Source organism: Pleurodeles waltl, chromosome 9 (genome assembly GCF_031143425.1).
Source record: "Pleurodeles waltl isolate 20211129_DDA chromosome 9, aPleWal1.hap1.20221129, whole genome shotgun sequence".
Taxonomy (NCBI): Eukaryota; Metazoa; Chordata; class Amphibia; order Caudata; family Salamandridae; genus Pleurodeles; species Pleurodeles waltl.
This window is the reverse complement of record NC_090448.1, coordinates 1,153,670,194-1,153,814,372: the sequence shown is the minus strand read 5'-3', so window position 1 is coordinate 1,153,814,372 and position 144,179 is coordinate 1,153,670,194. Positions and strand designations below refer to the sequence as shown.

Genomic DNA, 144,179 nt, shown 5'->3' with positions numbered 1-144,179 from the left:
TCTAATCTACGCCACTTGAATCTACAACTCTGCATTGTACGACACTGATTTTTATGCTGTTGCACTCTACGGCACTTTACCCTGCAACACTCTACAGCAATGCACTTTACACAAGTCTACTCTAAATTATGTCAATCCACTGTATGTCTCTCTATGAGACTCCACTCTATGCCACTCCAATACACAACACTCTATGCCACTCCACTCTAAGACACTCTACTACACTCTTCGCCATTCCACTCTACAACACTCCCTGCCACTCTCCTTTATGCCACTAACTTTCAGCCATGCTGAACAGCATGCTGTGTATAGTCATATACAACATGACTAAAACACATTGTAGAATCAATAGCTCTTACATAGGCGAGACCTATTAGTTTTGCCAAGGCTTGTGATTGATTGGTGGTTAGGTTGTTATTTTAAACCCAACTCTAGTTCTAGCTTCCTCATGTGCTTTTTATTTGTTATGTATTTTTGGTATAGTAACATTTGAGTCATAAACATTTACATAGCAATGGTGATGGTGCATAGATCAAAAGGGGGCTGTGGTTAGCATAGTGAAGACCAGTAGCAGTTGATGTGTGGATTTAGTTGCAGAAGTTGAGAGATTGTAGTTGGTGAAGTAAACCCCCACCGATGCTATAACACATATCTAAGTAATGCCACAAAGAAGCATGAAATGTACATATTTACAGCCAAAAGGAAACAGTCACGCTCTTCTTTCGAGTTGTAAAAGAGAACTCCCACCTCTGCTTTACGTCCCTGAGTAGAAAGGATAACACAGATGTAGGATGGCAGGGAATTCCAATGCAAAGGGCCTAGCAGGTGGAAGGAACCAGGACTCTGGTGCATTTTAAGGTGGTTTGGGTGTGGCCAGGAGGTTGAGGTTGTGTCCAGGTAGTATGTGTGAGAGGTAGTGTTAGAAAACGTGCTGATTTGAAAAACAGTGTCAGTAACTATCTGTCCTGGTTCTTGTTGGCTGGCTTGGTCGTGGATCCCTTAGGTGGAGATATGTTTGAATAAAGTGCATAGAGTTCTGTTAGAATCCAGTGATGTGGAGGAGTTATACTAGTAAAATAGTGTAGCTCACTGAATAGTAAAGACTTTACTAATCTCAACAGAGTGCATCTATTACCCTACTTAAGTCACGGTTGAAAGATACCCCTCTGGTATTAGGGACAGCAAACACTTACCTTAAAGGAAACTTACACTGTAGCCAGTAAGAGAGCACTCTCTCTCTAACCTTGCATCCTCTCCCAGTGCACAAACACTCCCTTCGGCCTTTACTATTACTATTAAACTATGAGTTTTGACAGTCTCTTTTCTGTGATTTCTTGCTTTGTATACCTGTAGCGTAGGTCTGACACTATTAGAATATGAATTCCTTTATTATGGTTTTATACTGTTGCCCTGGCATTGTGTGGTTTAGACATGACAAAGAGAAATGTCTCAATTGCTTACAAGTGATTGTTGGGCATCCCGCCCACATTTCTGCCGCACCATTGACTCCAGGGCAGAAGGGGTGACATCATGAGTCCTTGGTACTTTGTAATGCCACAAAGAGTACAAGTGGTTGGTTCACCTTGAGCTGCACTAGAGTACAGGTGGTTTATCAGAGTTCCATCAAGCTGGGATAGATACGTGGTTTCTTTATAATTCGTGTTTTTGCGGCGTGCAAGCAGCCTTTGCAGCTTTCCTCAGGTAGAACTCATTCAGTAGTGATTGAAACAACCAAGAGGATGAGGTGGGAATGTTCCAGTTACTTACCGTCAATTTCATTACTCTGTCTCCATTCATTACAGCTCTCCCTCCTTCATGCTCTTCGATTCGGATTTCGCTCATGGTCTTCGTAACTTCATAAGATGTCTTCTGGGTAACTGATCATGTTATGCACCTCAGGGGTTGAGGGAGAGGTAAGGTTCTGATAGTGTTACAGAGGGGAGGGCGACTCACCTCATCCAGAATTGGTTAGAGTGAGGAAGAGTCTCAAGGGGTAATGGTCAGGACTCATGAGCCCACAAAATGGGGCACACTGGCCAGTAGTGAAGGATAGGAGGCCTCTCAACATGCCATGCCTCAGGAATGCCAATTTAACTGTTTCACTCTGCGGAATCCTGCAGAGTTACACAAAAACTCAAGAATCCGTGGAGTTCTACAAGTGAGAGAAATTCGGGGACATTGCACTGCTCATGCTGATTTTTAGTGCCGGGAGCTTGTTTCGTGCAGTAAAATCAGAGTAAACACCACCACGCAGTGCACCAATGGGCGCTGCTTCTTTCTGTTGCTCAAGTAGATTTTCTACACAAGCGGTTTCTTCCTCAACGCGAACAGTCACGTCCGACTGTGACCACCCATGTTGAAAAATCTTGCCAGGTGTTCTACCACTGGAAAATCGCGCTAGGGGACGCAGATTCTCATTCGCACTCACCAACTAACGCTGGCGAGCTGCACATGAGGAATAACTCTGCCAAGCGGCAGAACTGTGCGCTCCTGGTGGAACGCTGAGTGGGCAAAACTCTGTGAACTCCAATGGCAGAGCTCAATTTTTCACCCACCCTCACTTTTGAGAAGGTAGTTTGAACACCGCCCCTTTCAAACATAAAAATATATTTGTAACATTTTAGCCAAAAGATTTTAGAAAACGATTAAATACGTTCTTCAATAGTTTTTTTAATTTATGATTATTTGTTAAACAAAACCTATGACATATTTTATAACATTAAAAAACACAGGTCAGTCGCCAGAGATTCTTTAGCCTACGGCCTGCCCTCAAACTCTATAAGAAAAGTTCTACCAAAAGGCAACAATTTGAGCATCACATTTTTCTTTGTACATGGTTCTGTGACCATCAGGTCCTGGTACTCTGGTAGTGGAGGTGTGCACGTTTTTCCTTTTGCCCGTATAATCATAGGAAATCTGAAAAAAACAGTATTTGTGAAGATTTCTGATTTTACCTGACTACACAAGCAAAGTAAAAACTATTGCCCCATCCCCCAATGACCCTTTCTTGCTCCATGACGGCCCACCAGGAAATGGTCGGTGAGCAGGCTGCACTCATCTAGATCACACGTATGTGTCAGGGAAAGAAGGAGCAGAAGACAATGAACGTGGTGGGATACTCAGGGTGCAAGTGGGTGGAATCGTTGCCCTAGACAGGAAACATTTTTAAAGCAGAACCTGTTCCTTTAAAGGACCTCAGCTGTTTTTTTAAGTTACCTGTCTGGAAATGTAAATGCAAGGGTGATAGTCTGCTGTCCCTTGTAGGCTACCATCCATGCATTAAGAGTCAATCAAAGGAGGTTTCAAATAGTAACCTGCCCAATTTATGGTTAACAGGCAGGTTGATAAATACTCAATAACCACAGGCAAGTGCAGGGATCAGGTCATTTGATTCCACTTGAGCCACAAGCATCCTCCAACTTCACCTTCCTCGTGCCCTCACTTTACCTTCCAGAACTTTGAATCCCTTTGAGATTACACATGAAATCAGGAGACCAGTGGGCAGATAATATTAAACAGACATCACACAACCTCCTTTTTTTCAAAGTATAATAAATATTATGTCATCATGAAGAACACCAAAAAGGCTGGCAAATAAACTAAAGTAAACGTTGACCTTAAACAAAACAGCACATGCAACACAGAGAAGTAAACATAGACTTTATGGTTGTGAGGACTTCTGAAGATTCTGTTGGCGCTTCTGTGTCTAGAATTATAAACATCTCAAGTAAATGGAGGGCTTACTATTAATAATATGATGCTGATCTCCCACATGAGAAGAACGACTGTCCAAAGGTGGAGAAAACCCTTTGTAAACAATCACCACACTGACAATCCATATCCTACAATCAGTTTCTTTGAAAGCATTTTTGAAAAGTTGAATGACTTTGTTTGGTTCAGTTTACTTAGACAAAGTCTGAGAGCCAAAAGGAGCACGTATCTTAACCCAATAACCAACACTGAACTTGAACTCTTTGACAGAATGTTTTTTTGTCAAACTCCCTTTTCCTCACAATAATATTCTTATGTTCACACATCCTCCATAAATCATTTAATGACAACTTCACCCAACCCTTGTTCCACCCCATCCACTAAGTAAGCAGCCTAGAATTGGCCTTCCACCCTCTGAATAACTAAAACAAACAATGGTCATGGATGGCTTGAGGAGCTAAGCGATATGAAACAAAGCATGCCTGAACCTCCTTCCTCCAGTCTAGCACACAGGACTTGGCAAGGCGTTGGTGCTAAAGTACATCCTAAGTGGGGAGCCTATGGCTTCTCGTTGAACCTCTCCACCATTCCAAAGATCTCTGGATGATATTTCCATCCATGAATCTCTGTTTTTTTCTATCTTCTCTGATTCCCATTGCTTCATCCCTATCTTCTCCTCTCCCAGTTCCTTCTGCTTATGTCCCTTCTCCTTCATTTGTCTGGTTTCTTCTGTCTGTTACTTGGAATTCCCTTCTTTCACTTGCTTACATACCCTTGTACTTCTGCCTTCCCTGGATCAGTTCTCCCAGCTCCATTCCCTGATGCAGCACCTCCTCTGCCTGTGTTCCATCCTTCATTTTATCATTATTCCTGCACTCTGCATTACTTTGTTTTTCGCTTCTGCATTGTTGTGTCTCCACTGGTCTCTTCTTCTGAACCCCACAGAATTGTAACTGTTTGTCCCCACTCTTTTTTACCCCCCCCCCGCCGGTCAGTGCTCAGGTGATGGGTGTGTTTTCAGGTGTCTTCTATCATCTGTTTCCCTGCTCCTTCTTCCTTTCATCCTTTCCAGTCTTAGCTCCCTCCTATGGTCCTAACTCCAGAATTACTCTTTCAGGTTCGCTTTCTTTTCTTATTCGCCACAGCTTTCATGCATTATGTACTTTGGTTTTCCTGGTACCCAATCTTCCATCTTTTTGTGAGCTCTGTCTACCTCAAAATTCTCTGGTTTCTCCTACAATCTCTATTGTTCATCCCTAACAATTCCTCTTCTCTAGCTTTAAGTTGTTCCTGTGTGTTTTTCTTTGTAATCCAATACTTCACTCTTCCTTATTTTTAAACCCATGTTTTTTCAAACCAAGCTGCCAATTTTTCGACCAGCATCTCTTCCATCTACTCCTCTATCCTCTAATCTTCTCTGACCTTTATCTCTGTATCGCCCCATCTTCAATAATGCATGTCTCATCCCTCCATTTTCTATCCCCCTTTACACACCAGTACATCCTTCATCCTGTCCGCCTGTATTTTCTCGTCTCCTCCATCTGCATTTGTCTGCGAGTTTTAGTTATTTTTCCTTTATCCCACCATCATCTGCACTCCTTCATCATGCCTCCCTCAGTGTTCAATACCCCCTGCATCATCCTCCCAACTTCAAAGGTCCTCCACCCTGCCTCCCTCCATCTTCAGTACCACCTCCTACATCCTTCCAACTTCAACGGCCTTTCACCCCTCCTCCCTCCATCTTCAATACCCCTTCCTGCATCCTTCTCCCTTCCTCAAATTGTCTTCAGTGCTCCCCACATTCAAACCTCCATCCTAAGTTGTCCATCATCATTTCAGTTTGATTTATGCCAACAGACCAGAACACTAGAGTGGGAATTAGCTGCTAATTACCCTTGTGCCTGAAACATATATCCAGGTAATTGGCAACCCTGGCACTATAGTTATGAACCATCAAAAATAATAGGTTGCATGATGCTTGGGTCCCTGTTGACACCAAGCACTACCACTGCCCTGCTTCCTTTTCTAGCCATGAGTATTGTCCTCTGTAGACCACACATTCCTGCATCCATTAAAGAATCTCTACTTTCTTCCATATTCTCTGGCCCTCATTTCTTCACAACATTTCTATTGTTGTACTACCCAAGGATGCCTCTGCATCATACCCTGACACAGCTGCCATTGTTGCTCGTTCAGAATTAATTTTCTGCTCAAATGACATACTGCAGATGGGATAAAGGACTCCATGCCATACATTGCAAGGATATTGCAAGTCACTGAGGAGTTTCATGACCATATAGAGGTAGGAGGCTATAGGACAACTTTTTATAGGGCCACAGAACTCCAGTGTGACTTGCAATATTCTTATAATGTATGGTAGCGGGTATTTAATTCCTTATAATTTTATTCCTTGTAATACATGGTCACACATACTTCTTCATAAGATATTCATAGCACGGTGTCAAACAAGAAGAATAAGAGTGGAATTAGTAGTGTGAAATGAAACACTCCAAACAGCAGTTAGTAATGTGATGCACAAAAATTATTAGAAAGCAGCATAATGTAACTTAAACTATAAAGGATTGTATTTAACAATCAGTAGTTGCATGCAGAGAGGTTTTTTGCTTTGTTTTCTGTTACAAATTGTATGCATACAAATAAATATGTTGCAATAAAGCTCTACTTTATGCTGATATCGGTTTATTTTATAACAAAATAGATCATTAGAAGGAAAAGCCTACTATGTTGTTTAAACTACAGAGGTAATTATGTGGCCTGCCTTTGATCTTGGCTGTTGACTCTGGCAGGAGGCATTATGACATCACAAGTCAACTGTAATAGGTTTTTACTGTTAAGCAGCAATGCCATTGCTTTATTACAATCATCAGAGGTCCCCACCCCCTTGGGCACCTATTCTCTGCTCCATAGGGTGGCATTTGGAGCAGAGAATAGGTGTCCAAGTGGATGGGGACCTCTGATGATAGTCTGACTAGGAGGCACGCCCCTCCTCCCGATCCCAGGGAGCTCATCCTCACTCAAGGCTTTCAGCCTTACCGGAATTACCAGAGTGAGTGAGTATGACTTCTCTCAGATGACTGAATGACAGAATAAAGTGTACATATGTTTTTCACAGATGACCATTGTACCTATGAAGCAACAGGAATCCAAAGTCCTGACGCAAGCCAACCGGATTCTGGCTGAAACTTGTAGACAGAGATAAAAAAAGGGGACGGAGGGATAATAGCGACCCAGCCCATCTCATTCAACCCCGCACCAGTTTACAACCTTGCCAAAACAGACACAAGAATAAAAGGAATTCCAGGGAACTGTGAAGGCAATTTTAAAATCACTAACCTTTCCTTGGTGATCCCCTGCCTCACTGTCCCTCAATCCGGTAATCTTGCTCCCTTGTATTTAAACATCGCAGCACATCCCAGACACCTGAGTATTGGAGGGGCTCTACGATACAAACAACCGAGTGAGAGCCCTTTTAAATAAAAGGTGTGCCTTTGGCCTATCAAGCTGACGGCCCAATTCTGTGTGTCGGGACTTACTCTCTTTTCATTTTCAGACTACGGGCATGATTTAGAGTTTGGCGGATGGGTTTCTCCATCACAAATGTGTCGGATATCCCGTCCACTGTATTATGATTCCCATAGGATATATATAATGTGATCGTAATACGGCAGACGGAATATCCATCACGTTTGTGACGGAGTATCTCCATCTACCAAACTCTAAATCAGGCCCTAAGTCACTTCTGGGAGGTAGAGTATAGTCCCTTAGGCAGGTCCCAGTAAAGATGGGGTTCTGGAACCCTCTCGCTCCCTCCTTGTGATTAAAGTATACAAGATAATTATTATCCATTTTCAATGTATCTTCTTGTGATTCAACAATCAGTGCCATCTTGTCCTCTTTATTGACTGTTGAGTTATCCTTTATTGTTGTAGTTGTTACCAAACAATCTTTATCAGTTTTACTTTGGATACATGATGAAGCCATTGGATTTAAAAATTTGGTTTGGTGTAAGTTGTGTGCACACTTTCAACTCAAATACGTTCTCAAGTCTGTTTACAAGAACCTTTTTTAGGGATGTTCCTTACAGGTTTCGACATTTATTTAATTATATATTCATTTTTACTTTGGCCTTGACTACCCATATTGGAAAAATTTGAGTACATCATAGACTTAATTTTCTTTGTAAAATTCTTAGAAATAAAATGATTTACAATCTGAGGGCCTTTCTCAAGTTTTTACTTCTCTCTATCCTGATCAATTCTCAAATCTGCTTGTCTTTTGTTTCTATGGCCTACATGGGTTTTCACTTTCATCCTAGAGCCCTCAGTTTCTGCCTCTTGCATGTGAAACTTTATATTTCTTTTTCCATTATCATCTCCAAAATATACATTCTGTCTGTACATTCTGGGGGTCATTCCGACCCTGGCGGTCCTTGACCGCATGGGCACTGCAGGGGCCCCCGTAACAGGGCCCCACTGAGAATTTCAGTGTCTGCCAAGCAGACACTGAAATTCGCGACGGGTGCAACTGCACCCGTCGCACGCCTTCAACTCCGCCGGCTCCATTCAGAGCCGGCTTCCTCGTTGAAGGCGCTTTCCCACTGGGCTGGCGGGCGGCCTTCTGGCGGTCGCCCGCCAGCCCAGCGGGAAAGCCAGAATGGCCGCCGCGGTCAATTGACCGCGGTGCGGTCATTCGGCGGCTCCCGCCGGCCCTGCGATTACCACGGCCGGCGGGAGTCAGAATGACCCCCTCTGTGAGCTATCTAGGTTTAAATCTGTGTCTGGATGTGTTGAAGGAGTTCTTTGTGAACCTGTACACTGTCTGACCACCTGGGAGCTCCTCTAGCTTACTGTCAATTTTTATATTTAAACCACACATCACAAGGCCAATGATATTGTCTTGTTTTTTTTTTACAAGACGCCAATGGTTGTAGGATTTAAGTAAGTACTTCTCCATGATGGTCAGAGTTGTTAATATATTTTTATATTTTCCTAACAAAAGCAGGAGAGTCTCTCATACGGACTGGACTGCAGTTAACCTTGACAGTCCCAAAATAGGATCAATAACATAGCAAATCCATCATTAAAAATGTAATTCAGAGACATAAAGTAGTTCTAGGTAAAGCGATCCTCTGGTTTTGAATTAAATCTTTTTCCTTTTCTATGTTCTTATCAGCCATCCCAAGAAGAAAGCTTGTAGTTTTCTGACAATTTCTAATTTGACTCACATAATTGATCAGACGTGCATATCTTTTTCCTTCCATTAACGTATACATCTAGAATGCTACCTCGAGAATTGAGTTATCACTAAATGATTTACTATATGATACATTTTTATGGAACAGAGGAATCCATATTTAAGATGGGCTAGGTTGAGATTTAGGTTGGAAAGCTGATGTACCTATTGTCTGGTGGATTAATATGGCCTCTTCTCCTTTGCCACTCTCGAAGTCAAACACATTTTCTTAGACAGGGATGAACTTCCACAGCTTCTGTTATATTTCTACCTAGTATTACTGTTGTGTTAAACATGATAAACCCCACGTAAAAGTACTCTTTAATTGATGTTTGTATTGCTCTGTTGTATTTCTGTAGGCCCTTTATACCTTAAAGGGTCTTTGAGTACTTTCATATCATTTGCTATTATTAATTTGCTCCAATTCTCTAACAATTAACAGATCAGTGTTCCCCTTTCAATTATATGTAATAACTTTGTTATAGAGATATTTGTTGCTCTGCTTTTAATAGTCCATGACCAGGGACCTCTAAGACTGCAAACTCCCTTCACACTCTCTTTCACCTGTTTGGTCTTTGGAATCTGGGTATCTTCTTTTTTGGAGTATATCGCCCCATTTTAATGCCTTGTAGTTTGGGGATGTCTGACAATTTTGCACATCCCGTAAGCCAGAAAAGAGAGGAAATTTAAGATGATATAAAGGCCTCTAGACTTTTGTTGTTATCAATGTCACACATAGCCACTCTATCCAGTCAATACTGTTCCAACTACAGATGTGGAATTCAGATAATAAAATCACTCACCAACGTATTCGTAACAAACAAAATGTTACTACTCAGACACCTTGGCCCAGATTTACTCAGGGCTTGTGTTGCCCTTGCATCACTATGCCATGCAGAGCACTCTTTCATGGCTTTGCATGGCATAGTAAATCTGGAGTACGCAAGGCAGCTCATGTTGCTGCCTTACATCATTTTGTCTGGGGAAGGAGTTCCATGGGTGGAGCGGGGTGATCCTGCGTTCCCAACTATGTTTTTTAACGCATTAGCAGATTTAGTGACAACAGTAAACCTGGTAATGCATCAAAATGCTACACCTTCTGAGGGAAGGCATAATGAGTAGAAATATGTTTATTTCTTCTTGTGTTTTCCTCTTCCTACGTGAGCTGCATTTTGCAGCACACATAGATATAGGAAAAAGCCTTACAGGATTTTTTTGCAGGAAGATGTCCCTTCCTGCACAAAAACAATCTCCCACCAAACAGGAGCAAACACATAGGGGGTCATTCCGACCCTGGCGGTCCTTGACCGCCAGGGCCGGGGACCGCGGGAGCACCGCCAACAGGCTGGCGGTGCTCCCTTGGGCATTCTGACCGCGGCGGTACAGCCGCGGTCAGAAACGGAAAACCGGCGGTGTACCGCCGGTTTTCCGCTGCCCATGGGAATCCTCCATGGCGGCGCAGCTTGCTGCGCCGCCATGGGGATTCCGACCCCCATACCGCCATCCTGTTCCTGGCGGTTTTGGCCGCCAGGAACAGGATGGCGGTATGGGGTGTCGTGGGGCCCCTGGGGGCCCCTGCAGTGCCCATGCCAATGGCATGGGCACTGCAGGGGCCCCCGTAACAGGGCCCCACTGAGAATTTCAGTGTCTGCCAAGCAGACACTGAAATTCGCGACGGGTGCAACTGCACCCGTCGCACGCCTTCAACTCCGCCGGCTCCATTCGGAGCCGGCTTCCTCGTTGAAGGCGCTTTCCCGCTGGGCTGGCGGGCGGCCTTCTGGCGGTCGCCCGCCAGCCCAGCGGGAAAGCGAGAATGGCCGCTGCGGTCGGTCATTCGGCGGCTCCCGCCGGCCCTGCGATTACCGCGGCCGGCGGGAGTCAGAATGACCCCCATAGACCCTCATTACGACTTTGGAGATCTTCCATGAAGACCGCTAAAGCCGCAGGCACCAGGAGATTGCCAGTACTGGCGGGCTCCCGCACGCCGTATTACAGGTACTGCTGGATTTCTGCCACACTTTGGGTGGAAATCCAGCAGTAGTTATGCTGGTGGGCGGAGGCGCTCTGGCGGTTCCACCACCGGCCCTGCCGCGCCAGGAGGACACCGCCCACCATATTATGGGCCATAATATGACCTGGCAGTGTCCTGCTGGTAGGGTGGTGCCGGCAGTGAAAACGCCCCTTCCAGTTCCCTGCCTGACGATCTTCTCCCCGGAACAGGTAAGGTGATCGTCCGACAGGGGAGGGGGAGGGAGGGTGGGGGATGTTGTGTGTGCATGTATGAGTGTGTGGTGTCTGCGTGTCTGCATGATTGTGTGTATGCGTGGTTGTATGTATGTCTGAATGTTGAAATGAGTGTCTGCATGTAAGTGTGTATGGGTGTGAGTATGCATGTTTGGATGGGTGGGAGTATGAGTGCTTAAATGCGTGTATGAATGTTGTTGTGAATGAGTGTATGGATGCGTGCTTCAATGCGTGTATGAATGTTGTTGTGAATGTATGTATGGATGCATGCTTGAATGCCTGTATGAATGTTATGAATGTGTGTGTGGATGCATGTATGAATGTTGTTGTGAATGCGTGTATGGATGCGTGCTTGAATGCATGCATGAATGTTGTTGTGAATGCATGCGTGTGAGTGGATGCGTGTATGTTAGTGTAGGTGAATGGGTGTATGCGTGGTGCGTGTGGGTGTCTGTGTGCATGTATGTGGGGAGGGGGGGGCGCTGTGGCTGAAGTGGGGTGGGCGTGCCGAGTGGGGGAAGAGGGGCCTAATGCTTGCTGGGGGGAGCCATCTACCGGTGACAGGGTAGAAATTCCCTGCCACTGGTATCCTTTCCGCCCTGGTTTTCTTGGCAGTGCTACCGCTGCGGAAACCATGGTGGAACCCCTGCTCCTAATACCACCGACGGTCTTCTGTGGACAGCCGGGTCGGAGATGATCATCTCAGGCCCAGTGGTTCCCACCACCAAGGCGGTATGAGTGGAGATGTGGCGGGTTGGCAGATGCCAACCCGCCACACTCATAATGTGGTGGTCTGCATCACCAACCTGTTGGTGGTGGGACCACCACATTTACCCTGGCGGTCAAAAGACTACCAGGCTCAAAATTACCCCCAAAGTCTGCTCCTAGTGGACAGAAGCTTAAAAAATCCTCCCACCAGCAGAGAGCCGACTTGTGACCGGTTTTCGAGCCTGCACTTAGGCCGGTTCCCGCAGCATGCGGGGAGCCAGCTGGGGCGGGGATTGGGTTTCCGGGGCCATAATAGGCTCGGGGAGGGAGACTGTGGAGCCTCCCTTCCCTTCCTTTTAAAATAAATATAGCCATAGGGGATTGGTCCCCAGGGCCTGACGAGGGTTGGGGGGGAGGCTTTACAGCCCTGACTCTCCTTTTAAAATAGATTTGGCTAAGGCCCTGGGGAATGGGGTCCCAAGGGCCTGAGAATCCCCAGGGGAGGGGAGCTGCTTAGCCCTCCTTCCCTTTTAATATAAATATGACACATTCGCCCTTGCATGACCAAGGTATCTTGGCTCTCTCCCGCTCCACTGTCCCAAGCACGAAATCTTGGGGTGATAAACCTGACTTACAAAACAGCTTTTTTCAACCTACAATAACTGAAAGGGATTGTGTCATCTCTTCTCTTCTTCCAGAAGATCGCCTGGGTAATAGAAGTTGCCTGGCCCCGCATAGATTTCTGTAATGCCCTTTATACTGGTCTCCCTAACTAACACTTCCCTCGACAAATAGTAACAAGTGCAGAAATCATCTGCTTTATTGATCTTAGGACTGAAACACCATGATCACAACGGCAGTGAGTCAGATAGCTACACTGGCTTCCCATAAACAAGCATTTGCAATGCAATGGGTGTCGTGTTTGCTCATGTTAGAGCTGATCGCGTTGTAAACTCCTAACCCGACTTTTAATCTATTGGCAAAAGTGCTTTTATGTACGTAAGCGAAAAAGTGAAATTAACTGTGTAAAGCGCCCAACTTCTGCCAAGCGAAAACGCGCTAGGAAAATAGAGAAAAAGTAGTCCACGATCCGACAGAAAACAGCGAGCCTCGCATGTTTTCTGTACTTGCCCGCTGCGCTCGAGGAGGGCTAATCACCGGAAAAGGCATGACGTGTGCATGCCTTCCACTAATGAAAGCAAGCAGATTTTACTAGGCAAGCCCATGAACCAATAAAACACACTGACGTGACGTCGACAGGGCTCCGAGCCCTTTTCTAGTAACTAAAGCGTCTCGCTGCGATACGCATGCGCGAACACATGCAACGTAGGCTCGACCCTAAAAAAGGATCTCCTCCAAAAATCCTCTGTATTGTCTATGAGGCTGTACATGACTGATCTTCAAAAATACATCTCTCCCCTTTTTGCTTCATACCAACCATCCGGAAACCTTAGATCCACCAACTGAGGTATGCGGACTTCCCAGTAAGTCAAATACAAAAGATTTGGTGGTCATTCTCTTCATCACCAGGGTCCTTACCATCCAGCTAAGACTTGAAGGTGACTGTATAAAATTCAGGAAATCCCTTAAGACCCACCTCTTCACTAAAGCTGGTGGATAGCCAGAATCTCAGACTTTGAGGTCCCTATTTACGAGGGCCTTGGTCCGCCGTAGTGTCACTTTTTGTGACGCAAACCACTATATCATATTTATGAAGCCACGCAAAGCCACTATGCTAGCCAATATGGAGTAAGGCAAGGCAGTGCAAATCGATGCGTTGCCTTACTCTGCTCTAAGGAGGTGTTCAATAGGCGTTGCAGAGGGTGTTCCCATGTAACACCCACGGATTTTGGCGCATCCCCAGATTTACAAGAGCTTGTAAACTTGGGGATGCGCCAAAACCTTATCCCTCCCCAAGGAGGTGAAACGAGAAGCAATATCTCTATTTCTCCTCATTTTTTCCTTCTTTCTATTTGTGCTGCACTCATAGAATGAGGGAAAGACAATCCTGCATGCAATGCAGACGGGAAACGTCCTCTAGGCCGACTCTTTAATAACGAAGTCCTGGTTAACGAAAGCGGAACAACGCTTTCTTTAACCAGGACTTCGTTATTTTGTGCCTTAACCACGCATGTCATGAACAACGAATATGCGTGGTTAAGGCACAAACAAGGGAGTCGGCTGAGGAGGACGATGCGGATGACGAAGCGACGACTCAGGTAAGTGGGGGGTGGGGTTTTAGGTTTTGGGCGGGGTGGAGGGTCGGGGCGTTTTAGGTTTTGGGGCAGGGTGGGGGTGCGGGGGGTTTTAGGTTTTGGGGCGGGGTGGGGGTTTAGGTTTTGGGGCGGGGTGGAGGGTCGGGGAGTTTTAGGTTTTGGGGCGGGGTGGAGGGTCGGGGGGTTTTAGGTTTTGGGGCGGGGGTTTGGGGTCAGGGGGGTTTAGGTTTTGGGGTCGGGTTGGGGGGTCGGGGTGCCGCATGCAGGATCAATGGGTGCCTATTACTACTGCCTTTACCTGGAATGCCTTTACAACAAAATATCGTTGTTAAGGCATTCGTGGTAAAGGCATTAGTGGTAACAACGAGGTCGGTGTTCCGACCTCGTTGTTCAGGCACTCGTTGTTTCGGCAGGCGGCGTTCCGACATACAACCAATTCAGACACCCTTGCACCATGGCCTAGGCAGCCAAACGGTGCAGCGAAAAAGGAAAGGACAGGAATGCAAACGTCTGCCATAGACATGGTGCATTCCTGCCCCTTCCCTTTGACGCAGGGTAGCAGGGTGACTTGCTTTACCACCCTGCGCCAAAATCCCATAAATCTGGGCCTAAGTAACTAACTTTTCACTGTTCCCATTAGCAGGCTCCTAAGGCTGGTCTGTCACTTTCCACTGGGCTTCTGATGTCATCACACCCAAGGCGTTCTCAACTAATTTGCACACTGGGGGTGATGAGACAGCAGTGCTCATTGGTTCCCCAGCTGAACACGTCGTCTGCCTACTCATTGTCATCTAGGACTCTGAGGACAGTAAATGGGGGTGCTTAACAGCACATAAGAAAGATTGTTTTTTTTTTTAAATCAAATGAAACTTTAAAAACTTTTTTCCGAATATTTTAGCCGGGACTCAAATCCAAGCCACACCTATTGACTGTGTCAGTGTTTGTTTTTTGTCATTTGCGGTACTCGCCACGAAAATACAGGAGCATCTAATTGAAAATACAGCTCATACATGTTCGTCTTTATTTCAGACAGTTCTGCTTAAATACAAAATTGACTATTTATATTGTTTAGTGAAAGCAAAAGAAGAATTGTTTGTAGTTAAATGGAATGTATGTTTGTGGCTAGTAGGGTTCTTGACTGACCTTTGAAGTGTGTTTTTTTATGCATGACAGATTGCTTCAATACTCTACGTGGTTTTGTTGTAAAGTTTATGCATTAGTACATGTGCTATTTATCCTGTTGCAATAATATTCTGGCTCTCTGCAAAGGTGTTTTGAAACACAGTATGTATATGTTTTTGTGGCCTACTTATGACTAGATTTATGGTTCACAGATGTAAATTTGCTGAGGTTGGTTTTAATAAAGGCTGTTCTCTGGTGTCTGCCATATCACGCTGCTTCTTTTTACGGGCGCGTAAATTACCGCCCCACAGTGTATTCCTGCGGCCCATATTGCAGTTTATAAAACGCGAGCCACGTACGGTTCGCACGGGGTCCGAGTGAGGTGTCTCCTGTTTAATGCGCATCCACAAATCACTCTCAAGTGAGGCGGCGCAGTCCAATTTCGCCGTTAGACCCCTGTTGCTCCAACTCAGCGCAGGACCCCCATAGTTCAGACAAAATGGCGCCCGAAACCCCTCAAAGCTGCGCTTTTATTGCCTAGCTGGTGTAGTGGCTTTACGCTCGGGAAGGTCACAGGGGTAATCCTTAGACGACCTTCAGCCCCCAGTTTGGGCCCTCCCTATTAGAGTTTTCCAGGCCCTGAGATTCCTTCCGGTTTGTCATGCTGCACATTAGTGGCTGTGTGTGCTGCAAGTGGAGTGATTGGCCTGAGCTCCCAAACATTCTTACCACTGGGTAGCGCTCAGTGGCGTAACAAAATGTAAGGGGACTCCCCTGCAAGGTATGCTGAAGGGCTTCCCACACTCATATCATTAGGCCTGAGGTGCCTCCTCCAGTATGCAGTGGCGTAACAATAGCTCCAGTGGTGCGCGGACCCTGAGCTCCAGGGGGCTCCCTCTGGCACTCTGCACAGGCTGCAGTCCCCTGGCCTGAGTGCTCCTGACTGGATCCAGAGCGTGACGGGACAAGATATGCTGAAGGGATCCACCAGGCTCACATCAGTAGGGACTGAGGAGGCCCCCCTCCAGTATGAGTAAACCTCTCCTCCACCACAGGGGCTGCGGGCCCCTGACCTGAATGCTCCTGACTGGATCCAGGGCTTGAGGGCACCCCCCCCCCTACAAGATATGCTGAAGGGATCCACCTCACACATCAGTAGGGACTGAGGATGCCCCGTCCAGTATGGGTAAGCCTGTCCTCCACCACAGGGGCTGCGGGCCCCTGACCTGAATGCTTCTGACTGGATCCAGAGCTTGAGGGGACCCCCCCTACAAGATATGCTGAAGGGATCCACCTCACACATCAGTAGGGACTGAGGAGACCCCCTCCAGTATGGGTAAGCCTCTCCTCCACCACAGGGGCTGCGGGCCCCTGGCCCAAGTGCCCCTGACTGGATCCAGGGCTTGAGGGGACCCCCCACAAGATATGCTGAAGGGATCCATCTCACACATCAGTAGGGACTGAGGAGACCCCCTCCAGTATGGGTAAGCCTCTCCTCCACCACAGGGGCTGCGGGCCCCTGGCCCAAGTGCCCCTGACTGGATCCAGGGCTTGAGGGGACCCCCCACAAGATATGCTGAAGGGATCCACCTCACACATCAGTAGGGACTGAGGAGACCCCCTCCAGTATGGGTAAGCCTCTCCTCCACCACAGGGGCTGCAGGGGCCTCTGTTAGTGGCAGCACTGTCTTCTAAAGTACCTTAACCGGGAAACAAATGCATGAAACTTGCAAAGCTCACTGTCTCTTACACAGTATTATACAGTACAAGAGCTTTCGCCCTATGAGGCTGTATCCCCATTCCCCTTACACATGAACTAGCAACCCTCCTGCTTCCCTCAGACTGTTCCTGGCCTTCCAGTCACACCTACCGGACCTCCCCGTCTTCCTGCACATCCGGGGTCTGCTGCATGGACCGCAGTTCACCAAAATGCCAGGAGTAGCAGACGTTACATCTATCACACACACACACACACGCATTCACACACGCACACTCATGTAAACACACTGACCTGCAAGCACACATGCAACATTCATTCAAGTTCTGTATTTTTGCTTACGTCAGCTGCTAGGGAAGATCATATTGCAGCTATTGTACTCCACTGTGATTATATTAATAGTGAATCATGTAATGTTATTCACTATAGTGAATATTACAAAACTGACTATTATTAAAATAAAAAAATTGAGAGAAAACAGAGAGTGGAGCCCCAACCCATCTCCCGAATGTCCATAAGGAGAGGCTGCCACTGTGTTCGTGGCACTGATTTTGTCACCTCTCAAGCCATGAGTCGCAAAGCCAGCGCCAGGGGTCACAAGGGGCAAGCCATGGGTCGCAAATGCATCGCATGGTGACCACTAAATGAAGTCCATGGTCTGTTGATGCTCCTCTGCCATCCTGAACCTAGCACTCCTCCACCTCCATTCTAGACTTGTCGGCCTCTCGGAGCCTACTACCTCAACAAGGTCTGAGCCCTAAGACCTCGTGTCTGCCGACCATGGCCAATCTCCATGTACTCCTCCAATCTACAATTAGCAACAGGCTTCTATGAAAACGTCCAAGCGGCGTTTCGGGCTGATCCATCACTCCTGGGGCCTAAATATAGATTTGGAAATGTGAGTGAGCTGGCGCTGTGCAGTTACCCACATCTACCCATCCATCTGATGACCCACCAACCAATCCCACCGCCGTCTCTCCTCAACGACACCACTCACACCTACCCATCCATCTGATGACCCGCCAACCAATCCCACCGACACCACTCACACCTACCCATCCATCTGATGACCCACCAACCAATCCCACCGCCGTCTCTCCTCAACGACACCATTCACACCTACCCATCCATCTGATGACCCACCAACCAATCCCACCGCAGTCTCTCCTCAACGACACCACTCACACCTACCCATCCATCTGATGACCCACCACCCAATCCCACCGCCGTCTCTCCTCAACGACACCACTCACACCTACCCATCCATCTGATGACCCACCACCCAATCCCACCGCCGTCTCTCCTCAACGACACCACTCACACCTACCCATCCATCTGATGACCCACCAACCAATCCCACCACCGTCTCTCTTCAACCACACCACTCGCACCCATTCCGCAGGGGAGGTAGAGCTGCCATGTGCCCGCAGAACGGGAGACTCACCCAACTGTGGAGACAAGTGCCCAACGTAAAAGACCCCTCTGCTCCTACTTCAGATCCTGGAGCCACTTTAATACTTATAGTAGGCGGTGCTGCGCTGAGTCCTGAAGGGATAGGGAGGAAGCTGCTACCACCTGTGCCCTTGATGATGCTGTTGGTGCCTACACCTGGTGGGAGCCACCCTTGCCTAAGCCTGCTGTTGTGAGCTGCTAGGCCCTTTAATGCAGACTCAGCATGGACATGCCAGCACAGCATGGACGTGCAGGCAAGTTTAATTTTGGCTAATTCAACCCACAGATTCAACACTTTACAGCCCTAGATCATTTATTCAGCATCGCCCTAAGGAAAACTAATAAATCTCAAGTGTTTCCAAAACAACAAAGCCAACCCAAACTAAATTTCCATCTATGTGAGTTAATTACTGATGGACGTCCCACACTCTAAATTCGCTAAGAGCATTACTATGGGAAAAACTCCTAATAAGAAACAATTCCCCACAGACAGAACTTGTACTTAACACCTCTCTATTTCACACAACTTAATTTGCTCTTGTATTCCACGCCTCCTTGCAAAGACGTGGTAGGTGATCTTTTTGGGTGTGTTAACAGAATACTGTACTGTAGTGTAAATATTGTCTGACAATAGTGCAATATAATTTGCATGCCAAAGTAGTCAAACAAGTTTATTGTTCAGTTAATTAAAACTTACAATATTGATACGTTAAAAATCTTTAAATAAGACAACCTTCAATATATACATCATAAAAGCTAATATATTCACCATTTAACTGAATACCCAGTGATTTCTAAATCATCATACAGCTCAACCCATCTTTATTCATACAACATCTAATAACCAATCAATTTGTAGCCTGCCAGCTATACAATACATACATGCAAATTGGCCAAAATTGTTAACGACCAATGTGCTGTAGCATGCAGGATTTTCGCCAGCATGGACCTTATTCCAATATAATTTTGCAGCATTTGAGGTCCTCCCACAAATAATGTAATTACCATGAAGGTGAATTCAGTGCAAAAGGGTCAAGAAAAAGTGCTGTGTGCATACCCTACAAAACACCACAAAAACAAATTATTTTATCCCCCACTACAATGTTAAGACTTTCTTGCATGACCCGACAATCTAATTTTGCTATAACTTTTGCCATTAAAAATCTAATATAATAAAACTCATATATTTAGATTGGACCCCTATACTTATTATCATAGACTATATAGCATAACTAAAATCATCCTCAAATTCTTTATAAAAATGCAAGACCTGCCGCTAGTTTACCATTATAGCTCCTGTTTTCCTAATTTTGACTCCGCAATCGGCATAAACTTTAAAAATTTGGCAGAGAACATCGGATCTTCCCCTTGCAAGCACACTTTTACTGCTTGCCGGCATGTATGAATTGAGTTTCTTACGGAAAACTGCCTCAACATCCCTCTCCGCTCAGACATTAGGGCTGGACAGGTGCAAAGAATATGACATATGCCTTCCTTGGGGTGGTTGCAGAGACAGCATGTAGACTCTGCTGATGACCTTCTAAACAGGAGCATTAAGATGCATTTGTAAGTCTCCAAAATGAAAGTGCAGCAGCTTTAATTTTGCAAACATTTTGCCCAATTAATAATAGAAATATAGACCCAATGGGGCAATATTTTCAGTATCATAACAATGTTTTAGGGATACCTTGTTTACCAGCTATTTGTTGTAAGGGCTAGTTGACTCACTTTCTTAGGTTTGTCTAAGATGGACGACTCATCTCAGGGGTTGTTTGTCTTTCTGTTTCTCCCTCTGGCAGAATTCCTTCCCGCTCTGGGGTTGTCCTTTGTCCCTCCTGCAGTAGTCCTGCCCGGCCCCTGGATGACATGCTTTCCGGTCCTCAGAAGATACAGCATACCTCGGGTCATCTCTCCCTTTCCTATCTCCATGCATCAGTGCTTAATTTGTAAATAAAAAGGTGCCGGTGCTCAAAGCCCTCCTCTTAAACTTGCGGCTGCAGCAATTCAATGTGGGAACATGTAATACTGAGGTGGCGTAATCCTGAAGCCATCTCGGGCCTCTTCAATCCATTTACAGCCACTCCCTGCCCCTTCAGCGCACTCTTGCAGCTTTCTACTTTCTCCCTTTGAGACGCTTTTTCATTTTTCTCTTTCTCCGTCTGTCCCATATGTGTCTTTTGCTCGCAGCAAATGCTTGAGGCAGAACAATAAGCCCCGGCCCTCAAAAATAAGTGCTGGTGCTCAGCACCGGAAACAACAAGCACAAATTGAGCACTGCCATGTGGGTTGCCACCTTCACAGTGAAACACAGAGCAGCTGCTTCAAACCCGTTCTGTTTTTCACTTGCTGTCCCCACTCGCGCGGCCCTATTCAATGTAATAGGGTGCACTTTCTCTGTTTGCGCCCAGCGCACCTATTTTAAGGTGTGTTGTGGTGCAAACAGAGAAAGTGCATCGTATGTGTAATAGGGCCCCAGGTGTCCTTACCTGTGCCTTGATTGGCTCTCTTGTAGAAGTCCTCTTTGGTCCCAACCACGTGTTTCCCGGCCCCCTTTCTGTAGGAGGCATTCTATCAGAATAGTGAGTACAAAATATGGTGAGGTAAAAATATTGAGGCCTAAATATTGAGAACTAAGATATCATGAAGGTAAGTTTGTAAGTAAGTTTACTGTAAGGGTGTAGGTAGGTTTACAATTCTCTACTTACATATAATATGACGCACTGATCACCTTATTACCAGGTTATTTTGTCTAGGGCTCCCAGTTTCCTGTTTTTACTGATTTTTACAGATACAGACAGAAAACTATTTATACTCCTATCTTCACTTATTTTTAAATACAGAAAAATACAGAAAATAGGACTTCTTCGGATGATAGTTTCTACTGTTAATCACGAGTGCCAGGTCCGTAAGTCTCCAGATTGAGAGTAGGGGAGCTGAAAAAGACAATAGTTTTCTTAATTAAGCTTAATTAAGTGCAGATCTACAGCCATTTATGCTATTGAACAATGCAAGTGTTTTCAGATAGCGCTATTGCATTGTATGCTGCTGAAGCCTTTTGGATATTCAAATGTGAGATACATTTATCAGTTAAATAAATGTGGAAAAATACCTAATCGAGCTCCATTTATACATTAAACACAAAATAAAAGTGGGCAAATAGAGAAAACATTAGCAAAATATAAATGTGGATAAATACCATAAAACCGCAAGCCCTAATTATATCCTGTGGTTCTTGTAATAAGGGGTACGGGATATCCGTCACGTTTGTGATGGAGTAACCCATCCGTTAAACTCTAAATCATGCTCCTGGTCTTTTATTTACAGGAAGACTCTCAATATAGGTGGCCTCTGTAACGGAGCCAGTAAGCAGACACTGACTCTACTGGTTAGCACTCTAGATGACCCATGGACACAACAGCCAGGGGCAGGAAACATTCAGAGGACAAGTGGGAATAAGCAGTGGAGCTGGGGAACAAAGGGAGATAGAAGAGGAAGTGGGAGACAAGAGATCAGAGGACACATCAGAACTGCATGCAAAGCATAATAAAAAATGGTTCCTGCACCTAGCCTGCCTGTTGCCAGTGGTCGAACCAGGCCACGCCAGCGTCTTAATTCTCATGGAGCCAGTAACGGGCACCATTGGAATTATGAGCTGTGCAAGAAGAGTTCAACTGCCAAAAGGCTGGTGCAAAATGAGAAATATTCAGGACATCTGACCCACAATAACTGATTCCCCTGGTAGTTTTAAATACCTTAGGGGATCCTCAGGGTTGAACTTGTAGTGGGTTTGTACCCAATATCTGTAAGTCTGAATGTGGTGAAAATCAGTCAATTTACTAGGCCATGCATAGAGTCATTGGAAAGTAAGGCAGTGCCACCAAGAACCTCCATAAAAACAGAAGATGTTAGCTCCTTCTGGGGCCTAGGTGAACCCCAAAAGCCATTATGGTGTCTATTCTTAAGGCCACTATAATACAAATAGCATGGAGCTCTATGGCCAATGTTACTCCAAGGGAAAGACTTCGGCTAACTTTGAACACTCTTGAGTCTCAAATCTTGTACTATAACCCATTGTGATGGGCAAAGGTGTCACCAACCTACTATCCAGTAGTTCCCAACCTGTGGTCGGGGGACCCCTGGGGGTCAGTGAAGCCTCCTCCGGGAGTCCGTGACTGCTAAGAAAATTAAATAATATTAACAGATTAGGTCCCCAGCTTTCAGTAATGACTCAGTGGGGATCCACAGATTCCAATAATGATTCAGTGGGGTCCCCGGTTTCCAGTAATGATAAAGTGGGGTCCACACAAGTCAAAAGGTTGTGAATCACTGTACTATACAAAATATTTCTCTATTTGCCCTGATTTCTCTGTGGTCCTTGTGTGCAAGGAAAGACAACTCCGTGGGTGTCAACCAATGCGGATGCCCACTCATGAAAACAGTCAACAAATCAAGTCAGCCAGAAACTCTCAACCCAGAAGTTAAAAAGTATGTTGTCTCGGTTCCATGGGCCAGATGTAGCAAAGTTGTGCGAGTTGCAAATGACTCGCATCGCTATTTGCGACCCCGCAAAATCCGAAATGGGATGCAAAAAACCCATTTCCTATCACCAAATAGCGATGCGACCCAGCACCGACTCGCAAAATTTGCTACCTGATTTTGCGACCCGCAATTAGGAAGTCGCAAATTGCGAGTTGCAAACCATATGCAAAAGCCAGTCGCAAAGTGCGACTAGTCGCAAAAAGCCCGTTTTGCACACCCAGATTACCACTGTTTCAGAGCAGGTGGTAACCAGAACCAAAGTATAAAAGGAGACCCAGAAGGCATCAGGGCTACTCAAAATGGCTGAACTGTACATGATTGCATGGCGGAGGAGAGTCCAGGCTGCCCAGCAGAGGAGGAGGAGGCAGAGACAGGAGAGGATATACCAAACCAGGCAGACACTATTTCAACAAACTGAGGAGGAGATTTATGACAAATATATACTGAGCAGTGCTGTTATCTTAGAAATTATTGAACTGCTGAAACCTCAGCTAGGACGCCAGACAATGCGCGGCAGCGCCATCTCCACACATGTGCAAGTGCTATGCTCACTGCACCTCTTGGCCTCGGGTAGCTATCAGGGGTTGATTGCAGTGGCAGGTGGGGTATCCCAAAGTGCCCTCTCACGATTCTTCAGACGTTTCCTAGATGCCATACTCGCACACATGTCCAGATATATATACCTTCCCAGAAATAAGGCAGAAATGAACAGCACCAAGTTGGACTTCCCCCATGTAATAGGGTCTGTGGACTGGACACATATACCAATTTGCCCACCTGCAAATCTGGAATATGTGTTCCGCAATAGGAAATGTACCCACTCACTAAACATCCAGGTGGTATGTGACGCCCTTAATATCATTACTGAAATTGTAGCTAATTATCCAGGGAGTACACATGACTCATACATATTCAGGCACAGTGGGATACACCAACGCCTAGCACGTAGGGAGTTTGGAGAAGGATATCGGTGACTGCACTCTGAAGCCTTACATATAGGTCACTGTGTAACCCTGTGATGCCCTGCTAAATTTGCTTCTTTTGTCAAACAGGTGACAGTGCATATGCCCTGAGACCATGGATACTCACCCCATACCTAACACCTGGCAATCAGAACGAGAGGCGATACAACATTGCACATCGACGGACCAGAACTGTAGTTGAGAGGACCTTTGGCTTGTTAAAGGCAAGATTCCGATGCCTCCACAAAAGTGGAGGAGCACTCCAGTATGCCCCAGAAACAGCATGCAAGATAGTTGCTGCCTGTGCCATCCTACACAACATTGCCACCAGACGTGGGCTACATCTCACCCCGGAAGACACAGATACGGAGGATGAGGAGCAAGAGCTACCACACCGTCGGCCTGGGGATAGAAGCATCGCATATGAGGGCAGACAGAGACAGAACCACATTGCAACCCAGTACTTTGGCAGGTATGTGTCAACCGTGACCACACTCACTAATGTCAGACACACATAGCCCAGTTGTGTAGTCAAACAAACAAAACCTTTTTTTGCTAAACTATAATGTTGTTAGAAATGTGCAGTATGCAACAGTCTGGTATTGGAAACAGTCAAATCAGACGCATTATTTTCATGTGCCTCAGTACTAGTACAGGTCAGTGGCTCACAGCCTCCTCCGACTGTGGCCACCATGGCTCACTCCAGGTGGGTCCCCTGAGCCCTGCCGTGCACTGCTACTCCGCAGCACACGCATATCAGTGGCAGACACACTGCTGATTGTTGAGCCCTCCTCACTGTCCTGCAGGGTATCTCTTTGCCCATTGCAGCCTGTCTGGTCTCCATGATATCAACCGCGTGGCTGATGCGGCTAAGTCCCTGTGCCACATCACCAGCAAAATGACCCAGTTCTATCTGCAGGCTGACAGTGCGCCTTGACAGGCAGGTTGTGTTCGTTGCCAGGTGCCCAATGGATGCTGCAAGTCTGTCTAAACGGGCTGCAGTGTTGCGCTCCCTGCGCCATGCCTGTGCCCTGTCAGCCACCAGTTCCCTGACCAATAAGTCAATGGATTGTGTCAGGTTCCCCAGATGCGTGTTCATTGTTTGGAACTGATTGTCCACATTAGCCAGCCTATGGGTCACAGTGGTCTGCAGTCTTGTTAGGCTCCAGTTAATTGACCTCAACTGTCTATTTTGCAGGCGCTGACCCTGTACTAAGGATGCCTCAAGTCCTGCAAACTTAACATCTGCGACATCCTCACTGCACACAGACTGCACTCTGCGGTGGCGTCTGCGCACTGCGCCTGATGATGGCTGTGTGTGCCTCTCCGTAGGCATTGGCCCTGGTGCTACCACTGCTGCCTCCATATCCAGCGCAGGATTGTCCATGGACTCCGGTGGCAATTCCATGGGTGGTGTTGTCCTGCAGTCCCCTGCTGTGTCCGAGGCAGCCTCCTCCTGTGGGTCTGGCCCATGTTCCTCTCCCTGCATGTTTGCGCTGATGGGGGGGCCTTGTGGGAGACCTGTGGGACATAGGGGAGACACTGTCAGTCTCGTACATCTGTTTTTTGCCTCATAATAAACATTTGCCTATATTTGGACTACTGTAAGGAAATGGCTCCCTGTTGCAATTACCCCCTACTTTTTGCCTGATACTGCTGCTGACTTGACTGAGAAGTGTGCTGGGACCCTGCTAACCAGGCCCCAGCACCAGTGTTCTTTCCCCTAAAATGTACCATTGTCTCCACAATTGGCACAACCCTGGCACCCAGGTAAGTCCCTTGTAACTGGTACCTCTGGTACCAAGGGCCCTGATGCCAGGGAAGGTCTCAAAGGGCTGTAGCATGTCTTATGCCACCCTAGGGACCCCTCACTCAGCACAGACACACTGCTTGCCAGCTTGTGTGTGCTGGTGGGGAGAAAATGACTAAGTCGACATGGCACTCCCCTCAGGGTGCCATGCCAACCTCACACTGCCTGTGGCATAGGTAAGTCACCCCTCTACCAGGCCTTACAGCCCTAAGGCAGGGTGCACTATACCACAGGTGAGGGCATATGTGCATGAGCACTATGCCCCTACAGTCTCTAAGCAAAACCTTAGACATTGTAAGTGCAGGGTAGCCATAAGAGTATATGGTCTGGGAGTCTGTCAAAAACGAACTCCACAGCTCCATAATGGCTACACTGAATACTGGGAAGTTTGGTACCAAACTTCTCAGAATAATAAACCCACACTGATGCCAGTGTTGGATTTATTAAAAAATGCACACAGAGGGCATCTTAGAGATGCCCCCTGTATTTTACCCAATTGTTCAGTGCAGGACTGACTGGTCTGTGCTAGCCTGCTGCTGAGAGACGAGTTTCTGACCCCATGTGGTGAGAGCCTTTGTGCTCTCTGAGGACAGAAACAAAGCTTGCTCTGGGTGGAGGTGCTTCACACCTCCCCCCTGCAGGAACTGTAACGCCTAGCAGTGAGCCTCAAAGGCTCAGGCTTCGTGTTACAATGCCCCAGGGCACTCCAGCTAGTGGAGATGCCCGCCCCCTGGACACAGCCCCCACTTTTGGCGGCAAGTCCAGGAGAGATAATGGGAAAAACAAGGAGGAGTCACTGGCCAGTCATGACAGTCCCTAAGGTGTCCTGAGCTGAGGTGACTCTGACTTTTAGAAATCCTCCATCTTGCAGATGGAGGATTCCCCCAATAGGATTAGGGATGTGGCCCCCTCCCCTCAGGGAGGAGGCACAAAGAGGGTGTAGCCACCCTCAAGGACAGTAGCCATTGGCTACTGCCCTCCCAGACCTAAACACACCCCTAAATTCAGTATTTAGGGGCTCCCCAGAACCTAGGAACTCAGATTCCTGCAACCTAAGAAGAAGAGGACTGCTGAGCTGAAAAACCCTGCAGAGAAGACGGAGACACCAACTGCTTTGGCCCCAGCTCTACCGGCCTGTCTCCCCACTTCTAAAGACACTGCTCCAGCGACGCTTTCCCCAGGGACCAGCGACCTCTGAATCCTCAGAGGACTGCCCTGCTCTAGAAGGACCAAGAACTCCTGAGGACAGCGGCCCTGTTCACCAAAGACTGCAACTTTGAAACAAAGCAGCAACTTTGAAACAACTTGCGTTTCCCGCCGGAAGCGGGAGACTTGCTACTCTGCACCCGACGCCCCCGGCTCGACTTGTGGAGAACAAACACTTCAGGGAGGACTCCCCGGCGACTGCGAGACCGTGAGTAGCCAGAGTTGCCCCCCCTGAGCCCCCACAGCGACGCCTGCAGAGGGAATCCCGAGGCTCCACCTGACCGCGACTGCCTGACTCCCAGATCCCGACGCCTGGTAAAGACTCTGCACCCGCAGCCCCCAGGACCTGAAAGATCGGAACTCCAGTGCAGGAGTGACCCCCAGGAGGCCCTCTCCCTTGCCCAGGTGGTGGCTACCCCAAAGAGCCCCCCCCTTGCCTGCCTGCATCGCTGAAGAGACCCCTTGGTCTCCCATTGATTTACATAGGAAACCCGACGTGTGTTTGCACATTGCACCCGGCCGCCCCCGTGCTGCTGAGGGTGTACTTTCTGTGCTAACTTGTGTCCCCCCCGGTGCCCTACAAAACCCCCCTGGTCTGCCCTCCGAAGACGCGGGTACTTACCTGCTGGCAGACTGGAACCGGGGCACCCCCTTCTCCATTGAAGCCTATGCGTTTTGGGCACCACTTTGAACTCTGCACCTGACCAGCCCTGAGCTGCTGGTGTGGTAACTTTGGGGTTGCTCTGAACCCCCAACGGTGGGCTACCTTGGACCCAAACTTGAACCCCGTAGGTGGTTTACTTACCTGCAAGAACTAACAATTACTTACCTCCCCTAGGAACTGTGAAAATTGCAGTGTCTAGTTTTAAAATAGCTATATGTGTTTTATTTGAAAAGTATATATGCTATTGTGATTATTCAAAGTTCCTAAAGTACTTACCTGCAATACCTTTCATTTGAGATATTACATGTAAATTTTGAACCTGTGGTTCTTAAAATAAACTAAGAAAATATATTTTTCTATACAAAAACCTATTGGCCTGGAATTGTCTCTGAGTGTGTGTTCCACATTTATTGCCTGTGTGTGTACAACAAATGCTTAACACTACTCCTTTGATAAGCCTACTGCTCGACCACACTACCACAAAATAGAGCATTAGAATTATCTCTTTTTGCCACTATCTTATCTTTAAGGGGAACCCTTGGACTCTGTGCATACTATTCCTTACTTTGAAATAGTGCATACAGAGCCAACTTCCTACATTGGTGGATCAGCGGTGGGGTACAAGACTTTGCATTTGCTGGACTACTCAGCCAATACCTGATCACACGACTAAATTCCAAAAATTGTCATTAGAAACTGATTTTTGAAATTTGAGCTATTTTTCTAAATTTTTAAAAGTCCTGCTAGGGCCTTGTGTTAGTCCCTGTTAGCATTTCTTTTAGAGTTTAAAAGTTTTGTAAAAGTTTGAATTAAGTTCTAGAGATAGTTTTAGATTCTTAAAAAGTATTCCAACTTTTAGAAACATAGGTGGTCATTCTGACCCTGGCGGTCTTTGACCGCCAGGGCGGAGGACCGCGGGAGCACCGCCGACAGGCCGGCGGTGCTCCAATGGGGATTCCGACCGCGGCGGTAAAGCCGCGGTCGGACCGGCACCACTGGCGGGGTCCCGCCAGTGTACCGCGGCCCCATTGAATCCTCCGCGGCGGCGCAGCTTGCTGCACCGCCGCGGGGATTCCGACCCCCCCTACCGCCATCCAGATCCCGGCGGTCGGACCGCCGAGATCCGGATGGCGGTAGGGGGGGTCGCGGGGCCCCTGGGGGCCCCTGCAGTGCCCATGCCACTGGCATGGGCATTGCAGGGGCCCCCGTAAGAGGGCCCCTACATGTATTTCACTGTCTGCTGTGCAGACAGTGAAATACGCGACGGGTGCAACTGCACCCGTCGCACAGCTTCCACTCCGCCGGCTCGATTCCGAGCCGGCTTCCTCGTGGAAGCCTCTTTCCCGCTGGGCTGGCTGGCGGTCTGAAGGCGACCGCCCGCCAGCCCAGCGGGAAAGTCAGAATTACCGCCGCGGTCTTTCGACCGCGGAACGGTAACCTGACGGCGGGACTTTGGCGGGCGGCCTCCGCCGCCCGCCAAGGTCAGAATGAGGGCCTCAATGTCTAATGCAGAAGAGACAGTGGTGGAGCTCAACCTCACACCTTACCTGCGTCTTAGGATGTCAGAGTTAAGGACTCTCTGCAGAATCAATAAAATAAAAACTGGATCAAACCCTACCAAAGAACAGCTCCAGGAGCTCTTGGCAGAGTTTGACAAAAACAACCCCTCTGAGGATGACCTCCCAGAGGAGGAAGCTAGTGATGTGGAGGAGAATTTCCCCCCTCCAGTCCTAGTTAGGGAGAACAGGGTCCCTCAAACCCTGACTCCAAATGTGATAGTCAGAGATGCTGCTTCTCTCACAGGAGGGTCCAGCACCTCTGGAATCACTGAGGATAGCCTCAGTGAAGATGACCTCCTGCTAGCCAGGATGGCCAAAAGATTGCCTTTAGTGAGACAGCTCCTAGCCATAGAAAGGGAAAGACAAGAGATGGGTTTTGGTCCCATCAATGGTGGCAGCAACTTAAATAGGGTCAGAGATTCTCCTGACATGTTGAAAATCCCTAAAGGGATTGTGACTAAATATGAAGATGGTGATGACATCACCAAATGGTTCACAGCTTTTGAGAGGGCTTGTGCAACCAGAAAAGTAAACAGATCTCACTGGGGTGCTCTCCTTTGGGAAATGTTCACTGGAAAGTGTAGGGATAGACTCCTCACACTCTCTGGAAAAGATGCAGAATCCTATGACCTCATGAAGGCTACCCTGATTGAGGGTTTTGGATTCTCCACTGAGTATAGGATTAGGTTCAGGGTGGCTCAAAAATCCTCGAGCCAGACCTGGGTTGATTTTGCTGACTACTCAGTGAAAACACTGGATGGGTGGGTAACTGGAAATGAAGTGCATGACTATGTTGGGCTTTATCATTTGTTTATGAAAGAACACATTTTAAGTAACTGCTTCAATGAAAAGTTGCATCAGTATCTGGTAGACCTAGGTCCAATTTCTCCCCAAGAATTGGGAAAGAAGGCAGACCACTGGGTCAAGACTAGGGTAACCAAAACTTCCACTGGGGGTGACCAGAAGAAAGGGGTTACAAAGCCTCCCCAGGAGAAAGTGGGTGACACTAGAAACAAAGAAAAAGAGTCCTCTGTAAGCCCCCAAAAACCAGACCATGTGGGTGGGCCCAGAGACACAACCCCAAACAAAGGTGGGTACCAGGGTAAGAACTGGGATGCCACGAAGGCATGGTGCCAAAACTGTAGACAGACAGGGCACCACACCAAGGACACTTCTTGTCCCAAAAACAAACCCCCTAGCAAAATCCCAGGGGTGACCAGTGTAGCCATTGGGGATGACCCCTCAGATGAGGAGGTCTTCATAGCCTTCAACTGGAAGAAGGGCCCAACAGGTGAGTTGGAGATTCCAGAGGGAAGTAGACACTTCCACCACCTACTGGTGAATGGAATCCCAGCCACTGCCCTGAGAGACACTTGCGCCAGTCACACTATTGTGCATGACAGGCTGGTGTTCTCAAACCAGTACATCCCAGGTGAGACTGCCAGAGTAAGAGTTAGCCCAGACAGGGTCACTGATAGGCCTGTGGCTTTTGTGCCCATAGAAGTGGGTGGGACTTTTAGCTGGAGAAGGGTGGTAGTCAGAACAGACCTCCCCCTTGATTGTCTCCTTGGAAATGACTACCCAGAGGTTAGTCAGAGCCCAAGAGAGGAACTGGTCCAGTGCCAGTCCTCTCCCAAGGATTCTGGAGGTGCTGCCTCTGCAGTAACTGCAAGTAGGCCCCAGAAGAAAAAGAAAAGAAAACAGTTTAGGAAGGGTGGACAACCTTTACCCAAGGTTCCAGCACGCCAAGGAGATTCTGCTCCAGTAGGGGAGAACTCCAAAAGTGGCACTGGTAAAGTCCAACCTGACCCACAAGAAGTCCTGGCTAGTCAGGCAACTGTTAAGCCTGAGTGGGTGGCTCCTCAGCTAACAGAAGAAAGAGTGGAAGAAGGGTGTTTACTACAAGATGTGGTAAACCCCCACTCTAATACAGCAGACAGGCACCCTGAACCCAAAGAAGCCTGTAACTTAGCCCCTTCCCTTGTAGGTGAAGAGCTAAAGGTGTGGTTCTGGGCACTGACAGTTGTCAGTGGCCTCTGCTGGGTGTTAGCCTTTATGGCTGCACTATCCTTGGCATGGTGGTCTGATCCCATGCCAAATAGCAAGTTAGGCCCCCTGACCCTGTTGGTCATGGTGGGGTTACTCCAGCTCTGGGTAACCTCTTTGGGTAAGCTAGGGGTGACCCTGGCTAAGATAAGATTAGCAGAGGTGGATACCTCTAACCCCAAAATAGAGAGAATGGGTGGAGACATTAAAGACACAGACAAGAGGCAATTCAGACTAGGTCCTATCACTGTGGAAGTGGGTCAGTTCCCCAGAGGGAATGACCTGAACAGGAGGATGTAAGGCAGAGTAGGCCCTGCAACAAACCAGCCTATTTCCTCAACTCTTCCTCGCCTGACAGACTAGGAAGACTCTCCCAGCTTTGGCTGAGTCTCCTGGCCTGTGGGCTGGGGGGGGGGGCTTGTGTAAGGAAATGGCTCCCTGTTGCAATTACCCCTACTTTTTGCCTGATACTGATGCTGACTTGACTGAGAAGTGTGCTCGGACCCTGCTACTGAGAGACGAGTTTCTGACCCCATGTGGTGAGAGCCTTTGTGCTCTCTGAGGACAGAAACAAAGCCTGCTCTGGGTGGAGGTGCTTCACACCTCCCCCCTGCAGGAACTGTAACGCCTAGCAGTGAGCCTCAAAGGCTCAGGCTTCGTGTTACAATGCCCCAGGGCACTCCAGCTAGTGGAGATGCCCGCCCCCTGGACACAGCCCCCACTTTTGGCGGCAAGTCCAGGAGAGATAATGAGAAAAACAAAGAGGAGTCACTGGCCAGTCAGGACAGCCCCTAAGGTGTCCTGAGCTGAGGTGACTCTGACTTTTAGAAATCCTCCATCTTGCAGATGGAGGATTCCCCCAATAGGATTAGGGATGTGCCCCCCTCCCCTCAGGGAGGAGGCACAAAGAGGGTGTAGCCACCCTCACGGACAGTAGCCATTGGCTACTGCCCTCCCAGACCTAAACACACCCCTAAATTCAGTATTTAGGGGCTCCCCAGAACCTAGGAACTCAGATTCCTGCAACCTAAGAAGAAGAGGACTGCTGAGCTGAAAAACCCTGCAGAAAAGACGGAGACACCAACTGCTTTGGCCCCAGCTCTACCGGTCTGTCTCCCCACTTCTAAAGACACTGCTCCAGCGACGCTTTCCCCAGGGACCAGCGACCTCTGAATCCTCAGAGGACTGCCCTGCTCTAGAAGGACCAAGAACTCCCGAGGACAGCGGCCCTGTTCACCAAAGACTGCAACTTTGAAACAAAGCAGCAACTTTGAAACAACTTGCGTTTCCCGCCGGAAGCGGGAGACTTGCTACTCTGCACCCGACGTCCCCGGCTCGACTTGTGGAGAACAAACACTTCAGGGAGGACTCCCCGGCGACTGCGAGACCGTGAGTAGCCAGAGTTGCCCCCCCTGAGCCCCCACAGCGGCGCCTGCAGAGGGAATCCCGAGGCTCCCCCTGACCGCGACTGCCTGACTCCCAGATCCCGACACCTGATAAAGACTCTGCACCCGCACCCCCCAGGACCTGAAAGATCGGAACTCCAGTGCAGGAGTGACCCCCAGGAGGCCCTCTCCCTTGCCCAGGTGGTAGCTACCCAGAGGACCCCCCCCCTTGCCTGCCTGCATCGCTGAAGAGACCCCTTGGTCTCCCATTGATTTACATTGGAAACCCGACGTGTGTTTGCACACTGCACCCGGCCGCCCCGTGCTGCTGAGGGTGTACTTTCTGTGCTAACTTGTGTCCCCCCCGGTGCCCTACAAAACCCCCCTGGTCTGCCCTCCGAAGACACGGGTACTTACCTGCTGGCAGACTGGAACCGGGGCACTCCCTTCTCCATTGAAGCCTATGCGTTTTGGGCACCACTTTGAACTCTGCACCTGACCGGCCCTGAGCTGCTGGTGTGGTATCTTTGGGGTTGCTCTGAACCCCCAACGGTGGGCTACCTTGGACCCAAACTTGAACCCCGTAGGTGGTTTACTTACCTGCAAGAACTAACAATTACTTACCTCCCCTAGGAACTATGAAAATTGCAGTGTCTAGTTTTAAAATAGCTATATGTGTTTTATTTGAAAAGTATATATGCTATTGTGATTATTCAAAGTTCCTGAAGTACCTACCTGCAATACCTTTCATTTGAGATATTACATGTAAAATTTGAACCTGTGGTTCTTAAAATAAACTAAGAAAATATATTTTTCTGTACAAAAACCTATTGGCCTGGAATTGTCTCTTTGTGTGTGTTCCTCATTTATTGCCTGTGTGTGTACAACAAATGCTTAACACTACTCCTTTGATAAGCCTACTGCTCGACCACACTACCACAAAATAGAGCATTAGAATTATCTCTTTTTGCCACTATCTTACCTCTAAGGGGAACCCTTGGACTCTGTGCATACTATTCCTTACTTTGAAATAGTGCATACAGAGCCAACTTCCTACAACTACTGTACTACATTGCCCATAATGCACTATTCTAGAGGTTGCTAGACTGGGATGGAGCTAATCTGGAGGTGCCTGCTGCTGTGTACTGGGATTGTGTGTATAGTGCATTTGTGGGTGTCAAAGCATATATTTTGGTACTTACTTTTTGATGTTCCAGGTGCCGAACTATCCACATCTCCTATGCCCAGTACAGCCTCGGCTCCAGTGTTGTCTCCACCATGGTTTCAATTGCTGTCGGTGGTGGAACAGTGGATGGGCCTCCTCCAGTGCCCTGCATCTCCCTCATGCGCTCCGCAACCCTCTCCTTGGTCCTGGAGCGAAGGTCATACCACCTTTTCCTAAATTCATCCAGGGTGCGGTGGCTTACCCCAATGGCATTTATTTTGTCCTGGATGTCTTGCCATATTTTATTTTTTGGGTGTCAGGGACACTCATTGCTGTCTTGTCCTCAGTTAGTACCTCCAACTCCTTATCAGAGAACTTGATTTTTCTCTTCGTGCCAGCACTGGGTGTCTCCTCCATTGTTGCTGCAGCTCCTCTCACCTGGGTGTGGCTCTGCAGTTTGGGCTGGGTGGGCTCCTCCCTCCTCCCAGTTCTATTTGGTTACTTCATGGTTCTGATGTCATCACCGAGAGCCAGGAAGTGGGTATTCCAACTGTTTTGTTCCACCTTCAGGCAATTTGTGAGTCAGTCGCATTTTGCGACACAGGACCACACCCTTCGTGCAAATTGCGACCTCGCTAAAAACGGAGGTCACAAAATGCGGTGCGACACCTCTGCGGCTCGCTATTTGGAATGGCTTGTCTTTCTGGCATTTGGTTTTGCGAGTCGGAAATAGTGATTCGTATGGAGTCGTTATTTCCAAGTCGCAATTTTTTTTACTACCTACATCTGGCCCCATGTGGGCAGATCAGAAGCTAAGCATCGCACAGTTAAGTTAATAGGGCTAGAAAGGAGTCATTTGGCAGCTAAGCTTTCACCTCTTTTATCAGTGGCTTTGCACTCTCGCCTCAAATCACACTTTCTTTCACTGGTGTCCTGAAATAGAGATACTGTAGAACAAGCACAGCATCTGAAGGAGGCAGAGCTGGGCGGGGTTAGTTACTTTTCAATAGATTTCCTCATTTTCATACTGATCACTATGGGAGGCTACAAGGGCAGAGTCAGACATGCGACTGACTCAACCCCAGTCTTTCTGGCCTACGAAAGAGGCAATGGCTCGTCTGGGAATCAACTAATTCCCATATAGTTCAGCCCTCCTTTGTGCTTCACGTTAATCAGCAATACAACCTTAATCATGACTGTAATAATCTTTTTTTATCAAACTTTGGGTTTCTGTACAGTATTTTTGGAAAATTTTGTGCAGCAATTTGAGGAAGGTGCTGTCAGCTACAACTACCAAAAACAGTTTTAAAGAAAGCAGTTCATTTGCAGACAGTTGCAGGCAGTCTGTCTTTTATAGTTCTTTTCGCATGTTGCCCGACTTGTATACTAATGCTGGCCTTTGTTTCTGTTTCCAGGTACCCCCCTAGTTTTCCATACACCAGGCAGTGCTTCAAAGGCCGGACTGGCCACACCGCATCAGGAGTTTCCCCGGGAGGCTGGACGGGTGGGGGACCGCTTTTGTTTCTGTCCTCCGGCTTTGCAGAGATGCAGCAGTTTTAAAATAACTGCAGAGTTCCTTGTATATCCAACAATTTTCAGGCAACAATAAAAGTGCCAAGATAACTCTAGTGATTAATGTACCTGCTGGAGAGAGATTGAGGTTTTGTCTAGTGTCAGTTTTGACTCATCGGAGGTAGCACAAAGGGTTAATGTGCCTGCTGCAAAGGACACATACTATGCAGATCACAGAATAGTATTATATGTGAAATTCTCAGTGGGATACTGCGTTTGTCACAGAGCTCCTTTTGTCACTGAGCAGTTCATAAGTTACAATCATAATCTAGCACAGTGAGCTATAAATTGCCATCAAAGAATTGCATGAAACAGTCTTTGATGAAAGAAATTTTGCTAAAAAGTGTTTTGGTAGAAATGAATTGTTCTTAGTAAAGTCAACCCTAACCACTGTGTTACGTTCTGATCCAAGTTTATGCTTCCCCAGACCAAGCATTCTTAAACAATACTGACTAGTAATGACGACATGTGAACCCTAGCACCACCTTGCGCCACATTTGCGGCATTTATTTAGCCATTAAGTGGCTTTTCCCACGCGCCATATTTACGAAGTGGTGCAATGCTCTCATTGTGCCAATTTGTAAACCCCTGCGTCACATTAGGCCTGCCCCAGGCATAATGTATGCAAGGGGGTGTTCCCCGTTAGGGGGCCTGCAAAAATGGCACAATGAAATCTATGAGATTTCCTTGCGCCATTTCCTTCAGCACTTTTAATGCCTGCTCAGAGCAGGCGTTAACAGGGGGCTTCCATTATTCAGAGTGGGCCCCTATCTACTCTGAAGGAGTAGCGCCAACATTTTGGCGCTACTCCTGCGGAGTACATCAATAGCATCACATAGAATGACGCTATTGCCCCCTACCCTGCGCCATGGTGCGCATATTTTAAATACAGCGCACGCATGGTGGCGGTAGGGGGGCGCTAACGGGCGCAGGGAAATGGCGCTGCACTCCGTACAGCGTCACTTTCCATAAATCTGCCCCATGTACCCTATCGGGCTTGTCTGACAACATTTGCCAGGGCTGCTTTGGGTTCCCAGTCCTGCCTTGAGTGCTTCTACAAGGGGGAGCTGGTAGGCTGAAAGTAAGTAGCTTTACAATGCACAAATCAGAGGGCCAATAAATAAAAATCAAATTACAAATGAGGCAATCATCTTGTCTGCAGCCAGAGGTGTTATTGCGATCAAAGCGCGTCAAACATCTGGCACCGGCCGCGTGGAAGAATTAGCAGCGCTTTTTCACCTTCCTGGAGCTGGGAAACCCTTGCTGCTAGTTAATTTGTCAGGAATGTGCCCAATTGCGTTTTTCTACATTTTTGTCAATTACTAGCCACGGCAAGCAGTTTATGAATTATACAAAAAAGGCAGCGGAGTGTGACTTCCTGGCTACCGTGTGGTCCCTGAACTGGTTTTCCTGCTCACAAAGTCTGAGCATGCGTAGTAGAGAGAGGGCATTCTTTCTGCTCATCAGCAGTCTACGCACCCCGCCTCCTCCTTTATTAATGGGTTTCATACCAGTTTAAAGGCACAAGCATTTTATGGGAAGTCAGAGGCTAGGGCACCAGGTCAGATAACAGGTCACCTAGGGATGCCTACAACATCTTATAGAGTGTGAGGCTAGGGTACCAGTGCAGATAACAGGTCACCTAGGGATGCCTACAACATCCTATAGGAGTCAGAGGCTAGGGCCCCCGTGCACAGGACAGGTCACCTTGCGATGCCTGCATAATCCTATAGGAGTCAGAGGCTAGGGCACCAGGTCAGATGACAGGTCACCTAGGGATGCCTACAACGTCTTATAGAGTCAGAGGCTAGGGCACCAGGTCAGATGACAGGTCACCTAGGGATGCCTACAACGTCTTATAGGAGTCGGAGGCTAGGGTACCAGCGCAGATAACAGGTCACCTAGGGATGCCTACAACATCTTATAGAGTGTGAGGCTAGGGCACCCGTGCACAGGACAGGTCACCTAGGGATGCCTGCATAATTTTATAGGAGTCGGAGGCTAGGGTACCAGTGCAATGACAGGTCACTTAGGGATGCCTGCAAAATCTTATAGGAAGTCAGAGGCTAGGGTACCAGTGTAATGACAGGTCACCTAGGGATGCCTACAAAATGTTATAGGAGTCAGAGGCTAGGGTATCCGTGCAATGACAGGTCACCTAGGGATCTCTACAACATCTTATAGGAGTAAGAGGCTAGGGCACGAGCGCAACTACAGGACAGGTCACCTAGGGATGCCTGCATAATCTTAAAGGAAGTTCGAGGCTAGGGCACCAGCGCAACTACAGATCATCTAGGGATCTCTACAAAATCTTATAAGAAGTCAGAGGCTAGGGTACCTGTGTAATGACAGGTCACCTAGGGATGCCTACAAAATGTTATAGGAGTCAGAGGCTAGGGTATCCGTGCAATGACAGATCACCTAGGGATCTCTACAACATCTTATAGGAGTAAGAGGCTAGGGCACGAGCGCAACTACAGGACAGGTCACCTAGGGATGCCTGCATAATCTTAAAGGAAGTTCGAGGCTAGGGCACCAGCGCAACTACAGGTCATCTAGGGATCTCTACAAAATCTTACAAGAAGTCAGAGGCTAGGGTACCTGTGCAACTACTGGTCATCTAGGGATCTCTACAAAATCTTACAAGAAGTCAGAGCCTAGGGTACCTATGCAAAAGACAGGCCATCTAGGGATGTATACAAAATCTTATTGGATTAAGAGGCTAGGGCACCCGTGCACAGGACAGGTCACCTAGGGATGCCTGCATAATCTTAAAGGAAGTTCGAGGCTAGAGCACCAGCGCAACTACAGGTCATCTAGGAATCTCTACAAAATCTTATAAGAAGTCAGAGGCTAGGGTACCTGTGCAAAAGACAGGCCATCTAGGGATGTATACAAAATCTTAAAGAAAGTCCAAGGCTAAGGCATCAAGGGATGCCTGCAGAATCTTACAGGACGTCAGAGGCTAGGGAATCCCTGCAAATGACAGGTCACCTGGGGATGCCTGCAAAATCTTATAGGAAGTCAGAAGCTAGGGTACCAATGTGAGCGATGGGTCCCTTGGGATGTCTACAAAATCTTATTGGAAGCCTGAGACTAGGGCACCCGTGCAATGACAGCTCACCTTGGGATATTCCCTTATCTCAGCACCTTCTGTCTGATTAAAGTTCTAGCAGGTCCCCTTCCGTCATGGACTAGTAAAGAATCCTGTCGGACTCCCTTGTTCGAGTTCTAGCTTAGGCTTTCCTGCACTGCACATGTTGATTGATGCACTTCACTTCTTATGAAAAAATCATAGGAATTCATTAGAAATAATGCAATCACCAATGAGGAAAGCACGAGGGGCTGTTCTAAAAGAGCCTTTTATTTTGCTGCCGCGAAGCCATTTTGCACAAAGTGCTTAAAGTGCAGACGAAACAAACAAACAAACCTCTTAAAATCAGAATCCAGAAAGTTAAATAATTCCATAGCATGTGTAAGATGCTTCTTCCAGCACTGAAGCCTCAAAATGTATTGCCTTCCCTTAATGCCTCCTCAGTATGAGGCTCGAGTCCCTGTACTACAACACTCAGGTCTGTAAACTCTAAACAAAGCATCTCAGGTTGGACAACCCAGTACAGTAACCAGCTAAATGGACAAGGATCACATGGGATACCGGAAAGGGACCTGCAGAGCTGCTCAAAGCTGCACCATGAACTGTGCATCTGGCTCAACACCTCTTCACCCACCACACTGCAAAGTGCAGCATCCGAAGACGATAACCCACCTCGGGGGTCATCACCATGACATGGGATCAAAATGCAGGACCCGTTCCCCCGTCCAGGCACACACCCTTCACAGCGCTGCATGCCTCCCATGAAGGCCAGCTCCCCAGTGCCCCACAAAGGGTTAATAAACGTATATAAATGTTTCAATAAGATACAACAGTGATTTTTAACCTGTGGTATGTGGACACCAGGGGGTCCACAGCAGCTACTCAGGGATCAACAACTGATTAGAAAATGAAATAATATTAACAGGTTAATGAAGCATGCACACATAACAAAGCGACATGGAAAATTAAACTTTTTTCAACAATCTGTAAATGTGTAGGAATTCCAAATTAGGGGCTACAAATTCAGTCGGTATCCTTAGCTCGGTTTGTAGAAGCAGCTGCTAGTCTGCTGCGACCTTAGGAGCATCAAAGACAACATGACATGCTGGAGTCTAGGTACCCTTTGTCTTTGAGAAATAAAATCAAATATTCAAAAGTTCCAACCTTCACTTTAAAATTAAAATTTCGATGTTTCAATTTCTTTGCTTGTGGATTGAAGAAAATATTTCCTAATTTTGATGTCTGATGTATAGTTGTTTCTGTATGTTTTTTGAAGTTCAGTTCTTAGAAATAGTGTGGGTCGGGCCCCCAGTGTCCAGTACTGATTCAGTGGGAAGCCACAGAGGTCAAGAGGTTAATAATAGCTGCAGTGCAATTCAAAGGTGATTTAGGAATTTAATTGGCTGTTTCCGCTTCAGTTTTGTTTTCTTTTTTAAATAGCAAATTGCTGTATTATGTTATCGCCATTTGTAAGTTGGCTTTCTGCCAGTGAGTGCTTTCGGCCATCCAGGAACTTTTCATGTGGACTCTGACCAGCTTGTGATGCTGAGGTCCGCGCGTTGTGCCTTTGTTGTTCTCTGTGTCTTATTCATTGATTAATTTTTGTCTATAAGGGTCAAAGTTAGAGAACTTTGCCACTTACTTTTATGTATAAGCAGTCGCAGCTCGCGGCACACAGAAGGGGCGGGGCGGCGCGCAGAAGGGGGGTAAATAAAAATAAAATAAATGAAAAAATAAAAATAAACATTTACCTCCATCGCAGCCACTGCACCGCTTCATCCGCTTCTCTGCTGCAGGCACGCCTCCCAGCTTGACCTGCGGCCAATCCTGACGCTGCTCGGAGCAGCGTTAGGTTTGGCTGGGAGCGCCCGGCCAGGGCGCTCCCAGGCAGACTGGGAGCCTGTGCAGACTCTCTCCAGCCCGGAAACTGTGTTGATGGGCTGGAGAGAGCCTACTTCACTTGTGTATTTGGCCAGCCAGAGACGGCCGGCCAAACATACATGCACACTGAGGGGAAGTGCCGTGCACTCCCCCTCAGTGCTCGTCACAGCCCGTAGCCCCGCCCCTTTTACACATAGTTTATTATCATTTTTAGTGAAAGGTTTGCAGCCTCTGCTGGCGGAGAGGCAACGCTCCTCTGCCCTAATGGAGGAGCCGCCCCTGTGTATAAGGCACAAGAATTCCATTTACACGTCAATGATCTATGTACTTCCATTTGTTCTCATGGAAGTAATTTACTCACAAATATTTTACGAAATATTATGTTTCAACACTAAAATCTCGAAAGATTTCCACATTTTAGTCATTAATTTCTATGCCTTCCCTCTCCTAAAAAGTAAACTTATCCGGGTGTGTGCACCTGACAGCCCAAGTGTGCTTGCCACATGAGGGGGTAAGGAGACCTTACACTGGGTTATAAAGTCACGTGGGCTGAGTGGCACCGGGAGGCACAAATGCTGGGTGAGGAAGACATGGGCCCAAACACTGGGACAGGAAGGCACTGATACTATGATAGTTATCCACAGACACTGACATAAGGACTTAGACTCTTGGGCAGGAAGAGACAGGCACTGGATAAACAGACAGATACTTATAGAGGGAGACACAGACACTAGACCAGAGAGACAGAGGCATGAGAACAGAGAGACTGGGACTGGTAGATACATGCCCTGAGATATAGGCCTTTACACAGGAAGACACAGGCAATGTGACAGAGACACAAAAATACTGAGGCAAGGAGACATCACTAAGACAAAGGAGCACAGACACTGTCATAGCTAGACAAACACAGGGAAACAAGACACAGACCCTGAGGCAGGAAGATATGGAGACTCAGACATTCAGGTGTAAACATGGTTATGGGTAGACAAGGACATTAGGACATGAGACGCAAGCAATGACATCAGGACAAGGCAACATGAATACTGAAGCAAAAAGGCAAAAACACCAGAAAAGGTGGTACACACAAACCCTAGCTGAGAAACACATACCCAAATAGTTGGGAAACCACCTGATTGGGCAAGCATACAGAACCGCCTGTGTGAAATGTTGCAGGAGCAGATCCTCCTACTCTGGCATTTTCCCAGTGGGCTGCAGGGTAAGGGGCAGGTATCAGACCAGGATGGGCTACCATGACCCAACAATGGCCCATAGTCCCATTCTACTTGTAGCCTCCAGAACATCTGTGTCATCTGTGTCAAGGATGATTTTGGCTTCCAGTATGGCCAATACCACTTAAAGCATAAAATCCAAGGGTCCTACTCGACATTGTCCCTACAGGGGTACACGGCCGTCCACTTTTATGGTCACACCTAACATCAATTCCTGTTATACCGTATGGGTTTCTTCGTCACCAAAGGAGATCGTCCTTTCTTGAAAGGGCAGCATATCGACCAAAACGGCTGCCTATGCGGCTATAATCAAGAATCTTTGCTGCATGCCTTTTGTATTTGTCCCGCTTTAGGTCTGGAAAGAAGAAAATCGTTAAAACATGATTTTATAGCTAATAATATCCGCCTATGTAGACCAGTGGTAATAATCTGGCTCAAGGGCGAGTCAATTTCATTTTGCTGTAAGGGGGTAACATTTTTACAACTGCTCTGTAAGAAATTGAACAAAGCGGACTTGGAAAAATTGCTGCAGGTTAGTTCTTAAAGATTGAACTCAAACATTTGTTTTGGTTAGAAATGATTTTTAGCTGTTTAGCTTTTAACTCGTTTTATTATCAAATGTTCATTTTATATTTGTAGTATGTTTGTTTTTATATTTCAATGGTTTTTGTTAATCGAGTAATAAATATCTATCTATCTATCTATCTCAAGTATACAGAATGAAAAACAGGTGAAAGGGTTGTGTTTGTCAGACTCTAAAGGTACAAATAAACCCAGATATCTCTCTATGGATTATAATATAGAACACTCCTAGTAACTGACCAAGAAGATCCAAGTATGGAGCGTGACACTGGAAGGATCATCGGTCTTGAGAACATCAGTATAGCTGAGGAAGTGGGGGAACTTTCTTTCTGAGAACTCATCCCAGTACCAATCTCTGAAAACAAAAAGGAGTCAACAATGATAATTCAGAAAATGGGATTGGAGAAGCAGGTTAAGGACCCCTCTGTTTATGTAATGAGTTTGGTTACTTTTTGGCATTCCATATGATAACCATGTGTATGTTATCATCAGTGTGTTGGAAGAGAGCAAAGGTGAAATTAAGTCTCATTTGAAAACGCCAGGAAAGCATCAAAAGAAAATAAAATGCAAGTAAAAGATACTGAAACAGAAGTCAGAAGAATGTATTATGTACCTTACTACATTAGAGGAGTGAAAATGAGTTTTTGAAAAGGTGGTTGAGAGTAACTCAGCAACAATTTGGAATAGCTACCTGAGGGAAGCGATCTCCACAGAGATGATGGAAAGAAAACTTGAGAAAACATGGAAAACATACCATGTTTAAGTAACCTTAGAGTTTTCGGCATACCAGAAGCTACAGAAGGGTCTGGGCTAGACAAGAAAATATTTGTTTTTCTCATAAGGAAGAAACATCTTCACGAAGCTGAGGAGCTCAGGCTTTGTATTACGTCCTTGTAATTCTGTGAATGCATCAAAACCCATGGGTGTTGAAAAACCCACCGCAACACCCATGGAACACCCCCCTGATGCAGTGTAGGGCAAGGTAGTGACTTGTGCTGTGTTGCGTTACACCACATCTACGAGGCCATGGAAAGCCACGTAAAGTGGCTTTGCGTGGCCTCGTAGATATGGGTCTGCATTCTGCACCGCCAAAGAGTAAAAAAAAGTACGCACTGGCAATGCAAAGGGCTTGTAAGTATGCCCCCAAGTCTACTGCAGCAAAATCATTAGACTATCTGAATATAGATGTTTTAGAGAGAATTCCTTAGGCACTGAATAATTCTGCTACTTTTAATGCCTGTAACAAACTCAGTTATTCTTCCTGAGTCGCCACCTTTGTTTAACAACATGAGGCAAACAGACCAAGTTTACTACTCGTGTATGTAGGCCCAACAAGTCTCTCATTATGAAAAAGGTTAATAACCCAAGGACTTCTGAATATTACAGGTGCATTTTGTTGCTCAAAGCAGACATAAAATGATGTATTGAACCCAATGTGGTGGCCAAAATTGCACTGTCAAACTCAGGTCAGAGTGGAGCTGGCCAGTGGAGCACGCAGCTGAGCTCACCAATATTTTGTTTCATGTTATCAAAGTTTCTGACTCTTGGGAGGTTACAAAAATGCTGTGTAATATACAAGGGAAAAAAGAAAAAGAGACCATGACATGTCAGAGACTGGAATTTGTAATGGGATACAATCAATAAATGCTCATCATTACATAACTTAACAGCTTTAGTATCGGCGGCTTGCACTTGATGTACAGGAACTAACTTCACTTGAATGATCTCATACGCCTTTATTTTCTGTTTTGTAAATCACTGTGCTCTGTTGAAAGTGTTGGATTTTCCATTTGCATTTTTTCTTTGTTGCCCTCGCCCATATATTGATTCCTTCATAACCTGGGAGTTAGTTTCAGGTGCATTTGTAGAGACAACTGTTTACATATTTCTTATCTCATATGAGCCTTTCAACTTCCCTCATCGATGCCCTACCTATTAGGTAGGGTTGGCCACAGCTGCATCTGTGAAAGCGAGGGAGGCTGAAGCATAAGTGAGCACTTTTATCCTTGTCCACCTATGTAGATTCATGGCCATTTTGGCTTGGGCAGACTCATGGTTACCGTTAATGAATGCAGCCATCTTAAGTTGGGCAAGTCTAGGACTTCAAGCTTTCTTTTCCGAATATGGATATCTTTGTTTAGCGTGCTCCATCATAATTCTCGTTGCCACATGAAGTGGCAGTGCCCTACCAGTCTGAATCATTTGAACGTCAGAATCGGCTACCTTCACAACTTGTCCTTTTTGGTAAAATGTGTGAAATTTGGTTTATTGCCAGCAGCCACACTGAAATCAGTTGAGAAAGTGATTGAGTCAGCCCACGCTTAGTGGGCCTTCTGACCTCCTCAATCTAGCTCTTTCCTTCCCTTTTTTTATCGGACACTCAATAGAGTTCCTTTCCCTCCAGATAGTATCATCTTACTCTGAGATGCTGATTTGGATGGACCACCTTCTGGAGGTATGTGTGGAATCCCTGAGTCTGGTACTTTTTCGAACTTCTATACTTTTTGCTTGATATTGTACCTAGCCACCACAGTGTCTACACAGCACTTTCACTGCCCCACTGAAGTGATGACTGCAGCTGAACAGTTACTTCAAGTAAGTTTATTCCTAGACGGTGTGTCAGCATTAACGCACAGCTGGCAACCGCCATAACCATCACACATAGCTACTACAATAATGCTGAAACGTACCTTGGAAGAGGAAAGCTTCAATCCAATATATAGTTTCCAACACAACACAACACAACAGTTCTTCCACCATGCATAACAGCAGGCTGTATACCTGCTTCAATCAACGACCTATGCACAGGAGCCTTGATGTCCTATTTGGGAACTCCTGATCTTGTTTCTGATTCTGTAGGGCAAAAATCCGATCTCATATCTGATTCCATATGCTAGGGTCCATCACAGCACCCAATTCACACTCCTCATAGCCAGGAAACATAGCATCACTCACATCCATCACAGTTCTTGTACGACATACGGACCCCATTGAATTCCACCATTTGCCTTCCTGTGCTTGGATAGTATTCTTCCTTAACCAAATCACTTTAAAAGCCCTATTAATTTTCATTCTCTACTTAAATAAATGTTTGAGGCTCTTCATTCTAACAAAACCACTTACTTGGACGATAGACAGAACATGCTCTACGTGCATCATGGCACGGCTTATTCTTCCTTTGACCGACCCTAATTTTAGAACCAATGTTATTCTTTAATTCAGCGAATTTCCCAGAACATTGTTGGCTCTGACACCCCAAGTGTATCCAAACTGAGCACAATGTGGAGGATGCTTGTCCCTTAGCAGAAAGAAAGGAGTCTTGTGTGTCATCTAATGTAGATTAGTTCTGTGGGCCCACATCATGGATTGCAAGGCTTCACACACATCCCACTTTGTAACCAGTTCTCACTTTATACAATCCTTCAGAATGAGATTAGTCCTCTCAGCTTGTCCATTGGCTTGAGGATGACTTAAGGAGGGCCTGTTTTGCTCTACGCCTGCAGCATTTAAAACAAAACCCCACAAACACCATACCTCCACCAAGAACAAATACACTCTTAGAACATCAGAGAGCTGACCAAGAATCTCTGGGCATGTCTAGATTGTTCAAGAGACATCAAAGCTGAATTTCCTCCTAGCTATGCAATTCAGGGCTTTTAGCCATCGATGCTCGTACAAACTGCAGTGATTGGAAGCTGGGGGAGAAGACCTTTCTAAAGATACACTCATTTGAGGCATGCTCATGTTGGACCTCTCTTTGTTCAGACTAAATAGTCAGTTGAGAAGCATTATCAGTAGGACACACATCCAAAGGTTTAAGAAACAGAGTAGCTCTTTTTTCAGAGTTATACCACACTTGCCCCCGCAACTTTGACATACCATAATCTCTCAAGTCCTTCTGATGGTCACATACCTTTTCTTCTGACACCAATCAGTTCTAACCAGGTGTGTTAAAGTTATTTCTGCTTCCAGACCAACTGCTGCCCTTGCCATGTTTCTGTATACTGTTGAGGGTCTTAGAAGATGACCCATATATGGCCAAACAAACCTTGATAGCAGGGGTAGCCAGCAGGTCAGAGGCCTTTCATGCTTTTCTATTGACCTTGTGCTGCCCAGGAGCAGCTAAAGGCTATAAGTCAGTTTGTCTACTCTGGTTCCAGTGAGGGATGAGCAGATCCCATGTCCAGCACTGTTAGAAATGGGGTCTCTAGTTGGCTGTGGTTTGCACCCTGTCCAAGTAGGGACCCTCACTCTAGTCAGGATAAGGGAGCCACACAGCTAAGACAAACCCTGCTCCCCCCTTTGGTAGCTTGGCACGAGCAGTCAGGGTTATCTCAGAGGCAATGTGTAAAGTGTTTGTATAAACACACACACACACACAAACACACACACACACACACCCAGAGCAACACAGTGAAAACACCACAAAAGTACTCCACACCTGTTTAGAAAAATAGCCATTATTTATCTGACTAAAACAAGACCGAAACAACAAAAATCCAATATACACAAGCAAAGATACACATTTTTAAAGATTAAGGGGCATATTTACAAGCCCCTTGCACCACCCTAGTGTCATTTATTTTTTACACTAAGGAGGCCCCCCCTTCATGCGCCATATTTACAAAGTGGTGCAATGTATTCATTGTGCCACTTTGTAACCCCTTATGCCCCAGTATACCTACGCTAGGTATAATGTATGCAAGGGGGGCGCTCCCGCACAGGGAGCCCCAAAAAATGGCACAGTGAAATTTACAAGATTTCACTGCACCATTTTTTCCTTCATTTTTAATTCCTACTCATGGCAGGGGTTAAAATGACGCTGCCATTATACCCTATGGGCCTCTTTGCTGGACTAGTGACAATTTTTTTTACGCTAGTCCAGGAAAGCACCACAATAGCATAAAAAATGTTGACGCTATTTACCTAACCTGCAATATGTTGTGCTGAATAGTAAATACATCGCTACCATGGTGACATTAGGGGGCGCAGGGCAACACAAGAAAAGTGGCACATCAGAGCTGATGCACAACTTTCTTGTAAATATGCCCCTAAATCTGGGTAACATACATAGAAATACAATAGCTCCAACTGGGGCTATCACGACGTCGTTGACGGAGTTGTTCCCAACATCCAACGCCACTCGCAAGGGAGTGTGGGCCAGTCATGGAGTCGGGGAGGTGAGGTGTCGCTGGAGCTGATGCGGCGTCCGTCCCTTACTACTACCGGGGAGGTGAGGCAACGGTTCCTTACTGCAAGGCAGGGAAGGTGAGGCGTTGGTTCTTTATCGTTGCAGGGCAGGTGATTCGTTGACAGTGGCGAGGCGTTGGTTCCTCACAATCTGGTGGGGTCAATAAATCCAGCAGGTCAAGACGTGTCTACTTCACAGTGTCACAATCACACCACGGGGTCACAGGTGCTGCTGCGGGGTCGGAGCTGGGTGGCCCAGACGTTGGGGACACTGCACTTAGAACTCACACTGTGGAAGGACTTCGGAAGTGCTGCAGCAGCATCGGGCCTGCAGCATCGGTCGTAGTCATTGCACTCAGCAGGGACCACGGCTTCTAGTGCAGGTAACAGCACAGAGTCAGACAGCGGCACCAGTTCCGAAGTCCCTCTGGTGTCGACTTGGTTTCTTCTTGGTTTCACCAGAACTCACTTCCAAGGACCCAGTGACTGGATTTGGCACCACTTGGCAAGTCAGGACTCTCAGCAAGAAAGCCCAGGTGCTGGTAGATGAAGTCTTTGATGTTCCTGAGAATTCTAACAGGAGGCAAGCTCAGTTCAAGCCCTTGGAGAACCCTGGAAAGCAGGATGTGGAAAGCAAAATCCAGTCCTTTCAATCCCTGGACAGAAGCTGCAAGCAGCAGACCAGCACAGCAAAGCAACAGGCAGAGTGGCAGTCCCTCCTTCAGCATCCAGTTCTTCTTCTGGCAGAATGTCCTTAGTCCAGAAATGTTCTGAAGTTGTGGTCTCAGAGGCCCAATACGTATACTTCTTTCTGCCTTTGAAGTAGGCAAACTTCAAAGGAAAGTCTTTGTAGTGCACAAGACCTTGCCTTTTTCTGCCCTGGCCACAGACACACTCCAGGGGGTTGGAGACTGCTTTGTGTAAGGACAGGCACAGCCCCATTCAGGTGCAAGTATCAGCTCCTTCCACCACTCTAGCCCAGGAAGACCCATCAGGATATGCAGGGCACACCTCAGCTCCCTTTGTATGACTGTCTAGAGTGAATTCACAAACAGCCCAACTGTCATCCTGACCTAGACGTGTATTTCACAGACAGGAGGAGGCACAGAATTGTTGAGCAAGAAAATGCCTACATCCTAAAAGTGGCATTTTCAAACTTACAAATTAAAAACCAACTTCACCAAAAGATGTATTTTTAAATTGTGAGTTCAGAGACTCCAAACTCCAAATCTCTTTCTGCTCCCAATGGGAAATTACACTTAAAAGATACTTCAAGGCAATCCCCATGTTAACCTATGGGAGAGATAGGCCTTGCAATAGTGAAAAATGAATTTAGCAGTATTTCACTATCAGGACATGTAAAACACATAAGTACATGTCCTACCTTTTTAAATACACTGCACCCTGCCCATGGGGCTGCCTTCGGTCTACCTTAGGGGTGACTTACAAGTTGTAAAAGGGAAGGTTTGGGCCTGGCAAGTGGGTACACTTGCCAGGTCGAACTGGCAGTTCCAAACTGCCCACACAGACACTGTAGTGGCAGGTCTGAGACATGTTTACAGGGCTAATCATGTGGGTGGCACAATCAGTGCTGCAGGCCCACTAGTAGCATTTGATTTACAGGCCATGGGCACCTCTGGTGCACTTTACTAGGGACTTACTAGTAAATCAAATATGCCAATCGTGGATAAACCAATCACAGATACAGTTTAGACAGAGAGTACTTGCACATTAGCACTGGTCAGCAGAGGTAAAGTGCCCAGAGTCCTATAGCCAACAAAAACAGGTCAGAAGAAATAGGAGGCAAAAGGTTTGGGGATGACCGTGCAAAAAAGGGCAAGGTCCAACACAACCCCCCACCAGCCAAAAGTCAGGGGAGAGCAATCAATTCCTTGATGGGCATTCCTGCTTGGGGCGATAGAACATGGACCCCGGCCTGCAACAGCAGGGGCATGTTCCAGTTCTACGCCTTTCTGAACCTAGTTTGATTAATCTGTCCATAATCTCAGGGCTCATTAATCTAACCCATGGGGAATCCTCCTCACCTGCGGACCCCATCTTTGCGACACCTAACCTTAATCTTCTCACAGATGTATCCCAGTAGGCAGACAGTACCACTATGGCCACCATATGGGTGTGGCCCATTCCATACTTGGGGTGTTACTCCTGTCCCCAATCCAAGGGCAACTCTGTCCACAAGGACAGCAACCTAAAGTGGCCACTGACAGCTGTCAGTGATGAGAGCCAGGCCTCAGCACTTCCAGGGCTCTATAACCTCTTTGCTTTATCAGAGTAGGAGGCAGTAGCCCCAGGTGACTGGCACCCTTTATCCATTCTCCTTCCCACCAGTTCAGGGGTGGTATCCTGAGACTGGTACTCCAGCCCAGAGTCTGTACCCTTAGAATGGACAGGAGTCAGTGGTGAGTCCTTCTTACCCCTGCACTTCTTCCTGGGGCTCTGTACCCTCCTTTTGGGAGTGGTACCCCGAGACTCCAGAACAGTCAGGGTGCCTGTGGCAGCTATCCTGCATAATTCTCCTATAAGTTCAAGAGTGCTATCCTGCAACTGGTCCCCCAACCCAGGGTCTGTACCCTTAGGCTGAGCATGTGCCTGGCAAGCCAGGACTCCCAGGGCAGTACAACTACCCCCCCAAAGGGAAACTCATTCCTGACGTGTTGTGTGAGAGTCTGCCTGGTGCAGGTCTTCCAACGCCTGTTCATCTGACAGAGCATCAAGCCCTCCCAAGCCCAAAGTGGCATTACTAGGGTTATTCATGGGGTGCTTTGACCTCTGAGCAGGCAACCCCTGAATCACTGGTCCTTCCACTGGAGACTGTCTCTCCCTCTTAACCCTACATCTGGACCTCTGCATCCTCCTCTCCGGAATGGTGCTGTCAGACACCAGAACTGATGGGACTGTTGTGACAGCCGCCTCCCCCCACAAGTTCTTCGGACACTACGGGTCCCCTGGTACAGACCATGTCCCCCTGCCTGTGCCCCCTTTGAGAGCACTGGGGCTGAAGGGGCTGACGGTAGGGTGCCATGGGACTCTGCCCACTGCCACCCCTTCTCCTTCTCCCCACTACTACACTGGGACCAGTCTGGGTCACTGCAACAACTCCCTTCGCTCTGAAGGGGAAAACCTGAGCCATCCTCCTTGGGATCACTCCCCAATGCCATTCCAGACACTCTGGCACTCTCCCAGAGGTCTGCCTCCAGTGCAGGCTTCCTGGGGTCAGAGAGCTCACACTCCACCAGGTGTTGGCGTAGCTCTGGAACATTGTGACTGCACATATGCTCTCCAGCAATCAAACTGTACAGCCCCTCACGTGTGTTAACTACACTACACTTCACCCAACCATGGGCGATGATGTGGGGAAAAGGTTCCCCACACCATCCCCCATCTGGTGAGACACTATCTGACTACCCTTCGACCTCAGCCTACCGTCTTCTGGGCGACTCCATACTCCCTAACCAGGGCTTCCTCCGTGGGGGTACCCCTCTCCCTGTCACTTCCTTCTAGGGCCAGTAGAGTGTCCCTCCCACCACCAGGAATATGACTCCCCATGCCAATTCACCAATCCACCCCTCGGACCCTGCATACCTCTGGAGCTACCTCATATGCCTGAGCCCACTGCTGTATGTCACCCCCTCCTGAGAAACCAAGTCTCTGGGTATGTGGACACTTTCTTCAGTACTGGATATTGTACTGAAGTAGTGTATACCAATCACTGTATGTAAAGTACAAATACAAGTCCTATCCCATCGCTGCCAAGAGTGTTAGAAATGGGGTCCCTAGTTGGCAATGACCCCCTCCACTGCCTGGGGTTAAGGTGAGGGCATGTCTTCACCAGTTCAGGACTTTGATGCCTTGAGGTTTGTTAATTGTGTTTAAAGGATACTGCTTTGAGTTTGGCGCTGCTCTGCTGAAGTCTTGCATGGCGTCTGCTCCTGTCTCCTAGCAAATACAGTGCTGTGGTGGAGAGGATGCTAGACTTGATGCTGATGTGTATCACATTCTTTGAAGGGAATGGGGCTTTAGATGCTATGCCATGACCTTTCTGGATCCGAAGATTACAGGATAGCTCTGATGTGTTGGATTTGCACAACATGAGCACTTGGATTCCCAATGTAAGAATTCTGAATGCTGGATTTGCAACAGATGGTTAGTCCCCATGAATATATAACCTTGGTTGACCTCCAGGAGGCTTATAACCATATTCCTGACTGGAACTCTCGCCAGAAGTAGCTCCAGATCACCATGTGACCTTTTTGCCTCAAGTCTGCACCTGGGCCCAGATTTACAAACAATTTGTGTCATGGTCTGTGCCACTTTTTTAAATGCAAACTCAATAGAAAGGGCCTCATTTACAACAAACTGGCACATTGGTCACTTTAACACCTGCCCTTGAGCAGGCATAGAAAAATGATGCAAGAATGATGCAGTAAAATCTTGAAGATTCCACTGCGCATTTTTTCCTGCGGACCTCCTAGCAGGGGAACGCCTCCCTTGCATACATTATATCTGGCACAGGAGTAATGTGGCACAAGGGTTTACAAACAGGCACAATGGTTCCATTTCACCAGTTTGTAAATATGGCAAGGGGTGGGTGACTGTTCTGTGCCGCAGTAGCGTAAAACAAATGACACTACAACAGTTAAAGGGGCTTGTAAATGAGCTCCAAAGTGTTCTGGTCGGATTTACAATCCAACACAAATCGTGATGTGTTGGAATGTAACCCAAAGTCGCACAAAACTGTGCAATTTACTGCCTTTTGTTCCTTTGCAAGAAGGTGGAGATCCATGGGTGGTGCATTGACAAGCCCGTCCTACCACCCATAAGTCTTGGCACTAGCTAGTAAGAACTGTAGATAGGGATTTGCACCAAAATCCTGCACCTCCTTGAGGTAGGCATAACAAGGAAAAATGCTTTCATTTTCTCCTCTTTATTCCTACTTTGTATGTGTGCTGCATTGAACAACACACATAGAAAGTGGGAAACATCTTAAAGCCTAGGTTTTTTACAGAAAGGGTCTCCTTCCATTACAAAGCCTTGCACTATAGGGTGCCTGTGTTTGTGCAGGGAGAGAGCGGAACGTGCCACATCTTAGTAGATTGGTGCCACATCCTAGTAGATTGGTGCCACATCTTAGTAGATTGGTGCCACATCCTAGTAGATTGGTGCCACATCTTAGTAGATTGGTGCTGTCCTGCTCTCTCCAGCTCACATAACACAGTGCAGTAACTTTACTTGCTGGCCTGCTTTGCACGACTTCTATGTAAATCTGGCCAACATCTCTCAATTTTGCGGGCAAAAACCTTGCTTCTTTACTGACTTCTTGTCTTGAGCCACCTGCAGTGCAGCTTGCAGCAAATGTGCTTTGAATACCGTAAACAATAATACAATCAGTCAAGTTTGAGATGGTCTACGTCTCAACATCTTTATTAACATATTGTTCGGGCTAGGTCACTGCAAGGAGCTCACTGACTTACTGACAATGACTCCTGCTGGTCATATCTAGTACTGAATGTGTTTATTATCTGTATTTACCTTCACCTATTTTCTGCACCTTGATGAATTTTGGGACCTGGTTCACATTTTATGAAACTATAAAAAGAGAGGAATAAGTGATGCTCACTAGATGAGTGGACTTTGAGAAAGATCACCAGTTTGCAGCCTTTTTGTTCTTGTTTGGGAGCATTGCGCAAGGTACGTCGATGCATGGATGGATCTTCTCCAGGCTGAGGTCGTCCCAGCGGAAGGATCCCCACTGATCAACCCAGACCTGGCCAGCTGGTTTGTCTCCAGTAAAGGATGTGCTTCAGGCAAACTGTCTGCCAGAGTTTCCTTAGAAGTCCCTTGTGGCTCTGTGCTGCTCTCCCTTAGCCTGGAAAAAACTTTGGCTTTCATCTACATAAATATAGATCTTCAAATCATATCGTTCAATTATGTTATCGAGGTGGCACACATCCCAGTTGGATAAGGACAGATAGGGGATTAGCCCTGCTGGATACACATCAGGAAGACCAAAGGTCCATACGTGAATTTGTTGAGACCTGTCTGACGAAGAATACTGCAGTCTCCTAAAACATGTTTCCATGTAAGGCTGAGTCCATGGGAAAATATGGCTTTCTGACTATGTCAAAGGCTGCTGACAGGTCTAGTACAATCAGATGTGCTCTTTGGCCTGGGTTCATGGCCAGAAGACCTCCCTTCCTCATGCTTGCCAAGACTGGATCTCTTCCAGCGCTAGGTCAGGCTTCAAGTAAGAACTTGGATCTGACACATGGTTGTACTATGAGGGTAGGCGACTGGTCTGAGAGGAAGCTCCCAGCGTTTCAGGTCTTTCTCCCATCTTAGTTATTATTTAGCAGATTTTCTTACAGGCTTTCTCCTACACAGATATCGCTGTGATCTTTCACTCCTTTTCATATTTCACTTTGGATACTGTAATAGTTTTATATTTGATGGCTTCGCAGGTAAGAGCATCTCATAGTTTATATGTCACCTAGGCCCAGATTTATGAAGAGTGATGCTGCACCTAGTGCAGCGCCACTTTTCTTGCACCCCCCCTAACACCACCATGTGTGCACCGTATTTAAAATACGGCGTACCATGGCGGTAATGAGGGGACTAGCACCATCATTTTTTACGCTAGTCTGGCGCTTTACAGGACTAGCATAAAAAATGTTGACACTAATCCTGCAAAGCACCCTGGGGCCCATTGAACACAATGGGGGCCTCTTTTTAGCACCTGCACTTAGCAGGTGTTAAAAAATGCCAATAAAAACGGTGCAAAGCAAAAAAACGGATGGATTAAACCCAGATCTGAGACTGGGGGTGAATGTTTGATTTGTTCTGCATTCCGTCCATCTTCCGCTGTTTTTGCATTTGTCGCCCCAAGTGGGAAGGGTATGCCCAGACGTGGTTCCCATGCTTGCTATGCCACCAGATTCAAGCTAGCCTGGCTGATGAAGGGTGATACCCTGAAACCGGTCCCAGGATGCTTGCTTCTGGTCCAGGTAAGACCTGGCCTGGCAGTTCGGACTGGATGTTTCCATGGGGAACAGGGTCAAGACTGATTTGCTTATGGGTGGGCCTGAGCTGGAATGGTATGGCAAGCAAAAAATGTATGGATTAAACCCAGATCTGTGACTGGGGGTGAATGTTTGATTTGTTCTGCATTCCTTCCATCTTCCGTAGTTTTTGTACTTTCTAAAAGTGGTATTTTCAAACAGACAATTTAAAAACCAAGTTTAGTAAAAGATGTATTTTTAAATTGTGAGTTTAGAGACACCAAACTCCACATCTCTATCTACTCCCAATGGGAAACTGCACTTAAAATATATTTAAAGGCAGTTCCCATGTTAACCTACGAAAGAGATAGGCCTTACAACAGTGAAAAACAAATTTGGCAGTATTTCACTATTAGGACATGTAAAACACATTACTATATGTCCTACTTTAAACATACACTGCACCCTGCCCTATGGGGTTCCTATGGCGTACCTTAAGGGTGCCTTAAATGTACAAAAAGGGAAGGTTTGGGCCTGGCAAGTGGGTACACTTGCCAGGTCGAATTGGCAGTTGAAAAACTGGCCACACAAACACTGCAGTGGCAGGTCTGAGCTATGTTTACAGAGCTACTCATGTGGGTGGCACAACCAGTGCTGCAGGCCCCCTATTATTATTTGATTTACAGGCCCTTGGGCACCTCTAATGCACTTTACAGTGGACTTACTAGTAAATCAAATACGCCAATCATGGATAAACTAATCACCAATACAATTTACATAGTGCACTTTAGCACTGATCAGCAGTGGTAAAGTGTGCAGAGACAATAAACCAGCAAAAACAGATCAGAAAAACTAGAAGGAAGACGGCAAAATGTTTGAGGATAACCCTGCAAAAAGGGCCATTTCCAACATGTTCCAATAGATTTTGGACATATTTCTTGTCTTGAAATGACAATTAAGGTGGTCATTATGAACTCGGTGGGAAAACCTGCTGAGTTCGGCACTGGCGGTCAATAAAAGATCGCCAGCGCGCAGAACCCCCGCCGGCCATATAGTGAACATTCAGCTGGGCTGGAGGGAGGAAATAGAGTTTCTGCCAGCTGGCCCAACTAAATGCAGGGCCTGAACATTGACGCCGGCTCCATTGGGAGCCGGCGGCAAAGTAACAGTGCGGCGGGTGCAGTAGCACCCATCGCACATTTCACTGCCCGTAAATTGGGCAGTGAAATGCGCGATGGGGCTGTGCATGGGGGCCCCTGCACTGCCCATGCCAAATGCATGGGCAGTGCAGTTGCCCCCAGGGGGGCCCAAAGGCATCCATTCCGCCAGCCAATTCCTGGCGGGGTAAACCGCCAGGGAAAGGCTGGTGGAACCGGAAACATTATCCGGAAAACAGCGCTGCGCCCTGTTGGATATTTAACTCCGCCATCACCAGGCTTCCTGGTGGCGGAAGCCTGGCGGTGGCGGAGTTACAAAAGTGGCAGTTCTGCCACGTTTATTATATGGCAGTCTGGACCGCCATGCTGGTGGTGGTAATTACTGCCACCGCCGGCCGGCCGGCCCGGACCACCATGTTTGTAATGAGGGCCTAAGTCTTTTGCTGACTTGTTGCTATGTTTGCATCATGGGCAGCCTCTCCATTAGAGCGGAGGAGCATTGCCACACTGGGAAAAATGATGAAAAATAAAATGGGGAGAAAAAAATTAATCACCATTTTTTTTCATCCTCTGCCCTGAACCGAGTGTCAGGACGAGGCGGGGCTACCTAAGTGCCAGCAGCAGGGAGGAGGGTGGGCTGCCTGTGCACTTGTTTAAAGTGCGCATGCCCCTTTGGCTGGCCGTCTTGCTTCGGCCAGGCGGACATGCGCACTTTAAACTTTCCTAACCCAGCTGTCTTAAGACAGCTGGGGTAGAGAAAGCTTAGGTCTCCAGTGCCCTCAGGAGCGCCGAGAGAGGCCACTACCTCCAATCCTGGCGCTGGTTTCATGCTGGTTACCAGCATGAGAGCAGCACCAGGATTGGTTAAGAGAGTTGTATGGGGCCTGAGAATGAAGGAAACCAGAGTGAAAAGGACGTGTCTGTCATCAACTTCAAATAAGGTAAGGTATTTTCTATTTTATTTATTTTACACCCCCCCCTGCTTTCATGTAGCATGCGTGTGTGCATGCACCCCTCCCCCACCTATTTGCGTGCCCCTCCACTCTTGGTAGTTGCAAGCCACCCCTGGTTTGCATTAGCACATGTTAGACTTTTGGCTTCCCTGACTTGTTGTGTTTTATTGTACAGAGAGTGATGTGTTGAGTTATGCGAAAGAAGCTCTTGGGAATTGCACAGCGGAAGTGTGTCCTGTTGAAATCATGTGGATTAAAAATTCAAATGGTGAGTTGATCAAAGGCGAATCAGCGTCAAAATGTTTATACAGGCTGAAGGATGCCTTCTAGCATTATTCTGGTATTATTCCCCCTGTAGACTAGTTTAGCAAGCTGTGCCTACTGCTGTTGTACAGGGATTGTTATCGAAAGTTCATAATCGGTTGAGAACTATTAGCACTGGATGGCAAACAAAGGGGCAGATTTAAGGAAAGTGGCGCTGCACTCAGTGCCACCTTGGTGCCCCCCTACCGCCACCATGTGTGCGCCATATTTAAAATACGGCACACCATGGTACAGGGTAGGGGTAATAGCGTCATTTTATGTGACGTTATTGATATACTCTGCAGGAGTAGCACCAAAATGTTGCCGTCACTCCTGCAGAGTACATAGGGGCCCATACTAAATAATTGTATGCCCCCTTTCAACACGTTAAAAGTGCCGAAAGAAATGATGGAGGGAAATCTCATAGATTTTCTTGCACCATTTTTTCAGCCCCACTAAGGGGGGGAACGCCTGGTGCAGGCTTAATGTGTCACAGGGTTTGCAAAGTGGCCCAATGCATGCATATTACCACTTTGTAAATATGGCGGGTGGAAAATGGCACCTTAACGCCATATATGCGTTGAAATAAATGGCACAAATGTGGCGCAAGGTGGCACTAGGGGCTCATAAATATGCCCCAGAGAGCGTAGCTGAATTGATTACTATAGTGAACCACTTGATATCAGTTAAAGAACCCAAGAAAGGCTCTAATGAATCTAAATCAATGTCACTGCAGTTACAATACATTCAGCAAAGAGTGAAGGGAAAGGGAATAATCCAGAGAACTCTGGAGTCTGATTGAGCAGTGAACAGGTGTGCACTGAAAGAAGGACTCCCCAAACCTTGCTCCAATGTCCCATCCCTCCAGAATTTGTCCAAAGTACCCAAAACCATTACACAGATTCCTCAAGAGGTGGTGGCTTTGCCATAAATACCCTTATCCCTGTTGATCAGAATGGCCCCGATGTGAAGTTCACAATTAATTGAAAGCCTACTTCATGCTTGATTGATGCTGGTGCCAGTGGATCCGTCCTAAACTCCACCAAAGTTTCCCCCATACCTCAGGCGGGCTTGCCCATCCATACTCCAATCATAAGGATTCTTATCACATTTCAGACCCCATTCCTGTTACCCTGGGATCTGTGAAAGGTTTCTACATTGAAACTAAAATTGTGCAATAACATTAGTCATCCCACATTGAATGAACACGTCTATTACCATGGAGCTATTGTATGTGAAACAAACTCATTACTATGTGTTTTAATGGGTTTTTCTGGCTTAGACTAACTAGGCCTCAGTTAGGCCTCAACACCATCTTTGGTAAAATGGCTGCTGGAATATGCTGTTCATTCTGTTTTTATATTTCTCACTTGACTCCACAAGCAGAAAGATGTGCATTATTTATGTGACAAATTGTTTTGGAAGAACTTGCTGGAGGAAGTATTTTGCTACTTTCCAAGGCTCTTCCTGCTAGCACACTGAATTGCATTTATTCACAATTGTTGTCTATTGTTAATGTAACTCAGTGGTTCCCAACCTGTGGTCCGGGGACCCCTGGGGGTCCGTGAAGCCTTCTCAAGGGGTCCGCGACTGCTCAGAAAATGAAATAATATTAATAGTTTAGGTCCCCAATGACTCATTGGGGGGTCCCCGTATTCCAATAATGATTTAGTGGGGGTCCCCGGGTTCCAGTAATGATAAAATAGATGTCCACAGAAGTCAAAAGGTTGGGAACCACTGATGTAACTAGTTTTTTCTGACACCTCCAGAGGACATTAGGTCAAATCAATATTTATGCAGTGGGTTGGCGCTAAAATGGTAGGGATATGTGATGTTTTGGAAATATGACACATGATTTGCTGTAATAATGCTCACAATATGCTGATTTTACAGTTTCCATGATTTCCAATACTGAAAATGGCTATATAAACCCTTGAATTTGGGAGTCAGAACTTTTTGAGTTTGTCTAGGTATGATGCTGAATTTCCTACTGATTTCCTGCACATTTGAGGATTAGGGATTGATTTATATGTCGGCAGAAAGGTTAATTCATCGCAGTGGCAATTCTCTCCTTCAATCTGAAGGTCCGCCCTCCTCGTTTAGAGTCAGGTGGCCCTTCAGTGTGGTGACGGTGAAGACTGCTCTGTCTCTGCTGCCTACACACACCTCTGATGGAGTAAAGGCCACCGGAGGTTTGGCCATGCGTCTGCCTGCCTGATTGAGAATGGGTGGACACATGGCCAGTTTTTACTGTCTGTCGCCGCTGTGAAAAATGTGGCAGTAAGGGGCAGTGAAACTTTTAAATGACCTCCACGCCAGGTAAGAATTCTCCCATGGTGAGGGGTCATTTGTTTTCTTATTTTCAAAAAGAAAATCCTGGTTTGGGAAGAAAAGCCTGGAGACAGTTGTTCCTTGAAATGCAAGAGATGTCCGCAGGGGCAGCAGACTTCTCTATGCACGGCAGGGGGAGTACCCTAGTCATGGAGGGAGTAAAGTACTCTGCCATGGTGATGGTAATTACAGTGTCCACCAATCTTTAAATCAGGTCCTTAGTCTTAATCCCTGATGTTTGCTCATTATTGCACTATTCCTATAACTGAGAGCCTTTATGGCAAATAACTTCTTTGCACTTTGATTGGTTCAATGTTGCATTTGTAATGTACTGAATTCTGTATTACGCTTTGAGGGGCATATTTATACTGTGGTTGCGCCGAATTTGCATCAAAAGTTTTGACTCAAATTGGGCGCAAACCCGACACCATATTTATACTTTGATGCCCGACCCCACGAACGTCAAAATTCCTCTATGTGCGTCATTTTCTGGATGCGGGAAACCGCCTTGCATTAATGACATGCAAGGTAGGCGTTCCCGTCCAAAAAATGACTTTAAGGCCTGTGCACCTTATTTATACTCCCACGTCATTTTGACGCACAGCAGGGGGCGGCCCTTAAAAAAGGGCGCACAGCCTGATGTGCGCTGCTTTTTAACGCCTGGGTGAGGGCAGGCGTTAAGGGACCTGTGGGCTCATTTCCATGGTCTCTGACCATGGAAGGAGTCCACAGGTGCCCTTCCTTGCCCCCAGGGACACACCCTGCAACCCTCGAAACTGGCGCTGGTTTGCGTCAAAAAGTATAAATATGGGCCTGAATATTTTAGTATACATTCATGATTTTTCAAAGATTGTGATCCCAAACTCCAGTTCTGAGTTTGTCATTTCTTATTGATTTTACATTTAAAAGCTGTTTTAAATCTTGTCTCTAGGGGCACAATACCGCATAGTTCTTGGGATTAACGCTGTCAACTCCTGCAAATCTGGTGCACCATAATCATAGAGATTATCTAAGCAATAGGGAACCCACGGATCCATCACCGATAAACATGCTTTGTTACTGAGGCCAATGCACATTGCAACCCCATTAGTGAGAGGTGTGATTCGTAATTGAACTGTACAGCTTTGGACTAATAATGCTGCGTCCCTGTCTTGTACCACTTCATCGTGAAGTGGATATTTTGGCCATTCTCTGCAAATAATATTTGTATCCTATTGAATGCAGTTCCCATACCTCAGATGAGGTAAGTAAACCACTTGTGATCCACAGATGCAAAACATGTTGATTAAATTGTACAGATGAACCTGTCAAGATCTAAGTAAACCCTTCGAAACAGTTACCGCTCATACCACAATACCCTTGCCATCATGAACTAAAAAACAAATTCAACCCACAATCACTGACCTCATTAAGTAAGGAATTGTTTTCTTACGCCCACTGTTAGTTGACGTAGTATGCCCATTCTCGATATTAAAAAAGTGGGTAAGACCAATTTGTAGCATTTCGTGCAAGAGGTCCACACTGTTGTTGGCTCGGTAACGTCCAGCTTGCCAATAGTTGCCATCCAGGCCACCATCCTTCCCTGCATCCCAGCCACAGACGGTGGGTAATAGTGGTAGATTTTTGATCTGCCGTTTTTCCATTACCAGACAAAAAGAGAGTCAATACCTCTTCCATTTCTTATTCAGTAGAATTAATTAATGTGGCAGAGACTTCTTCAACCACTTACAGAGTCTCCTTCTGTCTTTTCTGAAGATGTAAAGAGATCTTTAGACACCTTGTTCATCTTCAAACAATTCCCTGTTCTGGAATATGCTGACAATGTACTGTTGGCATCTAGAACTGTGAAAGTCTGCAGGGTGGACTCCCTAGATTTGAAGACTGAATTGGCCAACGAAGGACTCAAGGCTTCTAAAGAGAAATTACAATTTTGTCTCTCTCATGTGCAATACGTGAGTCACGAAGTTTCTACTAGCGAGTGGCACATGCCAGCTCATTAAATGGAAATGAGTTACCATGCCCAGTGCCCATCTCCTGGGACACTGTGGGCACAGATCCACAGATCCACTGCCCTGGTGCTCCCACTGCAGATCTTTGTGAAGATAGACAGCCCAGAACCCCTGCATCCGCTAGAGGAGCCAGGAAGAGCCTTCATGCAGATAATGCAGGTGTTGACTATTGCACCTGCTCTGGGATTCCCAGACTACATTAAAACCTTTGCTCTGTAGTGCTATAAGAGGCTAGTATGTGTTTGGTGCAGAATCATGGATTAGAGAAAGCCAGTTCCATGTTGTTCCTCTGCCGTTAACCCCACAGCAGCAGGGCTTCAGTCTTGCTTGTGCTACGTTGTATTGGCTGCCCACATTGTGAGAGAGTACTGGGGATGGTATTGAACTATGTAACACACTCTGTCAGTAAGAGACAAAACATTATATGAATTTGGGCAATATAGGCAATTTAAATTGACATAATATTAGAAATTTCAATAAACCTGTGAATTGATCATGTTAAAGAAGATACAATATGTGGAGTATGTTGAAGGTAGAAGTGATTCTTCCATATATGCCATTAAAATGCCATATTGATTATATATGAGATGTATTTATGAGAAATTGCTGTCATCAGAACTATGCTGGTCAACATATGATGGCAAGGTTTTCCCAGTCCCCACAATATTATTGGCTTTATGTATGGATATCTGTTGGTTGTAAATGAGGCACGGTAAATGGTATGAATTTGTAGATTGGAGAATGTGGCATGCTTTCAGTATTTTTATTTTGGCAAGTGAGGGAGGGGTGCTTCAATTGAGGGTAGAATTTTCAGAAATGTAAAATTTACAAAATTGAGTACTTTCTGAATAAGAATATGGAATGTTTTGTAAGAACAAATAAAAGCAGTTTGAATTGTTTGTAGGCTTCCACAATACGTTTTTGGATCAACATACTTATATTGGAATATATTGACTTTGGGACTTTGGCCATGGATAAAAACAGTTGCATAAGCGGTTACCCCTGGCTTCGCCCCCACAAACATATTTTCAGGGGCCTCTTTTCCTGTTTATTTCACATTGATGAAAACTCCAAGGATATGGAGCTGGTCTCACATCCAATTGTAAGCAACCCTTGCTCAGTCACAGCTTCAACCTTTACCTCCAAAAAGCAACATATGTGCACTGCCATATTACCCCGATGCTAGACCCCCAAATTGTCCACCTCTCACATAACCCTAAACAGTTGTCTCACCTTGAACCCAGCCTCCTTGATGCCCACTTCACAAGGAGAATCCGAGACTGCTTTGTAGTCACTGAACATGTCACAAAACCCCACACTGATCTCACAGATACACTAAAAACCAAGGCCCATATTTATACTTTTTTAGCAGCGTATTTGCGCCGCATTTTGACGCAAAAACTGGCAAACTTACAAAATACAATTGTATTTTGTAAGTTTGTGCCGCTTTTGCGTCAAAAAAGGACGCATATGCGGCGCTAAAAAAGTATAAATATGGGCCCAAAAGTGAAGTCACTTGTTATAATGTTGATGCTCATGCCTTAGAAATGATACTGGTAGTTTACCTGCTGGTCATGCTGTGTGCACTGTGTTTGGGGTTACTGAAGGCCAACTTATTATCTTATTCATTTTTCTGAAGTAGCTGAACTTGTATTCCTCACTAGAGTAAGCATCCTCACTGAGATGAAGAGTGCCACAATAGTCAGACTCCAAAGATGCTTTTCGGGTAGGCCATGACTTCTGGCTACTGGGGATCCAAGAAAGAGCCAGGACCTCAGCAGGACTGCCTAGTAAAGGTGAAACGTGTGTGAAAATTTTACTAAATGTCCTTCTATTACACAATATCATAGCGTTTATGAAATGTGCTGCTCATAAACCAGTCCTAGATGGAGTGTCCTGAGGGAGACCCCCTCAGAGATCTTGCTTCTTAAGAAGTTGCTCTTTTATCTCACTGTGAGACTGACGTGTATACTATGAGGTCAGATGTTCTCTCTGTGCCCACCCTCAGGGGCTTATTTACAAGCCCATTCCACACTGATGCGTCATTTTTTATGACGCTTAGGCGGCGTAGAATGCAGACCCATATTTACGAGCCTACGCAAAGCAACTTTGCGTGGCTTTTCATGGCCTCGTAGATATGGTGTAAGGCAACGCAGCGCTAGTTGGGGTGTTGCCTTACACTGCATCAAGGGGCGTTCCATGGACGTTGTGGTGGGTTTTCCCATGCAACACCCATGGGTTCTGATGAATTCCTAGATTTACAAGGATCTGTAAACCTGGGAGTATGTCAAAACTGTACGCCTCTCCAGGGGAGGCGTAACAAGGAGAAATATCTTTATTTCTCCTCGTTTTTTTCTTTCTGTATGTGAGGAAAACGCCTCCATGGATTGTTTTTGTGCAGGAAGGTGCCTCTTCCTGCACAAAAACAATCTTGCCAACAATGCAGACACCCTTGCACCAAGGTGCCTGCTTTGGCACTGGGCACCAAATTATGCACCGCGCTGGCGGAAAGGGCAGGAATGCACCGTATCTTGTAAACACAGTGTATTTCTGCCCTTTGGAATTGGCGTAGGGCAGCGCAGCAAAAAGACTTATGGCTTATGAGTAAATATGCCCCTCAGAGACTGGTCATTTTTACAGGAACAAGCAGTGGATGCTGAGAAGTAGAACTGGATGAAGCTGAATTGTAAAAGGGACCCAGAAATAATGTGGAGGGACAGAATTGGTCAGATGATAGCCCCAAAATTCCTCCTCCCCATCCTTAACAGACTATATCATGGCTTTGCCAATGTTGCGAATGATGGTATGATACGGGCTGCGGCGAGCCATTGTTTTTCACCATTCTATTACTCAAAATTACTGTCATCCAAGTGCCACTGGTCAACCCCACAATGTTGGAAAGGGAGTTAAACTCCCATCTACTGCCAAACCCCTTCCTTGGGGCCCCTTCATCTATCTGCAGATAGATTGTATCCAAGTGCACAGATGCGGTTCTTACTCGTATGTAGTGCCTTGAGGAGTCTGAACAAGCTGGAAGGTCCAGCTCCAGCGGAGCAACAGGGTTCAAGTCCAGGGCTTTCAATCAGAATTCACTGAGTCCAGGTGTGTTCATCCAGCTCTTCCAATGACAACTCCCCGAATGCAGGCGTTTGTTAAAGGCTGATACTGGAACCATGGTGTCCTGTCAACCTGATGCGATGTGGCAACCCTAGATGTACACAAAGTATGTCTGAATATCACATTAATCGCATCATTGCTTTTGCGTGGGTGTTCCCTTGCAACCAGCCATGGGGTTTGGTGCAAATCCCTCTCTAGAAAGAACAGTAGACAGGGACTTGAACCAAAATCCTATGCTTCTTCGTTTTTCCTGCTTTGCATGTGTGCTGCATACATACTACATACACAATGGGAATCCCTCCCAGTACAAAACCCATGCCATAATGTGAGCAGACACCCTTGCACTATGGCACATGGGTGTCTACGTTGGCGTATAGCTGCCAACACAGGGAGAGAACGGAATAGACCTACATCTTAGTAGATATGGAGCTATTCTGCTGTCTCCCTTATAGACATGTAACGCAGCAACTTTACCTGCTACATTACATGCCTTCTTAGTAACTCTGACCTCCTGTGTTTGAGATAAAGCAACTGCTTCCGAAGTATAGGAAAGCAGACTGTACATAATGCAAATGTATTTCTAAGTGCCTATTGAAAGTGCACTTTCCAGAACTAAGCTGAGAACACTCTTGCATTACTTTTTCAAAAGAATAAATCTTTGTCACCATGAAGCGTCTAGTGACTCCATCAATTAAGGCCTATACTGGCTCCCAGCAGCCCTTAGATTTAGGGCCGTATTTATGTAGGTTTTGCACCCCCTTTCGCCAGGCAAGGGGGCGCAAGGACAATGCAAAACCTAAGTCGGATTTATCAAGCAATGCAAGGCCACCTTGCGTCGTGTGCATGGCTTGATAAATCCAGAGTAACGCAGTGTAGCACAAATCACTGACTTGTGTTACTCTGCCCAGGGAGGCGTTCTATGCGTGGAGAGTGAGCGTTCCCACGCATCCACCCATGGATTTTGGGGAGCTGTAACAAGTAGAAATATTTTTATTTCTCCTCGTCTTTTCCTCTTTCTATGTGTGTTGCAGAATGCAGCACACACAAAAAGAGGAAAAAGCCTCAGAGTATTGTTTTTGTGCAGGAAGGTTGGCCTTCCTGCACAGAATCAATCCAGCCTTCAACGCAGGCACCCTTGCACCGTGGCGCATGCATGCCTATATTGGCGCTATGCAGCCAAAAGTGTGCCAGCACAAGGAAGGGACACAAATGCATCGTATTATGTTAAATATGGTGCATTACTGCCTTTCAAGCAGCGCAGCAAGGATGCCCTGTGTGAAAGCTACAAAAATACACCCCTTAGTGACTAACCAATTCCACACAATTACATTTCTTTCAGCTAGCAGGCACCCTGGGCCTGATTCTCAGGGATTCACGGCCCAGGAGATCCCCGGCCCAACTGCACCGTGCCTTCACTTGCACCCAGAGGCACTTCACAGCCTCATTGACTTTTAAGGGATGGTTGTGGTTTTTTAACTAAAAGTACAGGGCCTGTTTTTCTAAAATTTAAAAAGCACGTGCATGTCGCTCCCCAAATATCTCACCCATTCCCGCCTCTGTTTACATGCAGGTGTCCCTTCAGGTGAGTCGAGGGGGTGAGAGGGAGAAAGCTAGCAATGTCACATTCAGATGCAGAGCCCTAATTGTACCATCTTCTGGGGCTTTCTGAGTGATGGCCAGGGAGGAAGAGGAAAGGCGCTAGATGCATGAATGGCATCAAAGCGCTGGCTCAGAAGAGTCGGTGCTATGTGGACAGTATTTCTTTTAATTTACTAATGGCCAAAGACATCTTCCTCAGAGAGATGCCCTCAGGAGGGAGGGGAGATACTGGGACTCTGTTTTATTTTTTTTAAAGGGCCATCGCTGCCTTAGTGCAGCAGGTTAAGTGGCAGTGTGGCCAGGGGTGTGATGGGCCCCTGCATTCCAATGATGGCTGTCTTATAAGCAAAATGAGGCAGGACCATCTTAGCTTGCTAGGAGTAGGACAGAGGCCCCCCTTCTGCACAGGTGAAAAGGGCCCAAGGACCCGGGACCCCCAGATGTGGGCCTTTTTCTCCTTGCTCTTTCTTTACACAGAGTGACCGACAGTCTGCTTTGGGCCTCAGGCCTAGGAGATGGAACCCAATATAGTGAGCAGATGCGACAACCAGAAAGCAAAGAGCCAATGAAACCTCACTTATATTGTTTACTACCATTCCCTGCTTGCATCAGGACCCAGAACACCTTGGATGTGCCAATGTTGCTTTTAGCCTCAGACCAATGGCCCAAGGAAGGAGAGAAACACAGCAGAGGAGAAGCCTCAGCTCTCCTCGAAGAAATGGCAGCGAGGCAGATGGGGCAAGATGGGGACCCATATTTTTACCATAGGGCAGAGGAGACTGTCCTCTTCGTAAGGCATGAGTGAAGCAGGAGCAGTGGCACCGAGACCCAGGAGTGTGAGGGACCCACTGTATCACAATTATGACTGTTTGTCTTTACAGAAGAGGATTGGGGGCTCATTTTTCTTGCTAGAGTTAGGGCAGCGGATGTCCTTGCTGCAATGAGAGGGCAACACAAGGGAGCTCATATTTGTTAGAAAGAGACAGTGTGTTTCAAGACTGGAGTGATGACAGGGCCCTGCGGGGAGAGGTGAAAGAGGCAGGGAGACATCTTGCTACTCAGGGCCGCAGCTATCATTAGTGCAGAAGGTGCAGTTGCGTTGGAACCTGAGGGGCTCACAAAACCCTAATTATAGGGAGTAGAGGTTTTAGGTCAATTTCTGTGTTTGTTTGTTTGTTTGATGAATTTACTCTTTTATAAGACTCACATTTAGTGTGGATTATGAACATCAGTAAAAAGTGGACTATGCAACTTCATTAAAACGTATCTCTGACATCTCATAAGCCCCGCCCCCTTGTGCTCAGCATTGCCCAACCTGCTCCCTGAATTCTTGCATTAATGTTTTTGGAGGGGGGCTCGACTTTAAAACATTTTGCTCAGTGGGGTTCAGAGCAAAAAAACTTGAAGATCCTTGTTTTTAACGCTGTATTGCTCTTCCGAGTAACGCGCCTGGATTCTCAACTGCAGACAGGTCGGATCTATGATGAAAACATCCTTTTCCTTGAATCCATTCAAATTTCTTGCTTAAAGGTATGGGCATGTTCCCATGTTAAAAATATGCTACCGGGACCTTTGCAATTGAAAATATTTGTCTTTATTTGCTGAGGGGGAATTTCCAGTTGACTAGTTACAAAAACTTTCTACTGGATGCATTTGCAGTTATGTTAATTTTTAGACACCTATTCAACTGTGATGGAGAACATTCTCTTTGCTTAGATTTGCATTAGGTAGAACGTGTATGGTTTTTTTCCACTAGATATATTTAGTTCAAAAGACCATGTCCCTCATAACGAGTGCCCGACTGGAAGATGATTATTAACACTCCTTTCAAAATCTGATACCATGGGAATCGGAATTTAAAATATGGGACAATTATCACCTATTACAAGTCGTGCCCTTTAAAAAGGGGTACAAAATGTAGATTGTGGTGCTTTGCTCACTTAACTCTACGTGTAACGGTACTTCACAGATGCTTCACCAGTCGAAATTTATCTGGGGAAAACTGTGAGGCATGCGGTAACCCCCACAAACTTTGTAATTCCGATTCACGGGCCACATGTAATGAGGGCCTAAGTGCAGCAATTGGATCCAGTAGGAACCAGTAGTACATGGTCAGTCACAGTGCCCATTCAACATGTTTCTTAAAGTCTTCAGACAAGCATCTGCTGTTATGAGTAGGTCATTTTTAAGATGTGGGTTGTAGTCAGGCTGTGTATGCTGAGGACGAGCCTCAGGAGTGGGAGTCCTACAACATGGAACAATGTCAGGGACTGAAAGAGACAGGGGAAGCACGGAGATGGATGGATCAATGGATGGAGGTTCAGACGTATGGATCAATGGATGAAGAGACACATGAGCAGACAGATGTTTTGATGGGTTGATGTCAGGGTGATGGATAAACGATGGTTAGATCATGGATGATCAAACAGAGAGATTTATGAACAGATGAAGGGCAGGTATCTCAAGGGATGAATGGTGGGATGAAGAGGTAGGCAGATGTTAGATGGATGGGTCGAGAGATTCTATGATGGGTGGATGAATGAAAGAGTTTGTCTATGGATGGATGGATGTACTAGACAAACAAATGGATGTTATGATTCCACTAGATAGACATATAGAGACACAGATGGCCTAACAGATTGTGAGACATGATGTGCAACTAGCTATTTAGAAAAATAAGTGGATGGATTGAGGCACAGATGGGAAAATAGATTCAGTCACTATTGGAGAGGTACATGTGGTGATAAGGAGAGACGGAGATATGTGGGTACCACGTGACTAGCCAGAGTAACAGAAGGCAGAGATTAAAAATATAATTGGTAAAAGGGATCCTCCTTACTGATAATTCGAAATGAATGTTGATTCTTCATTTGAGAAAATTTTGGTGAACAAGTTTTACCCTAAGAATGAGTATTGTGCATCCCAAAAACATGACCACCACCCTCCCAGCCTCTTGTCACCCCATATAGACTGTTCTTTAAGTGTGAATAAATAAAGGGTATATACACAATAGATACATTTAATAAAAAGTCTTTGCGAAGCGGTTCAATTGCTGTAGGAGAGCCTGTGATTCACAGGCCTTGCAGGAAGGTCATTCTTCCCAATGTCCCAAAATAATGAATGTGCCCTTCCTTCAAAGAACTTGTGACCCACGACTTTGGGGGCTGTCTTATCCTGAAGAATGTTTTCATGGAAAGGTGAGGGGAAACCTTCATCATTTTCTGGGACCAAATCACATGAAATGTACGGTGACAACCTGATGCCAACCTCGTGCCAATGATTGTTGAACCCGTTCTCTATGTCCTTCTCCCTATCCTAATGCTTTCTGGGATGTGAAATTGTCAGACATAATACTTGGGACTTGGCATCCATGGGCATTTCATCCAACAAGTGGAGCGGCTTAATGGAATGATGGAGACATTGTCTTCCAAGCACGGAAAGTCCTTATCTTGAGCTCACTCCTAGAGATTATTCAGGTCTTTCATCATGAGTCATTAGGGAGCTGTTCCATTGCCAAGGTCCATCCAGCGAGAAGCCTATCGTCCACGGATGAGGGGAATGGTAGTGATGTGCAAAAGCTCAGGGACCTGGGCTAATATTAGAAACATATTCTGTAAGGGTAGCCTTCGTTTCCAAACTGGAAAGCAAGACTACTATTCCCAGAATGCCCTTAAGAGCAGAGAAGTTAACCAACCAGAACCAGGCAGGGATTTCCCATGAGAGTTTTGGCTGCTTCTAGACTATGTCCATACGGGTGATCCCCAACTCAGTTTGTGTGGAGGAATGCTAAACAGTCTACTACATTCCATTGAACCTGCTAATTGTCCAGCGGAAGGATCTACTCCAAGTCAATGGAGATGCATCGACATTGTTTGACCCGGGTGATCCTTTTCTTCTTCGTTGGCGGCTGCAACTCTGGGCAGTTGAGTGTGATGGTCATAGTGGTGAACTTCTTGGGCTTGCAGAACGAGCATGACTGGAAGGAACCTTCTTCCCGGCGAAAATGCCGAGGGATGTAGAAGGAGTTGCATTGGCCGTAGCAGAAGCGGTTAAGGATAGTGCGGCTGTTGCAGCCCTCCTCGTGGATGGTTTGCTTTAGCGGTTGGGTCTTGCACCAATCCCGCTTCAGATACTTGCGCTCAGTGACATGCAGGGCCTCCTGGCTGGACTCCAGCACCTCCTCTGCAGGCATGGCCGTGCCTTTGCCTCTGGCCCGCCCGCCGCCGCCCACCGCCTGCTGCTGCGTCTGCTCAGAGTCGTTGGGTTGGGCCTTGTCTGGAGGCGGGATGGCTCCCTGCGATCCGCGCATGTTCTTTTTCCCCTCTGTCGTAGGGAGCAGCAGCCCATACAGCAGGAGCAGGACACCCACAGAATAGGCCAAGCGAAGCATCCTAGGAACAAACGGAGGCAAAAAAAAGAGGAACTTTGAGCAAGATGTCAAGAAACAGATTCAAATATTGTTTCTGTACATACACATATTTACTTAGAATACATGAATACGAAGCAAGCAACAGAATTATGGCATCAACACCTAATAACGTGGCAAGAGAATATTACCATTTCAAGATCATTTTTTCTACATCTGGTTGTGCTGTGACTTAGCAAAATTGCAATCACAGATTCTTCACACAAGCACAATTGTATTGACTGGTTTTATGGTACTTATAGTTGAACATTGTCTCTCTTCGCATTCATATATTTCGTTTTTTCACATACTACCCTTTATTTTTTTCTTTTAAATTTTGTTTGCATTTACTCAAATGTAGCACACCAGTACTAGAAAGATGGATAATGACAAAAATCTATTCCATTTCTAAAGTCTCTTGACTCGATGAATCATGAAATGGCAAAAGGGAGATTCTATAGTGCCAAAGTAAGCCCTCAAGGCACTTGTTATACCAGCAAATATGTCCATCAGTTATGTCACCAGTAACCATTTCTCATCAGGTGTTTTGCAAGTAATCAATCTATCTATCTATCTATCTATCTATCTATCTATCTATCTATCTATCTATCTATCTATCTATCTATCTATCTATCTATCTATCTATCTATCTATCTATCTATCTATCTATCTATCTATCTATCTGCATGTCTGTCTATCTGTCTATCTATAAGTCTGTCTGTATGGATCCAGAGAGAGCAGAGAGAGGATGGGAGGACGTGTAACCAGTAACTGGTTATTATGGGCCAATATTGCATCACAGGGTACAGGTAGCATCATAAATCTCGAGGTCAGCAGAACCCTGAGAAGGCAGTATAGAACCCCATTACACATATTACCAGTTATGTATTTTGTATGTTTTTATGTTTATTTTGAGGTCAATGGGATGAAAACACTTTTATCTTCAAAGTGCAGCTAGCAATGGCCAGCGCTTTTAGTTAGAATTTTTAGATTTCGTTTACATTTCATGAATACAATGTTGATAAAACAATGGACAGTGGTGACGGTCAATGGATTTATGCGGTACTGTGGCTGCAGTGTTTACCACATAATTACGAATTAACCACGTTAGACACGTACTTTGCAAATGTCAACAAACATGTTGTTTCCACAACAAAATGCCACACAACAATTATACATAAACATTCTTATCACACATTACCAGTTCCAAAAATGTGCTTTTATAATTTAGCGCTAAAAGATGTGTACATCAAGCACTGCCTTACTTACCGCTAAGGACATGTAATGGTGCTGGGGTCCCATGGACAGTTGCAGGGCTCCCTCAGTCTTTTTGTGGCATTGTGGCCCCCTAGCGTTAACGGGCTTCAACAAATGGCGAAAGTATAATTTAATCAACAAGGTCGACTGGGAGTGTTCAAACTGATGTGGGATGACATTTTGGAACTCTATTAGGCGCTATAATGTATGTCAGCACTTCTAAAACGGTTGCTTCACCCTGTTCTCATATTTAATGTTTAACTTCTGTTCATTAGATAATCTTACACATTTGCTTGCAACAAAGCATATTTTTATTAATTGCTGTTTGTTTACATTCAGAATGTCAGCTTTGCTTATATGTATTACCTCAACGGTGTATTAAATGTTTATATTCTAAGAAACATTTCAAACGTTAAGGAAACAGGGTCCGGGACGCTGCAGACCTGAATGCTTGGGGCAGAGGAGCCATGCCGGCCTCCGTACTCGCATTTGTATCCGTGTCCAATGAGAGGCACATTTAATTCCTGCCTCATTAATATTCATGAGCCGGCAGTGTGAGCCACCGGCCCTTCTACAACGAATAACAATGCGATGGAAACTTAGATAGTTGGCAAGAAGCCAGAGGCCTTCAGGAGCCCAATCATCAGATATTGGGACAACCTACTACTGTCCCTCAATGGTACCCTCAAAGATGCCCATCTACACCATGAACCTCCAGGGTCAGCTGACTTAGTCCGTGTTAGTCCTACCGTACACTCTTTACGGCAGCAGTCCTTCCTTCCCCACCCTCCACATTAAAGAGCTTCCCCCTCAGTAACACAGGCCCTGATTACGACCGTGGCGGATAGAATGCTCCATCACAAACGTGACAGATATCCTTATATAGGATATAATGGAACTTGTAAAGCGGCAGACAGGATATCCGTCTCATTTGTCACGGAGAATCCCACCCGCCAAGGTCGTAATCCGGCCCCCTATTCACTGCATAACACCGCATTGAACGTATTCCTCTCATTTCCCTTACGGTTAGCTCAGCAACCTGTGGTTGACCATCTTCTGGCTATTGTACATTTTTTTATGCCACCAATCACAAGCACTATAAAGCAATTTTATCCAAATTCCCAAATCATAGGGCATCTTGTGAAACAATAGGAGCCGTCTGCGGGATGGCCCGCCCTCGAGATTAAAGATCTATCCAACTCTCCCAGCAAGGCCCAGTCTCGTAAACTCCTCAGTATCCCAAAGTTTTGTTGCTGAATATCCTATTAGCATGTGTCAAAAAATCCAATAAAGATGGTTTAAAAAAAGAAAAGGGCAACACCCTACTCAGAGAGTGTTTGAATCTTTCCTGTATTCAGCATGGTTAGAAATTCTCCTAACTCTGTCCAGTTTGGTTGTCAGGTTCTTTGGTGCATGCTCTTTGAAGTGCAGTAGCTGAACAAAAGTTCCCAAAAATAAAATATCTTTTTTTTAAATATGGAAAAGCACCTTTAACACTGGCTTGGGAAGCTTTTAAAGCATACGTTTGGGAATAACTATTTTACTCTCAAGCAAGGAACAAAAAGCTCAGAGACAACATGAGCCTTGTAACAAGTGAAGAAACATCATAAAAAGTGCAGTATGCCCAAGGAGACATGATGAGTATTCTTCAATTAGAACTAGAAAAGCTGACTTTTGAGAGATTTTAATGGTAAACTAGATTATAACTGGTTACCCTTTTAATATTGAGCCCCTCTAAATTGGTTGACAGTTCTTGGGGCAAAGGAAAAGAAATGTCGAGGAAAAGCCTTCTGGTGACAACTTGACAGTCTTGCTTTTCCAGAGATATGGCCTTCCACCTCCAGCAGCAATTCCAGGCTCCGTATTTTACAGAAAAACTGGAAATCACTCAGGAAGCAGAAATAGAAGTTGGATGGGAAATAAATGTTAATCAGAAAAAACCCTTTCAACATCTGCAGGCCAACAGACCTAGATGATAGATAGATAGATAGATAGATAGATAGATAGATAGATAGATAGATAGATAGATAGATAGATAGATAGATAGATAGATAGATAGATAGATAGATAGATAGATAGATAGATAGATAGATAGATAGATATACAGACATATAGATAGACAGATAGATAGATAGATAGATAGATAGATAGATAAACAGATAGATAGATAGATAGATAGATAGATAGATAGATAGATAGATAGATAGATAGATAGATAGATAGATAGATAGATAGATAGATAGATAAACAGATAGAGAGATAGATAGATAGATAGATAGATAGATAGATAGATAGATAGATAGATAGATAGATAGACATATAGATAGATAGACAGATAGATAGATAGATAGATAGATAGATAGATAGATAGATAGATAGATAGATAGATAGACATATAGATAGATAGACAGATAGATAGACAGATAGATAGACAGATAGATAGATAGATAGATAGATAGATAGATAGATAGATAGATAGATAGATAGATAGATAGATAGATAGATAGATAGATAGATAGATAGATAGATAAACAGATAGACAGATAGATAGATAGATAGATAGATAGATAGATAGATAGATAGATAGATAGATAGATAGATAGATAGATAGATAGATAGATAGAGAGATAGATAGATAGATAGATAGATAGATAGATAGATAGATAGATAGATAGATAGATAGATAGATAGATAGATAGATAGATAGATAGATAGATAGATAGATAGATAGATAGATAGATAGATAGGTAGATAGATAGATAGATAGATAGATAGATAGATAGATAGATAGATAGATAGATAGATAGATAGATAGATAGATAGATAGATAGATAGATAGATAGATAGACATATAGATAGATAGATAGATAGATAGATAGATAGATAGATAGATAGATAGATAGATAGATAGATAGATAGATAGATAGATAGATAGATAGATAGATAGATAGATAGACTAAAAAATCAAGTCTGCAGCAAGTGAAGGTGTGACACAGAGAACTCAGTTCAGTCACCTTCTGTACTTGGTTTCCGAGAAGTAGCTCCTAAAAATCACAGGAAGTAATCATATATTTTACAACAGTTTGGGAAGTAAAACTAATATATTCCATTTGATTTTTATCTTTCCCAGTAATGAAAAGTTGGTCAGGATTTCCCGAGAAAAAACATTAAGACGAAGGAAATTGCAAAAAGAAAATAATTGCTAAACAAATCCTTGTGGTACATGTGGCATTACAAAGAGGCTAATTTCCACCAAACCACGCGTGTGCACAGTACCACGCATGCAACGCTAAAGAGGCGCAGCGTGCATTGGAATTTTACTCGAATCCACCAGAAATGTTATTCAACAGAAAATTAAACAACTCGTGGGGCTGATAGTTTCTTCAAAAGGGAATACAACATATATTCCTTCTGTTCTTAGTCAGCATAAGAGAGGCAAAAGTGATTATTTTGGCTCCTAGAGCAACCTTTTATAAATGTTTAGGACAAAGTTTGATGCCTTGGTCGTTGGATTATGGGAGACCTTCGACTACACTTTAGTCTCAGTGATGTCTCCAGAGGCAGAACTTGCAACAGTATGCTGTAACTCTCACGATGCTTCCAAAGGTTCTGGGAGGCCTGGTTGCTCTTCACCACACTGATGGGATGGGAATGTCTTTTGCATGGTATACAAGTGTGTTCCTCTGCCCTGAGGGCCCGACGCCATGTAAATCTGCTATCCTGGCTTTTATTTTGCCCATGTGTCACTCTAATCTACTGTGTGTGCAGAGACGTAGACCTGTCATGGCAATGTGTGGTTCTGGACTTCTTGTGTGACCTGGAGGTGTGCAGCAAGAATGCCCTAGTGGTGGACAGAGGACCACTGTCCATTTCCTGGTGTAGCACATAAACTGGTGATAGCAGCACACCAGGTTTGATGGCTTATAGTGTGTCAGCCCTTTTTATTTGTGTCAGTGATAATGTGGTCTACTGATCCCTCTTGTGTAAAGTTCCACAGTTAGGTGTGCCCCAGAACCTTGCTACGACGTCACATGTGTGTGTCAAGTGCGAGGACGTGTCCAGTGAGGCTGTGTCATAGCAGGGTTTTCTATGTGTGAGTCTGAGTAATGAAGTCAGTGGGATTCATTTGGAACGCCTGGTTTAGCATGGCACAATATTGGAATGAGGACAGCTTCTCCAGCCCAGGATAGTTCTACGGGCTCTATTTCTGTTACTGAAGAGTGAGATCCAGACAATGAAGCGAGGGGGATGGAGAAGGCATTTACCTTTAGCATTTCTCTGAGGACGTTTGTTATCAAGGGACTGCTGACTAGTTCTTCCTAAGAACTGTCATCTGGTTGAGGGTAGGGCAGGAGAGGTGTTGTATTGCACTTTATGTTTTTCATAAGTGAGGAAGTATTTTTATGTCAGGCCAATCCCTCTTGATTAATGTGTCAGAAAGGCTGCTGGCAGGCAGGTACAGAAACATCACACTTCATTGGGCCTGTGTTGTGTGTGCTCCAGTTTGGGGGCAGCTCCTATGCTACCTACCTTTAAAAGCATCACTGCACACAAAGGCAGTGTCTAGTGAGCAGCCTGGGAGGGAATCTTGAATAGAGAACCACCCCAGTCTAATTATGATGTTTGAGACAGTGGATCTAAATCTCCTTTCTAGAATAAGTGTACAAAACCTTCACACTTTGTTCTCCTTCCGAACCCTTCATGACTACAGAAGGAAGGACTCTCAGAGTGCTCAAATGACTTTTTGTATGACCAGCGCTGGTGCCCGCATGACACATAGGGGCAGATTTGAGAAAAGTGGCGTTGCATCCAAATCAGCACCACTTTTTTGCACCCCTTAGTGCCCCCCTAACACCACCATGTGTGCGCCCTATTAAAGATATGGCCATCATGGCGGTAGACAGGAAACTAGCATCAACATTTTTGACACTAGTTTGGCACCTTGCAGGATTAGCGGCAAAAATGTTGACACTAATCCTTCAAAGCACAATGAGGCCCATTATAACTAATGGCGTGCCTCCTTTTTAACGCCTGCTCTGTGCAGGCGTTAAAAATGCTGCAAAAAATGGCGCATAGAAATCTAAAAGATTTCTTTTTCGCCAATTTTTTCCGCCCCCTAACGGGGCAACGGCCCCCTTGCATCCATTATGCCTGGCGCAGGCATAATGTGGCACAAGGGGTTACAAAGTGGCGCAATGCATGCATTACGCCACTTTGTAAATCCGGGGCGGTGATTTTGGCTTTAAATGTTGGGCTACATTAGCTTACAAAAATGATGCTAATGTGATGCAGGGAGGCACTAGGCCCTCCTAAATCTGGGCCCCAGTCTTTCAGAGGTACGGGGACATCACCTGACTGCTGCACTTTCTGCTGGAGGTACTAAGGCCCATATTTGTACTTTTTTAGCACCGCATTTGCGTCATTTTTTGACGCAAAAGCGGCGCAAACTTACAAATACAATTGTATTTTGTAAGTTTGTGCCGCTTTTGCATCAAAAAGTGGCGCAAATCCGGTGCTAAAAAAGTATAAATATGGGCCTAAAGGTCTACCTAGTGTCTAGAGTCCTGCCTGCCTGCTGAGAGAGGGAAGATTCTGCCTACTTCTGCTAGAGGAGAGGCTGTAGAACTGAGGGACACCCAAACAAAGTGAACTTCCGAAGAGTGAAGCCAGGAGAGACCTGTGCTGCTGAGGACCCCCACCGTATGTCAGGAAGGTCCCCGCAGAGAACCATTACGAGCCTCCATCACTGTGTCAGCCCTATCTGGGCTGTAGTTGCTGTGATGAATCTTCTGGCCAGGTTGAGGCTACAACGGCTATGGTGACTGCACCTGCCCAATTGGGCTGCACCTGCCATGGTGACCATGGCAGCCAAATTTGATCTATACTTGACTGAACCGGCCAAGAGATCCCAGTAGGGGCCAGCCCCCTTTCCGTGTGTGGACAGGACGCATCAATCAGGCCCTCACCTGCGCAGAAGCACCGGGTTGTTGCTCACCACCGAAATAGCCCGGGTGGATATATGCAAGGAAACAAGCACTGCACTCAGCCTCCTCAGCAGCCCCTACGACTGCCTTTACTTACCATAGGTTCTCCGCCAGCCAGAGGAGGGCGAAGCTGCTGGCTCGACACTGGGTGAGCAAGAAATACTGAACTGTTACCCTTGGCACCACCAGAAGTAAGAACCTTTGAAACAAGTGAACTGAGCATGCATTTGACTTGTAGGGCATCAAAAAACTTCAGCTTAGACTGATTCATGCGTTTACCCTAATTGCCATATGGGACGCAAAGCAACACAGACAGATTTACAATGACCATAATGTTACTTTCCTATCTTTCTGTCAGTAGCATTAGTATTATTCCCTGTATGACTGATTTCTACGAGAGTACCCAGCAGACCAGCGATTAGTCATGTGCAGTGTGTGACTTACTACAGGCCTTAGCTGGAGTGAATGTGAACTTGTCTTGTCAGTAGTTCGACCATAGCAATTATGGTTGTAACTTTGGTGAATACCAATTGTCTCTTTTGTGGGTGTATTTTAGTATTTGCATGTCCCTCCCTAAACTCCTCCTTAATTTTCCGGTAAGTCCGCCCTTGTAATAGGGCATATTCCCAATTTTACTACCACCCTCTGTTGCTCCCCCCACCTTTACACCAGAAATGGAGACCCCCCACATATGCAGAGTTCTCCATGCCATGGAGGAGTACTCCCCAGCTAAGAGGTAGGACAGACATAGGCAGAGATCTCCAGCCAGTGGTTTGTGAGTAGCATTTGTGAGTACCTAAACTAGTACTACCAGAGTACTACTTTATGTACTCATAAATGCTTTTGTGGCCAAGTACCATGTCATGAGCAAGTCACAACTACTCTAAAAACACCTTTGTGAATCGCACCCCCAAAAAGGAATGCATCATATTGGTTATTCTGCAATGTTTTTTTCAAACAATACAAACATTTCTTCCTCCTGTCTTAATGCTGACATAAATCAACACTGCACCTTAGAACAAAGAGAATCCCGGTGGAGGGACAGCTGAAACCACCCGTCCCGTTGGCTTGAAAATGCAAGAATAATGCGTCTCACGTGGGTAAGAGCAGCTGACATGGTAACATAACATCATGTAACAAAACAGAACGTAACATAACATAAGGTAATGAAACATACTTTTATATTACATTACATAACATTACGTAACATAACATAACATCAGATAACGTACCATAATGTAACATAATAAAATATAACATGACGAAACATAGCATAACATTTTCCGGGGACCTCCAGACCGGGGGGGGGGGGGGGCATACTAGGATTCCTTTGTTTAAGCTGCTTAATCATATTTATTAATACAGTATCTTAGCTCTTCAACCAACTCTGCACTCAGGAACAAGAGTTTTGACTCACTCTCTGCTGTAACCTTCTTCTTTCATTCCTGCCCTGACTCTCACACACTACATAATGTTTCCAAGGTTCGCAGATCACACATCCACCACTAAAAACTGGAATTAAGAGGGCCCCTTACATTTACTGACAGCGGCTGGTCAACAAATCAGGGCAAGAAGTCAGCAGAAACTTATCAAACTCTTATGATGAAATAGCTGCAACTTTGTGGGCATTCGTCAACTTAAGGATCTGTGTAGACCCCCGCCCCAAACTTCTAGATAAACCTACTCACATCTGGTACCCAACACTTCGGAGGCAGAGGAGCAAAGCTATAAAGCTACCCACACTTCTACTCTATGTAAACATGTAAGTGGCTTTGAAGACGTCCCTCTTTAGAAAATAATTTTCATGATACCAACCGGGTACTAATATAGTACCCATTGTTGTTCTTTTTTCATTCTGTGTCGATCAGCTGCAAGCCTAGAAGTGGACTCCCACTGCACTTGGGACTGTCAAAATTCAGTTATGTACTATCACGGAAACATTGAAAAGGCACTGAGGTTTCCAGCAGTAGCAGCAGTGGTTTAAGGGACCTCTGTCATCCCCCTGGGAGAAACAAATGACACCAAGAGCTGTGGGGACAGGTGAGATAAGGAAACAGCTGAGAGACAGAGTGCAATGTGGAGCTGAGGGGAGAAGCACACCGTGAAAAAGCAATGTGGGGGAGAAGCAGACGAGAGCGAGGACATAACAGAGTGGGCAGGAGAGAAGCACAGGCGTGATAGAGAGCAACATGGAGTGCAGCAGAGTGGGGGAGAGAGACGTATGCAAGGGAGATAGCCAGAAACACATGCCCTTTCATGGAATGCTCATCCAAAAAGAAAAAAAAAAGTACTGCCCTATAAGTAAGCAATGGAAGCACACAAGTAATGAGGCCATGCTCCAGGGGAGGGCTGGCCACGATCACTGAAGTAAAGCCCACACTAGGTAATGAATAAGAAGCAAACAAATGAGAGTGACCATAAAGCCAACCAATGGAAGCAATGGGCAGGCTCTAAGATCACTGTAAAATAATAATTGGTCTTTTCTCAAACTGACAGCTTATGCCATCAGGTCGATGAGACCTCAAAATGACCAGCACTAGTTCAACTTCTTACTGAATGGACAAAGTATTCTGCCTTTGAATAATCACTGGCCCACTGTGCCACAGGTGCATCAGGCATTGAAGGATGACACCCCGTATACCTGTGCAAGTTGAACATAAGAACTGGTAATTTTAACACAGTTTCAACCCATCTGAAGAGTTCAGGTTAGTCCAGGGACCAACTGCACCTACCAGCACAGTCCTCACAAAGCCCCAGACTCGGCATGCCAAACCTCTTTTAGCCAGAGCATGGTGAGCACTCACACTCCACCACCCACAAAGAGTTTACGCTTCAGTAGGGCTGTCCGTCAATCCCCCAGGCTTTCACATGCCAGTTTGCAGGAATCCCACAAGATTACTTCCTGCTACTGTGCCCTGCGTCTCTCTGTAACCAGAGGTTGGCCCAGCCCAAGCTAAGATCACACAAGGTAAGTACCTGGCTCCTGACACAGGGTTGACAACCTATCAGGTGACATAAGTGAAAACCGCAACTTTTTCACCAAGAAAACCATAATCATCATTTTTAGGTCAAGCGTGCAAGCGCTTTGACATGTTGTGAGTGTTGTGGGCTTTAACCACGCACACCACATGCCCATCACTTTCACTTGTTCATGGGTTTGCCTTTCAAAAATCACTTATCATTGTTAAATGCTTTATGTTTGTTCCTCCTTCGGGCAGTTTGGTTACCGCCTTGGACACCAACCCTGTTACAGGGATAATTGCAGAATTGCCGATACATTTGACTGTGAGCAAACTTCTTTTTCCTATTGTGTCTCTCCTTCACACTCATGGCAGCCAGTGCGCTTTGAATGGGCTCTCTTATGTCAAAAAATGTTTTACTTTTCATTTTCAATTTATGTGGCATAAAAAGTCCAGTTAGGTATTTAAAACACCAATAGCTCTAACAAGAGCAAATGTGAGACCCATTGCATTGCAAATGCTTGTTTTTTTAGGAGGCATGTGGTTTGAATAAACATGCGGAGGGAAAGGGACTCGTGGAGTTTTCCCCCCATACAAATAGGAAGCAGTTGTGATATATATTTAAAAAACAGTTGGTAAAGGGGTGATGGCAGTAGTTTCTTGGTGAAGCAGTAATAATTTATTATGGAGCCAGCTAAGACTCAAGAGGTCCAAATACTTCATGACCTGGTACTGCTGCCATGTGTAAGTCCAGGGCGGACCGCGCAGCATCATTTCTGCTGGAATACTTTAATACGATCATCCGTGTGTTGAGACGGGAGTGGAGGGAGGGAGTACTGAGTAAGGCAGGAGTAAGAAATAGTATGATGTGAGAGGTTCTATGAGAGAAACTCAAAACAAGCCTGCGCTTTGCAAAACAGTTGAAAACTGTAACCTTTTCCTTAGTGTCCTGACGATGCCAGGATCCGAGGCAGCAGCGTTGCATAGTGTACAACCGCTTAAGCAAAGTAGCCGGGGCTGGACTGGGGCTAGCGGGCATCGGACGTTTTCCCGGGAGGTTGAAAGGGTGGGCGCTGGTTCTGCAGCAGTGGGAGCCGGTCTTGTGACTGGGGGCTGGTTTTGCAGAGGTGCTGCAATATCGGCCCCCCAGTAACAAAAGCAGCAGTCATTCAAACTTGCAAACCTCACCCTCAACCCGGGGGCTGGTCCAATAAAATTACCAGGGCTGGTTATGGTTCCCAGTGCAGCCCTGAAAGCGGTATTTGCAGCAATGACCAAGGGGTGCAAATTTGCGGTTGCAAATATGTGTCAGCATATTTTACACCATGGACCACATGTACAAAGCATTTTTGTGCTCACAGGCACTTGGATTCGGAGCTTGCAACTGCAAAAAATGTGTACTGCCCATTTGCATCCAGTTTCATTTGACATTAGTATTCCACCGGAAGCCAGGCCGGGCTCGCGCTACTGTATTTGACTTTGCTTGGACTTCTAGGGGTGTTTGCCCTGTTTCCACACTATTAAGCCCACTGTGCACTCACAACAAATTTTAGCCCAGTAATTTTGCATGCAAATGTTGAATGCTGCTAGCAGTTGTGCTGATTGGCATTGCACAGCACCCCAAAATACGGTCGGAAAACATTCACATTTTACCGATTCCTTGAAGGTGGGAACCAATTCGCAAATGGGAAGGGGTCCACCCCTGCCCCTTTGAGAATGGATGTAAAAATATTTTTAGGGCAGGCAGTGGTCCCACAGCACACTGCCTACTCTTAAAAAATGAAAAGAACATTTTTCATTTTTATTTTTGAAACACGTCTTGTTTTCCTTTAAGGAAAATGGTCTGCATTTAAAAACAATTATTGCTTTATTTAAAAGTAATCACATACATAGTGGTCTACTGACCCTAGCAGGCCACCATCCCTGTGATTTTTGCCATTCCCAATGGGTCACAAACCAAGCCCTACCTCATGAATATCAATGAGGTCGTTTTATTTTGCGGCCCACTGGGAATCGCAAATATGTGTCAAACACACTTCTGTACGTATGTGTTTGCGATGACCAAATAGCGAATCACAAACATTTGCTATTTGGTATTCGCAAAGCTGACCATAGGACATCTGGCCCTTGGACACTGCTGGGTGTAAAAACTTGCAAATGTCTGAGCAGCACAAATAATCTGGGACCATGACGTCACAAGAGCCGCGCCAATGAAACGCGCCAATGAAAGGCTATGGGTGTACATGCAAATGTAATAGATTGCTATTGGTCGTGCACCACAAGCTAAGTAAATAAACGTGTTATTTTGAGAATGGGAAGAAAGCCCGGACCTTGAGTGCTCGGGTTGCTGGCGCCGGAGGGGGTCAACGAGAACTGAACGGGTTTTTATGTTGACAACAGAGTCAAAGGCAAACACATGTTTTCCTTGTAAACCGAATCTGGTGGATTTCACGCCTGGGTGCACGTGTCCAAAGGCCTCTATCCATCACGGCTCGTGCGCTGGACGTCATTGGCCGGGATTACAAGAGGAAGCGCCCAGGACATTCTTTAAGGCTTCAGGGAGCCCTCTGGAGGGGCGCGAATGACTTTGATGTATTATCGTTCGGAAGTTTGCATCTCTTCTCAGTCTGTGCAGCTAGCTCAGTGGGTTGTGCGTCCTCAAGTCTGATGAGCTCTGTGTCCAAGCTGAAGGTGATCTGTTTCGAATTCATGCAGGGTCTACTCAGCCTTCCCCCCCCACCGGGTTCCAATTGCGTCCTACCTCATTAATATTCACTAGACAGGTCACTTTGCAACTCTTGCAAATATGCTATTTGTGATGCAACCTAATAGAACATTGGTGCACAGCAAAATGCAAATCCATTCACGAAAGAGTCAATATGCAAATTGCGCACCCGGGTTTGGGAATGGGTCTTTGTGCATCAGGCCCAAAGTTTTTAACATACCACAGCCTAACAGACCATAACACCGTATAGCTTAACATAACACAGAACAGCATCACTTATCAACACATAACATTGTTTACCATTACAGCTCACACTGGGCCTGATCACGAGTTATTTGTAAGGGTGGGGTGGTAAATCCATACTCAGAATTCCTATTTCATTGCAGTAACACCCCACCATCACCCTGCAGTTGTGAGTTTTTGCCTGAAGCATGAAATAACATGCAGGTTACAGAATTACCCAACCTGCTTCCCAGTGTATTCACTGGTTAACAGACCAGTTCTTGTGCACATATTCTACCTGCATTTGGCATTTGTAATTGTTACCAAGTTTCACCTCATACGGTACACTGTTGTAACAAAACTTTAGGGGGGCCCTTTGCAAAGTACATGGAGGCCCCCTTCCAGACTTACTAGGAGCTCTCAGGCCAGGATACTTTCCTGAGGGGGCCCCTGGAGCTCGAACCCTGCACCGCGGGGGCTTTGTGGGCCTTTGTTACACCATTGATCTGGTAATGTCGGATGCAGTAAATCCTAACAAACTGTACATCTGTTCAGGTTGACAATGGTTACAAGATACAGCAGAACACACTATAACATGACACTGCATAGCATAGAACAGTGGTTCCCAACCTGTGGTCCGGGGGCCCCTGGGGTCCGCGAAGCTTCCTCAGTGGGTCCACGACTGCTTAGAAAATTAAATAATATTAAGAGATCAGGCTCCCAGCTTTCAGTAATGAGTCAGTGGATTCCAATAATGATTCAGTGGGGGCCCCAGGGTTCCAGTAATGATAAAGTGGGGGTCCACAGAAGTCAAAAGGTTGGGAACCACTGGCATAGAATATCAAAGCACAGCATACCATACACAGCACAAAATGACATGACACATAATAGCATACTATAGTATACCATAAAAAAAACGCATAGTACCATATAGCAAAGCATAGGAGACTGTTAGCATAGGAAAGCACCGCATAACAGTACATAAGACAGGACAGCGTTCTGGAGCACAACATTATTTAGCAAATAGCATGGGTCAGCATAGGGACGCATAAAATACATGATCATAGAATAGTATGTAGTAGTGCTGTGTGCGTAACAAACATAATTTGACACACATAAATCACACCATAATCAGACACAGTAACACATCACATAGCGAAACTAGGGCGAGAAGGTACCAACCCCAGTGCAACTGCAGGGCCACACTAATGGCAGGATGTGCACTACATACAAAACATATATAATACGAAGTATGATTCATACATGTAACACGTATGTATGTTGGGTGTATTATATAGTGCAAACCCAGCCGGGAAGCAATGGACCGCTGTGAAGAAGTCTAGAGCAGAGGGTACGATTTTGAGAAAGTCTACAACAGGAAGCGAGACGGTGGGTACCTAATGGATGTGGTGATAAAGTTCTGTAAGTGTCACAAAATAGAATCATACATCATCATCATCATCATAAAACTTTATTCGATTTTTGGCAAATCACAAAAGCCCACATATTAATAAGACAAAAATAACATACATAAGGGTACTCGTCTTGAAGCGGGCGTAGTGTTCCTGACAGTGCTCACGTCAAATTAGAATGAGCAATCCAGTCAGATCATACATAAGATCACATATCAAATGATAGCATGACGTGATACATATCGTGGCAGACTGGAGCATAACAATAAACTAATGTAACATAGCCTAGAAAGATATAACAAGGCATATTATAGCATCATAAAACATAAAATAACAAAAATACAAAAAAGTAAGGGACAGCATTTCATAACAAAGAATAAAATCATAATATTTAAAACATAGCAGTACAATAAAACAGAGCATGACGAATCCTAGCAAAGCCCTGGTTGTAATAATGTTATTTTGTCGATTCTCACAATAAACCGCCTATTTGCAAGCAGTGTTGATGCTTTTCTATTGTGCATCTTTGACATTACATTTTCCAAAAATTAGTTTGCAATGTTCTTACTTTTATGAGCAGCTAAAAACCTACATAATCCCAGTTTCACAATTTGATGTGAAGGTGTGATTTTGGGCACATCCCGTTGCATCACCTGCGCTTCGGTGTAATTTACCATCTAGAAATATTGACATTTTCCACCAGTATGCCTCTATACTCTTGCAGATACACAGGATTTCCCTCTTACTTTTTGAACTAAACAAGCATTTGCAATGCAAGGGGTCTCGCATTTGCTCGAGTTAGATCTATTTGCGTTGTTAACTCCTGACCAGACTTTTCTTGCCACATAAATTGAAAATGAAAAGTAATACAGTTTCACATAAGCGAGCCGCTTCAAAGCGCCACGGCATCAGCGTGAAGCAGGACACAAAAGAAAAAGAAGTTCGCTCGCAGTCAAACGTATTGATAAAAGTGCAATTAGCCATGTAACAGGGGCGATGTCCAAAGCGGTAACCAAACCGCCCCAAGGCGGGACAAACGTAAAGCATTTACCAACGAAAATAAAGGATTTTTGAAGGGCAAGCCCATGAACGAGTAATAGTGATGGGTGTGCGGTGGATGTGGTTAAAAGCCCAGAAACATACCAACACGTCGGAAAAGCAGTGCTTGCACGCTGCTATGCTCAACCTAAAAAACTGTCATGGCCTTTAATTAAATACAAAAATTGATCCTTACAGTGAAGATAATTTAATATTATTGACCATCTGTGCTCACACATCACACACACACATGCTTCTTAGCAGTAAACTAATGAGTCCTTTTATCAGTCAACTAAATTAAACTCATTTTATCCACATTAAAAAAAATATGAAAGAGCTATTCTCTGATTTAGATGTCAAATGCATATTAACATGGACCAACTGGAATTAAAACAAAAAAGATGGGATGCATTGAACTTTGTTTTTCTGACTCATGTCAACCCAGGCCTCAACTCCATTATTAATCTTTGGTTTATATTTCTCATTGACACCGCACACAGCAGAACGTGCACTGTCTGTTTTGTAATGGCGGTATTATATGACATTTTATAATGTTGAGCTGTGATTTGCTGCTGTATTGATACATTTGCACACATCCTGCTGAAGGTGTGATTTCCATTGCCTTCTTTGATCAAAATTATCAAAATTATTATAAGTGACCCTCAATTTGTGAGGGGCGAGATCTTTTGGGGTCTCTACTAGAATTCTGCCCGTTTCTCCATCGATTTTCTGCACATTCTGGAATTAGGGCCCGATTTGGACCTTGGCGGAGGTGATGCTCTGTCACGAATGAGACGGCTAGCCCCTCCGCCTTATTACGATCTCCATATGATATCATGGGCTGGTAATAAGGTGGACCAGAACTCCATCACATTTGTGATTGAGTATTCCCCTCTGCCAAGACATAAATCAGACCTTTAGTTTATTTCCTAGACTTTTTGAGTTCCACCTCTATTTTAAATGCTAAAAGTCTTAATGGCAAATTCTTTTTTTGTCTTATGACTGATTTACCAAGACAACGTATTTTTGCCTTCTGTATTTGCACTTTAATATTTTAATAAACCTTTGCGGTGTTTTTTCTAAATTACTGATCATGAATTCCATTTTTGAGTCAGTCCTTATTTATTGATTGTATTTTTAATGCTGTTTTGAATCTTAACTCAGGACTCATCTATTCTTGCGGACAACACCGTCCGGACCTGTGATGGGTGCTAGGACTACCATGCAGATCATCGAAGAGATAGCGCCTACAGATGACAGGCTGAGTCTGTCCCTCCAGGATTCAAACGCCTGACCCCCTTACCAAACACCAATCTCTTCAGTTATTGCTGGAACCACCGAGCTAAGTTGTCATCTCTTAAAAGAAAAGAGCTAATTTAATTTCATCACTTTTATTTGATTGGAAATCTGACACCTTGTGCAAAAATGCTTACACAGTCACCAAAAAAAAGCACTGGCAAAGCCAATAACTCAGGCTTTAAGGTGCCAATGCATTCAAAGACACCGATGCATAATTGCAGTGAAAGAGCCACAGGAGGTAAAGAAGACCCACGGGGGCAGCGAGAGACAAGCGAAGAGAAAAACAAAGTGAGTGTAAGGACAACAAGTATTTAATGCTATAGGATTAAAAAGGAAAACAAGGTTGAGGGGTTAAAAGAGATTTGTGAAACAAACCCCAATCAGAGACGAATAAAAAATTAAAAGAACAGGCAGTAGTCCGCAATAAATATGCAAACACCGTTCTGTACAGCGCACATCTGTCAACAGAACAGCCAATGTTCAATAATAGGACGAGGACGGATCGAAGGCGCTAGCTGGGCCTCACATGAGCTACATTCACAGCCAGGGAGGCTGATTTACTGCACACTGCACAACGGCACGTGAGCCTGCTGCATCTGTGCAGCTTGTAAAGACAAGAATAGCAACACCCACCCACCTGCTAGTGACTGCCACTTGCAAACTAAACCGCGTTCACATGAAGGCATGCATCATCTATCTGTGCCAAGCAGTCGGCACACACATGTGAAGGCCTGGCATGAAATTCCTTCCTGAGCCTTCTTTGCCAAGGACTTAATAACATCAATTTTCAAATTGAGAATTTGGGCATGGACTGCATGTTTTGGGTTTGCACAAATTGTTCTCGCTTGTAGTGTGCCAAGAAGCAGAGGAAAATGACTCATACGCATGTGCACCAGCAGCGGCTCCTCCGCTATGGCGGAGGAGCGTCACCCTCCCCCCCCCACCGCCAGCAGCTGAAAAACTTTTACAGTAAAAACATAATAAACTGTGTTTATTATGTTTTGTACTGCAAAAGGGGCAGGGGCAGGGCCATGGGTGCGAGAGGGAAAGAGGGAGAGTGCACAGCACTCCTCCTCAGTGCGCATGTATGTTTTGCTGGCCATCTCGGGACGGCCAAACATACATGCGCACTAGATTCTGTCCAACCTGGCAACACAGGGCCAGACTGGAGAGAGCAGGTAGAGGCTCCCACTCTGCCTCGGAGAGCGCAGCCAGGGCGCTCTGCCCAATCCTACTGCTGCTTTCATGCTGCCGGCAGCATGAAAGCAGCATTAGGATTGGACGCAGGGCAGGCTGGGAGCCTGTGCCGCAGCTGAGGAACGGTGCGGTGGTGCCACAGCAAAACAGGTACTTAAAAAAAATTATTATAATATTTTTTTTGGTCACTACCACCCCCTGCCACGTGCTGCACCGCCCCTTCTCCTTCTCGCGAGCCACAACTGATGCGCACAGCCGACCAGTCTGAAGCTGACATCCAGCATTTGTCTGCAGGCCCGGCACACGTGGTTGACCCCGCCCGACATACTATATTGGCGACGAGGGCCATGGACGCACTGCACACCACCAACTATCATATATGCTAACCCTCCCAATTCAGGCCGGAGACTACCCATTTCAAGGCCAGCCTCCCACCTCCTGATTCCTGCATGCAAAAATCCGATTCACATTGCCAATTGTGATCTGCAGGAAACAAGGCAAAAGTGGAATGTTGATGCCGGGCATGGACGCTCTAATCTCCCCCTCCAAGAATTACCTACGACATCAAAGGTTAAAGTTTTGCAATTTATTCTTGGACGGGGAGACTAGAACTGCGACAGGCCTTAACATTTTATTTTTGGCTGTTTTACATAGCGTACAAAAAGAGTTTAAAACTGTTTTGTTTGCACTATGTTATTAAACTACTAAAAATGAAATGCTGATCATCTGTCACCTTACATACCAATAAACCTAATTTAGGCAGATTGCCTCTGCTTCGATACAAAGTCAGTGGGGGGAAAAACATTCTCCAGACATTTTTTTTTTTTAATCTCCCACTTGCCTCCTCTAAAATGTTGGCATGTTTGAACTACCCACACCAGGACAACAAAGGAAGCATTCACTGCAGCATCGCCCAAGTCACAGCGACACAGCAGACTGCCTTGTACGAGCTGAATTCATGGCGACAGGCAGACAGCAAAAACTGCAACACCGCGCGTGCAAGTGCGTAGCTGAGTGACAGTGTCATAACGAAACTTGAGGGTCCCTCGCTGCAAAGTACATTGAGCGTCCCCCTCCAGACCCAGTCAGGAGTTCTCAGGCCAGGGTACTGTGCTGAGGAGCCCCCTGAAGGTCGGGCACCCATCCCTGCACCGCAGGGGCCTTTGTTACACCACCGCTAAGTGGGTATTCATTGCAGGCGGTGGGGCCAGCAGCATGCAGCTGTTGAGGAAAGAAAATGACAAGCGAACGCCATGGATCCCAAGTAAGCTGTCAGGTGATACATACAAAATATGAGATGATTATGTCATTGGGGCGAAGACTAGTTTACAGTTTGGCAGACGAGTACTCCGTCACAAATGTGCATTAGGATATTATATACTTCTAATAAGGCGGGCAGGATTTCTGGCACGGTTGAGATACAGTGCATATCTGCCAAACTCTAAATTCAGCACAAAGACTGCACAGCCACACTAACTTCCCAACACAAATCCGCAATCGTGAGAGTAAGCACACTATCTGAGAGGAGGAACGCAGCGAGCCCCCAGGAATGACATGCCTGGCAAGGCACAAGTCTCACAAACACTAATGCCCCTTCTGCACAAACTCACAGACATCAACCCTTGCCACCAGTCAGTGAACCTGCTGGCCCACCCACAACAGTACGCAATAGTGTGTGTTGCTAACCAGTCTAAACAATTGCTTCAAGGCCACCAAAGAAATGCAGTGATGCTCCATTATAGAGGGGAAGAGATGGTTCAACTGCTTGACAACCTCACAAACACTGGGGGAGGGGACCATTGAGATGGGGGTAGCAACACTGGAAGCCTATTTCACTCCTCAACAAATCCTGGAGTATGAGTGTTTTAAACTATGCTAAGCCAAGCATCATGAGAATGAAATTATAGATGGGGTTTATGCATGACATAGAGAACTGGTGAGTAAGTGTGCAGAGGACATTCTAGTGAAAGACGTCAGTGCACAACGTATGGCAGGCTAGAGCGCATAGGTGCCCTGTAGACCAATATTACAAACAAGCATTTGCAATGCAATGGGTCCCGCATATTTTGAACAAGTTAATTGTCACCTTTTGACAACAGCGCCCACGAGCAAAGACAACAAAAAAAACATCAGTGGAAACTGAGAATAGATAACTTAACAAAATAAAGTCAGCTTTAAAAAATAAAACTTTGCTATTTTGTTTGTCCTGCAGGGCACGTTTTTGACAGTCACAAGCCTTCTGTTTGCGGGGCACTGGAAGTTAGAACAAAATAATACCTCTATCACGTCGGGAGCAGCGGATGGACACTAATTAAGTTGAAATCAATTAGTGCTTGATCCCTGCTCCACATAGAAGAACGGAAATGACGCCAGACACGCCTTGATGCGAGGCTGTAAAGAACAGAGCCAAGCAAACCAACAAATGGTGAGCGACAGGCGGACTCCAACCCTTTACTGAACACAACAATGTCTCGCATGTGAGACGCATGTGCTAGCGCATGTACTTGCAGGCTCGATGCTAAAAACACTGCTTGTCGCTGAATGACATGTTAATCCTACGGTGATCGCATGAGCTGTCAAACATGCAACCTGAGGAAAGGGAATCAGCCTTCACAAAAGGAACAATCAAGGCGGCACCCAACAGGTTATCAGCAATTAAGACTGAAACAATGCTGTGAGATGCAGACGTGGACTGAAGAGCGGATGCAACCACCCACGGCCATCCAGCAACACAGATCAACGAACGTGTGGGTACCGTGGTGTGAAACCATATCCGATGTTGCAATGTGCGGGGAAAGAAAACCACATTCTAGAACTGCAACGGGCTACGCCATTTTGCAAGGGTAGGTTGAGGAGATATCAGAATCATTGACTACCAGAACGAGGTCAATTCACACGATCACACCAAAGGCTAAAAGAGTACGAAGTCGACCTAGCACCACAGCAACCACTGCAGCGTACAAAGATGAAGATGAAGAGGACGTAGAAGTCTTCATCATATCTTTCACGCAGATCAACACTCAAAGAACAAGACACTGAAACCAACCTTCACAATCTGACTCATATGATTCCAAATCAGAGTCCTCCTAGATATGGGAAACTCAGCTAATATTAGGCAAACCCAACACTCCCCACAGTTAAACTCCAGGACTACTGGGTATTTCAGTGGGCTAGCTGGGTGGCGGGTGGTTTTGTATCTGGGGACCTGCCGGTCACGGTGTAGTGCTTCTAAATCAAGAATGCAAATACAAATGGATTTAAAGCGTGCCTGAAGCATACTTTGAAGCTATTTATTTTTGCATTATTTATTTAGAACGAAACACTCAGTAGCCAGTCCAGCCCTGTTAGACTCCTGTCTTCAGCTGCAAAAGACGAAACCATAATGGTAGCAGTCAATCCAACTAGTAGCCACCTTCAGTGCCAAAATATCTCATGAAGCAAAACCACAAGCTCAAAATTCTGTGCCAACAAAACAGTAGCAAAAACTGATAAGATACCACACAGTGGAGTTACTGAGGCTCTTAGAGTTTGCCCATCACATTCGCACTGCAGGATTCGAAGAAATGCTGAAGGACGTTCATCACCTATTCTGCAGCCTAGGATGCCTGATAACCAGTGCTTAATTTGGAAATAAAAAGGTGCCGGTGCCCAAAGCCCTCCTCTTAAACGTGCGGCTGCTGCAATTAAATATGTGAACCCGAAATACTGAGGCGGCGTAATCCTTAAACCACGTCGGGCCTCTTCAATCCATATAAAGCCACTCCCTGCCCCTTCAGCTCACTCTTGCAGCTTTCTGCTTTCTCCCTTTATGACACTTTTTCGTTTTTCCCTTCCTCCGTTTTTCCCATATGTGTCTTTTGCTCCCAGCAAATGCTTGAGGCATAACAATAAGCCCCGGCCCTAAAAAATAAGTGCTGGTGCTCCGCACCGGAAACAACAAGCACAAATTAAGCACTGCTGAGAACAAGCCCGGTAAGGCTACACATTGACAAAGCAATCCATCCAGTCAATATTTAGCCACCGCTGCATCCTGTTCTATCTCATATCAACAGTGGAACAAGAATTGATAAAATTGGAAGCGCATAATAGACATATTAGAGAAAGTGGCGAGACCCACAACATGGGTATCGCCAATGGCCATCAACTGGAAAGCAAAACAACCAGATGCCATATACATCAATGTAGTTCAAAGAGAAAGGCACATAACTCTCGTGAATGATGACCTTCTACATGACTTTAAGAGGTCAAGAAGGTTCTCTAAACTATTACCACCAGATCAAAGCATGAACTTATAGGTGGAAAGACATGGTCGCCCGTTGCCTCCTATGCCAAGCTACAGGCAATCCTGACCCCACCAGATCCGGTAATCGATAAGGATGCACAACAACCCATATGCCAGGTGAGTACAGTGATTTTGACCTAACCAGTTGGAATCAGGTGACTCGGTCTTCATGCAAAATCACTATCAAGGCAACAAACTCCAAGTCCCTTTTAAATGCACCACATGGCGAGTTTTGATGGTAAAACAGCCAATGGTAATTGTTGAGTGAAGCAACACCACTGTGACCAGGAAGGTGTCACTGTCCAAGAAAAGCTTGCCCCCCAGGGACAAGTCGGGCTTAAAAGGGGAACCACGTGTGCAGAGGCCAACATGGGGTGGGGTGAGGTCGAGGAAGCAACACCTAGCTGCAGTCTTGGGAGGGTAAACCCAGAGTACCACCTGCTAACAAGAATAACCACTCTGACCCATGCCATGAACCAGACCCATGGAGAGAGCGGCCACCACTAGCAGCACCAATCAGCAATGCCTTCAGAAGCGTGAGCCAAAGGTAGTGTGTTCGCCAGTGAAACCCCCAACCGTTGGTGAAACTGAGAGACATTTTTTCCAAAAGGTTTAAGCTCTTTTTAACACAACTGTATGAAAATGGTGAATGTGCTGCTTTGTATCACCCACAAGGCAATACAAGGAACAGGTCCGCTTTTCATCAGGAATAAAATCGTCAAATAAATTCAACAAAGGAGCCTCTGATCCAGATTGGCACCTCACCTCAAAACCCCACCTTACAAGAAAAAGACAATAGGTGGTACATCGTTCTCTGTTTAAGTGGCCAAGCTACGGAATTCAGTACCCCGGAATATAGGATCCATGGATGACTATTTTATCTTCAGAAGACTGCTCAAGACTTGGCTCTTTTCTGAAACAGCAAAGTACTGCACATCACTGCGTATGTGAACATTTATGACGTTTCCTCCAGCTATAACACTAAAGGCCTTTTATTGATGGCCCAAGACAATTGATCGCCTCCTGGGTCACTAATAAAATTGTCATCAGGGCAGAAGGTGGACAGAATGCGATATTCATCCTGTGGCTAAATTCTGCAATGTGTAACCAGGAATCCTAATTTTAATCCCGGCTTCTCAGCTTCACCCAACTGTGTGACCCTAGCCAACTACTTTTCTTCACTTTGCCTTTTGTACCATAGTCATCACATTTGAGAGCACCTTGAAATATTTCAGGATGCACATTTTACAAACACCTCTCTTGCATATGGTTTAGTGGAACAAAATGTTGCTTTATCTATAACATTAAAGGCTTATCATCGCATGCTGTGCATCGTGTGGGGTCAAGGGGCAGGCAGGGGTTACTGGGCCTCAACACTGAGGGTTGAGGTCATTTGCCTCCAATGTCCTGGGTTCTGTTCTACTATGGTCACTAAAGTGGGCCATCTGCAATCCCTTCAGCACTTCTGCAGGCACAGGCTTGTCAATGAGGTAATGTGGGGGCGCTCAAGCTCAGCAATCAAACAACACTTTTGTAATGGAATGCCCCACTCAGTGTTTATCTTTACAAAAAGGTAACACACTAGAATTCAGTACCACACGCTAGTTAGTGCGGCAAACTGTGTAACGTCTCTAGGCACTATTCAGGCAGTACTGTGTGCCTGTACCTCCTTCCTTGCTGCTACCTCGCACCCCAGTCCAGGCTCCCTCAGTTTGGGGTGGTCCCCACCTTCTCTAGGGTTTATAGTACTAGCATGAATTAAGGGCAGATGCAATTTTCAATCACCCCCAACTACGAGTGGGCTCAGTCTGAGTTTTATTACTGTTACCACACAGTGGTAGAAGCAGTTCTGGGGTTGTTTCTTGACCACTCAGCCTCAAGAGGTGCCATGCGCACTCAGTGTAAAAGGGGGTGGCACCTAGCAGCTCGTGTGCGCTTCCGCCTTGGATCAGCCCACAGAAATAAAACCAACCAGTTGCAAGGCGGCAACAACAGAGAAGCCAGTCTGTGACCAACTCTGGGTTTCTATGGCTTTGGGGTCTTGGTGGCAGTCCCAGGCCGGAGCTAACAGGTGCTGGCTGGTACCCTGACTTGGCAGGGGCAGCCCCCACGCAGTCACAGCCATGCTCAGGCCGGGTCCCTCTGGTTCACTGCGGCCATGCACATACCAGTTACCACAGTTGATAGTTGCAGCCGTGCAGACAGCAATCACAATGCTGGACAGCCTCGCACAGGCCGATCACACTTGCAGCCGGCACACCCATGTGCAGTTGCATCGTCCTGGAGGCCAATTGTAACGCACCATCACTGCCCTGACCAGACCTCAGCAGTTGGTGTCTCAGCTTCTCATTTCCCACCAGGAGCCGCTAGACAGACACTGCGGGATCACAGTTGCTGGGGTCCGGCTAATGGCTCTCCTCAGTTCTTTCTTCTGGATGCCCCACAGACACTTGGGATGCACTGCAGCTCCTGCAGAGCTAGCAGGCGCCTTCCCACTCTGATCAGCAAGCTTCTAGGCACATCAAGACAGGTAATCAGCTCCGCCAGCAAGATATCCCTACTTTGAGTCCCCTTATGTCTGGGGAATGTCTGTCAGACAGACTCCAGCCTTGGTTGCAGAGAAGTCACCTGAATACCCTACAGAGCACTCTCTTCTTTGGCCATGGAGGACTTGGAACTGGAACAACAATTGATGTAGTGGAGATTTTTATACCCAAAGCCAAGCAGCGGATGTGTATTCAATCTCTGATACAGTAGAACCAGCTTAGCTTGGTTCTACTTTCAAGTGTCCTTTCCAGGATGCTCTTCTGTCACAGGCTTTGTGCCTAGTGGTGTTTCTCACAGTAGGGTAGTCTCACACCAGGAGCACTCACTACAGAGACATAAAGAGGTGAGAGATGTCTGCTTCTGGATGTCATTAGCTCAATTGATAAGTACTCAAGAAAAGGCAAAAGGGCAGGCCTTATTTAAAGGTTTCCTCGCCATCCACGACTGAGTCTGCATTGTCACCCTTCACCAGTACATGCCACCAAATCACAGTGTTCACGAAGACTACTCAACGGCTCCGTGCGAAGCAAAGGGCCTTTCCAACTTTCTAAAGGAGCCCTGTCTCCACACCCCTCACTTCAGTGTCCAGGTTCACCCATCTCCAAGCTCCAGGGATGTGAGAAGGAGACTTCCACTGTCTGGGGAAACAACCCTCACCTCCCTCTTGTGCACAAGCCAAGCCAGAAGCATTCACAATGGATCCCACAGGCCTCCATTACTTTGGCTCACTCACAAATGCCATGCCCGTACCGCGCAGGCTGCACACAACAGCAGTAACGTACACTTGGGATGTTAGAGCTAGGAACAGGGTAAGCTCAAAGAAGTGGAACTTTACACAAGTGTGCAGAAGGGCTCCACTCCAGTGACACAGATAAAAAGTTCTGTCCGTGCTAAGAGTTCTCACAACATGGTATGTGGCTGCCACTGCTCTATGTACTAAGCACACAAAAGACGGACAGTTGTCCACTGTTGGTCAGTGAGGATGCGCTTGGTGTGTTCCTCCAAATCTTAGTACAAGCCCACGACATACTCATGCCAGGGACGTCTATGCCTCTGGGCAAACATTAGATTGGTGTAGCACCAGCACCATTCAAAATTCTGGATACCGGATACATGCAATAAGGCACCTCGAGCAGAGGTACACACCTGAACACCATACAGGGGACATTCCCGTTCCACCACTTATGTTGAGATTGAAGAGCGCGGACATGCTTCAAACTCTTGAACCACTAATATACCCATCAGAGCAATTGCACATAGCACACAGTAATACAGTGAAAACACTACAAAAGGACACCATGCCAGTTTTAGAAAAATAGCCAAGATTTATCTATATAAAACAAGACCGAATAGGATAAAAATCCAACATACAATACTTAAGATATGAATTTTGCAAGAATAACTTAAAAATACAGTTCCTTGAAGTCAACAGCTCTGTCTGGGGCTATCACACGTCCTGAACAACAAATTCAACAGTGCAGGCCGGCAACGGCGTCGCGGGGGGTTACCTACGGTGTCAGAAAGACCTGCAAACAGTACCTTGGAATTGCAGGGCGTAGACACTGGAGTCGATGCTGCTGGTGTGGGTGGACATGGGCTGCAGTGCGGTACGGGACGGTGCTTGGTGTACCCCACGATCGGTGTCCACAGGCCATGGTGCAGGCAGTGGTGCCAGTGTCATCAGGAGCGTCGTCATCGGGGTGCCCAGGCTGCTGTGTGAGCAAGGCGATGCCGGAGTGTGGGTCCCACAGGTCACGGTGCAAGCAGCAGCTTGGTGGCAGTGTCAGATGGCGGAGGCGGCGAGACCAGGGTTGCGGTGAGAAGTGGGGCGGTGTGGCTCCGTGCAGCGTCGGCAGGTCACAGTGCAGGCCAGCGGCGTTGTTGACGGCGGTGCTGTGGTTTTTCTTCCTGAACAGCATAAAAACACACTGTTCCCAGTTCTGCAGGTCAAGGAAACTGAAGTCTTTGGTGTCCCTGAGACTTCCAACAGGAAACTGAAGTCTTTGGTGTCCCTGAGACTTCGAACAGGAGGCAAGCTCTACTCGAAGCCCTTGAAGAACTCTCTCAAGCAGAATACACAGCAAAGCTCACCCTTTTCTCTCTTTTAAGGCAGAAGCAGCAAGTATGTATATATGCATGTATGTATACCAAATTTATAAAGCGCATTCTTACTCAAAAAGAGCACTGAAGCGCTAAGAGGAGAGAGCAGAGGAAGAATACAGTAATATAAGGACAACACCCAAAAAGCAGGTAAAGAATAAAAATCAACAAAAATAAATAAAAACATACAGACCACAGTCTATAAAATACCAGGGAAAAGTCTTAATGGGGAAAAATCCATGTTTTTACCAGTTTCCTAAATTTCAGACAACAGGGTTCTTGCCTGATGTTCAAAGGAAGCAAGTTCCAAGTTCTGGCAGCAGCCACAGTAAAGGCTTTGTCACCCCATTTAGCTTTATGAGTTCGAGGAGCCTGAATCTGAGAAGCTTGAGAAGACCTCCAGCTTCTCTTAGGCACATACCAGGAAAGTCTGGTAGTAAGATATCGTGGTCCAATCCCATGAGCTGCCTTATATGTTAAGCAGAGTGATTTAAAAGTAATACGCTGAGCCACCGGCAGCCAATGTAATTGTCTGAGGCTCTCTCTAACTGATGTCCGTCGTGGAAGATTGAGGACTGCTCTGCAGTGCAGACCAACCCAGCAAAGGGGCAGTACTCCTCCTCCAGCTCTTCAGGTCTTCAGCTCTTCTCCTTGGCAGAGGTTCCTCTTGATCCAGAAAGATTCTAAAAGTCTGGGGTTTTCGGTCCACTACTTATACCCCTTTCTGCCTTTGAAGTAGGCAAACTTCAAAGGACAGTCTCTGTTGTTGACAAGATCTTGCCTTGCCAGGCCTGGGCCCAGAGACCCCAGGGGGTCGGAGACTGCATTGTGTGAGGGCAGGCACCGCCCTTTCAGGTGTGTTGGCTCCTCCCTCCACTCTAGCCCAGATGGCTCATCAGGATATGTTGGCTATACCTCAGCTCCCTTTGTGCCACTGTCTAGAGGGAATTTACAACAACCCAAGCAGGCAGAGGCACAGAATGGTTTATTTACTGATCTGAAATGAATCAGTGATGTAAATAAATGAAAAAGAAGCCGCACGAAAACGTTTTTTTTTTTTTAAAGGTGGAGCAGTGTCCATCAATTAACTGCCTGGTTCTCACCAAGAAAAAATAATGTAAACATTAAAAAGATTGTGAGCAACTGAAAAACAGGTGAGGGGGAAGCTACAAAGATTGGTCAGAGGAGCAAAGGGGAGGTGGAAAGGGAAGCAGCAATCAAGTGAGTGCAACACAAGGGCATGAGGAGACACAAACCAGCTAGAAAGCAACATGGAGGGCAGGGGAGGGAGGGAGTTTGATAGGGGAGAAGCACACGAGAGAGCTTGCAACACAAAGGAGACAGCAACGTTTAGCGCGGGCTGGTATTCGGTTCGGGGGTGAAGCACACAAGGGATGGAGCTGAGAAACGCAAGCACTCTCGTTGCGTGCTTAAACAAAAGAAATAAGTAGTTCCCTAAAAGTGAGCAGCGAAAGGATAGAAGCCAGCTCAACACCACAAAGACGGAGTTCATGTCCTGTGTATATTGGTAAAAATACCAAGCTACCTCCACATGACCCAAGGAACTTGAAACCCCTCCAACAACATCAAAAGAAGTCAGTAACACTAGGGTAACTATGGTTTCAGACCTAGTCCCAGTACCACATGTTCAACAACATCACAAAGAGCGCCTTCTATGCATTGGAAACAGAGTTGCATCTTTTCAAACCTTGGATACCAACTAACACTACAAGCCACCATAATTCTTATTCTCTAAGAACGACTATGCCAAAAGCCTAGACCTTGGAGCCAGGGCCAGATGAAGACATTTAGGGCCTCATTCCGACCCTATTCTGGGTTTCCCGCTGGGCTGGCGGGCGACCGCCAGAAGGCCGCCCGCCAGCCCAGCGGGAAACACCCTTCCATGAGGATGCCGGCTCCGAATGGAGCAGGCGGAGTGGAAGGGGTGCGACGGGTGCAGTTGCACCCGTCGCGATTTTCAGTGTCTGCATGTCAGACACTGAAAATCTTTGTGGGGCCCTGTTACAGGGGCCCCTGCAGTACCCATGCCATTGGCATGGGCACTGCAGGGGCCCCCAGGGGCCCTACGACACCCCATACCGCCATTCTCTTCCTGGTGGCCAAAACCGCCAGGAACAGGATGGCGGTATGGGGCTCGGAATCCCCATGGCGGCGCAGCAAGCTGCGCCGCCATGGAGGATTTCCCAGGGCAACGGGAAACCGGCGGTACACTGCCGGTTTTCCGTTTCTGACCGCGGCTGTACCACCGCGGTCAGAATGCCCATGGGAGCACCGCCAGCCTGTTGGCGGTGCTCCCGCGGTTGGGGTCAGAATGACCCCCTTAGAGGCCAAAAGCACCTAAAAGATTTTGGTGAATTTTGGTGAATAAACGCTCAGCTGAGCAATTTGTGACCATTAATGTTAAAAATATATGAAACAAAATGTCTACATTTGGAAAGGCGCACCCAATATTGTCTTCCACAATTATTTTACCAAGTTCAGCATGACTGAATCGTGCTTTTACATTTTTTGTTGCACTCAGCTTCTGACACACATAAGAGTGAAACTGCTGAAGCTCAGCTGAGAAATTGGTGTTCAAGTCCTCTGGGTGAGCATCAATCAGCTTTTGACAACATCAAGAATCCCTTTCAATTTCAGCACATGGTGAAGTGACTTTATGTGGCACATCACTTTGAAGAGGACATCTCTCTACTATTTCTTTGTTTTCCTCTCCTCTCCTCCTCAATTCAGTTGCAAGTTTGTCAATAATTGTGTAAAAGGTGTGATACTAAATGTATCTCTGGCATTCAGATATACTTCTGGTGCAGCGTCTCCATCATTGGGAAGCTTCTTTCTGATACATTTGCAAGTTTTAGCTGCCTTGTAATCAACATCTGGTAAGCATTTCCTTTGTAAATCTGGCAAGGGAAAGTTTATGTGGTGCCCCCCTTCCCTTGATGCCCCAAGTATGTGCCTATTTTGCTTAATGGTTAATCCTCCTTGCTTGGAGCACCCACATTCACAGCGTGTAAACTACAACCCATCCAAAATGCTGTTGCAAGACTCCTTCTCTGCCTTTAACCAATGGGATGCACGACTGCCGTCCTGCAGTACCTCCACCGCCTACCTATAGAGAGTGGAGCTGAAACAGTTTTCAGAGTGGGGGTGCTGACATCGATGCAACATTACTGAACACGCAGGGAATGTGAAAAATCCAAATGTCACTGAAAGAACAAAAGTATCAAACAATCACGCCCATTAAGCAGAAGAATAGTCATGGTATGGACTGTAGCCAGTGGTGCATTTTGGAGCACACTGTTGCCGATATATTACTAACTGGTGGTGCGGTTGTGCACCGTCATTTACAGCCAGCACATTTTCGATTGAAATGGCTTCTAATTTGCATAGACATGCAGTTTTACTGTTAAAACTATGTAGGATACACACAATAGATAATATGTGGGATGTGGGTGAATATCCATCATTTGCATATGACCAAGGAAAAGGGTCTAGATTTATTTTGACCATATCAACACCTTTGGTCCCATCACACTTCAGAATCACAAAAGGCTATGCTTCATTTGAGCTTTCGTAACTGCTGAAAAAGTTTGAAATATTTCTAGAGTTCATCTACTTGTGTTTTAATTTTGTTGTATGTTAGGAAAACATAGACATCCTATATCCTTTCCTTTCTCATTCTCAGTACACCAGGAAGATTGTCACATACTTCACTTTAGAAAATCCTCTCACTTTTTGATCAGAGAAAGAAAAGTAAACACGATTCTCCATGCTAATAGAATAAACACCAATTTATCAGAAGACCCAGCCTGACATTTGACCTCTGCCTTTGAACCACAGCAAATGTGACAAGATAAAATCAAAATTTACAGGCATCTTTATTACCCATTTACCTTTTGAACTCGAGCATGGTTATTCTAGGGGGGGGGGCTTCCTGCACCTATGATAGGAGGGCAATGTTCTCTACATTGTCTGCAGAGCATCCCAAGGCACAGTATACATACAAAATAAGATCAGCCATACAAAGAGAAAAGGACACAGCATTCCAGACTTATACCACAAATCATCATAACATCTTACCATACAAAATCCACAGGAGCCAGTGCTTTCTCAGCACAAGCCACCACGTTCTAGTACTCAATAACCAGCCAATACTTGAAGCATCCAGGAGCATCTACACCTCAGAAGACAGTGGAAAACATGGCTATTTCCAAGATAACTATATCATCTCACAGTCCTGGGGCGGAACCCAGAAAGAAAATCCCAACTTCAAGTTCAATCTATAGTTTATAACCTGCAGCTATGAAACACCCAGGCCCATATTTGTACTTTTTTAGTGCTGCATTTGCGTTATTTGTTTACGCAAATGAGGCGCAAACTTGCAAAATACAATTATATTTTTTAAGTTTGCACTGTTTTTGCATCAAAAGCGGCGCAAATGAGGTGCTAAAAAGTATAAATATGGGCCCCAGTGCTTAATTTGAGCTGGTGGTTGGCTGTGGGGGGTGCCGGCACTTATTTTTGGAGTCCGGCACTTATTTTTCTGCCTTCAGGCATTTACTGAGACCAAAAGATGGAAAACACACAAATGGGAAAGAGGAGGAAGAGAAATACAGAAAAGCATCGCAAATGGAGAAAGCAGAAAGCTGCAAGAGTGACCTGATTAGGCAGGAAGTGGCTGGAAAGTATTAAAGAGGCCTGAGGTGCTTTGGGATTATGTAGCCTCAGTATTCTGTGTTCGCACATTTAATTCCAGCAGCTGTGTGTTTCGGAGGAGAGCTTTAGGCACTGGCACTGTTTAATTTACAAATTAAGCACGGGAAACAACCCATTAAGTACACTACTTTCTATATCCAAGTCAGATAAAAAAGGCTAGCCTATGGTCAGCCTGAGTACTATATAATAACATCAATTCTATATACCTTCTGGCTCATAGCAATACTACTTACTACCATAACACTCGGCAGCCAACTATAGCTTAATCATTTTACACTCACATGTCTTTTTTATCACCCAGAGCTGCACCAGCCAATAAAGCAGCCATAAGCAGCTGAACAGGCATGGGATAACTGAAGAGGTCTGTCACTGACTGCTGGACAACCAATGGACTCTTATGTAGTCCAACACTGCAGGCCCCACCTCGTTACACACTATGAGAGCTTCTTCATGTATCACTTAGACCGTGGGACATCAAACTAGAGTGCGGGGCACCCTAGTGGGGCCTCCAGTGATCCCAGGGGGGGCCAAGCTCTGGCCAAAAGAAGCATTATGCTGATAACAGGGCTTTAGTTTAAGCTGAAAAAAATTAGCAGCAGTGAACCGCTCCGTAATGGGCCATCACTGACATGTTTTGTCATGTCTATCCACGCTGGGAGTATGTGTCAAAAGAGTAGGGACTCCAAATATTCTTCAAAACACCCACCCCCCCAGTTCTGATAGTCACACTGTGAATACTTCTAGCACACTAGTAACCCCTGCCTGACCAGAATAGTATGTTTAGTATCATGTATTTGATTGCATTTTCAAAACAGTAACAGCACTTAACTGCAATGTTTAAATAAGTGTACACACTGCCAATTGAATAGGATAATTGTGAAAAATTTGGAGGAGGGCCCGATACTTGTTTTTTTTCCACTGGGGGCTGGGACAGGGGGGCAGCAGTTTGAAGGCCACTGACTTAGACATTCGGGTATGGAATGATAGTAACAAAGCCCATCTCAACAGATCTTCCCACAACTTCTCTTGCCAACTATTCTAGCACAGGGCCAAAAATGTTGAACAAAATAACTGGTTGAACAACTGTTGGAAATGGCCCCGTTTGCAGGGGTACCCCAAACTTTTCACCTTCTTCCTCCTATTTTTTCGGGTCTGTTTTTGCTGGTTTATTGTCTCTGCGCACTTTACCACTGCTGATCAGTGCTAAAGTGCAGGTGCTCCCCCATATAAATTGTACTGTGGATTGGTTTATCCATAATTGACATATTTGTTTTTCTAATAATTCTCTAGTAGAGTGCACTAGAGGTGCACAGGGCCTGTAAATCAAATGTTTCTAGTGGGCCTGCAGCACTGATTGTGCCACCCACATTAGTAGCCCTGTGAACAAGTCTCAGACCTGCCACTGCAGTGTCTGTGCGTGCAGTTTTAAACTACCAATTCGGCTTGGCAAGTGTACCCACTTGCCAGGCCTAAACCTTCCCTCTTACTACATGTAAGGCACCCCTAAGGTAGGCCCTAAGTGGCCCCATGGGCAGGGTGCAGTGTATGTTTAAGGTAGAACATATACTAGTGTGTTTTATATATCCTAACAGTGAAATACTGCCAAATTCGGTTTCACTGTGCAAGGCCTATCTCTCTCATAGGTTAACATGGGGGCTGCTTTTAAATATTCTTAAAGTGCAGATTCCCTTTGAGAGCAGATAAAAATGTGGAGTTTTGGGTCTCTGAACTCACAATTTAAAAATACATCTTTTAGTGAAGTTGTTTTTTTTAATTGTCTGTTTGAAAATGCCACTTTTAGAAAGTAGGCATTTTCTTGCTTAAACCACTCTGTGACTCTGCCTGTTTGTTGATTGTCTGTGTGGGTCAGTGTGACAGTTTGGCTGTTTTGCACCTCTGTAGACAGTGACACAAAGGGGGCTGGGGTGTAGCCTGCATATCCTCATGATCCATCTGAGCTAGAGAGGAGTGGTCGTTCACACCTGAAAGGACTGTGCCTGCCCTCACACAATGCAGTCTCCAACCCCCTGGTGTGTCTGGTGCCAGGCCTGGACAAGGAAGGATCTTGCAAACACTTGAGACTTTGCTTTGAAGTTTGACTACTTCAAAGGCAGAACACAGTATAAGAAGAAGACCCAAAACCCCAGACTTTTAGAATCTTTCTGGAATCTAGAGGAACCTCTGCCCAGGAGAAGAGATGAAGAGCTGGAGGAGGAGTACTGTCCCTTTGCTGGGTTGCTTTGCTGGGTTGGCCTGCACTTGCTGCTTCTGCCTGTAAAGAGTGCAAATGGTGAACTTTGCTGTATGTCCTGCTTGAGAAAGTTTTCCAAGGGCTTGGAGTAGAGCTTGCCTCCTGTTGGAAGTCTCAGGAACACCAAAGACTTCAGTTTCCTCGACCTGCAGCACTGAGAACTGTGTGTTTTGTGCTGCTCAAGAAGAGAAACCACTGCAACGCCACCAACGATGCTGCTGGCCTGTACCATGACCTGCCGACGCCGCGCGGAGTTGCATTGCCCCGCTTTGCACCGCGACCCCGGTCTCACTGATGCCATCATCAGAGGACTTCACCGACCCACTGCTCGCACCGCGATCTGTGGGCCCCGCACTCCTGCATCGCCTGCTCACTCTACAGCCTAGGCGACACCCCTCCTGCTGATACCAGCGCCGCTGCCTGCACTGTGGCCTGTGGACACTGCTTGTGAGGTACACGAAGCACCATCCCGTCCCACACCGCAGCCCCTGTCCACTGACGCCAGCATCAACTACTCCTGCATCATCACCAGGCATCTTGCCTGCACCATGGCTTGTGGACATCGTTCGTGAGGGTCACGAAGTGCCGCCCCATCCTGCACCGCTGGTTTGGGCCTCCCAGCGCAAGCGCTTCAGCAACAATGACGCTGCTGCCTTCATTGTGACCTGGTGACACCGCACATCGCACCACCCAGCTTCACACAGCAGCTCTGGTCTCACTGATGCTGCTGGACACCATCATAGAGTCCCTGCCTGCACCGTGACCTGTGGGCACCGCACGTCGCATCGTCCCACTTCGCACCGCAGCCCTGACGCCATCCACGCTAGCGTTCCTGACTTCATCATCCCAGAGTTCAAACTGCAACGCGTGTGACTTCAAGGGCCCGACGACCCCCCTCCCACCACTTCTGAACCGACAACACGACATCAGTGACGCCGCTCGCCGGAGCCCACTGTGAGGATCACAACGCCCTGCAATTGCAAAGGTACTGTTTTGCGGGTTTTCCCGACACTGTAGATGGCCCCAACATGGCGGCTGCCCTGAACTGTTGGGTTTGTTGATCACAACATCGTGATAGCCCCAGGTGGAGCTATGGACTTCAAGGAACTGTATTTTTGAGTAAATCTTGAAAAATTCATATCTTTAACACTGTATGTTTGATTTTTATCGTTTTAGTCTTGTTTTACACAGATAAATATTGGATATTTTTCTAAAACTGGTGTGGTGTCCTTTTGTAGTGTTTTCACTTATTACTGTGTGTTATGTGCAAATGCTTTCCACATTGCTTCTGAGATAAGCCTGACTGCTTGTGCCAAGTTACCAAGGGGGTGAGCAGGGTTTATCTAAGCGGGTAACTCCCGCTCAGATAAGTGTGAACAGATAAGTGGAGAAGTGTGGCACAATGGTTAGAGCGCCAGACCCTGATGCAGAGATCTGGCCCGGGACCAGGGTTCAAGTCCCGCCTCTGCAGGTCTTGGGCTCAATTCCCTTGGACCAGATAATTCTCGCCTTGGTGCCTAATCTAGTTAATGGGTCCCACTCTGTAACTCTGGGCAATAGCTTGCTTAATCTCCACAACGGCCCCGACAGTGCTTGGATGCCTGGCTTCACCCTGGGGCTGTCCAGGAGTGGGAACCTCACAGGGAAAAGCTAGGAGGAGTTCCATGGCGGTATGCGTACAGCACCTTGAGACCCTAACGGGTGAGTAGTGCGCTATACAAGTGGAAAGTTTACAGTTTATCTCCCTTATCCTGACTAGAGTGAGGGTCCCTACTTGGACAGGGTGCAAACCGACTGCCAACTAGAGACCCCATTTCTAACAACAACCCAGTGCAGATACCAGCTAAATGGACTGTGATCATGTGAAATACCATACAGGGACCTGCAGAGCTGCACAAAGCTGCCAGCGTACTTAAAACCACTGTGCATCTGACTCACGCACCTCTTCATCCACCACACTGCTAAGCGATGCATCTCATAACACAAAAACAGCACCTCAGTGGTCATCACACATGACACGGAAACACTTCCCACACAGATTCAAAAACAAAGACATCCTTTCAACCACACATCTTACATTGTGTCGCTTGCTGCCCATGTTGACAAGCACTTCAGTGGCCTGCACAGGCTTAGGAAGCGCCTGTGGTGGAATGAAGGGTGATCCAAGCAGATCCCAGATCCGACATCTAATATGGACCCAGATTGGGGATCCGTCTGGCCCCAGTGAAATATGTTGAGGTTATCCCAGTTTGACAGCACTGAGACACAATACAGCCGCACCCACACGTTGTATGCTACTTTTGAGGTGAGAAGGGGATTCCTAATTTTACATTCCAACTGGACCCAAAACAAAGACCAAATTTAAAGGGCCATCAGCCCTCCTTCTGTTTGAACATAAACTGGGCTGGGAGCTATCTTGAGCCTAACATCTAGACACCAATGCAATGGAGGGGAAACAACAGCTTTTATCACTTCACAAGTACTTAAGGAAAACTATGATTTGGAGACAGGCTTTTAACTTTGTGCAGTCCCTGTATATAAGAGATGTGGATACACTGTTAGAATGTCAAATGTTTTGGTCTGTATAAGTATTTACACAAATAACAATTTAAATAGCACTTTCTAATATTTTGTAATTCTTTTATAGCGCTACTCACCGCAACGTAGGGTGTCAGAGCGCTCATTTCACATGCACACATTATAAACTTATATTAAGTCATACAATTGTGTAAATTAATGTACAGGTTGTTACATAAGACAAAGAGTGTTTCAAGGTGAAGGGGACATACATCATCTTTATTGGTAGGGATTATATTTTAAGAGTGTGTGGCTGGGAGCCTCACGCAGTCAGGATTTAAAACGTGGTGCAGTGTTTGAAGTTGTCTGTACTAATAACAGGATCTGCGTGTCAAAAGCACTAACCCACTTACCTCTCTACATTCAAAATGAATCTGCATGTTACATGATGAGCTTTGCAGGAGCCGCATGAACCCTCTGTACTACCCTGTGACTCAGAACTGTGACTGCCAAAAGTCAGATCTCTCCAGCAGGAGCACCAGACCCCAGAGTTATCCTGTCATTATTATTATTACTTCCTGAATTTACTGGGCAGACAAAGTTCTCTGCAGCAGGTGTCGTAACCCCATAAGCTATTTTAAAATTCTGCATTTGCATGCAATTAAGCAGAACATATTTACGCCAATTTTACCCTTTATGGCAGAGAGTTTTATAAAAATAAATGTCTACATTGGCTGTCAGGCTGTTTATCTTGCAGCATCTCTCGTGACTCCACCCCCCTTTTTGCTGTTAAACTTTGAGCCCAATTGCCGGAGTAAAGTTTTTCCAATTCAAGCACTAGGAAGCGCTATATAAATATTGCAATACAATATAATGTTAGAGGCTCCATGGAGGGGCAAGCACAAGATTGACAAGCTGGGAGGAGGATAGCCATCGAATAAGAAGCAAGCAAGTGAGAATGACAAGGAAGCCAACCAATAGTGAGCCGGCAGCGGAATGAAATATGTAATATTCATTTTAAGCACTATCGGTATTAACAAATTAGCTGTAAGGGAAAGCTCCAGAGGCTGTCTGCTGGATGTGTCATGTTCCCCATGTCCAGGTGTACAGGGGATGAAAGGGGGCAGGGAAGGGATTTGGCACCGAATAAGAGATGCGCTGCTCTAGAAGCAAGAGACAGTCATGGCCTCCACGCATTACTGAAGGTGTCCGCCCTTGCAATAAAGTTGCATTAGAATTTACCACAGAGTATTGTGGGGATCCTGACCATGATGCAGGAACGGCTTCAGCACTGGTGGCGCCCTGTGCGACAATCATTTCTGCACCCCACCTCCTCGTTTGAGTCCCCACTACCACCTGGCAAAAGTGCCCCTCATCTCTCCATTGCCCCCCTCACATATATTTTATTTGTTTTAAAGCACTGGTAAAAGCTGGCTTTACTAATAAGAATGTAAATCTACCCATATGAACTCTTTTTAACAACATTAGGAACAGATGATGGAAGATTGGGGAGAAAATGTAACATCCTAACCTATTTTATGCAGTTTGCATGCAACCCTTTGATGACAGTTGGTTACAGTCACAGTTCTGTAACAGGACTTTATCTTATGAACTATGGTAGCAAAAGAATCTCTGTGACAAGAGAAGTAATCCACTCTGCTACCCACACAAAATACAGATCTGTGATCTGCAAACTAGTTCTCTGCAGCAGGCACATTAACCCTCTGCACTACTTTATGGCGAGTCAAAGCTGCCACTGGACAAAACTCCATCTCTTTCTAGCAAGAATATTAATCGCAAGAGCTATGTTGACATTTCTATTGATGCCTGAAAGCTGGACACACAAGGAACTCTGCAGCAGGCGTTTTTCAATTGTACCTTATTGCTAAAGGCCCCCTCCCCCCCCTTTGAGGTCAGCACTGCCCTCTGTAGGTGAGCGCCCAGCGCGGCCGCACCAGTCACACTGCCCTCATGCCGTCCCTGCCAAGACAGAGCATTGAAGGTGAGCGGACAGATTGCACACTTTGCTAAGTGCGCGCGCCAAGTCAGCTGTGCACTGAGGGTTGGGGGGCCTGTCCTGGCACCAGCCGCCCCCTTGCGGCGTCACCCAGGGGGCAGCTTAGGTGCTGTACTTAGACTGACCTTCCATGAACCCGTGCCAGCGGTGCCAGCCACGACGACAGCTCTTGGAGGGCAGGCCAGGTATGGGCCACCGAGCCGGGTGCGCTGTGGCACAGGCGAGCTTAGCGCTCAGGTCACCAGTTCGTGCTGTGCCACAGGCCGGGTACTGACTGGCCTAGACTGCCGGTCGGGGCGCCTGCGGGCGTGCAGGCGGAGGTTCGTGCCCATGCTTGGGGTCGGAGCGGTGGTGTGGGGTGCACCTGGGAGTGGCCTGGCCAGGGCCACCGACATTATGCAGCACAGGAGAACCAAATTATTCGGCAGGTATGACTAAATTCTGCCACAAGAAAATGTAAATTATGCGGCCTAAAGCGACACATTTTGAGCTAGTGTATCACTTTATTTTAGAATTTGTAGGCATAAACAGTATCTGGACAAAGGTTTCATTTCATTAGTACCACTTGGACACCAAAGTATAGAAATAATCAAAAGAACTGTGACCAATCAACCTTTACAAAAGGCCTTCCACTGCGCTGCAGTATTTGTTGCCACGTTTGTAGTAACTTTTGATCCATTTGAGCAGTGGCAGACGCCTCTGGGCTCGATGGGATAGGGGCCATTAAAAAAACAAAATCACCTATGAGGGGAGACACGTTCGTCTCCCCGCCGTCCTCTTCCTCTTCCTGGCTGCACAGGCTCGTAGCCAATCACGACACAGCGTCGTGATTGGTTAGAGTGGCCTGCTTTGCCACTCAGACTGGGAGTAGGAGCCTGGGCATGTTCTCTGCCCAGCTGTGCTGTACAGTCGGGTAGAGAATATGCAAAGTGCGCATGTCTGTTTGGCCGGCCCAACACGGCCAGCCAAACAGACATGCGCACTTTGTGTGCACATAGCCTTCCTCTGGCCCCCTCCGTCCAGCTCTGCCCCGCACTACGAGGAAAAAGAATCTTATAATAACTTATACTTAGTTTTTCCTTTTTGGGAAATCTAGCGGATCGAAGTCCCTGCATTTGAGAGAGAAACACTTTATGCAGCAGGAGTATGGAGCAAATGCTGCAAATGTATAATTATGTGGAATACACAGCTGCTGAAAAGTCGCATAATTCCAGTGACTCTGCGGGATTTCAGATTCACAAGGAAAGAACTGATGTTGGCTGGTCAGCACCTCAGTCACTAGCAATCTACCTCCTGGGCAGTGGCACAGTGGCACCAACCTGATGCATGCCATTCGTGAAAAAAATGAATTATTAGTTCTTAGCACACCTAGACATCCTAGTTCACAAACATAAGTGTTCTACTGAGCACTGGCAAACACCGGCAGAAATTAAACACTGGAAAGACACCCACACCCCAGATCGACCAGTCGCCAAAAGGGTTCTCACTCAGTAACACCTGGGAGTGCAGTATGTGTGCACGCAGAAAGAGGCGCGGATAGAGAACGAAGAGGCAGGAAGAGCCGGGGCACAGTCAGGTTACGCTAAAGACTGCAGGGGCTCTCTCGGCGCTGTAGTGGTGGGGCTTCGGAGCACACTGATCAGGGGCGCTGGAGATGCCAGTTACTTTGACGTTCAGTAAATGACAGTTACTTACCAGTAATCGTCACTACCCCGAGTCTGTAGTCCTCCTCGTCCCAATCATTAATAGTGGGGGGCAGAGGCACGGCTACAATTGGTGCAGCTGGTGCAGTGCACCGGGGCCAAGAGCCCTGGGGGCCCACTGTACCCAGATGGTTGCAGTATTTACTACCCCCACAGCAGTCAAACTGGCCAATATCCTTGCTTGCACCAGGGCCCCTGCATCCAAGCTATAATACTGACTAGCAACGACTAGGAGGAGGAGGAGGACGGAGATGAAGGAGTAATGTGGGGTGCATCTGTGCACCACGACACATGCCCCCCTCAAATCTAAACTTGACTCTTTAGCCACCAGCAAATTCTCTTCAGTGTCCTCATGACTTCCCTCCCCGGCCACTGGTGGCATCGCTCCCACCCTTTCCTCCTCTGGTGAATCTCTGGGTTTCACTCTGGATTCTTCCCTGACTATCAGTCTTCACATCAATAAACTGGTCTGCCTGTGCTCTGCTCTCTCACTCCTTTGGGGAATCAAGTCTGTGTCACCTGCTTCAAACCTCCCTCCAAGATCCAGGTGTGTGATCTGTCTAGAACAGATTCAGACAAAGCCAGCCCCCCAAGACACCCCCACTTCACTTCCCTCTCCATTGAAAGCTGTACTCTGCCCAGCAGCCGGTACTTTCTGGTACCCACAAATCTGACATCACTACCTATTCTCATCCCACTTCACTGGCTTCCACTGCACTACAGGATTGCTCCCCGAATCACCCATATGACCATAGGGGGTGCTTGAAATTGAATAACAGAAGTGCAGGTACCCTATACCAGAGTACCTGCCTGCGTCTGGGAAGTGCTGGTACTCTCTAATTGAGAGTGTTGTACCTCTGCTGAGAAGTGCAGTTACTCTCCCTCTCTCAGTGAAGAAGTGCTGGTCCTCAGCAGCTGACTGGACCAGTCTAAAGCATCTGCAAGATTGACCCCATATCATACACTTCACAGGTAGCCTCGTTCACATTAACAATCAATCACAGGTACATGGGAACCCTCACTGCAAACAGCGTTCAATCTGTATAAACTGTTCAGAGGAAGCCAAACATCTATTCGAAAATGAATGCCCTACTAGGCACATCTTTTATCTGTATCAAGCACCTCACAGTCACTGAGCCTACACCGAAAAATGAAGTTGATACAAGTAGAAAAGTGGGTACTGTAAACAGTGTTTACTCCAAAGGAGCAGCCAGAAAAACTAAATACTCCCAAATTTAACCCAAAGCTCTTACGGCACCAAGTAAGTGAAGCAAGTCATTGCAACCTACCCCAGAATACCTTTCTTGTCAATTCCATCCAAGCAACCATCCATTCTTCCGTTCATGCTTCTATCCACCCTTCCTTTCACTCATCTATTTCTTCACTTATCCAACTTTACATCCATCCATCCACTCAACCACTCTCTCACCCACCCATTCATCCATCCATCCTTTCACACATCCACTCATCCTTTCACGCCATCCCTCAGTCCACCCTTTCACTCCATCCATCCATCCATCTAGCCATCCATCCTTCATTTCATCCATCCATCCACCCACTTTCACTCTGCCATCCGTCCTTTCACTCATCCATCCTCTCTTTCATCCATCAGTCCACTCGAGTATTATTCCATTTACCCTTTCACCCATCCATCCATCCTTTCACTCATCTATCCATCCTTTCTCTCACCATTCATCCACTCATTCACTTATCCATCAAACCATCCATCCAATCATTATCCATTGTTCATCTGTTCAGCCAACTTCTACCCTTCCTTTCACTCACCTATCCATTATTTCACTCATTGATCTGTACATCTATCCTTTCACTCGTCCATCCATCTAGTCATCCACTCATCCATCCTTTCACTCATCCTTTCATCCACCCTTTAACTCCATCCATCAATATACCCTTTCACTCCACCCATCCATCCTTTAACTCATCCATCTACTCATCAATATATTTACCATCATTTTATTCATCCATCCTTTCATTCACGCATCCATCCATTATTCCTCCCATCATTCATCCACCCTTTTACTTATCCATCCATCCATCCATCCTTTTACTCATGCACGCATCCATCTATTGACCCTCCCTTTCACTCATGATCCTTACATCCATCCTTTCATGCATTCATCCATCCATCTATACATCCAGCTTTTCACTTACCCACCCAATCATCCACCCTTTCACTCACACATCCATCCGTCTAGCCTTCCTTTAACTCATTCACCCACCACCCTTTCACTTTAATTATGAGCATTTGTTTCCCGAGTTGCAGGAAGAAAAGGCCAATCAAGAGCACCATCCTCCGCAGAGATGGATAAAGTGTGAGGGTTCACGACGCTCCTGGTTTACTTTATGGAGAGTTTTTACTTTCTACCACACTGTTTGCAGACAGTTAAACTCTCATGAATAATGCAGCATAGAGTATTAAAAGCTATCTACTAAGAACAGTGTACACTCTATGCAACACTTGTCAAAAATGACACTATACACTTAAAATAACCAAGGTCTGAAGGTGCTAAACCTCATACTACGTGCAGCCTTCATACTGTGGTGCAAACTTTACAGACAGCCCATCTCCCAAAGCAAAAGAAGCACGTGCCCAGAGGTTAGTAGCTGGTGCACACAGTCTTCTACATTATGTAGAAATTGTCATGCTACCACGAGTCTGTCTAATAACTCAATGATGCGTACAACACTTAGGGGCGTGTTGACTGAAATGGTGGCGCAGAGCAGTGCAGCACAGCAAGTTAGCTTCCTGCACTGCCCTGCGCTACTGGAAAAGGGCAGGAATGCACTGTTTCTATGAAATATGGTGAATTCCCGCTCTTTTCCCCCTGCGGTGGTGCCGTTTAGGCAGCCTAAGGCAACGCATGCACCCTTGCACCATGGTGCAAATGCCTTCATTGCATGTAGGATTGTTTTTGTGCAGGAAGAGACACCTTCCTGCACAGAAGCAATCTGTGGAGGCAAAACGCAGCACACACAGAAAGAGGATGTAACGAGGGGAAATAAAGATATTTTTCCTCTTTATGAGTCCCCTGGGAGGCTTAAGATTTGACGCATTCCCAGGTTTACAAGTCCCTGTAAAGCTGCAAATGCATCAAAACCTATGAGAGTTGTGTGGGAAAACCCAATGCAACGCCCATGGAATGCCCCCTGATGCAGTGCGAGGCAACGCAGTGACTTGCGCTGCGCTGGCTTACTCCATATCTATGAGGCCATGAAAAGTCATGCAAAGCGGCTTTGTGTGGCCTCATAGAAAAAGTTTTGCAATCTGCACAGCTGGAGCATCAAGAATAGTGACACCACAGCAGCGAACGGGGCTGGTAAATATGCCTCTTAGTATCTACTACTCAGAATCATTGACCTGTTGGAAAACTTTTTCTGCAGAACCAAAAAGCTTAAAGCTTGTGTGGAACATGCTGAACACAAGTCGTCAACTGTCATCCGCACACAGAGTTACTCTTCAATACAGAGGTTTTTAACGTGTTCAGTATCTCTACATACCTGTGATGCATTAGGAGCATGTGTGCTTTACAAACACTTGCACCCGTTAGCTGTACACAGGGCGTACACAAGTATGTAGAGGAGTATTATGGTAGTTACCTGCTACTATGTAACCTAAAAAACAAACTAGCCCACTCACGGGATGATGTCATCATTGGTCATCGAGAACAATCATAGAACACGTGATGAGTGATGTAATATGTGAGGCAGTGCATGGCGGGCGCAGGTTAGAGTTAGCTCTGCTAACTAAAACTGGTGAATTTCTGTGGTGTTTTGGGTGGAAACCGTTAATGTTCTCACTGACAAATTCACTTAAATATAAAGTTACTTTAACCTTTGTTTTTTTCAGTGAATATAGATATACACACATATGCATACGTCATGGTTAGTCCTCCTCGAGCGCAGCGACCAAGTACTGAAAACATGTAAGAGCGGGATCTCGCTTGGCAGAAGTCGAGCGCTTTGCATGACATTGACCCTGTTACATAGTTAATTGCCCTTTTGCCAGTTACTTAATTGCACTTTTGCAGATAGGTTTCACTACTAGTGAACTGTAGCAGCACAATCACGCTCTTTTTTTTCCATTTAATGAGGCAAGAAAAGTCCGGTTGGGAGTTTACAACTGCTAAGAGCTCTAACACGGAGAAATGCGAGACCCGTTGCATTGCAAATGCTTGCTATGTATAACGCACACTGCAAAACGTAATTGCTTCTAGGCGCTTTACAGCGACTTGGGGAGGTTTCACTGGGGCAGGGAGGCAGATGACGCCACGGTCAGCTCCCCACGTCAACAACACAACGTCCCCAACTACCGCCCTTCCCTGGGAGGTCACCGGGCTGACATTGTATAAAGTGTCTCATTGGCGTTTTACTGCATGACGCGTCTGAACATTAACTGGGCACCCCTTCACGGTGAACAGAACGGTGTGCCCACGTGTACATCATGTCACCCTCCTGCCCATCTAGACGGTCCATCCTTCCCATCATCCATCCGGTCATCCATCGTATGTCTGCGGACGTATGTCTCCCTGAACAGCGATGGTTGTCCTACGGGACTCTCCTCTCTCCACTGCCTGGGAGTCTCCATCCGCCAGATTCGTTTCTTTCTGAGGCTCTGTTTCTTTTTTCTTTCTTTTACTCTCCGTTTCTTTGTTTCTTTCTCTTATTCTACGTTTCTTTTTTCTTTCTCTCACTCTCAGTTTATTTTTTCTTTCTCTTACTCTTACTCTTCGTTTCTTTTTTCTTTTACTCTCCATTTATTTTTTTCTTTCTCTTACTCTACGTTTCTTTTTTCTTTATCTTACGCTCCGTTTCTTTTTTTCTTTCTCTTACTCTCCGTTTCTTTCTCTTACTCTCCGTTTCTTTTTTCTTTCTTTTACTCTCCGTTTCTTTCTTCTTTTCCAAGTTCCGTAGGAAGCGCTTGAAATGCATGTCAGACTCGCCGGCTGTGTTTATGACCCTGGGAAAAACGCTGGTCTTTTATGGCGTTTTTCTTACAAGAGGCCTGTAATGCTCAATGCTTTAAATTGGCCGGCACTGTCCGGTACACCGTGCGGAAATACAGCCCCAGGGCGGGGGTGCGCGCAGTTTACTACAGCCCGCAGCGCCGCGAGGCTCCATCTAGGCGCCGCCTGCAGGACTCCTTTCACTCAAAGAAAGGTTGTGTGAGGGATTTTTCCTCCAATATTCGTTGTCGAAGCGTTGTTTGCAGTTTTTTTCTATCCAGCAAAGGGTGTTCTTTGCTAGAGCTTTGATAGTTCGTGTTTTTTTGTTGTTGTTTAGTTGTCGTGAACGCCCATCTCCGCCACCTTGGCCCGCGCCTCTCTTACCCATAAGTAAAGATACACAGACCAGACGTGCGTTTACACCGTCATGCACGGACCGACTTGTGTGATTATTCAGATGTGGAATGTATCTGCATGTATACATGTTCTAAGATATATTCTCTCTGTCCAGGTGAACTGACACAATTCACAGAAAGGAAATTGTCCCAGAGATTCTCACACACACGGAAGATAGCGTAAGTGTACACACTGACACAATTACAGAAAGGAAGTGACATGTCCCAGAGATTCCCTCTCTCTCACACACACACACACACACAGTGACATCACACTAACACACGTGCATACTCTCATGAAAGATGACAGGCACAACCCCCACCCCTCAAAAAAACAACATGCACTCACACACCTCATCACACAGACTCACAAGAAGGCTGGGACACACCAGCACAGACTCACACACAAAACAACACATTCACAAATAAAGTCACACACAAAGAACAGCATACTCACCTCTAAAAATCACAAACACGCACACACAAAACAGCACACTGGGGCTGCCATCCACTTTTGCGCGGGCACACGGATGCAGAGAAGAGCGACTCGAAGCACTATGTAAATTCACTTATATTAAAAGTGAATTTTTAAAAGTGCACAGAGTCCTGCGAGTGCCAAGGACCCTTTAATATAGTCTCGGATCTCTGCCCCCAGTGTTGCCTCACACTAGTCTAGCAGATACTGGGATGCTACAGCGTCCCTCTGTTTGACCACCTCTGGGTGGGCTCTGAGATATATCTTGACGATCCCTAACACACACACACACACACACACCCCCCCCCCACCCCTGAAGGCTTCTCATTAGGACAGTCCTTAATTTGAGCCGGAGGTTTCAGGTGCTTGGTACCGGCACTTAATTGTCCATACCGCTACTTATGACAGTCTGCCTCATGGTGGTACTGTTTGTTTTAGAGAAGTGCACAACACCAGCTGTTTATTGATTGAATAAACGTAAAATAAATAATACTCGCTGCCCAAGCCACGCATAGACTTCTGGGGCCTGCAATAGTCTCGGTTGGTTAGTAGTTGTGTTGGGACTGACATGGGCAGTGCTGGATGGGTGGTGCAACCCACAGTGGCCTCCAGATGAGGGCCCTGGCATTTATTTATTTTTTACAAATTAAGCACGGCATTAGGACGTGCGGTAGAATTCATACCGTGCTCGCCAATCAGCTCGCTCAGAAAGAGGGCATTAACTCACAGTAAAGGCCACCCGGCTGCCTCTGGAATCATTTTATGTCACAAAGACCCAGCGCCTATACACCACACGACACAGGATTGTGTTCACTCCACTTCCCTACACCCAATAAAGACAGTTCCTTAAGGCCAATCCTGGACCTCAGACCCCTAAACCAATGTATCCTCTAGGAGCGTTTCCACATGGTCACTCCTCAAGATGTCATTCCATTACTACAACAAGGCGACTTCATGGCCGCAGTGGATCTGAAAGATGCTTACTTCCACATTCCCATTCATCCAGCGCATCGCGGATAACTCAGGTGCATAATATACAATCAACAGACAGAGCTGGATTCCTACTGCACAAGAGGAAAACAGAGGATAAACAAAAATCACACTCTCCAATGCACGGCTCTGTCTTACCCTAAACCTCTATCAATCCATCCTCTACCCCCTTGTCTCAGGGCCGGCTTTAGCGCTGGTGGTGCCCTGAGAGACAGTCTTTTTTGGCACCCCTAACCCAGGAGGCCTCGGATTCCCTCACTGCCATCCAGCAAATGTGCCCCTCATCTCTCCACAGCCCCCTTTCACATACATTCATTTGTTTTAAAGCGCTTGTAAAGGCTGGCTTTACTAATCCACTTTCTATCCACATAAAATACAGTTCTTTTCTTTGCAGCAGGCACATTAACCCTCTGTGCTACTTTATGGCGAGTCAAAGCTGCCACCCGACAAAACTCCAGTCTCTCTCCCTAGCAAGAACATTAATTACAAGAGATGTCTTTGCATTTTAATTGTTTCCTGAAGACTGGACACACATGGAACTTTTCAGCAGGTGCTTTTAAATCGCAAGTTTGAAAGTCATTGCTAAACATAGCGCCCCTGTGGTCAGTGCCCCCCAATACAGGTCAGCACCCGGTGCGGCCACACCGCTCTAAACCCAGCCCTGCACTCTCTGACTCATCCCAAACCACATTCTACTACTGGATCTCCAAATAACCCATCCTAGACTCTTCCCTCCTCTACCGCACCTGGCTCACCCCAAACCTCACTTTCCTACTATGATCTCCCAAACAATCCCACTAAATTCTCCTCATATATCTCTCCTTTACTCATCTCAAGTGATTAACACTTCTGGATTCTTCCCTCTCCTATCCCTTCATTAATCTATTCAATCCAACTAACAGACTCACACGTCCACCGCTCAAATTAACTTCTATTTCCCTATAATAACCCAGCACTCATCCTTTTTGGTTCCGAGTAGAGTGCTACTCATCGAAATGCGCTTCGAAGCTTTGTCAGGTGTACTAAGCGCTATATAAACCCAATTACATTTACAAAGCTCCACAAACCAGTCGGCGTGAGACTCCCACATGTTAGCTCCTCACACTGCCAGCTAATAAGCAAGCGGAATATTAAGGAGTCCATGTTATAGTCACACCGATTATCTACAGCGCTTAAACATGGCTGATGTGCAGTACAAAGCACTATATAGAAACAAGTTTTTTTAAAGCTAATACTCGGAATGAGTTTTCTAAACCCTTCTACTCCGGGGAAGCATGTTCTACTGGCATTTGCTAATGTTCCAAGGGGAGTCATCGAGATAAGTGATCTAGGCGCTATGTATGGTCGCTTGCCTTCAGCACGGGGGCGCAACTTGGGCTGGAGGCAATTACCTCCTGATAAGGCCCTCTACGACGTTCAACAAAGGCCAGACAGATTATTCTGCATTTTGTATTTTCCTTAGGGAACAATAATAATAGCCAACCGAAGATACACCAAGGGCAGGCAATTATTTCATAATAACATTCTCTAAAGTGTTAATTAATGCCCCTTTCACAAACAAACCCCTTGACACCCTCGCCGTGCAACGCAGCACTGACGCCACACTTGTCAGGGTACTGACCTCTGACCTGCTGAAGAGAACTTCTCTCCCTTCACACCAGCTGAATAAAGTTACCTAAATATATAACCCCGCCATACGGAAATATTAGGTACCAGCTAGCCTCCTTTCTAGCAATGTACTGAAACCAATCTGCCCAGGCCGCGCCCTGGACAACGCAACGCAGAAGGGCAACTAGTCACACCTATCGGTGCGCGTGACACAAACAAATGTTTAAATGATCAAACTCACTTTACTGCCACATTAACAGAGCAGAAGCGGTTACCTCATTAGGCGCTTAACAGGTTTCTATCAAGAATACACAACCGAACAGCATCTAGTCCAGGGAACTCCTCGAACGCCATAAAAAGGGCGCCTAGAATCAGAAGGTGCTTCAGTCCACGCTATTTGTGGAAGGCGCTATACAGATCACAGGCTACTTTGTTCTGCATCTTATATTTTTATTAGCACGCCTCAGGTAGTGAGATATTAACATTTGGTTCTGGGGGCTGTAAGAACTCGCAGGTTAGTATGTCTGAGGGTGAGAGATAGCGCCTAGTGGTACCCACAAGCCTCAGCTCGCAGGCAACTCGTTCAATAACATTGTGAAAGACGCTGGTGGATAGTGTCTGGGTACAGCTGCACCAACCGTACTGGTGAGAAGTTGTGCCTCCCCACACACCTTATGCACTCTCGTGAATGTGAATATACATTCCCTTACTTTCCAGGCTCAAAGCGCTGTAGGCACCCACAGGAGATGCAGGCACCAAGCCCCATCCATAGGACAGCTCTCTGGGAGGCCTTGGAAACTACTGATCCGGGCGCTAATCCCAGCTCCGGCGCTTGACTACTGAACTGTGTGATTCTAGGAAAATCTGCCCTCAGACTAGGAATTTGAGTAATAGAAACACTTAACAGATCACCTGTGGTGTGCTGCCTGGTACATTCTCCACTCGCAGGGCCCATCACAACCTGGGTTTTGGTCTCAGCAAGACCCCTCACACCATAGTCTTTTAGGGTTAGGTCCGCGCCATTCCCATCCGGATGTGTAGCGCTCCGACCCTTTACGAGTGCCAGACTGTGGGTCCGGCCCTGGCACCCCTCTCTCCTCCGCCTCCGGCTCCAAACTCGCTTGCATACCACCCTGGGCATAACCCTAGCACTGGCATCTCCCCATGACCTCTGCCAGCGGGGAATGGAGGCACTCACCCAACTGCATTCCCGGCGGCACCTTTAGGTGGCACATGGACTCTGCCCTGCAGTGACGCAAGAGGAGACAGTGCAGGTCTGTGCCAACAGCCTTACCCTCGGGCAGCTGGGAGGGCTGATCTATTCTATTCTTTCTGCGGAAAGTGAAAAATGTATACATTAATTTAGCATATATATATATATATATATATATATATATATATATATATATATATATATATATATATATATATATATATATATATATATATATCAGATTAGATTATACATTTTGTAAATTAGGATCTCCGAGCAGTCTGAGTGGCTGCGACCTCAGGCACAACTGAAAGCAAACAAAAAAAAACGGGAATAGCAGGTTTGGCCTCTCCTGATCGTTGTAACCAGAAGGAGACTCACTGAGGTATTACCAAACACATGTAGGCATAGCGCGGAAGTCGCGCCGAGCGATGTACAGCGATGAAGGATGCCAACAGGTCAAGGACTGCGTGCCAGGGTGCCCTCTCTCGCTCGAATAGTTTCATGATTATTTGTATGCGCCCTATGCCAACCTAAATAGCTCCGCTGCAAAGAGTTTTGGTGCCTCAGGTAAAATGATATGTTGCCATGTGCATGCCACCTTCCAGCTAGCAATGGCGCGCCTTTTGTGAAGCTGTTACGATCTGGGGTCCTCGCGAGGAGTGAGGTACCGCAGCCGCAAGGCAGCTACCTGCAGTGCCCTTAATGTAGCGCTAAACCTGCGCCTTAGGTCGCCTCTAAGCGCCGAGTTGAAGTTGCTCTTCCACCCCTTTTCCATTGACACAGTTTCTGCCACCTACTGGTGGAGAAATCCAGTCTGGTTTTAGTCAACCGTGCTATTCAGGTGTGTAACACCAGCAGCGCTCCAGCCGCCTCTAGGCACCGGACTAACACTGCAAGAGGCTGTCAGGAATCCACGAATATTTTAACGCAAGTCATCTTCCAATTTCCCATGTATTATTGAATAACGAACGGCGTGTAGCACCGCAACGCATGAGTGCATCTACCTAGCTACTTTCATTAATTCATTCATCCACTCCATTTTCCATGTTTCCAGCGACCTCTCTTTTCACCTACCTACATAGTTATCCACGTTCTCTCAAATATCACCCTCCCCTCCATCTTTGCGCCCGTCCATTCATCATTCTAACATCCTTCTGTGCGTCCGTCCATTCATTCATGCAACCAGACATTCACCCACCCATCCATCCATCCATCATCAACTCATCCATAATGCTTCTTGCTTCGGCCCGTCCATCCATCGATCCGGGCGCCCGTCCATACATCACCCATCCATCCATCCAACATCCATCTGGGTGTCTGTCCATCCCCCATCTAACCATGCAATCATCCACGAGTCAGCCATCCAACAATGCAATCCAATCCAACATCTATCTATCTATCTATCTATCTATCTATCTATCTATCTATCTATCTATCTATCTATCTATCTATCTATCTATCTATCTCCATTCACTCATCACTCTACCCATCCATCAGTCCACCAGTCATTCATCCTCTCCACCCACCCATTTACCCAGTCTCACCTGCTGTGTGTAGAGCAGTTTTTCCTGTCTTCTACGCGCTGTCCTTGGGGCCGCCTTCAGCTGGTCCTAGCTCCGGTGCCACTGGGATGTGAGGGGTAGCCAAGAAGGGCCAATGGCTGGGATGTTGGGGGGTCAGGGTCGCAGCCCAGCAGAGCCCAGGGCCCGGAGTATGAGCTTAGGTTGTGAGCCTAGGGGTGCTGTGTGAGGCTCAGGATGTCAGCAGCCCAGAGTTGAGGTGTGAGGGCTCAGGGTCCCAATCCAGTGCTGGAGTGTGGCTCAGGGTCCCAGCCCAGTGTTGGAGTGTAAGGGCTCAGGGTCCCAGCCCAGGGATTGCGCGTGAGGGCTCAGGGTGTCAGCCCAGGAGAGCCCAGTGCTGGGGTGTGAAAGCTCAGGGTCCCAGCCCAGAGATGGGTTGGGGTGTGAGGGCTCAGGGTCCCAGCCCAGTGCTGGGGTGTGAGGGCTCAGGGTCCCAGCTCAGGGATGGGGTGTGAGGGCTCAGGGTCCCAGCCCAGTGCTGGGGTGTGAGAGCTCAGGGTCCCAGCCCAGGGATGGGGTGTGAGGGCTCAGGGTCCCAGCCCAGAGATGGGGTGGGGTGTGAGGGCTCAGGGTCCCAGCCCAGTGCTGGGGTGTGAGGGCTCAGGGTCCCAGCCCAGGAGAGCCCAGTGCCGGGATGTGAGGGTTTAGGGTCCCAGCCCAGTGCCGGGGTGTGAGGGCTCAGGGTCCCAGCTCAGGGATGGGGTGTGAGGGCTCAGGGTCCCAGCCCAGAGATGGGGTGGGGTGTGAGGGCTCAGGGTCCCAGCCCAGTGCTGGGGTGTGAGGGCTCAGGGTCCCAGCCCAGGAGAGCCCAGTGCCGGGGTGTGAGGGTTTAGGGTCCCAGCCCAGTGCCGGGGTGTGAGGGCTCAGAGTCTGGGTCTCCAGTCGGATCCACGCACACAGCCGGAGGAGCCCGGGGCCAGTGCCAGTGGGGCAGCGCCGGGCTGTCTCGACATTTAAATGCCTGCCAGCTGAGAGCGCTGCCCCCGGCTCCGGCTCTCCATTGGCCCAGAGGCTCCGAGCGCTCAATGACCGTCTGAGCCCCGTCCGCCCCTTTAACACTCCCGCAGCTTCCAGCGGGAGGGGGCGGGGCTGGGGGCAGGAGGGGGCTCTGGGGTAAGAGGAGGGAAGCGGCGAGGTGCAGGACCTGTGCTAGGGAGGGGGGGGGGACTGGGAAGAACTAAGAGAGGATCAGGGAGAGGAGGGATAAAAGGGAAGAGAGGGGCAGGGGAGAGGGCAGAAGGACAGAGCGGTGAGCGAGGGGATCAGAGAGGGAAAAGGAATAAGAGGGACAAAGAAAAAATGGAGGGGGAGAGGGCTAAAAAGAGGGGAGAAGGGAAGGGGGGTGGAGAGAAGAAAGAGGGGCATGGTGAGTAAAGCGATAGAACGGGTGAGGGAGGAAGACGGGTAGGAACAGGGGTGAAGGGCAGGGAGAGGGAAGGGATGGGAGGTAAAGTGAGAGATGGGAGGGAGAGTGAAAGGATGGGAGGTAAAGTGAGAGAGAGGGGAGAAGGAAAGGGAGAGAGTGAGAGTGAAGGGATGGGATGGGAGGTAAAGTGTGAGAGAGGAGAGGGGGAGAGGGAAAGGATGGGAGAGAGAGGAGAGGGAGGGGGTGGAATGAAGGGATGGGAGGTAAAGTGTGAGAGAGGAGAGGGAGGGAGAGTGAAGGGACGGGAGGTAAAGTGTGAGAGAGGAGAGGAAGGGAGAGTGAAAGGATGGGAGGTAAAGTGAGAGAGGAGAGGGAGAGTGAAAAGATGCGATGAGAGGTAAAGTGTGAGAGAGGAGAGGGAGATGGAAAGGATGGGAGGTAAAGTGTGAGAGAGGGGAGAGGGAAAGGATGGGAGGTAAAGTGAGAGAGAGGAGAGGGAGGGGGTAGAGTGAAGGGATGGGAGGTAAAGTGTGAGAGAGGCGAGGGAGGGAGGTAGAGTGAAGGGATGGGAGGTAAACTGTGAGAGAGGAGAGGGAGGGAGAGTGAAGGGATGGGAGGTAAAGGGTGAGAGAGGCGAGGGAGGTAGAGTGAAGGGATGGGAGGTAAAGTGTGAGAGAGGAGAGGGAGAGTGAAGGGATGTGAGGTAAAGTGTGAGAGAGGAGAGGGAGGGAGAGTGAAGGGTTGGGCGGTAAAGTGTGAGAGAGGAGAGGGAGGGAGAGTGAAGGGTTGTGAGGTAAAGTGAGAGGGGAGAAGGAGACGGAGAGTGAAGGGACGGGAGGTAAAGTGAGAGAAACAGGAGAGGGAGAGTGAAGGCATGGGAGGTAAAGTGTGAGAGAGGGGAGAAGGAAGGAGAGAGGGTCACGTAAAGGGATGGGAGGTAAAGTGAGAGAAAGGGGAGAGGACAAGAGACAGGAAGAGTGAAGGGATGGGAAGGAACACGAGAGAGAGGATAAAGGCAGGGATAGTGGGACAGTGAAGGGTAGGGGATAATGTGAGAGTGAAGGGATGGAAGGTAAAGTGAGACAGGAAAGAAGAACAGAAAGTGAGGGTCCGAAGAGTGAAGGGATGGGAGGTAAAGCGAGAGAGAGAGGGGTGAGGGAGAGAGTGTCAGATAGAGTGAAGGGATGGGAGGTAAAGCAAGAGAAAGAGAGGGGTGAGGGAGAGAGTGTCAGGTAGAGTGAAGGGATGGGGTAAAGCGAGAGAGAGAGGGGTGAGGGAGAGAGTGTCATGTAGAGTGAAGGGATGGGAGGTAAAGCGCGGGAGAGAGAGGAATGAGGGAGAGAGTGTCAGGTAGAGTGAAGGGATGGGAGGTAAAGCAAGAGAAAGAGAGGGGTGAGGGAGAGAGTGTCAGGTAGAGTGAAGGGATGGGAGGTAAAGCGAGAGAGAGAGGGGTGAGGGAGAGAGTGAAGGGATGGGAGGTAAAGGGAGAGAGAGGGGTGAGGGAGAGAGTAAAGGTAGAGTTGAGGGATGGGAGGTAACGCGAGAGAGAGAGGGGTGAGGGAGAGAGTGTCAGGGAGAGTGAAGGGATGGGAGGTAAAGCGAGAGAGAGAGAAGGGTGAGGGAGAGAGTCTCAGGTAGAGTGAAGGGATGGGAGAGAGGGATGAGGGAGAGAGTCTCAGGTAGAGTGAAGGGATGGGAGAGAGGGGTTAGGGAGAGAGTCTCATGTAGAGTGAAGGGATGGGAGAGGGGTGAGGGAGAGAGTGTCAGGGAGAGTGAAGGGATGGGAGGTGCAGGAGAGAGAGGGGTGAGGGAGAGAGTGTCAGGGAGAGTGAAGGGATGGGAGGTGCAGGAGAGAGAGGGGTGAGGGAGAGAGTGTCAGGGAGAGTGAAGGGATGGAAGGTGCAGGAGAGAGAGTGGTGAGGGAGAGAGTGTCAGGGAGAGTGAAGGGATGGGAGGTGCAGGAGAGAGAGGGGTGAGGGAGAGAGTGTCAGGTAGAGTGAAGGGATGGGAGGTAGAGGGAGAGAGAGGGGTGAGGGAGAGAGTGTCAGGGAGAGGGCACCCTGGCACGCAGTCCTTGACCTGTTGGCATCCTTCAACGCTATACATCGCTCAGCGCGACTTCCGCGATATGCCTCAGGGAGAGTGAAGGGTTGGGAGGTAAAGCAAGAGAGAGAGGGGTGAGGGAGGGAGTGTCAGGTAGAGTGAAGGGATGGGAGGTAAAGCAAGAGAAAGAGAGGGGTGAGGGAGAGAGTGTCAGGTAGAGTGAAGGGATGGGGTAAAGCGAGAGAGAGAGGGGTGAGGGAGAGAGTGTCATGTAGAGTGAAGGGATGGGAGGTAAAGCGCGGGAGAGAGAGGAATGAGGGAGAGAGTGTCAGGTAGAGTGAAGGGATGGGAGGTAAAGCAAGAGAAAGAGAGGGGTGAGGGAGAGAGTGTCAGGTAGAGTGAAGGGATGGGAGGTAAAGCGAGAGAGAGAGGGGTGAGGGAGAGAGTGAAGGGATGGGAGGTAAAGGGAGAGAGAGGGGTGAGGGAGAGAGTAAAGGTAGAGTTGAGGGATGGGAGGTAACGCGAGAGAGAGAGGGGTGAGGGAGAGAGTGTCAGGGAGAGTGAAGGGATGGGAGGTAAAGCGAGAGAGAGAGAAGGGTGAGGGAGAGAGTCTCAGGTAGAGTGAAGGGATGGGAGAGAGGGGTGAGGGAGAGAGTCTCAGGTAGAGTGAAGGGATGGGAGAGAGGGGTTAGGGAGAGAGTCTCATGTAGAGTGAAGGGATGGGAGAGGGGTGAGGGAGAGAGTGTCAGGGAGAGTGAAGGGATGGGAGGTGCAGGAGAGAGAGGGGTGAGGGAGAGAGTGTCAGGGAGAGTGAAGGGATGGGAGGTGCAGGAGAGAGAGGGGTGAGGGAGAGAGTGTCAGGGAGAGTGAAGGGATGGAAGGTGCAGGAGAGAGAGTGGTGAGGGAGAGAGTGTCAGGGAGAGTGAAGGGATGGGAGGTGCAGGAGAGAGAGGGGTGAGGGAGAGAGTGTCAGGTAGAGTGAAGGGATGGGAGGTAGAGGGAGAGAGAGGGGTGAGGGAGAGAGTGTCAGGGAGAGGGCACCCTGGCACGCAGTCCTTGACCTGTTGGCATCCTTCAACGCTATACATCGCTCAGCGCGACTTCCGCGATATGCCTCAGGGAGAGTGAAGGGTTGGGAGGTAAAGCAAGAGAGAGAGGGGTGAGGGAGGGAGTGTCAGGTAGAGTGAAGGGATGGGAGGTGCAGGAGAGAGAGGGGTGAGGGAGAGAGTGTCAGGGAGAGTGAAGGGATGAGAGGTAAAGCGAGAGAGAGAGAGGGGTGAGGGAGAGAGTGTCAGGGAGAGTGAAGGGATGGGAGGTAAAGCGAGAGAGAGGGGTGAGGGAGAGAGTGAAGGGAGAGTGAAGGGATGGGAGGTAAAGCGAGAGAGAGAGGGGTGAGGGAGAGAGTGTCAGGTAGAGTGAAGGGATGGGAGGTGCAGGAGAAAGAGAGGTGAGGGAGAGAGTGAAGGGATGGGAGGTGTGGGGGGAAGGTAGTTAGAAAGTAAAAGGAGAAACCGTAAGGGGGAGGAAGAAGGGATAGACAAGGGGCGGAGAGAGAGAGAGAGAGGTGAGAGAGAGAGAGAGAGAGAGAGAGAGAGAGAGAGGGGGGTGAGAGGATCTTTAAAAGAGCAGATGTCGGGGAGAAGGGATGGGGCAGGTGGGGGGAGGGCTAGAGAGAGATAGGAGGGACAGAGGGGGCAGTAAGAGAGGTGAGCAGGCAGAGAACGGGAAAGGAGGGGCAGGAAGGGTTTGAGGGAGCCAGGGCCCCAGAAACAAGGCAGACGGGCAGGGACTGAGTGTCAGGGGGAGGGACGGGAGGAAAAAGTGGAGGGAGCAGGGATCAGAGAGAGGGATACAAAGAGGGAATACGGAGAGAGGAAGAACAGGAGAGGGTTAAGAATAGGATGGGCATAAGGGCATGGCAGAGGGGGAAGTGGAGGGGGAAGGGAGGCAACAGTGGAGCTGGGAGAGGCAGCCAGGGACGGCAAAGGAAGGGAAGACAGGAGGAGAGAGTAGAAAATGAGAAGAGGTGAAAGTGGAAGAGAAGGAGAGAGAATGGAAAGAGGGATAAGTGAAGATTGAGGGAGCATGGGAAGAAAGAGAACAGAGAAGGAGTGAGGTGTTCGGGGGCTGGGAAAGAGCGAGGGAGAAGTGAGAAAAGCGATGGAGGGAAAGAGAAGGAAAGAGACTGAGGTGAAGGAAAGAGCGAGGGGCCGTGGAGGAGGGAGAAGTGTGAGGGGAGGAGAGAGGGGGTGGGGCAAGGGACAGGACAAGGGGAGAGGCTGTAGGTTGGGAAAGGACAAGAAAAGTGAAACACGGGAAGCAGAATAGAAACGAGGGAGTGACAGGAAAGATCGCGGGAGGACAAGAGGGGAGAGGAGGGAGAGAACAGGTGAGGAAAGGATAGAGAATGAAGAGTGAAGGCACATCGAAGTCTAGGGATAGAAGGAATGAATAAACAAACGAAGAGAGAGTCACGCCCCCAAAGCATGGAATGACCTCCCTCTACACATCAGTCCTCTCCTCACTTCTTAAGGTCCGCAAGAAGCTGAAGGCCTGGCTCTTCAAATAAAGCGTGGCTGGGGACTCCGCCGCTGGGGGCCAGGATGCCCTCGGTCACTCCACAAATCCACGTAGTGGTTCCTGTGCATGGGTTCCATGTCTCAGAATACCTGTCCCGAGGAGGGCGTCACATTATCTATCAAAAAAGTGATGTATGGGAGGTGGCCACTCATGCCAGGTTCCATTTAGTCCAATTGAAAATTCTCCACATTACGCCTGCACAACTCTGGCAAGAATGGGCAAACACCTCTGTTTTCAGAATTGTGGACACATGGGGACCTTTTATCATATGCTGTGGAGCTGCCCGGTCACACACGGCTACTGGGAGTCTGTGGTGTCAAGCCAAAATACCGCGTGTGGTAATGTTGTTGCGCTCTCCCATAAACGGTGCCTGTTGAACATCTGGGATAAAACAGATCCCACCCGTATGGACCGAGTCTGGGTGACACTCGGGGGTTAATAATACCGAAACGTAACATTGCCCGCACAAGGAAAGCAGGTCGACCGCCGGGACTGACGGACTGGAAACTTGACCTGGACTGGTGCATGTTAGCGGAGCGAGTGGTCTACGCGAATAGGGGTTGCCCAATGAAATTGATCAAAATCTGGGGTAAGTGGGATACTCATAGAGTTGGATTGTGTGCTCCACCTGGCCCCGTGGGGCCAGATGATCGAAGTCAGATACAAACTGATGTTGAGGATGCGCTCTGATTTTCCTATGGGCGGGGTGAGGGCTATTGGGAATCTTCTATGAGAAGTAATGGTGTCTGACTATTATACAACGTCATTGATTTTGCTGGTGCAATGTTTTGCTTGCTGTTGTTTCGCAATACAAAGAATTGCACCATGCTACTTCAGTTTGGACACGTCCATATGAAACCAGTCTTGACTCTCTTTCAATGGGAACAGTTCAGTCTGAACTCCCAGGCCAGGTCTTCCTTGAACTAGAATACAAGCAACCCAAGAATGGTGTTGCTTTTATTAAGGCTCATCAGTCGGGTATAGCTTGGTTCCAGTGGCACAGTGTGCATGACACCCCTGTCTGGGCATAACTGCACACGGAAGGATGCAAAAAAGTGATTGATGGAATGCTGGCACTAACCTCAGCCACTGGTAATTACTATGGGCAGCACCCCAGGCCATTCTTGTTTTGCACACAATGCCACCTAAGTTTTGACCCAGCTATATGCAAATCAGCCTTAAAGGTGCTCCAGTGGAAACAGTCCAGCTCGAACTGTCAGGCCAGGTCCTGCCGGAACCACAACACAATCAACTCATGACCAGTTTTGCACTAATTTGGACTTATATAGCTTGATTCCAGTGCCACAGGGTATATGGGACCCACTTCTGGTCATACCCATCCCACATAGGGGTGTCAAACTGGAGTACTAAAAAAGTGACGGATGGAATGCTTGGATTAATCCCAGGCACTGATAATTGCTTTGGTCAGCATCACAGTCCATTGTTATTTTGCCAACCATGCCACCTCAGTTTGGACCCTGCCATATGCAAATCAGTATTGACCGTGCTCCAGTGGGAACAGTCTATGCTGAATTGACAGGCCAGTTCTTTTGTGAATCGGAACACATGCAATCCAAGACCAGTTCACCCCAATTAGGGTTTATCAGTCGGGTATATGCACAGTGTGCACCGGACCCACATCTGGGCATACCATCCTGGGGCTGCATCCTAGTCCATCATTATTTTGTACACCAGGCCACCTCAGATTGGACTCAGTCATATGCAAATCAGTCTTGACCCTACTTCAATTAGGAACAGTTTAGCTCATACTGCCAGGCCTTCCTTGAAACACAACACAAGCAACCCAAGACTAGCTGTGCCCTAATTAGGGCTCATCAGTTGGTTAGAACTTGGTTCAAGTTGCAGTGTGGAGGGGATCCACGTCTAGACACACTCATCCCACATAGGGCGTCACACTGAAGTATACAAAAAAAGTGATGGATGGAGCGTTTGAATTAATCTCAGACACTGGTAATTACTCACCCACATCCAAGTCCATCGTTATTTTGCACGCCATGCCACATCAGTTTGGACCCAGCTATATGCAAATCAGTCTTGACTCTGCCGCAAGGGGAATGGTCCAGCTCGAAGTGCCAGGTCCTCCCTGAACTAGAACACAAGCAAATCAAGACTAGTTTCTCCCTTATTAGGGTTCATAAGTCTGGTATAGTTTGGTTCCTGCGATGGGCAACAGTAGTGACTCAGCAACGGGCAACCTGAGTGAGGCAGCGCTGTTTAGCACGAGTGAGTCAGAGATGGGCAACATGAGCTACTCAGGAATGAGTAACAACTCAGCAATGGATAACACTTAGCAACACTGAGACAGGTAAAATGAGTGAATAGGTGATAGACAACATGAGTGCATCACTGGTGAGCAACATGAGAGCGTCAGTAATATGTAGCATGAGTCGGCAATGGGCAACATGAGCAACTCAGCTATTGGCAATATAGGTGAGTCAGCAAAACATGAGAGAATCGTCGATGGGCAGCATAAGCAACTCATCCATGGTCAACATGGGAGAGTCAGGATGGGCAGTATGAGTGAGGCAGGACTGAGCAACAAGTGTGACTCGGTGAAGAGCAACATGAGTGAGTCAGCAATAGGCAACATGCATGACTCGGTCGAGGGCCGCATGAGTGAGTCAGCAATAGGCAACATGCATGGCTCGGTGGAGGGACACATGAGTGAGTCAGCAATAGGCAACATGCATGACTCGGTGGAGGGCAACATGAGTGAGTCAGCAATAGGCAACATGCATGGCTCGGTGGAGGGCAGCATGAGTGAGTCATCAATGGGCAGCATGAGCAAGGCAGAGATGGGCAATAGAAGGGGGTGAACAATGGACTCAATGAACAAAAATCGCCAGCACAAGTGGTTGGGCAATGCACCCCATGAGTGAGTCAGTGATGGGAAACATCAGTATCTCAACAATAGACAAAACAGGAGCAAGTCAGAGATGGCCGACAAGTGGTCCAGCATTGAACAACATGAATCTGTCAACAGCTGTAATGATTCCAGGTCTATGAATGATGATCCAGATCTGTGAATGTTGATTCCAGGAGTGTGGATGCTGATTTTTAACTGATCTGTGACAGATGATTTCACATTAGGATACACTGATTTCCGGTCTGTTAGAGACACTTTCAATTTTATGTATGAAGATTGCTGGTCTGTGAAAGACTATTTCAGGTCAAAGAGTGATGATTAGAGGGTTGTGAACGACGAGCCAGATCCGTGAACAGTCACTCCAGATCAGGAATTGATAATTTTGGGCCCCTGAATGATGAATCGTAGTCCATGAATTGGTACCCTAGTACTGGGGAATGTTTACTAGTCTCTGCCAAATGAGTCTACATTAGTAAATACTAAAGTGCAGGTCTGTGAATGGTTACTCTGAGTCTGTGGTTGATAATTTCAGGTCTGTGAATTACAATTTGGGTTCATGAACGGTGATTTCTAGTACTGTAGAATGTTCACTGGTCTATGTCTCACGATTTTGCATCAGTAAATACTGAGTCCAGGTCTGCGAATGGTGATACCAGGTCTGTGAATGGCACTCCAGGTCTGTGGTTGATCATTTCTTGTCTGGGAATGACAATTCGTGGTCCATGAATGGTGATTTCTAGTACTGAAGAATGTTTGCTGGTCTGTGTCTCATGATTCTGCACCAGTAAATACTGAGCCCAGTTCTGTGAATTATCATTCCAGGTCTGTTAATGGTCACTCCAGGTCTGTGATTGATAATTTCAGGACTGTGAATGACAATTAGTGGTCCCTGAATGGTGATTTCTAGTACTGAAGAATGTTCATTGGTCTATCTCTCATGATTCTGCATCAGTAAATTCTGAGTCCAGGTCCGTGAATTGTCATTCCAGGTCTGTGAATGGTCACTCCAGGTCTGTGGTTGATCATTTCTTGTCTGGGAATGACAATTCGTGGTCCATGAATGGTGATTTCTAGTACTGAAGAATGTTTACTGGTCTATGTTTCATGACTTTGCATCAGTAAATAGAGTCCATGTCTGTGAATGGTGATTCCAGGTCTGTGAATGGCCATGGCAGGTCTGTATATGATGATCCCGGGTCTCTTAATGGCACTTTAAGGTGTGGAAATGCTGACTTCTTTGTCTGAATCCTTGTTTTTGAGTGAGTCCTGGGGCTGTATTACACCAAGTGCCCTGGGGATGCAACGAGTGTGTGTGCTGACTTTATGCGCCCCCTGAGCCCTTTGGTATTTCAAAAGGGGCTGCAAAATCTTGTGCGGCCCTTTCTACAAACAATAGTGCTGGCGCACGTGTCCCAGCGCTGTCGTGAGAATCCATTCCCTCATTTGCATGTGGGCGTGGCCCCATGCAAATGAGGGAATCTCTCTCTGTGCCCGTGCCATATTATGTACATGGGTGCAAAGAAGCCATAAAAAGTTGAACTGACAATGCTCCACAAATAGAATGGTGCCCTGTCAGTGTGCCTTAAGAGGGCAGCATTCAGGAGGGGGTGGGTGGGTACCATGTGAACCCCCCCCCCCCCTGGACATCCCCGTGCAGGTGGGAACAATCACTCACTACACTCGCCTGCAAGATCTTTCTCCCCTCTTGAAAGTACAGGCTGATGATTCTACTTCAGTGAATGCATTTTCATGATCTGTGAAGGAGAATTCATGATATGCGAATTGATATTCATGATATGTGAATGGTGATTCCAGTTCTGTGAATGGTCAATTCAGGTCCGTGAATGGTGATTTCAGATCCGTGAATGCTGATTCCATGATCTATGACTGATAACTCCAGTTTTGAGAAAGGCTTGAGAAAAGACTTGAGAAAGGTGACTCAGGTCTGTGAAAGACGGTCCTGGTTTGCATATGCATATGCCTCCTGACGTTCAGGAATCGCCTCAAGACGTGGCTCTTTGACCAGTAGCCTCCCCACCCCAGCGCCTTGAGACCCTAACGGGTGAGTAGTGCGCTTTATAAATGGACTGACTGATTGATTGATTGATTGATTGATGTTGTCTCTGTGGTCTACAATTTATGAGTTCGGGTCTGTGAACAGTGATTCCAGTTCTAAAAACAAGCATTTTCAATGCAATGGGTCTTGTGTTTGCTTGAGTTAGAACTGTTAACATTGTAAATTCCTAACTGGACTTTTCTTGCCACATAAATTGAAAATGAAGAGTAAAACAATTGACATAAGTGAGCTGATTTAAAACACCAAGGCAGCCATGAGCATGAGCGTGAAGGAGAGACACAAAAGGGAAAATAAGTTTGCTTGCAATCAAACATATTGCCAAAGTGCAATTATCCATGTAACAGTGTCGGTGTCCAAGGTGGTAACCAAACCGCCCCAAGGAGGGACAAACGTAAAAAGCATTTACCAATGATGATAAGGATTTTTCAAAGGCAAACCCACGATCGAATGATAGTGGTGGGAGTGGTTAAAAGTCCACAGATAGATTACAGCAGGTCAGAGCGCTTGCACGCTTGACCTAATGACGGTTCTAGGCCTGTGAACTACGATTCCTTGTGAGTGCACAATGATTGCAGGTGTGAGCAATGATTTCTACTATGAGCAGGTGATTACACTTCTGTGCCTGATGACTGCATAACAATGAATACTGATTCCAAGTGTATGAACGAAGATTCCAGGTCTGTGAATGAGGACTCCAGGACTGTAAAGGAAGACTGCAGGTCTGTGAATAAAGATTACAGGTCTATGAATGAAGACTGCAGGTCTGTGAGTGAAGACTGCAGGTCTGTGAATAAAGGTTACAGGTATGTGAACGAAGACTGCATGTCTGTGAATGAAGAATGCGGGTCTGTGAATGAAGACTGAAGGTCTGTGAGTAGAGATTACAGTCTGTGAATAAAGACTGCAGGTCTGTCAATAAAGACTCCAGGTCTGTGAGTGAAAGCTGTGGGTCTGTGAATAACAATTACAGGTCTGTGAGTGAAAACCGCAGGCGTGAATGAAGACTCCAGGTCTGTGAGTGAAGGCTGCAGGTCTGTGAATAAAGAATATGGGTCAGTGAATAAAGACTGAAGGTCTGTGAATAGAGATTACAGGTCTGTGAACAAAGACTGCAGGTCTGTCAATAAAGATTACAGGTCTGTGAATAAAGATTACAGGTCTGTGAATAAAGATTACAGGTCGGCAAATTGTAATTGTAATTATGAGATGGACGGTTTCATGTGCGTGGATGGTTTATTGTAGATGATTTCTGGTTTATGACTGATGATTCCACAGCAGTAAAAACTGATTTCAGGTCTGTGAGTGGTCATTCCTGGTCGGTGAATAATGATCTCCCGTCTTTGAATTGATGTGTCCGGTCTGTGAATCATGATTGCAGGTCTGCAGGGTGACTCCTGCGCATGCATTACATAACAAAGGGTGCACTGTCCCTGTTTGCGCCATGGCACACCTTTAAACAAGTGCTCCGGGCACGCGCAGGGAAAGTGCGCCACATTACAATCAATGCGCTGCTCTCAGGGCAGTTGTGAACTCACATTACCCCCAGGGCAGCGCAATAAGTGAAGGACCGACCAGCCGGTCCATCTTTCTCTGTGCAGATGGTAGAGTGGACAGAGATCCCCCGGCAGGCGGGTGCAGTGGGTAACCGCACCTGCCTGCTGCATGGTGTCAGGGGGATCAACGAGAGCCCATTCCCCCATCCAGAGGGCAAGCATCAGGGGTGCATTGACAGTGTGCCACCATTTGTGGTGCATTGACAGTGTGCCACCATTTGTGGTGCACTGTCAGTGTGCCACCATTTGTGGTGCATTGACAGTGTGCCACCATTTGTGGTGCATTGACAGTGTGCCACCACTTGTGGTGCACTGTCAGTGTGCCTCTTAAATGCCTGCTGGCCTCTCCACATTTGTCCAAAATAGGATGCAGGTATAGAGGCAAAGTGATTCCCCAATTTGCCTAGGGACCATGCGCCCCATGTAAATGGGAGAACACCCACTCGAGTTAGTGCTGGCAGTAAATGTGTGCAAGCGCTATCAGTTTTACAGAAGGGACTGCATAAGCATCTGCGTGGCCCCTTCTATAATATTATAGTGCACGTGGGCGCACACACCCATTTCCCTCCAGGGGCACCGTATGTAATACAGCCCCATGGCCTGTATTGCGTAAAAGGCGCATCGCCCCTGTCTGTTCCAGGGTGCTCCTCTAAGCAGGTGTGCTGGGCCTAAGCAAGGACAGTGCGCCATACTCTACGTAAAGCGCTGTCCCAGGGCAGCAACGAGCTTCCCCGAGGGCAGGCCATTAGTGAAATACAGAGCAGCTGTTTAAATCAGCCATTCCATCCTTCTCTGTGCAGGGGGTACCCGCCTACAATTTAAAGGGGGAAAGAGAGCCCCCTGTAGACAGGTGCAGTGGGTGATAGCACTCACCAGTAGGGGGCGTCTAGGGGGTCCGTGGGACTCCCATTATCCCCTGGAGTGGTCACATTCAGTGGTCACACTGTACACCACCTTTTTGGTGCACAGTCAGTGCGCCTCCTCACTGCCTCTTTGCCCCCTCAATAGTAAGCGAGGGAGCAGAGGTAAAGCGTTTCCCTCATTAGCATGTGGTGGACACAGGCGGAGGCCGCACCCCCTGAAGAGAGCACCGGTGCTATTGTGTTACAGAAGGGGTGCATAATCATCTGCACCTTCTTCCGTAATATTAGTGTCTGGGGCAAGCGGGGGAATACAATCAGGAGCGGCTAGCAGGGCTTTGAAAGGGAGGGACGGGTGTGAGGGAAATTAATTTAATAAAAAATACACTTACCTTCCCTCACCGTCATCGCCGCCGCCTCCACCACTCCGCACCTCTCCTGCAAGCTGCAGGCACAGGCTCCCAGCCTGCCCTGCGGCCAATCCTGACACTGCTCAGAGCATCATTAGGATTGGCTGGGAGTGCCCAGCTGGGGCACTCCCAGGCAGACTGGGAGCCTGTACCTGCTGTCTCTAGCCCTGCAGCACAGTGCCGGGCTGGGGAGAGAGCATACTGCGTACGTGTGTTTGGCCAGCCCAAGACGGGCAGCCAAACATACATGTACAATGAGACTCCCCCTCAGTGCTCGACACAGCCTGTGGCCCCGACCCTTTTACTAAAAAATAAATAATAATAAACATAGTTTATTATTGTTTTTAGGGTTGAGCGCAAATCACTCTGATTCTGCTATAATCTCTCTTTGGGCATCTAACGACGCCCATGTTACGTCAGCCACTTTCATTGGTTCGTGGGCTTGCCTTTTAAAATCCACTTGTTTTCATTAGTGAAAGGCATGCATACGTCATGCCTTTTCCAGTGTTTAGCCCTCCTTGAGATCACCGACCAACTACTGGAAACATACAAGGCTCTGTGTTTTCGGTATGGTTTTTGGACTACGTTGGCACTCGTTTGTTTTCCCAATTAATGTGGCAAGAAAAGTCCGGTTAGGAGTTTACAATGCCAATAGCTCTAACTCGACGAAATGCGAGACCTGTTGCATTGTAAATGCTTGTTTAGTAAAAGGTTTGCTGCTGGTCGGATGGGTGGGGGGGGGGGTCGACGCTCCTCCATCCCAGCGAAGGAGCCACGCCTACATAAAAAGGGCGCACACACCCATTGCACCCTGGGGCACCGTTTATATTATGGTCCCTGGCTCGTAAATGATGGTGCCTGGTCTGCAGACATGATTACTTATCTGTGATTCATTATTCAAAATGTGTGTATTCTGATCTGATGAGGATGTGTGCTACAGGCCAAAGCTTCAGACTTTGGAACTGGGGGTCCAGGTCTAAAACCCACGTCGGCTCCACATCGTGTGATTCCGGGCAAACCATTTCGTCTCCCCATGCCAAAAAAATCCAAAAGAAATCTGACCTTGTGTAAAGTATTCTGGTGCTCATGTAAAGCGCTCCAATGCCCTTGGGCTATAGTTAACGCTATATAAAAATACAACAAAAAAATACTCAGCCTTTTATTCTTCTGAGGTCTGTAAACTGAATTCCGTCGACCTGGGTAACATCCGCACCTGTTATTCACAGTACTTAGACATGGCAAAGCTGCAGCATTAAGTGCCATCTATCATTTAAAGCGCCAGGGGTGGTGCCCGCTATCCCATTGGTAAAACCATACCAGAACAGTTGAGAGGTCAGGCGGAGGCACACTTCCATTTTGCATGGGGTCCTGTATTCCCAGTTCTGCAGAATCCCATCACACATCAGATTCTTGGGGGGCTGGTAGGTGTTCAGCGTATACTCGTAAGATCTCGAGATGAGCATTTTGTTAAACCTCCATATGGTAAGCACATGGTGCAGGTCTTCAAGTGAGCCAGCTACCAGTCAACATCAGGCAGCCAGGACCATAAATAAATTCAAAGTTGACAAAGTACGACCCTCTTTCTCCCCGGGGGGAATTAGGATAGCTTGCCTGGAATTCCAGCCCATCCCTCAAACCCGGACAGTGCAGGGGCGTGCACGATCATACAGCTTCAGTGGCGCTCATTCTACCGAGCTACAATGTTATAGATATGTGCATAGAGGGACTGAAGGGTGGAGTGATTGGTTGAGGATCACACATCAGATCAGGCCAGGAATCTTGGACCAGGACTCCCCTGTCTGCGCAACCAGTGGTCTAACCACTCAGACACATTATCCACATAGGTAAGAATGCTCCAATGACTACATTAGGGCAGAGGCTGCACTATTTAGGTCACAAAGAAAGAATTTGAGGCCAGATTTATCAAAGTATCACCCAACGCAGCGCAGCAGCCAAAAATGATGCGTTGCGTGACAGGGAGGGAGCAGGAGAGCACCATATGTACAGAGATACGAGAGTCGCCATGTGCCACGCACAAACCTTCACACCAAAGTGTAAGAATGTGTGCGGGAGTCTAGCATAGATTTTGTACAGAAAGGATTCGCTTCCAGTACAAGATACTATGGGGGTCATTCTGACCCTGGCGGTCCAAGACCGCCAGGGCCACGGATGACTGAAGCACCGCCAACAGGCTGGCGGTGCTTCATTGCCCATTCCGACCGCGGCTGTAAAGCCGCGGTCGGAAAACCGGGTCCGGCGGTTTCCCGCCGGATTTCCCCCGGCTGGGCGAATCCTCCATGGTGGCGCTGCAAGCAGCGCCGCCATGGGGATTCTGACCCCCTTCCCGCCAGCCTGTTTCTGGTGGTTTTTACTGCCAGGAACAGGCTAGCGGGAACGGGTGTCCTGGGGCCCCCTAACAGGGCCCCAGCCTGCTTTTCACTGTCTGCCTAGCAGACAGTGAAAAGCGCGACGGGTGCAACTGCACCCGTCGCACACCTGCAACACCGCCGGCTCCATTCGGAGCCGGCTTCTGTGTTGCAGGCCCCTTTCCCGCTGGGCCGACGGGCGCTACCTTAGGTAGCGCCCGCCGGCCCAGCGGGAAAGTTAGAATGGCCCCAGCGGTCTTTTGACCGCGGGGCGGCCGAATGGCGGTTCCCTCCAGGCAGGCGGCGACCGCCGCCCGCCGGGGTCAGAATGACCCCCTATGTCTGGACAAGTTTTACAAGTTTTACAAGGTTTCCTACTTTTCACGTGTGCTGTACAGTGCAGCACACATGCAGAGTCTGAAAAGAAAGGAGAAATAAAAACATTTCTCCTTTTAACGCCTGCTTTCAGAAGGCTTACATTTTTGACTTAAAACACTGTCTCAGTTTTTTGGTAGATTGTATTTTGCATCAAAAAGCATGGGTGGTTGCATGGGAACACCCATGGACCCCCTGGATGCTAAGTGATGCAAAGCAGCGTTTAGCATTACTTTTAGGCAATTTCCAGCACAAAAGAAGTTTTGCGTTGGAACGTAAATAATAAAAAAACACATTTTGTGCTGGCTTGCATCACTTTAGTGACACAAGCAGCACAAAATGGTGGTAAATCAGACCATTTTGTGCCCATTCAGACATGGCAAGATTTCTGACTAGAGATCTAGGGGCAGATTAACTACGGTCTTGCGTTTTTCTTTGTGTGACGCAAGTCGTCACAAGGCAATGCGAAACCTTAACTGGGATTTAGTATGCCACGCAAAGCCACTTTGCGTGGCTTTGCTCGGTTTTAGTAAAGACAACGTAATGCAAGGCAGTGCACAGCGCTGTCTTGTTCACTTTGGGTCAGTTAGGCGTTACATGGATGGGGCACGGGTGTTCCCATGCATCAACCTATGTATTTCAACGCTAACTCAGAATTCCAAAGACTTGTTAACCTGGATTTGCCCCCAAAATGTTGCACCTGTCCAACTGGGGTGTACAAAGAAGAAATACCCTGCTTTCTCTTTATTAATTTCTCTTTTCGCCTGGGCTGCAATCTGAGGCACATATGGAAAGAGGACTAGGCCTCTAAGGATTGTATTTGTGCCGAAAGGTGTCCTTCCCTGCACAAAAACAATCCTGCCCATAATGCAGACACCCTTGCACTGTTGTGCAAGGATGTCTGCATAGGTGCAGGGAAACAGTGCACCCGTGCAAGGAAAGAACAAAGATGCTCTATATCTTTGTAAATGTGGAGCATTTCTGCCTTCTACCTGTCATGCACCTCAGTGCAGCACGTTGCCTTGATGCGATTTGTGAAAGAATGGTAAATCTGCCCCTTAATTTCTTGGTTTTCTCAATTATTTTGCAATGGCAATGACATTCTAACTGTTTGATTGCAGTTTACATGATGGATCAGATTCTCACGCCATACTGAGAAGGTTTCGCCAAACTTTTGATTGTTTATGGAGCTGCCTAGGATCACACAGTTTATCAGCATACTGGCTGGACATGCATTCATAATGTTCTGAGGATTCCTTATACCTGGAACCTCAAGTAATAACTGCATATGCCTCATAAAACGTAAACTTTGCACTTGTATAGCGTACTACTCACCAATTAGGGTCTCAAGGCGCTGTATGCATACCACTGTGGAACCCCTCCTGGCTTTTCCCTGTGAGGCACTCACTCCTGGGCAACCCCCAGGGTAAAGCCAGGCATCCAAGTGCTGTCAGGGCTGTTGTGGAGATTAAGCAAGCTATTGCCCAGAGTTACAGAGTGGGACCCATTAATTAGATTAGGCACCAAGGCAAGAATTATCTGGTCCAAGGGAATTGAGCCCAAGACCCGCCAAGGCGGGAATTGAACCCTGGTACCAGGCCAGATCTCTGCATCAGGGTCTGCCGCTCTAACCATTGTGCCACACTGCCTCACACTGATGTGTCTCAATGTAGCGGCTGACGTGCATTAAAAAAGATATCCATGCACACTAAGGAAAGAGAGCTTACACCGGAATCCATGACAAATAACTCCCTTTAATGTCTCCTCTTCCCGCAACCACCTGGATTCCATCCAGTGGAAACTTCAAAATAGCCTGAGCCCTGAAGGTAAATATCCAATTCCTTCGAAAATTGATGGATTTGGGAAATTTGCCATATCAAAGAGAAGCTATTCCTACTGATTTACTGCCAGGAAGATCAGAAAAAGATACAACAGATGCATGTGGAATACAGAGAATGTATGCGCGCATCTCCTGGTGCGGCTATGGATCATATTCATCTCACTGGCCGCGGAACAGATGCCACGCCGCCATAGCAGTATCTGAACATAAAGTGTGGTTCCCTGACCTAGACTATTGCTCAATGTGTCCACCCAGGCTGACCTCCTTAGACTCCTCTCTTCAGGTCTCTTGTAAGTTGACCATCCGGCTGCAGGATGACGTAAAGTCCTTGACACAGCCACCAAAGTCACCCATAATACGAGACCTGGGCAGAGCCTCACGTACCAACTCATGTTTAGGAATGACTTCTTGGCTGGAGAGAACATCCCTGATCTCTCTCCCTAGTTCCTTAGTTACCTTTAATCTGGATCTTTTGGTAACCATCAAAATAACTTCTTCAGTTGAGACTTTCTCTGCAGCTTCACGATTTGCTGCTGCACTGAAATAATGCTTAAAGGCAATGGAACAGCCCATTAAATACTGGAGTGTCCAGTAAGAACAAAGATGAGATGTCTATGGAGCATCAAACCCAGGAGGAACTTTCAGTATGAGATTAGCATTGTGTAGCTGATTTATTCAAATTCTGGGCCCTACTAGCAGACCTGTAATCCCCAATACGTGAATGCCATCCACAAGCCAGCTATTGCAGGCCACGCTTCTACAGGGAGCCACGAAACTTGGGCTTAAAACAAACAGGAGACAATGTGAAATTGCTGAACCAAGATTACTTGTGCAATACCTCAGGAACCAATCCTGTTGCTGCCCGTCTTTAATGTCTACCCTGCAGAGAGTCATCTACTGCCCGAGAACACCTTTGCATCATCTCTTTTCATTGCCAAGGTTAAAGGGGCAGTTGGGGTTAAGATTAGCATTAGGGGAGGGCTTCACAATACCAGCATTAGGATTGTGTTGGTCACTTACAATGCTTTCCACATTAAGACATCCCTCTTTCTCTCCATCGACCTCAATTCGAGGTCCCGATACACAATTGCTTTTCAAAGTAAATTTGTTTTAGAGGAAGATCCATGTACGTTGGAGGTTCCCCCCTCTTGGAAGCAACAATAACATGAGAGCAGAGGGGCAGTGGAGGAAAAAGGGCGTGACGAAAGAGGAAGGAGACAGCAGTGTGGGAGGAACATAGTCAGATAAATCTAGCACATTTGTGGAAGAGGAATGTGTTTAGCTATTTTTCTAAATGCCAGGAGGGTCGGTTGCAGTGCTTAATTTGTGCTTGTTGTTTCCGGTGCGGAGCACCGGCACTTGTTGAGGGCCGGCGCTTATTCTTCTGCCTCAAGCATTTACTGCGAGTAAAAAAGACACATATGTGAAACACGGAGAAAGGGAAAAAGCGTCACAATAGGAGAAAGCAGAAAGCTGCAGGAGTGAGTTGAATGGGCAGGGAGTGGCTGTAAATGGATTAAAGAGGCCCTAGGTGGCTTCAGGATTACGCTGTCTCAGTATTCTGTGTTCCCATATTTAATTGCAGCAGCCACGTGTCTAAGAGGAGAGCTCAGGACACCGGCACGTTTTTATTTACAAATTAAGCACTGGTCGGTTGAGCCCGGGAGAGCACAGAGCGCTCTAGTCAGACTGGAGCTGTGGTTTCAAAAATGACTCTTTAGATGCTTGCTTCAGAAGTAGAAATTTCAAGTCAGAATTGAATTCAAAGACATAGAGAGCCACATGAAATGGGCTGCATTCTAGCAAGATAGCACTGTCTGCGGCAGCGCAAGGCTTCGTAAATGAAGCCTGATAGTTTGACATTTGTGCCGTCCCCTACAGAAAACCCACGGAGTTTCCTCTGGACTAGAGTACTGTGTTCAACCTGGTGTATCAGATGTAGAAGCTCAGGGCAGGATAACTTTTTTTTAGAGGAGCCAAGGTAAATTTTATCAATTAGGATTTCATTATGAAAGATTGCGGGAGACCACCTGACCTTTAAATGTCTGACAGAAAGTACTCGCTGAGTAGGTATGGGGAGTACATCTTTGACTGTCTTCGTCAGGTTGATTTGGCAGTTCTAGGACTTTGCAATTTGATTCATGAAGCCTAGCAATTTGACTGTAATTACCATATTAGGTGGAAATCAGTTAACCTGGAATACCTAAGGGGGGTCAGATTTGCAGGAATTGTTGGGTGCAAGGAGCAGGCTTTTCTGCTTAGTTTGGATAAAAAATTGAAATATTTTGGGACATCCAGGACCAAATTTTCTCCAAGCAGGATTTCAGAAGATGGGTGCCATCATTGATTTAAATCAGCAGTTCTTAACCTGGAATCCGCAACGCCTGCTCAGAGGGCTGCCGCTGTTTAAAGTGGTGGATAAAGGGATATTTCTGAAAAAGTGATGGATATGTGCCCAACCCCTAGGCTCGAACCTCATTTAGATGCAGGAAAGTCACATAGTTTCTGATAGCAGGGACTAGGACCATCCTCTCTGCCTGGCATTGGCCAGTAAGATTGACACCAGAAAGGTGGCAGGTTTAGGGTGGCTCTTACAGTCAAGCAACACAGTCTGGGAGCAAACTATTCTTCATCTAGAAATCTTTGAAGAAGAAAACAAACTGCTGACTGCTTTGCCAAGCCTCAACAGTATAGACATTGTGGCAGATTATTGCAGAGGGAAGCAGTAACCCTTCTACCTCAGAGGAACCACTGTAATCCTCATTAGACCCTGGAATGTTGAGAGCTCTACTGAAGACAATGGAGTATCTCGGGCTTACAATGGCTGGTAGAAGCCCACGGCACTTACATTCCAATGTTTGTCTTTCTGTTTCTCCCTTTTTAATTTAGAACATTCTACCCTTAGTGGCTGAAAGTTCTATTAGCCTTATAGCCCATCTGCCTCGGGTGCTACCTGTTGTTAACGGGCACTCGTACCCGGGCCTTTAACAACCAGCATACGCCTCAGCAGCGGGTCATAAGGCTATGTGAATACCTTCCTCGGGCACACAAGTGCTGCCTGGCCACAGGGCAATCCCATGGATCCTCTCACCAGTGCGTGCAAGCCCAGGGATTCCAACTGATGCTTCGGATCCCTCAAATCCTAGGAAATCCCTGTGGTGTACCCCATGGGCTGCTGTGCACAGAGGGGGGAAGGACGGAACCCGAGACGTGTAAAGGGTGGGGGGTCTCGAACATGTAGTGGTATTTCTAAGGGGTCATTATTCCTCTACCCCGAGCTATCAAAGTGTAATGGCAGCACTGGAGGTGGCGGCAGCCTGGCGGGGTGAGGGCAGTGATTAGGAACGAGTTGTCGGCATGCGTGGGACTCCCCGCTGCACCCCTCCAGTGCATGTGGCTGTTTGTGGTCCACGTTCCTCCATGTGCAAGGGAGACAAGTAAAAACCTATTTTTCCTCTTTTTGAGTCCACAGTGAACTATGAATGCATGAACAGACATAGTAATGCTCCTCGGGAGTTCCTGTGCATGGTCACTCACTGGTACGCTTTGCATCAGTCGTGAGACCGCGCAAGTCACAGGTAGAGTCATCTACACTAGAATTCCAGGGTCTCTCAGCCCACACTCGAGGTAACCTCATCTATGTCCATATGGGCACCAGGGTGGCACCCCCTCTGATCCCCACGGCCCACAGACCTCGGGTCACATAATATCCCATGACATATCATTTGGTGTCAAAGACAACAGGTCTGCATGATAATTGTGTCCACTGGACAAGCAGGCTCAATTCCCTGCAGTACAACCCCCTGGCTGCCAGCTTACACTGCCCTTGGATGGCCAAGATGATTGGTTGTTGTGATTCTGCTAGGGCAACATATGCATCCATCTATACAAGATGTTGACAATTGTATATGTGGTTCATTAACACAAAGCCTATACTGTCAGGATGAGAGTTCTAAGGGAATACATGGGCTGTGTGCTCAGTTTACATGACTGAAAGTGGTTCCAGTATAAACACGTGTACAAATGTTTGCCACATTTAGGTTAGTGGCTATCTATAATGTTCCCAGAACCCTTCCTTATTGTAGACAAATGCATGGCGAGCAATGGAAGCGAGCTTGAAGATTTTATTTAGAAGGCAAACAATGCACTCAG

General features: G+C 46.8%; 1 protein-coding gene across 1 annotated transcript; it reads right to left on the bottom strand.

Annotated features, from left to right (window-relative positions):
- Window positions 1-67,363: 67,363 nt before the first annotated feature.
- Window positions 67,364-122,683, bottom strand: GREM1 (gremlin 1, DAN family BMP antagonist). Its single transcript, XM_069209003.1, has 2 exons — window positions 121,635-122,683; window positions 67,364-70,183 (listed from the first exon to the last, which is right to left on the bottom strand). Exon 2 carries the CDS (start codon window positions 70,180-70,182, stop codon window positions 69,631-69,633), a length of 552 nt encoding a protein of 183 aa, XP_069065104.1. The 5' UTR covers window position 70,183; window positions 121,635-122,683; the 3' UTR covers window positions 67,364-69,630.
- Between the last annotated feature and the right edge of the window lie 21,496 nt (window positions 122,684-144,179).

Bases quoted from the DNA above. Each gene is read 5' to 3' on its own strand.
- GREM1 (XM_069209003.1), bottom strand. From the start codon at position 70,182: ATGCTTCGCTTGGCCTATTCTGTGGGTGTCCTGCTCCTGCTGTATGGG.